The sequence below is a fragment of the Zingiber officinale genome, chromosome 4B (assembly GCF_018446385.1).
Source record: "Zingiber officinale cultivar Zhangliang chromosome 4B, Zo_v1.1, whole genome shotgun sequence".
NCBI classification, from domain to species: domain Eukaryota; kingdom Viridiplantae; phylum Streptophyta; class Magnoliopsida; order Zingiberales; family Zingiberaceae; genus Zingiber; species Zingiber officinale.
The window spans coordinates 32139553-32283731 of NC_055993.1; the positions used below are offsets into that span (position 1 = coordinate 32139553).

General features: G+C 38.8%; 3 protein-coding genes across 3 annotated transcripts; 2 read left to right on the top strand and 1 right to left on the bottom strand.

The window, feature by feature from the left end:
- Window positions 1-27477: 27477 nt before the first annotated feature.
- LOC121978183 (protein PEP-RELATED DEVELOPMENT ARRESTED 1 homolog, chloroplastic-like) lies at window positions 27478-90659 on the bottom strand. The gene is made up of 10 exons (XM_042530558.1): window positions 90378-90659; window positions 52917-53366; window positions 52682-52837; window positions 52304-52372; window positions 52063-52233; window positions 47158-47301; window positions 28484-28636; window positions 28336-28401; window positions 28189-28248; window positions 27478-28108 (listed from the first exon to the last, which is right to left on the bottom strand). The coding sequence occupies exons 1-10, from the start codon at window positions 90657-90659 to the stop codon at window positions 28064-28066; spliced, it is 1596 nt and encodes a 531-aa protein (XP_042386492.1). The 3' UTR covers window positions 27478-28063.
- A 98-nt stretch (window positions 90660-90757) lies between these two features.
- Window positions 90758-92209, top strand: LOC121974922 (NAC transcription factor 32-like). The gene is made up of 3 exons (XM_042526211.1): window positions 90758-90993; window positions 91098-91375; window positions 91452-92209. The coding sequence occupies exons 1-3, from the start codon at window positions 90828-90830 to the stop codon at window positions 91860-91862; spliced, it is 855 nt and encodes a 284-aa protein (XP_042382145.1). The 5' UTR covers window positions 90758-90827; the 3' UTR covers window positions 91863-92209.
- A 34211-nt stretch (window positions 92210-126420) lies between these two features.
- On the top strand, window positions 126421-127573 carry LOC121978184 (CASP-like protein 4A1). Its single transcript, XM_042530560.1, has 3 exons — window positions 126421-126592; window positions 126642-126880; window positions 127226-127573. The coding sequence occupies exons 1-3, from the start codon at window positions 126421-126423 to the stop codon at window positions 127571-127573; spliced, it is 759 nt and encodes a 252-aa protein (XP_042386494.1).
- Window positions 127574-144179: the final 16606 nt, after the last annotated feature.

The following is a 144179-nucleotide window of genomic DNA, read 5'->3' on the forward strand; positions in this document are numbered from 1 at the left end:
TATAGGAAAGGGTGCATACTCATAATGACAACTGTATACGTGGCACCAATCAAAAACCTATAGTAGTAACTGATTTGATAGGTAGTACTCTCAAAGCGTCAATGATTTTATCGAGGCAAACTTAGTTTTTTATGCAACTCTTTTTAAAGCATGACTATCCCTAAGCTCCCGTGAGGTTTTACGACTCACTGGAGAGGACAATAACTAAAACAGCCTGGCTAGATTTGCTTTAAGTTAATGCAAGACTCTGGGCAGAACTAATACTGACTATGTTTTATTCTAATCGAGCCTAAATGTCTCCACCTAAAGAGGTAATATTTACTGTGGTCTGTCTCATCTTAAAAATCTAAACCTGAGTGGAAATGTGTGGAAGCAAACTCAAGCTAACTTAAGCCCGGTCAGCTACAAGGGTGTTGGTACTTAGCTAGAGACACTTTATACCTTATAATCCATTTAGCCTTCAGGGACGAGCAAATTCTACTCCTGACCAGGTTTTTGTTTTGTCCTGTATGGGTCTTTAGTCAATCAAACTTACATTATTGTTAGCATATGCAGATTAAGTAAAATTATAAATTATTGGACTACTAAGTTTTATAGTAAAGACAACAAAAATGGAAGTCAAGCTATATTCATGCTGGATATTTACATCTGTTTCATTAACTAAAATAGCAGAGGAAAAATAAGGTAAATTATAATAGGTTTAGAAATAACCCATGCGGATCACTCTGAGTTATCCTTTTGTGATCTAGGGAAGTAGTCAGGGGATCCGAAGTCAAATAGCCACCTTCTTTTAATTTCTCCATGGCACCATCTACTTCGTATAGTAATGCTTTGGCCAGAGAGCATGCAATGGGTGTGTTAAACTCCTGGGACATAAAAAGGGCTTTCTTCCTTATCTCAAACCTTTTGTCCTCCCCCGCCTGATAGGTCACCAAGTCCACCCGCGCATTTGTCACTTCAAGTTAAGTGCTCACCAAATCTGAACCCAGAGATTCTCATTCGGCCCATTGAGCTATCAGCTTAAACTCTTTAGTGACTAGCTCGGCACTGTGTGTAACTCATAACTCCTGTAGATAAGCGAATAATTTTGACATCATTGTCGTTTGCTCATCCAGCTCTATCTTCATTTTTCCTCGGAGAGTTATTTTTGATTGGAGTTGAGCTTTTGAGTTATCTAGGGCAGTCTTCAACTTGGCTGCTTTCTCATGTTCAATCTTGGCCATCTTTGAGCCTCTTGAAATTGGGCATCCAACTCCTTTATCCGTTCAGAAGCACGAGTGGTGGCTACCTCAGAAGCTTGCTACTTAAGTGTGTCATTTTCTCAGGCTAAGCTATATAATTGTTGGGCCACATGCTAAAAGACAGGTATTAGTGTGAGCATTTAACCTAGGTGACAAACAATAAGGTAAGCCACATTACCTTGGTTTGTTCATAAGAATACTCATCTTCCAAATCTATAGGGGCAAGCTCGTTGAGTTGATTTTTAGTATCTGCCTAAGCATTTATCAAACGACCCTCTAGCAGTATGGGGGTGGAAGATGAAGAAGTGGCTGGTGAAACAACTACATCCTGGGTAGATGGTAGAGCAAAAGTGATCGGCAATTGATAAGGTCGACTCGATGTAGTACTCGTGGTTTTTGCACAAGGAGATACAAAAAAAAAGTGGGTGGTGAGAAACCGTCGGTTGAGAGAGGGTCTCCTGTGTTGGGTTGGCTCCTTGGAGGGGACTGTTAGAAGGACGAGCGGATAAGGTTCATTTAGAGGATTGTGCTTCCACCTGGACGAACTCTTCTAGAGTAGAAGGTACAAGTATGGATGGTGAATCCATGGAAGATGCTCGTCTTTTAGGAGCAGGGGCAAGGATAATATTGTGCCCTTTGTGTTTGCACTTCGGAGAAGTTTCCTTCTCTGCAGGAGAACCCTCAGGTATAGGTAGAAAGGTTTCCTTCCCTGCAGGGGAGCCCTCAGGTATCGATAGCAGATTGGAAGGCACTTCTTCATAGGTAATAGCCACTCTAGACTCAGCTGCATGACTATCTGAGGCCCCACCAAAGGGAGCGTCCAAGGGTAGACCCCGTTCAGCTAACAGTTCCTGCCCCTTGAGGCAGAGCTTTTCGGTGGATAGGTCAATTGCTTCCTCGACCAGGAATTTTAAAATAGCATCCACTGCATAGAATACAAAATATCTCAATTAGCAATAACGTAAGGCTTCAATTGTTAAGACTTACCAAAAGAGCAAGATAGTTTCTTTTGGATGTGGCTTAGACCAAACAGATACAGAAAACTTTCATGTAGCTACTTATGGATTTTGAAATGTTGATTGCTCAACTTAGGGAGGTAGAAAACATAGATTGGATCTTGCTTAAACTTTCTAGGATCAGGGATAGGAGGAAAGGAAGATTACCACTCGGTGGACCATATAGCATGATCGGGCATTTCCACAAAGAAGAAATGAGATTTTTATCCTTTGTTCTAAGATGACATATCCTCAAAGAGGACCACCTTTGGTCGAGACTGGAAAAGAAAAGCTCTAAATTTTGATTTTTTGGGATAGGAAAAAGATAAAGATTATAGGGAGCAGGAGGGATGTCAAATAGACGAAATAACATGAACATCCCACACATATGTTGAAAGGCGTTTGGAACGAACTGTTGTAACGGCATGTGGAAGTATTGACTTATGCTAACAAAAAGAGATGGACGGGAAAGCAAAGGTCGGCTACTAGCTGGTCAGAGAAGAAAATAATATGGTTGAGAAGAGGAGGATGAGGATGATTGTCTAGAGAAGGAAGCGTAATATGATAATTATTGGGAATGGAAAACCTAGAGTATAGGAAATCTCTATCAGAGTCATCAAAACTAGAATTGGTGAAGGTTTACCAGGGGACAAAGGATTCTTAAGCCATAAGAAAGTGGAAAGTATGAGATAAGTAGAGAATGAATGACTGACTGGATCGTGTAAGGCGTGAGAGAAGAAAAGATTGACAGAGAAGGTTTGTCGGAAAAAAAAAAATCGAAGAAGATAAAGTGTGAAGTATTGAGGATGTCGACTGCTTAGGGTTTTTATAAAGAATAGTTTAATTGCAACCATTTTATCAAAACGACAAGTGCTTGAAGAGCCATTGATTTACAGGGAAAGGCGTACCATTGGGTCGCATGAAGTAGTGTGCGTCAGCAGTTGCTTTGAGAGACAAGGAGTGATGCCATATGGCTGCCACCCATAAATAAGCAATTATGATGGACATGACAATCAAATTATTTCGTTGTATGAGTGTCTTTCAATACGCCCTTAATACTTTTTCCCTATAGAAGGGTTAGCCACCAACACACAGTTTTAAAAAAAAAATCGCTAAGTGCTGGGAGCCACGAATAAGAGCACGAATAGTTGGATAACCTAATAAAAAAGGGTGAACAGGTGAAAATAGGACTTAGGTCCAGTCAGTCGGTGGCACCTCCTTCGACTAGACATGAAGGGGAGGCTAGTGATACAGTGTGTAATAAGCAAACCCAGAAAATGATATGACGGTTAAAGTCAGGGTGACATGGCAGTCAAAGTCAAGATAGGGGCATACTTCCCAGTTAGCTTCGTGGTTTTCCCGACATTAAGGCTCTCGGGTCTAGCTCCATCGAATAACAAGTCGTTCAGGAAAGGGTCGATCGGTTAGAATGAAATATCGGTTGAGCCTAAAACACATAGCCCCATAATTCTCTATGTACGCTTGTTTGGTTTACATATCGGTCGGGCTTAAAGCACTTAGCATCATAAATCTATATGTGCGATCGGTTAGGATGAAATATTGGCTGAGCCTAAACCACTTAGCCCCATAACTCTCTATGTACGCATGTCCAGTTTACATACCGATTGGGCTTAAAGCACTTAACATCATAAATCTATATGTGTGATCGGTTGGGATGAAATATCGGCCGAGCCTAAAGCACTTATCTCCATAACTCTCCATGTACGCATGTCTGGTTTACATACCGATCGAGCTTAAAGCACTTAACATCATAAATCTATATGTGAGATCGGTTAGGATGAAATATCGGTCGAGCCTAAAGAACTTAGCCCCATAACTCTCCATGTACGCCTGTCCAGTTTACATACCAGACAGCCTTAAAGTACTTGACATCACAAATCTACATGTGCGATTGGTTAGGATGAAATATCGGTCGAGCCTAAAGCACTTAGCCCCATAACTCTCCATGTACGCTTATCCGGTTTACTTATCGATCGGGCTTAAAGCACTTAACATTATAAATCTATATGAATGAGCAGTTAGGATGAAATATCGGCCGAGACTAAAGCACTTAGCCCCATAACTCTCCATGTACGCCTGTTCGATTTACATACCGGTCAGGCTTAAAGCACTCAACATCATAAAGCTCTATGTGTGCTCGACCAGATGCAAGACCGGCCAGCCCTAAAGCACTCAGTATCATAAAGCTCTATGTGTGCCCGACCAGATGAAAGATCGATCGGGCCCAAACCAATTAGCATCATCAATCTCTTCATGTATGTTCGGCCCAAATCTTTCCGTATATGTCCGAATGGATAAAAGGTTTTTCAGATTCGAGGTGGTTAACTTTATAAAACTCTTTATGTACAATTGGTTATAAGGCCGATCAAAATTAAGAAACTTAGTTACATACTTATTGTTGAATGGATGTTCAATACACATAGTTTATTAGAGGGTTACCTAAGCGGATTTCTAGCATGATTAACGTATCAAATGAATCTCTGATCGGATTTATGACAACATTCAATACATAACAGAGCAACTCAATGCAAGGATAATTATATGGGCAGTCAGCCTTGTTAGTCGGCCAAGACATATTCAGCAGACAAGTAGCAGACAATATTTTAACAACCTGTCAAAATTATCAGGAAATATTCCTTTGGAACCTCCTTTAGAAGCTATCTTGTTTCCTATTAGGCAACTATGTATGACAACATCCTCTTGTAACGGCTTCATCAAAGGCCTAAGACAGAAATGATAAAAGAAGTATATCTGTGAGTAGATTAAAGATTCCTCAGATACTCATTACACAACATAACAAACTCCTACACACAATGTGATCTCATGATCATGAAGGTTATGAGAGGTGGTATAAAAAGGGGGTCCTCTCCGTTGGTAACGTACGCAATCCACATCATTTGAGCTCTATTCTCGCGCGAGCGCTTCTCTATTTTTGATTCCTCCATCTAGGACCGTACTAATTTGAGCGTCGGAGTGCCTTGCCAGGGATCTCTTTCCCTGGTCTTTGGTCACTAATTCTCTGTTGGATTGTCGACGTGTGCACAGGATCGCAAGGAAGCTTCATTAAGAAGGAAAAGTCTTGCTCCAGTCAAACATCTGTCCATTGTTACCAGCACGCCATCTCTGCAACTTTCAGACAGGATCATACTCCTTCCTCCTTTTTCTTCTACCCTTCTTTCTCTCTTTCATCAGTTTTTCTCTTTTCAACAATAGAAACAACTCCTTTCCCATTGATGTATATATTTCATATATAGTTTCTAGTATTATTTTTCATGCATTTTGTTTGATCAAATAAGTATATTTTGCACACTTTCATCCTTTTTCCATTATTTTCACTATTTTACTCAAGAAAATTACTCTTTGCCCTTTTTGATTGATAGGATTCAAACCTTAATTGAAGTTAAAAAGCCTTGGAACAAAAGTCTTAAGGAATATGCTATGGTTATATCCCATGACACAAGCATGTTTCTCCAGCTAAAATTAGACACGAAACGGAGTAGCCATGGAGACCACAACCAATGACACGGACTAGTCATGCCCACAGGCATGACCACGCCTAGTCCTGCCAAAGAAGCCTTTTGATTAGCCTCTGACATGCCTAGATCATGCCGACATGCACAATCGTGTTCGATGGTTTAACCATTGACATGCCCAGGTCATGCCAACTAGCACAACCATATTCTACCATTATGCCCTGATAATTTTGGAAAGTCACGACAAATTTGGAATACTTTAGAGGATTTGCAGGCTCTAAAAGGACCAAGGGGCATCTATTAGAGGTATCTAGGGATCAAGGGGGTTCTGCCCTCCCTGAGGAGGAGGTATTTCTCTGTGATAGAGAACCTTAGGAGAGTCGTTTCCAAGGAGCCATCGGAGTTTCCATCCATCATAGAGCTTGGAGTTCTTCCAAAGACATCGACGCATACATGACTAAGTATTCTCTTCTTTTTTTGTCTCTTGATTATGAGTTGTAGAATGTCTTTCTTTTCGCCTTTTGATTGTAACTCAATCTCCATGGAGTAGTATCCTTAATTCTAGGATAAGAAAGTAACATGATATATTGTTGACACTATTTTATACATTTATTCTTCTTTCTTTATCGCATGATGTGTTGATCATGTTGGGGAGCCCAATGTGGATATGTGCTAAAACATGTTTCGTAAACATGTGAAATAGGAAAATTAATAACAAACTATTTTATTACATCACACACACTACATGCATATGATAATACATCCATACAGACATGATCAAAAATAAAAATTTTACAGAAATACATTTACTCTAGTTATACCTAGCAGATGACATACAATGGAAAGGGCATCAACCAAGCAACGCTCTCGAGCTTCGCCTATATTTGTATCCACGTCGAGCAATCACCAAGACGACTTCACAAAGCCATGAGTCATGTCTTCATCTTTAGTACTAGCCGACGATCAGAAACAAAGTGATTCGAGAGAAGGATCAAAGCATGATTCGTGTTCGACGACCGAAGCAACCCTGAACGACAATGATAAGCACTATTGTTTGCAGGAGTTCCTCACTGTTGTCGGTGGTATAGCCAGCCAAAAAGGGCATCGGAGGTCAACAAGTGACTACGAATGGAAGGGCAGCCGGTGGCAGGCCCTTACGCATGGCACAACAACTTCTTGCCGTTGTTCCATGCTCGGTCGGAGGGTTGTCGGTGGTTGTTAGACGTCCATCAGCAAGGGTTGAAGCTAGGGAGGCCAACATCTATAAGATCATTGACGGCACAAGGAGGTGATGACTAGGGGTGTAAATGAGCTAAGCCGCTTGTGAGCTATTCGAATCTCGATTCGATAAAAGCTCATTTGAGCTCGTTTAATGAGGCTCGTTAAGATAAACAAACCAAGCTCAAGCTTCACAATATTCGGCTCGTTAGCTTGTGAACATGTTCGTTAAGGTCATGAATCAAATTTTAAATAAAAAAATAATAGTTTTGATATTAAATTTATAGATTTTACACTCTACTTATGAAAAACATAGACAAATATATTAAATTTATTTATTAGAATAAAATTATAAATTCTAACAAGAATATTATAATTTTTAAAAAATATATAATTTAGTTTTTAATGAATATTTAAATTTATAATTTATATTTATTAAGCTCGTTTAGGCTCGATAAAAGCTCGAATAAGCTCGTGAGCCATGAATATATTCATTAAATAAAACTCGAGCTCGACTCGATTATAAATGAGCCAAACTCAAACATCCAAGAGTTCGGCTCGGCTCGATTACACCCCTAGCAGTGACTGTGCTAGGTCGGCGGTGACAAAGAGAGGAGGAGAGGAGAAGAGTTTTTAATCAAAAACCTAATGTTTAGGTTTCTAATCAAAAGTTATTTTTATTCTCTAATCTATATCATATATATAGATCTTTTAACAGGTTAGATGAGAGAATTCAAAATCCATATCCATTAACTCACAATCCATACCATTAGCCTTAAGTTTAGTTTAAGACCAAACCATGTTAGTGTAGGTCCCTTTGGAGGCCGGCAAGAGGGGAGGGGTGAATTGCCCTACAAAAATAAAACCAAAACCTTGGTTTGCAATCAGGAGATTGCTAATCCAAGGAATGTAAGCGCACTATGATGATCTCCTCTGGGCGGAGTAGCCTCTTTACAACGTTGACAGCACAAATTAAAATGAGAGCACAGAGAAAGTGAATTACGAGTTTGATTAAAAACTCTGTGCTAACCAGTGCTATATTTATAGCACTGGTTGGGGCGCCTGGAAGGGTTCCGGGCGCCCTGGGGGGGATAAATTTTATCCCCCAACGGTCAGATTGCGATAACCTGCGATCGGGTCAAATATGAACCTCCGGGCGCCCGGAATGGTTCCGGGCGCCCGGAGGTCCGGGCGCCTGGAATAGATCCGGGCGCCCGGACCAAGCAAGTCAACACAGGTTGACTTTGGTCCAGGCTCTTCGCTCCGGTTCAGCTCGTCTCAGTTCGGCTCGACTCGGTCCGGGTCTGTTCGCTCCGGCTCCGCTTGCTTTGGGTGATCTCGGCCTTCCGGAATAGGGCTCACCCGAACCAATGTTCCGGCCTTCTCCTCGAGCAGCCTTCCTTCCCGGTTTCTCGTCCCTCGAGCGCCGCGCACGCTCTTCTCGTCCACCGGTGTACTCTTCCGCGGACACCTCGTCCCTCGGACGCACCGAGCCCGTCGGCTCTCTCCCGTGCATTCATTCTCGTTAGCCGCGTCTTCCGCTCGACTTCCTTTAGGTCTAGTGGTTGTTGCTCCAATAACCAAGAAGGTCTAATGCCTCGCCACGACCTGGAAGCCAAGTATCGAAATGAAAGGTTTAATTGACTAACTGAAAAAGCATTAACTTAAATTATTTAATGTTTTAAAAAAAAAAAAAAAGAGTTATTCAATTTAGTTTTGAAAATATTTTTTTTCTAAAAATGTTTCACTTAGAATTTTTTTTTTCTTCTAAAAAATGTTTAACTTAAAATTTGTTTATTCAATTTTATTTGAATTTTTACCTTAGACTTATTAGAAAGAACCCCATTTTTGTATGTGAACAAAGGGGGAGAAGTGTATGTTAAGTCTAGGGGGAGGTACATAGTTTAAATTGGCAAAATCTTTTGGACTAAATTGTAATTTAATTTATTCTTATTGCATAAATGTTACCCTAGCTTAACTTGGGTTGCTCACATCAAAAAGGGGGAGATTGTTGGAACCCCGAGGTATTTTGATGTGATCAAACAAGTTAAGCTAGGTCCTGTTGTGTTTAACTCTGTGTCTAAGTGTGCAGGAGCTTAGGAACACAGGAAGTCGAGCGGAAGACGCGGCTAGCGAGAAGGACGGCACGGGAGAGAGCCGACGGGCTCGGTGCGTCCGAGGGACGAGGTGTCCGCGGAAGAGTACACCGGTGGACGAGAAGAGCGTGCGCGGCGCTCGAGGGACGAGAAACCGGGAAGGAAGGCTGCTCGAGGAGAAGGCCGGAACATGGGTTCGGGTGAGCCCTATTCCGGAAGGTCGAGATCACCCAAAGCAATGATGAAGAGGGAGCGACCTCGGATGAAGGCAGCGAAGCAGGGGGAGATTCAGGCTTTAAGTCTGATATGGTAAGTGAGGTATGTCTCTTACCCCCTGATCAACTTTACTCTGGCATTAAGGCAATGACTAAATCCATGTATAAATTAGAAAAAGAAAATGCCAAATTAAAAAAAGAAATTTTGGAATCAAAAGGAATTTTAGCAAAATCATGTCTTATAGAGGATTGTGATAAATTGAAAATTGAAAATGAAAAACTAAAAGAAGAAATAGAAAGATTGAAAAAATCAAATGGTTCAAATATTTCTACTTTTAGAAATTATAGAGGTCTAAATTGGTATTATAGATTTCATTCAAGTCAAATTAGAAATATATCAAAGGCCTATATACCAAAGAAATATTTGATTAACCCTGTAGGTAGAAACCTTTATTGGGTTCCGAAAGCTTGTTTAATTTAGAAAGTTAATAAGTAGACTTAGTATTTTTCAGCAAGAAAATTAGACAACTAATTTCTTTATGAGGTTTTGTCTAAGGAAGTGGTATCAGAGCAAGGACGCTTCAGGAGGACTAACCGCCGATCGAAGCAACAAGATGGTCGGATCAAGCATCGTTCCACCAAAATTCGAGGGGAACTTCGCAGACTGGAAGCGCCGAATGGAGGTATTCCTAAAAACCGATTTTGAAATTCGTTTTATTATGAAATATGGTTTTTTAGCTCCAATGGATAAAGATGGAAAAGAAAAAGAAGAGAGTGACTGGACGAAGAAGGAGCAGAATGAGTCGGTAGCAAACAGCCGTGCGGAATATCATCTGCTAAGCGTGTTACCACCTCAGGAAGTCAACCGCATCGGAAGCTACTCGTCAGCCAAAGAACTTTGGGAGAAGTTCTTAGAACTCCACGAAGGCACGTCCGAAGCGAAGCTCGCTAGAAGGGACATCCTCCGAAACAAACTGATGAACATACGCTTGGAGAAAGGTGAGAAAGTAGCCGGTCTACATGCAAAGGTAAAAGAACTAGTTACTGGTCTCGAGAACCTCGGTGAAACGGTAACAAATCGGGACGTCTTACGCTACGCACTCAACGCCTTTCCCCTTTTTGATGTGAGCAACCCAAGTTAAGCTAGGGTAACATTTATGCAATAAGAATAAATTAAATTGCAATTTAGTCCAAAAGATTTTGCCAATTTAAACTATGTACCTCCCCCTAGACTTAACATACACTTCTCCCCCTTTGTTCACATACAAAAATGGGGTTCTTTCTAATAAGTCTAAGGTAAAAATTCAAATAAAATTGAATAAACAAATTTTAAGTTAAACATTTTTCAGAAGAAAAAAATTCTAAGTGAAACATTTTTAGAAAAAAAATATTTTCAAAACTAAATTGAATAACTCTTTTTTTTTTTTTAAACATTAAATAATTTAAGTTAATGCTTTTTCAGTTAGTCAATTAAACCTTTCATTTCGATACTTGGCTTCCAGGTCGTGGCGAGGCACTAGGCCTTCTTGGTTATTGGAGCAACAACTACTTCCTTAGACAAAACCTCATAAAGAAATTAGTTGTCTAATTTTCTTGCTGAAAACTACTAAGTCTACTTATTAACTTTCTAAATTAAACAAGCTTTCGGAACCCAATAAAGGTTTCTACCTACAGGGTTAATCAAATATTTCTTTGGTATATAGGCCTTTGATATATTTCTAATTTGACTTGAATGAAATCTATAATACCAATTTAGACCTCTATAATTTCTAAAAGTAGAAATATTTGAACCATTTGATTTTTTCAATCTTTCTATTTCTTCTTTTAGTTTTTCATTTTCAATTTTCAATTTATCACAATCCTCTATAAGACATGATTTTGCTAAAATTCCTTTTGATTCCAAAATTTCTTTTTTTAATTTGGCATTTTCTTTTTCTAATTTATACATGGATTTAGTCATTGCCTTAATGCCAGAGTAAAGTTGATCAGGGGGTAAGAGACATACCTCACTTACCATATCAGACTTAAAGCCTGAATCTCCCCCTGCTTCGCTGCCTTCATCCGAGGTCGCTCCCTCTTCATCGTTGCTCGAGTCTGATATACTCTGTCCATCGTAGCTTGCCATTAGTGCTATCCCGGCGTATTCTTGAGCTTCTGATTCAGATGAAGAAGTGTCGTCCCAAGTTGCTTTTAGGTTGTGTTTCTTGGGAGACTTCCTTTTGACCTTTTTGAGTTCTGGGCAGTCTTCTCTTATGTGTCCCTCCTTCTGACACTGGTAGCATCGCACCTTTCTTCCACCTTTTTGATTCTTTCTATTCTGCATTTTAAATTTATTAGATCTAAAAAACTTTTTAAAATTTCTTACCATGTGCGCTTCTTGATCGTCTTCGGAGTCTGACTCGAGTTCATCCTTCTGAGTTGCGTTTAGCGCCATAGTCTGGATTGTATCCTTTGTCGTTCCTGCACATCTAGTTTCGTGTAATTCAAGAGTAGAAAAACATTCCTCTAATGTACTTACCTTTAGGTCCTTTGAGATGTAGTAGGCGTCGATGATTGACGTCCACTCTGGAGTTCTGGGAAAGGCGTTGAGTGCGTAGCGTAAGACGTCCCGATTTGTTACCGTTTCACCGAGGTTCTCGAGACCAGTAACTAGTTCTTTTACCTTTGCATGTAGACCGGCTACTTTCTCACCTTTCTCCAAGCGTATGTTCATCAGTTTGTTTCGGAGGATGTCCCTTCTAGCGAGCTTCGCTTCGGACGTGCCTTCGTGGAGTTCTAAGAACTTCTCCCAAAGTTCTTTGGCTGACGAGTAGCTTCCGATGCGGTTGACTTCCTGAGGTGGTAACACGCTTAGCAGATGATGTTCCGCACGGCTGTTTGCTACCGACTCATTCTGCTCCTTCTTCGTCCAGTCACTCTCTTCTTTTTCTTTTCCATCTTTATCCATTGGAGCTAAAAAACCATATTTCATAATAAAACGAATTTCAAAATCGGTTTTTAGGAATACCTCCATTCGGCGCTTCCAGTCTGCGAAGTTCCCCTCGAATTTTGGTGGAACGATGCTTGATCCGGCCATCTTGTTGCTTCGATCGGCGGTTAGTCCTCCTGAAGCGTCCTTGCTCTGATACCACTTGTAGGTCCCTTTGGAGGCCGGCAAGAGGGGAGGGGTGAATTGCCCTACAAAAATAAAACCAAAACCTTGGTTTGCAATCAGGAGATTGCTAATCCAAGGAATGTAAGCGCACTATGATGATCTCCTCTGGGCGGAGTAGCCTCTTTACAACGTTGACAGCACAAATTAAAATGAGAGCACAGAGAAAGTGAATTACGAGTTTGATTAAAAACTCTGTGCTAACCAGTGCTATATTTATAGCACTGGTCGGGGTGCCTGGAAGGGTTCCGGGCGCCCTGGGGGGGATAAATTTTATCCCCCAACGGTCAGATTGCGATAACCTGCGATCGGGTCAAATATGAACCTCCGGGCGCCCGGAATGGTTCCGGGCGCCCGGAGGTCCGGGCGCCCGGACCAAGCAAGTCAACACAGGTTGACTTTGGTCCAGGCTCTTCGCTCCGGTTCAGCTCGTCTCAGTTCGGCTCGACTCGGTCCGGGTCTGTTCGCTCCGGCTCCGCTTGCTTTGGGTGATCTCAGCCTTCCGGAATAGGGCTCACCCGAACCCATGTTCCGGCCTTCTCCTCGAGCAGTCTTCCTTCCCGGTTTCTCGTCCCTCGAGCGCCGCGCACGCTCTTCTCGTCCACCGGTGTACTCTTCCGCGGACACCTCGTCCCTCGGACGCACCGAGCCCGTCGGCTCTCTCCCGTGCCGTCATTCTCGCTAGCCGCGTCTTCCGCTCGACTTCCTGTGTTCCTAAGCTCCTGCACACTTAGACACAGAGTTAAACACAACAGGACCTAGCTTAACTTGTTTGATCACATCAAAATACCTCGGGGTTCCAACAGTTAGTTCAAAACTAAGCCACTTTTAATTAAAACCAAACAATTGGGATTATAATTAAACCAAATAGAATCCAACTCTTCTTCAAAAGTCATGGCCTATCTAAGCTTTCGTTCCAATTAAATAATCTTCCATATTTTCCCTTTGTCTGGTCCAACCAGACTCACTCTCTCTCGATCTAAAAATCTAATTCTCAAACTCATTTTAAATCCTTCGGATAAACTCATAGTATGTCCGACCTAATAGGTTTTTGGTTATATTTGTCGTCCATAATTAATCATTAATTATAGATCAATCATGACTGACACCTAGTAGTACATCATAATCTCCAATTGACCAAAAAATCAACGATTGATTCCAAAACCACTTCCAAACATTTCAGCAGCTACAGTGAGTCATGCATCATTCCTTTCACTCATCTTACACCCACTTGGTTGAAGACGTGGTCTATATGTGTTAGTCCCCACTAGCTGATTATGTTACACCTAGCCAAAGTAATATTTCCTTGTCATGTGGATTTAAATTACTCATACATGTGTCTAAGAGTATTATACTCTTAACATATGTTGCTTTGGCCAAAGATTTTGAGTAACAATTCTAACAAGTGTTCATAGGGTACACTTCTCCTCTTGCAAGGAATGGTGAATCCTCTGTTGTCTATTCAAATACCTTAGAGCACTTCGGCATATATTCAATGATCTTGGATACACACCTCTAAGGAGATACTTACTTAGGATGTCAAAGTATAAGTCTTCATAATCAAGATAACTTGAATATCTCAAGTCGAAGGAAACTTACACTCAAGCTACAGTAAGAGCTTCATTGATATATCCATATATGTAGAAAATCATATGAAGTCTTATAACAAGTCATTCCAATGAACTAGTTACCATAACTAGTATCCATGTTTAACTTTTGGCATCCCAACGTCTCTAGCTAGTAAGGAATAACTACTTGGTTAGACCAAAGAGTATAACCTGTGCTAATCTCACAGAATCGATGGTGTCTGAACACATCGATTCGTCAACTAGGGAAGATTTTAATACATTAATAATTATAAATGTAGAGATGCTCACTAGCGGTGATCCAATCATAAGTTCTCTCATGCTATGAATCATATTGCGGACATTCAGTAAGTGAGTTTAAGATCAAATCACATACATAAAATATCTACACTCAAATATGCACATATTATAAGGCAATTGCCTTAGGATATCTCTCAGATATAACAAATTGATGATCCGACCTTATTATGCATAGTATACATGATTATGATACTAACTGTGCATTTTTATATCCCATGAGATGCGAGAAAGGATCAAAAAGTGAACCCAACTCTCCAACCCATAAGGATGGAGACTTGAGGGGTTGATCATGAAAGTAGTTTAAAACCTCACGAGGATATCATTAGCTATCACAAAGCCTGATGAGTTTGCCCAGATTTGATGTTATGAATTAAGGGATAACACCTAGAGTATCATGGGGCATCATGACAGAAGCCTCCCTGAGAAAGTGATAACTTTAATAAGTTTACCTTGAAAGTAGACGTCGCATTTAGATAAGCACGCTGGTATAATTTCAAAAGTCTATACCGGTTACCTCAAGATAGACCACCTTCAACCATGTCAAGTTTGAGGTAAGAAAATGAATAGTATTTAAATGGTCAACAGTCATTGTAAATCAAAATCCTAGAATTACTCCCCAAAATTTATATTATCCAAAAACTCTTCATTTTATTTCTCTTGTGATTCTTACGATCTCACTTGTTTTAGATAGTCTGTTTCGTGATTCTGACTAGTACTCAATGTATGATCCTATAGAATTGAGATTTTATTACTTAATGACAGTCATGCACTTGTGATTTTTTCCCATCACTCATCTTCTTCTTCTTCTTCCATCCACCAACAATGCTCCTCGCCTCCTTATTCTTCTCTTCACAGTAGTAAGTCAAGCGTATCTTCTCACCAACCTTCTACTTTTCCATTCCTCTTCCAGTAGCAACCCCATCTCCATCTTCCTCCTTCCTATTTTTCTAGCAACCGAGCATCTCCTTCATAAGTGTTGGTGTCTTTGTTGGTGCAAGAAGCATCCGATAATCAAACCTAAGTTTTGATAATGACAAAGGGTTCAAAGTTAAGGTCATTTGTGGTCTAACGTGTTTGAATGAGGTTGCAGAAAAGTCCTAAGTTGTCTTAGGCAAAAGTCCCAGTGGATTCTAGGTAGGTGAAAACCCCTAGGGGGTGGCAATCCTATGTCCTAGGGGGTGGTAACCCTAGGTGAAGAAAAGTCATAGCTGCGATTAGGCAAAGGGAAAACCCTAGGGGCAGTAACCCTAGGTCTTAGGGGGTGGTAGCCCTAGGCGGAAATTCTTGGTGGGTCGAGTGCTTCGGGCAAAATCCTAGGGGGTGGTAGCAATAGGTTGAAATCATGGTGTCGCGAACGGGGTGGAAGACTGGACGAGTCGTGGAGCGAACGCCCAACATAAAGACCGGAAGCTTCGGACGCTGAGCAAAAGTCCAATTGGTCTGGAGGATTAACTGGCAACAGGAAAACTCTCCAGAGTAGAGTAGGTGAGGACGTGTTCCCCGATGAGGGAACAGTAGGCGTCGATTCGACCTAGGGTTTCCTAATGAAAATTCGAAGTCAGAATCGGGCAGTCCGGTGACTGTCAAAATTACTTTTATTTGTCTTATTTTATTGTGCTAACTCTGTTTGTCAAGGCATACTTTGTTTGTAGACTAACATACCTTGTAGGACATAAAGTGAACAAGAAAGCCTCAGATGAACAGTCTCGGGGCGCCCTCCATGGAGCTTGGAGGTGCCTCGGGTCATGTGGTCGACAGCCCCTCAGCAAAGCTTGAGGGCGCCCTCCATGGAGCTTGGAGGCGCCCTCAGGAGAATAAGCAACGATGAAGCAGGGCTTATCCATGCGCAGCTGACCCGGGGATTGGAGGCACCCTCAATGAGTTTGAGGGCGCCCTCAACAGGCTATATATGCCTGGTTCAACCAACAGCAAGCACAACAACTGAAAACGCAATCTTTCTTCCATGTGTTGCTGCTCAAAGGACGATCTGATAAAGCTACAACTCGACTCCGACGACCAGAAGCTTCAAGTTTATTAATTCCTTGTTTATTGGTATAAGTTTTTTTATTTATATTGTACTTCAAATTGTAACTTCTGAATTGATAGTGATTACCCGAAGTAAACACTCAACGAGCGTGGGTCTTGGAGTAGGAGTCGCCACAGGCTCCGAACTAAGTAAAACTCTTGGCATTTGTGTTTGTGTTTTATTATTCCGTTGCGTATTTAAATTGAAGTTTTTTGAAACGAACGTAAAAGCCACGAGCATTATTCACCCTCCCCTCTAGCACTTTCGATCCTACAGTATTCCCATCAACCATAGCAACTTCTTCTTCTTCTTCTTCTTCTTCTTCTTCTTCTTTCATCAAATAGCAACAATCTCTTCGTGCGGTGGAAGCAGTTTGGATTGTTAGAGGAGATGGGTGAATTGCGGCCTACAAATTAAGACCAATCTTTTTGTCTTGCTAATGATTCAACAAGAACACATACATTAATAGTAAAATAAACACAACATAATAGAAAAGAGACACAAAGAATTTCCTAGTTACAACTCTCTAGTTTTTAGTACAAGACTATGAAGAGCACTACGAAAATCTCCTTCGAACACAAGTTGGAGGTCGAGAAGCCCTTTACAGCAATTGAGCACTAGATGAAAGGAAATAACTAAATAAAGAGAGTTAAACGAGTGTGTTGTTGTAAACTTCGAACATCAGTCCTCTTTTTATAACCTTCATGGTTGATGTGACTGTTTGTTAACGTGGCACCTTCCAAGCACTTAAAAGTAGTCCAGGTGTTTAAATTCATCGAACTCGATCCACTCGATAATAATCCGTTCAACGGCTCTAGATGACTTTAGGCATTCCAAGCACCTGGAAGTGTTCCGGAGCCTAGATTCTACTGATATGGGCACCATCCTGGTTCGTTTCTACAATGGCTCCTGCTAATTCAATCCAAGCCCCTAGAGTTTGAGCTCCTGGAAACATTCCAAACGTCTGGAATGGTCAACTTGTAGAGTTGACTATTTTCTTCTCCAGTCATCCCCAACTTGATTGTGTTCTTCTCGAGTAGTCTTCCTCCCGACTTCTAGTCTCTCGGATGCAACCTTGCGTCCTTCACCCTCCACCGGAGTATTCTTTCACAGTTTCTCGTACCTCATATGCAATGAGTCCATCGGCTCCTTTCTTGTGTTATCCTTCTTGATTGCCTGTATCTTCTACCATCTCCGATGATCCTTAGCCATCGAGTCCCTGTATGTTCTCTTAAGTCCCTACACACTTAGACATATAAATTATATCTACAAGGTCTAACTTAATCTGTGTTGAATTCACATCAAAACTGTGGCTAAACCAGTTAGGGATTACAATCTCCCCATAGATTAAGTTAGAGAAAAAAATAAACTAAATATAATAAATATTTTCAAATTTGTAAAATAATAAATATTAAAAACTCCCCTTAGGGCTATGCATTTTTCCTTCTAACTTTTCATATATTCTCTTTCATCATATCAAAATGGTTTAAATGTCAAAAATATCTAAATTTTTTACCAATTATAATCCAAAATATTTTCTATCACATAAAATTAATTTCATCAAAAATTTATTTTAATTGATTTTTTTCAATTTTTAGGATTTTCTTTCAATAATTATTAGAAAATATCAACATGTCCAAAAATTCTAAAATTTTAGAAAATAATAAGAAACATGTCATATTTTTAAAAAAAAAATTATCATAAAATATTTCATATAATTTATCTGAAAAAATGATTTATACATGCATATCAAATCAACCATATATAAAAATTAAAATTTCCTTTGTTGACCAAAAAATAATTTCTAAATGATCAAAATAGCTTTAGGTACTCAGAATAAATTCTTACCTACTGAATTTATCAAGTATTTTTAAAGGATCTAATATTTTGATACTTTTCTAATTGGGCCTCTAGCATTTCAACAATTAAGTTTTGGTCCCTCTCTTCCAAATTTTCTTTTTGGTTCTTTTCTAAATTTGTTTTAAGGGTTTCTACTTGTTTCTTTAACTTTGTATTTCCATTGTTAAGGTTTTCAAAATCTTCTTTTAGGAAAGAATTGTCCAACTTATTTTCTAAGTCTAATTTGACATTTTTCAATTTTATGCCCTTATTTCTAACTTTGCATAAGGAACTAGAACACATTTTTATTGCCTCATAAAGTTGATCTGAGGGTAGATTATGTACCTCACTTACTATTTTGGATTCATCGGTTAAGATTGTTAGGGTTGCAAGGTTGTAAATATAGTCGCATATTGAAAACATATGAGAAAGATCATGGGCTTATAAGAAAAAAATATTTCTATTGGAATGAGACATTTTGGATAGAGATCAAGAGCAAAACTATGAGGGTTAGGCCTAAAGTGGACAATATCATACCATTGTGAAGATATATAAATTTTTTCCAATCCTTCAATTGGTATCAGAGCAAGGTTGCTCTTCACCGGACTAACCACCGGAAAAAGCATGAGCCAGAGCCATGATCTAAGATCGAACTATGTGGGTGAAACCTTGAACAAAGTAGGGGAGGCCTTGAGCAGGTCAGTGACCTGATTTTTGAGGGGAACCCCTGAGCAGGTCAAAAGTGACATGATCTTGAGGAGGACCCTGTGGTCCTTTGTTTGAGGGGAGATTGTTGGGGTTCCAAGGTTGCAAATATAGTCCCACATTGAAAATGCATGCAAAAAATCATGGGTTTATAAGAAAAAGATATCTCCATTGGTATGAAGCCTTTTGGGTAGAGTCCAAGAGCAAAACCATGAGGGTTAAGCCCAAAGTGGACAATATCATACCATTGTGGAGATATCTAAATTCTTTTCGATCCTTCGGAGACTCCCCTTATACTATTGCTTTCTCCTGATGAACTGTACCCTTCATCCTAATGAGTCGCATCATTGCAAGCCCCGCTATTTGTTCTGACTCCAAATCTTCTGATGAATCATCCCAAGTTTCTTTTAGATTCTTGCATTTATCTTGTATAGGCTTCTTGTCCTTGTCCTTTTCTTTGTTCTTCTTGAGCCTGGGGCAATTATCCTTGATGTAACCTTCCTCATCACAATTGAAACACCTTACCTTCCTTTTCTCTTTTCTTTTTAACAATCTCGAAGCATGTTTCTTATCAAACTTGTTAGATTTAAAAATTTTCTTCATCGTCCTTACTAGATAAGCTTCTTTATCTTCGTCCAAAGATGTGTTTGATTTTGAGTTGCATGTCTTGGCTTGTAGAGTGATGTCACGGTTTGTTATTCTTATTCTTTCATACCTACACATCTAGATTCATATAATTTAATATTGAAAAGAATTCTTCTAAACTACTTGCCTCAAGATTTTTTGAAATATAGGAGTCTATTTTTGATACTTATTCTTGAGTTCTTGGAAATACATTAAATGCATATATGAGCATGTCTCAGTTTGTTATTACTTCTTTGAGGTTGCTGAGGCTAGTGTGGATCCCTTTCAATTTTGCATGTAATTGAGCTACCTTCTCACCCGTTTCCGGCTGGAGGTTGCTGAGTTCATTTTTTAGCAGATCTTGCCTTGCCAATTTTGCTTCCAAAGTTCCTTCATGGAGTTCCAAGAACTTCTCTCAAAGATCTTTGGCAGAGTTGTAGGCGTCAATCTGGTTGAGTTCTTGTGTGGGTAGTATGCATAGTAGGTGAAATTCATGCTTACCATTTGTCGTAAACTTGTCTCGTTGCTTTTTGGTCCTAGTTGTTCCTCAATTTCTTTACCATCCTTGTTCGTAGGAACTTTGAAACCAAGTTTTATACAAAGCATAATATCAAAATCTATTTTAAAATATACCTTCATTTTTCATCCCTAAGGTTATAGTGTCGCGGTAGGACATTCAAGTTTTTACCTAGGCATCCACGGTTCGAACCCTAGCTATGGCGTATTTGTAGAAAGTTTTCCTCCAAATGGAGGGTGCAACTAAAGGATGTTGGGCTTCTGGGCTGGCCGCCGCATGCGCTTCTCGATTTATCCTTGTGGCCGGTGGAAAACTTCTATGGGGCTGGGCCAGTCACCCCCTGGGATAGTCAATGAGGCTAACTGAGATTATTATTTTCATCTCTGGGGCTATGGTACCGTGGTAGGACATTCAGGTTGTCACCTAGGCACCCGCGGTTCATACCCTAGCTATGGCGTATTTGTAGGAATTTTTCCTCCAAATAGGGGGTGCAACCAAAGGATGCTAGACTTCTGGATTGGTCACTGTGTGCGCTTCCCGATTTACCTTGGTGGCTAGTGAGAAACTTCCTTGGGGATAGGCCGGTCACCCTAGGGATAGTCAATAAGGCTAACTGGAATTATCATTTTTTTTTTAGTTGGCGGTTAGTCCATTTGAGCTGTAACACCCATAGGATCCTTAGCAAAATTCTAGAATATTCTATCATGAATAAAGAATAAAGAAAAATATATATGCTTTAGTTGAATTTTTGCTCCTAGCCAAACACTTAAATAAATAAAATAGGAATAAAAATACATAAGGTCTAGGACTCGAACTCTAGATCTCTCATTAGATACCTGAATAAGATAACCACTAGACCAAGAGAAATTATTGTAAGGAAAGAGAGGGAAACCATAATTAAATGTAAGAAGAAAAGGCTCTTCTCTTGAGAAGGAGAAGTGAGAGTTGTCTTCTCCCTCTCTAATGAAGAGATGCTCTAGAATATTCCTTTCTTACTCACCAAGAAGGGATGTATCTAGACTTTTCTCTTAATTATGAAGAGAGTAAAAGAAATTAAAAGGAGGAAATTAAAGATGAGTTGTCATTTGCTCTCATTCTCCTCCTACTCTCCCTCACCGTGACCTCTCTCTCCCTTTCTTCTTCTTGCCGAGACCAAGGAGCAAGGAAGCTCTCCTCTAGGAAGGATTCACAAGCAAGGTTCCCTCCTTAGAGAATTTAGCGAAGGATGTGAGTATCCTCTCACTGCAGTACAAGTAGCTTCGGTTTTTAGAATGTTTTTCTCTTTCGAAACTCTAAAACTTTTCTTGAAAGAAGATGGTCAAGATAAAGAATAGGTAGTTACTTAGGGTTAACAAGTGATAAGAGATGCTTCATGTTATAAAAAAAAAAAAAAGAAATTTAGAACTTGTTGCATGATTCGGCCAAGGATGGAAGAAAGGATCTAGAATAAGTTTTTTTTTTCTTTGATAACATACTTAAATTTCTACTCTATGATATATGAATTTCATATGTGGTTAGTTTAGTCTTCATTCTTCATGTCGTGAAAAAAAAAAAAGAAACCTAACTATATGGTTCGGCCAAGTTGATTATAAGGCCTTAGGTCAAGAATTTTAATTAGAAACCATACTAGTTGTACCTCCTTGTGATGTATGAATTTTTACATGTTTATAACTAAGGTTTTTATGCTTCATATGGAATGAAATGGTGGTAAACCCTACTGATATGGTTGGCAAAATTGAATAAATGGGTTAGGGTTTAAGTTTTTGAACTCAAATATGCTTAGAACATGAAGTACAATACCTTGTAGGCACTTAGATTAAATGGGCTTGTTATAAGTTTAAGTTTTATATTTCTTATGGAATAAAATGATATGGAACTCTACTGATATGATTCGTCCAAATGAAAATAAAAGGGTTAGGGTTAGAGTTTTGAACTCAAATAGACTTATTCATGAAGTATGGTTCCTTGTAAGTACTTGTACAATATTCTATAGGTACTTAGATTAAATGTGCATGCTACATGTTTAAGTTTTATGCTTCCTAAGGGATAAAAAGACATGAAACCCTACTGATATGTTTCGGCCAAATGAAAATAAAAGGGTTAGGGTTAGAGTTTTGAACTCAAATAGGCTTATTCATGAAGTATGGTTCCTTGTAGGTACTTGTACTATGCTCTATAGGAACTTAGATTAAATGTGCATGTTACATGTTAAGACTTATGCTTCTTATGGAGTAGAATGATATGAAATCCTACTGATATGTTTCGGCCAAATTGAAATAAATGGGTTAGAGTTAGAGTTTTGAACTCAAACATGCTTATTCATGAAGTAGATTACCTTGTATGTGCTTAGATCAAGTTTACATGTTATGTGGATAAGTTTTATGCTTCATATGGAACCAAATGATATAAGAATCCTACTGATATATTTTGTCCAAATTGAGATAAATGGGTTAAGGTTAGAGTTTTGAACTCAAACATGCTTATTCATGAAGTATATTACCTTGTATGTGCTTAGATCAAGTTTACATGCTATGTGGATAAGTTTTATGCTTCATATGGAACCAAATGATATAAGAACCCTACTGATATGTTTTGTCCAAATTGAGATAAATGGGTTAAGGTTAGAGTTTTGAACTCAAACATGCTTATTCATGAAGCATATTACCTTGTATGTGCTTAGATCAAGTTTACATGCTATGTGGATAAGTTTTATGCTTCATATGGAACCAAATGATATAAGAACCCTACTGATATGTTTTGTCCAAATTGAGATAAATGGGTTAAGGTTAAAGTTTTGAACTCAAACATGCTTATTCATGAAGTATATTACCTTGTATGTGCTTAGATTAAGTTTTACATGTTATGTGGGTAAGTTCTATGCTTAATATGGAATGAAATGAGGATGAAACCTACTGATATGGTTCGGCCAAGATGGATAAATTGGGTTAGGAAAGAGTTAAACCTAACCAAACATGCTTAGGCATTTTCATGATATGTAGTCTTTGATATATAAGTGAAGTAAGCTTTCATGCTTTATGATATGTTGCATTTCTATGTCTTATGATAAGATGTGTCATGCTTATGATATGACATGATAGACTTATGACATGATATGCCATGTTAATGATATGATATGCTAGACTCATGATATGATATGCCATGTTCATGATATGTATGTTAAGTTCATGAGATGATATGCCATGTTTGATGATATGAAAATGACATGTTATGCTTTATGTTATGATAAGAACATGTTATGTTTCATAATGCATGTATGAATGGCTTATGTAAGAAGAAAAGCCTAAAGAGTTGCTTCCCTTAAGCTGGGACCAAGAGCACTCTTCATGTTATGGAAAAGAGTTGCTTCCCTTAAGTTGGGATCAAGAGCACTCTTCATGCTATGGTAAAGAGATGCTTCCCTTAAGTTGGGATCAAGAGCTCTCTTAATGATATGACAAGAATTATGACATGTATGATATGATGAGATATGATATGCATGATATTTTACTTTGTATGGCTTGTACCAAGGGTGGGCTCCATAAGCGCCCCGGGGTCGACGGACTATGAACGGACCTCGTTAAGGGATGGGCTCCTCAGTACGCCCCTAGGTCGACGGACTATGAACGGACCTAGATCCCTAGTAGGTTCGGGGCTAGCTACCCTGTCCTAGGGATTGCGCGCATTTATGTTTACATGTGGTACAAGCCAGGGCCCTTCTCATGATGATGATGATATGATATTCAAGTATGTATACTATATGTTTTGAAAGAAGCATGATGCATATGTGCATTCCATGATACATGTTTTAACCATATACCTCTTGCATCCACATGCACATATTTATGAAATTATGTTTATGCACCCTTATGAACAGGTATGAGTTATGATACATGTTTACATGATATGATAGGCTTCATGATATGTGCTTAAAGAATGTGATATGAATCATGATATACCTTCACATGATAGACTTGGATATGTTATGCTCCTTATGTGATATGATATATTATGTTCTGCTTTCCCTCATGTGACGCTATGAGTTGTTATGGTTTTTACATGATAAGATATGTTCTACGTTATGATTCTCCATGCTATGTTATGCTATGCTATGTTTTCTACATGTTATGCTATGTTATGTGTTTCTTTCGGATTTATGGGTAGGCAAGGATCTCACTAAGCCTTTGGCTTATAGCTACACGTTTTCCTTGTACTGCAGATAAAGGCAAGGAATGGATTGGTTAAGGGGAGCAGAGCAGGAAAGGCAAGGAAGATGTGTGTGGAAGTGCTGGTGGATAGATCTATTTAAGTTTCTTTGAATTATCTAAGTTATGCATGTGAACAATGTTGGAGCTATGCTTATGCTGATGATTTCAGCTAGTATTTCATACACTTATGATATTTTACTCATGTTAGAATAATGATGATATGATGATAATGTTCAGTATGCTTTGATTCACATGCCATGATAAGTAAACTAAATGCATATGAATAAAAAAAAATTTAAATAAGTCTTCCGCTGCCATGAATCCATATGCATTAGTATAATTGATGTCTATGTTTCAGTGACGTCCGTACCTCCGGGGTGGCCTTAGTGCTACCTGGAAGGGCGGGCGTTACATGAGCAGTCTAACTCTGATACTAATTATTGATGCGGCAGAAGCAGTTTGGATCACTAGAGGAGACAGGTGAATTGCGACCTGCAAATTAAAACCAATCTTTTTCTCTAACTAATTATTCAACAAGGATACACACAGTAATTGAGCACTAGACGAAAGTAAAGAACCAAATACAGAGAATTAAACGAGTGTGTTGTTGTAAACATCAAACATTAGTCCTCCTTTTATAGCATTCGTGGTCGATGTGACTGTTTGCTGACATGACACCTTCCAAGTGACTAAAAGCAGTCCAAACATCTAGACTCGTCGAACTCAATCCACTCTACAACGGTCTGCTCAATGACTCTAGATGACTTCAGGCATTCCGAGCGCCTGGAAAGGATCCGGGCTCTGGATTCTACTGACGTGGATACCATCCTGATCTATTTCGACAACTGCTCCTGTTGACGTGACCATTCAATCCAAGCACTGGAAACATTCTAGGCACCTGGAATGATCAACTTGCGGAGTTGACCATTTTCTTCTCCAATCATCTCCAACTTGATTTTGTTCTTTTCGAGGAGTCTTTCTCTCGACTTCTCGTCCCTCAGATGCAAGATCCTTCACGCTCCATTGAAATATTCTTCCACAGCTCCTCGTACCTTAGATGCACTGAGCTCATCAGCTTCTTTACCATACTATCCTTCTCGCTCGCCTGCGTCTTCTATTATCTTTGATGCTCCTTAGCCGTCGGGTCATTGTATATTCTCCTAGACATAACAGATTAGATCTACAAAATCTAACTTAATCTATATTGAATTCACATCAAAACTGTGGCTATATCACTTGGGGCTTACAGAGTCCTGTTTTTTCTTTCTTTTCCGACAACAGTTTGATCAGGAAAGCCAAATCAGTTACTTGCATCTCATTTTCAGAACCCTTTGGTATCTCAGTCCAATGAAGTTTTGTTCGTATGCCAACCAATTAAAGGTAAAGATTAATGAATAATTATTTTTTATATGGAAAAATAATTGATAAATTCAGACTAATCGTGATATTTGTTTAGGTTTGATCGGCGCATGCCAAAACTAGTAGAAATTCCAGCACTAAAGGAAGAGGATGGAAAAGATATACTAATCTATGAAAAAAAACTGATGAGCCGGATAATACCGAATGCTCTATGGAAATTTTCCACCGCAGGAGACATTGAGTTTGAGCGTGGCATTGTCTGGGTCTACTGCGTTTCATAACTTTGGAAGTTGCCAAACACGTCTTCTATCGAACACAAAGTGGTACAGAAGAGACCCATCTCAGAAAAAGATAAGCATTTTCTAAGATTCTAAGGGACAAAACTTGGTATCAAATAAAACCAAGACGGTAAAGAATAGTTTTTTCATCATCAGAGCGGAATTCAATCTAGACATGAGTTAACTTTTATATTAACATGTGGCAAAAGGTGATTCACTCGCCTCCAGCACCCCCGTCAACCCGTCCCTAGGTCAACACGGAAGAGATAAATCACGAATGACTACTAACCATTAGTACAAATGACCAAGATATGGAGGAGATTATGCTCGGTCACAACTTTTACACTAACATGCTAGTAGTACATGTGGAGCTAGAGGAATAAAACTTCGAAAGTGGTTGCTACAAACCTTCAGTGCTAGGGAGGGTTAAAAGCCTGTATGAAGTTAAAGATATCAAGGTGGGGCATATAGCAACCAAGGCAGATTTGAAAATTTAGGCATTTTAGCTAGTGTTGGAGAAGAGCAAGATTTGTCCTAGTTGGCCAGAAGATAATAAACTTTCTACATTAGAGTAAGAGATCAATTCTTAAAAAACGCATACTCTCCAGGGAAAAAAAAAAAATCCTTCCACCTCTAACCAACTTAAAGGTCATTTATAAACTGACCAAGTGATTTATGGCTACGTTTGGTTGGTTGTAATGTAATCTAACTTGTAATATAATTAAATTTGTAATGTAATGTAATGTAATCTTGATTACATTACTACGTTTGGTAATATAATGTATGTAATCTTTGATTACAAAGGTACATTCTTTTGTTTGGTGTCCATTATTTTTTATAAGGAATGTAATTCATATTATTATAAAATGACAAAAATATCCTATGACCTCTATCGACGGTCGCCACACCTCTACCGGAGTTTGCGGCAGCCATCGGCAACCAGCTGTCGCCGCCACCGTCGGTCGCCGCAGCAGGCCACCGTCTTCGCCAATCGGCGACGATGGGCGACGGCAGGCGGGCGACGACCAGCGGGCGACGGTGGCGGAGGCGGACGACGATCGACGGACGACAATTGACAGCGGCGGTGGCGACCGGCCGGCGTCGACCAGCCGACGGCGGCCGGCGGCGACCAGTGACCGGCCGGCGACCGACGATCGACCGGCGACCGACGACCGGCCGACGACCGACGACCGGCCGGCGGCCGGCGACCGATCGACGACGAAGGTCGGCGAGCGATCGCAGTCGCGGGCGGCGGTCGACAACAGACTAGGGGTATATTCGGCATTTAAACTTTGGTGAAACAATGACCTCGTAATGTAATCGGATTACATAACATTTGCTTTGTAATCCAGATTACAAATCTTCACTACCTTTTGTAATACAGATTACATTACATTACAAGTTTTAAATCAAACCAAACAAAATAATCGACTTTGTAATGTAATCTGGATTACATTACAAGGTAGATTACAGGCTACCAAACGTAGTCTATATTCTTTCACATAATCTATGGACGAACGACACTTGAGATAAGTGTAATCAGAATTTGAAGTTCGCACTCCCAATGGATGCAACAATAATACCTTTTGGTTTAAAAAGAAAAGAAAACTAAAAGAAAATGCAATGAATGAATGTTTAACTTAAGTTCTCTCTCTAAATAGATTAATCTGAGACAAGTAGTTGACTACCGAAGTCAGTACAAAAATAACCTAATAAAACCTACACCGACTTGATGTACACCAATTGCGCAAGCCTATCACATTTAAGTTTGAACCCTCACCATTAAGAACATTACCTCCACACTTAAGAGCTATACTTGTTATAGACACCAAGCATCTTGGGCACCTTGTTGCCCGCTTTTCCTTGAGCTGGAGAAGACTGACGACCATACATGAGTTGGTTGTTACAGTGGTCTGACCTTCAAAGCCACTTGTGATCAAGTCATAATCAACCTCTTCGATGTCTTACTCTTCTAAATTTTGCAACCTACTGAATCAGAAGTTGGAAGCGGATTGTTCTTCTTTCATTTAGAGATTAGAAACACATGGAAGGTTGAAAGAATATTTGCACAACCAAGTAACATGGCAAATCTGTATATGATCCTTTGCTTCATATTGCCCGATGAAAGTTGAATGCTAGAAATGCTTCAAGCAGACCATTCATTGTTTATGATGTGTGCGCAGTTTGCTTTAGTGCCCTGAACTGACTAGTAAACTAGAACGCCATTTCTTGTAAAATTTTCAGTGTCTTCTGATGAACCTAACGAAAAGACCAAAGATGCAGTTAAGAAGTTTCAAAACAATTCTTATATAATCAGGCTAAGGTGAACAAATGAATACCCATTCTAAATGTTGAGCTGTAATCCCAGACACGTTACCAGAATAGATTTCACCTAAGACCTAACAAATAAAGAAAAGTTTGCATTTCACCATATCAGGTCAAGACACGACATTTAAAGCCAACTTCATCAAGGCATTGTTCGATACCTTAGAAATTGTTTCAAGGAACATTCCTGGACGAACAGGCCGCGGCTTGCGACCTGATATGCTTCCCTAGAAAATAGAAATTTGCTTAGAAGGTTAGTTTCTTAGCTTATGGAATCATGCTAAGTAGACTTGTGATAAAAGAACCAACCCTTCCTGCAATACCACGTAGTGCGTTCTGTTCTCTGTTGGGGTTTTCATCGCTATTGTCTTTACCTTCATTCTTCCCATGCATCACATCACGTATCATTTCTTCTACAATGCTTCCTGGTCTCAAGGAGACCAATTTACTCAAGAAGTTCACCTGCAAGTCCATTTGGAAATTTGTACAAATTATTGAAACTTCAAAGAAAATAATAGAAGAGAAAACAAGAAAGAAGCAAAGAAAAATTTATAGTCATAGCATAATTTATTTTGAATCTGTGAAAAAATTAAACAAAATTATGTTCAAAACTAGAGATCGGAACAATTGGCCATTAGAAGAATAAAGCATGATGAACAAAATGCTGCCCTACTGTATCCCACTAAGTGGGATGGAATATATGAATTTCTCCTATGTTATTAGACTCGATCCCCTATTTATATCATCTATATATCTTATTTTATCATTGCTAACTAAATCTTCTTTGGTCTCCTTCTTCCTCTATTAATATATGTATTTGTCGGGTCTCATATCGCTTAATAGGAGCATTAATTGATCACTTAAGTACATATGCATATCATTTTAAAAAGTTTTCCCTCAATAGGCACAACTCTGACTTTTTCTCTAATATTCTTATCGTGCCCATCCTCATATGTCCACACACCCAACTTAACATCCTCATCTCTGTAACCCACATCTTCAACTCATATGATCGATTCAAAACCCGACATTCAACTTCATAAAACATAATATCATTTTGTAAAACTTCCCTTTAAACTTTATAAGTACCTTATGATCATAAAGAATATCTGACATTCTTCTCCATTTTAAGCATATATCTTATGTAAAACATCTCTATTAACCCCTCCATTTTTTTTTTGCAAATACAAGCCTAAATACTTAAAGCTCTCATTGTATAATTTATTATCTCATATTTTTAATAATTATTTGCTACGCCTACTACTATTGAATTTAAATTCTGTAATATTTCGTTTTTATACTAAGCCTACCAACTTTTACATCCAATTACATTCGAGATTAACATGTATTCCACGTATAAAAAGTAAAAAAATAAAAAACTCAACCCATGGTGAATAAACCCCACCATAGTCGGTCCCAACCCCAAATAAAGGAGAGGATTGCATTAGATTGTTAACCGCCATAAAACATAAGCAAATATTATATATGGATTCATCAAACTATTAAAAATAATAGTAATGGAAACAAAGAATCCAAGTTTTAGAAAGTTTTAGATGATTCAAAATTAGAAATTGATTTGAATTGGTTGCCAATTGTTTTATAGTTTGTTTTGTTTTTTGATTTAGTAAAAATTTAATAGGTACCTTTTAATTTAGGAATTTGATTGAGTTATTATATTTTCCAATTTATGATATTTATTTCCTAGTTTAATTAGGGTTGAATCATAGAAGTTATCATTTTAATGTATTCATTATCTTCAAGTTAATAAAAAAAATCCTCTTTGTTAATCTTCGTTATTTGATATTTTCTTGGGAGATAATTAGCCATGCTCCAATTCTCTGTGAGATAATAGAGTTCAATTTTGATGTTCCATCAATTTGGTATAAATATGAACTCCAATTCATTTTGATTGTCATTCCCATCACCCATGGCGTGTAATTCATCCACAACCCAACATGATCACTCTCTCTCCCCAAATCTCCCTCTACTCCACTAGAGTTTCCACCTATCTTTGACAAACAATTGTTGCTTGATTTGGGTCTCTTCCACCACCTTCATCAACTTCGTCATCGTAGCTGCAGCATCCTAGATATAGCTCTTGTTTGCTACACGAGGATAAACAATTGACTCCACTTCCTACACAAAATTGCCTTCGTCGAAGTTCACCATGTCACCCAATCGAGTAGTTCCTAGAAAGCATTCCCATTAACATGCTGGAGACAACAACATCATTGCCTCTAACTCCATCGGCCCTAAGCGCGCTTACATAGCCACACATCCTTTGTGATTTTAACTGAATCTCTCTTGTAATAGATCAACCTCCTTCAATCCAAGTCATCCTCACTAGGGATCCTAGCCATATTGTCACATGATCTACTTGCATAATCAAAGTCCATTGTTCTCATCCCCAATTCACCAAGACTATTAGAGAAGGCAATGAGCACTTACTTCACGCTAGTTGCTAGACAATGCCGCAAGGCCTCACACAATCACAGCGACCCCAACATGAGCCACAATCATCCAGTAGAACACAACTCTTGGCTCATCAATGTCTACTCCCAACCGAACATTCACCTCTTAGCCTCCAGCCACAAGCATTCACCAACTACCCTGCACTTCTGGGATGTTGATCTACAGCATCCTCATTGCTCTAGCAAAACCACTTAGCCATCTGTGGACCACCCATAGCCACCAAGTAGCCTCGAGCAACTATTGTCCATGTCACAAGTCATAGTCAGAGCCCCCTATGGGTCACCTTCACTGAATGTCGGTGGTGAGATCACACACATGGCCCCGGCTGCTCCTAATCAAATCTGAGATAATTAGATATGATTTTTGCAGTTTAGTTTATTTAATCTGATACTCCTCAAATTAGTCCCCCTAATTAAAAAAAAAAAACACAAGCATCGATTACAAAGAAGGAAGAGAGGTGTTAGGCAAATGTGATACCACAACTTGAATCTAGTACAAAATTGGATTATATCCAAACTTCATTATATAAAGCAAGTTCCAAGAGAGAATACAAGAGAAAGCTTTAAAACACTAGTGCAAATGCAAATTGATCCAGATTTCAATTTGTCAACTTCAACCACTAATCAACACATCATCTCAGTAAAATGTATTCACTTTGAAAGTTGGATTTGTTTATTTAGTTGGCTACATTAAATTTCCTATAGTTAACTTTTCTTGTATAATTTTGTGTAGCATCAGTCACTCAAAACCAAGATTTAAAATTTTAAGTCTTGTCGGAGTTTCGATTCCGACCCATAACAATATGGTTTTGATATCATATTGTGTTTGCTTAGGATTTCAATACTTTTTAAAAAAGTATAAATATATATTAATTTTTAAAATCATTTTAATTAATATTTAATTACTATAGATACTCATGTTGAAAAAAATATATTATTAAATTAATATTTTTAAAAAAAATAAAAGGCAAAAAAAGTAATTCTTAAAATAATTGATTATAAAAATTAAATAATTCTACAAATTAACTAAAAAAAGTTCAAAAATAAACCTAGAATTATAAAATATTTACAAATTTCAAAGATAACTTAAAAAATTATTTATTATTTTTTTAAAACTATTTGAAGATTCTAAATTATTTTTGAACCTATTTAAAAGTTTCCAATATTTTAAAATTTATTTGAAATATTTAAAATTATTTTTTTAAAAAAAATATATAGTTTATCTTAAATTTAGGTGGCGTTTGGTTTAGGGATTTGGGAATACGGGAATAGATTCATTCCTAAACCTTGTGTTTAGTTGATGAGAATGGAATTAAAATTTTAGAATGAAACTCAAAAACTTGGATATTGATGAAACTCACCTCCTCCCTTAGGTTTGAATGGAAATGAGAATGAGAATTAAGTTTTGGATGAAAATACCCTTAATATATTTATTCAATTTTTCTTTCATATCGCTTTCTTTCTTCTTGTTCTCCCTCATAGTACTTTCTCTTTTCTCATTCTATCGTCACACTTTCTCTCTCATCAATCTCTCTCATCATACTCTCTCTCCTCATTTTCTCTCATTATACTTTCTCTCCCATCACATACTTTCTCTCTCCTCAATCTCTCTCATCATACTCTCTCTCCTCATTTTCTCTCATTATACTTTCTCTCCCATCACATACTTTCTCTCTCCTCAATCTCTCTCATCATACTCTCTCTCCTCATTTTCTCTCATTATACTTTCTCTCCCATCACACTTTCTCTCTCCTCATCTTCTCTCACCATGTTTTCTCTTCCATTACATTCTCGTTTCATGTTTTTTCTCTCATCATACTTTCTCTCTCATCATGTTTTTTCTCTCATCATACTTTCTCTCTCCTCAATCTCTCCCATCACACACTCTCCTTTTCTCTCATCATACTTTCTCTCTCTTCATTATCTCTCATCATATTTTCTCTCTCCTCATCCTCTCTCACCATGCTCTCTCCTATCATACTCTCTTTCCTCATTTTCTCTCATCACACATTCTCTCTTTTCATTCTTTCCCATCATATTTTCTCTCTCATCACTCTCTCTCTCTCATCAGTCTCTCTCATCATATTTTCTCTCACATTCAACTTTCTCTCACATCTAATGTTTTCTCTTATTTTCCTATAAGGGTAAAAAAAGAAATTCTAGTTTATTCCGATAAAAAATATTCAACTAATCAAACATTATTTTTAAGAGTGATATTCATACTCATACTCATTCCCATTCCACAATACTATCATTCTCATTCTCATTCTCATTCCTAGGAAAGAACGTCATCTTACAATTGATTTTCAATGCAGATTAAAAAAATTAAAAAATACAATAATTTTTAAAATTATATTAAAAAGTTTAAAATTTTCTTGATATTTTAAAATTATTTTTTATAAAATAATGATAAACAATTAATAATATGATTACTGAATTTATGTGATTATATATGATTAAAAAATAATTAATTAATAGTAATTCGATGAAATTTTTTTGTTAATTATTTGGCAGCAAACTATATATAAACAGTTTAATAAGAATTTAATTAGCTAATTATTGTTTATAAGAAAATTAATTAACTAATAAATAATATAAATATATTAGCAGTAAATTATATAGATAACCACATATATAAATGTTATATAAATGTTATATTAAATCGCTATAAACTATATAACAGAAAATATATATACACTGTTACAACCAATATAACATTGATATATTATCAATAAAGAGTTAATTTAATATCCAGTTTAATATATATAAAGTATCATAAATGTAATAAACATTAGGTTTTTTTCACATTTTCTCTCTCCCCGTCCCGACTTCAATTCCTCACTCGTCCCCCATATCGATCCGACCAACAATCGCCAACGATCACATCTACTAAACACCTTTTGATCCAAAAAATTCAACGTCGCACGTCGCCATTGTTGGTAACTTAGGTAGACATTTTGTTTCAAGAAAGATGATCTTGATCTTTTATAAGGGTAGAATATTTAGAGAGGATATTTCTCCAAATATACCCCATTAGAAGGGGAAAGGATAACGATATTTAGAAATCACCAGGCAAAATATCACCGGGCAAATTTGCTCGGTGATTTCTAATTTTTGTTTAAAAAAATCAAAAAAGAACGAAAAGTTGTAGCAATGTAGGGTGGGTGCATGGGTGGGGCCCATGGCAATGGTTAATTCATAATTTAATTTTTTTTTGTTATTTCTGTTAAATTCAATGAACATTTAATTTTATTTAAATGTAAAATTAGATGTAAATTAATTAATGATCGTAAGATCCGTAAATATTTGATTGGTAAGATATTTGGGGATGGGATATTTGATGGATGGGAGTCATAAATATTTGGTTAGTAAAATATTTGATTGTGGGATTTAAAATATTTGAGTGAGATATTTGAATAATGATGTAGGCGTGGGTAGAGTGGCCGACCCGTGGCAAGGCAGGTCGGCCATTTGCCGGGGCGAAGCGGATAAACTCGTCATCTTGGCGGATTGAAAAATCTCCAACTCAAAGCGGGTTGTGGATTAGGTGGGCCAACCCGTGGGTCCACCAAAAAACTAAAATAAAATAAAAAAGTCAGCGATGGTTTGGGTTAGCCCATAGGTTGCTCATCCAGTTAAGAGAAAATGTTCATGAAGCAAAATGAATTTAACACCTATTACTCAGGAAAATGCAAGTTAAGAAAGCTTACCATAAAGATAATTATAAACCAATCTAGTAAACTCAATTGCATCAATGCACTGCAAAAGAGCAGCAAGTGCGCTCTTAGCTCTAATGAACACAAGAGAAGTGCCAAGGGACCTCAACGACTATTCAAGGCGCATGAGCGACTACTTCAGCATTTCCTCAACCTACGGGCCAACTCAAGCAAGCTGTGGGCTAACCCGCGTGGGTCACGGGACAGGCGGGTTGGCCTGCCTCGACCCACCTTTAAATGGGTTGATAAGATTTCAACACAACCCGCTTAAATTGTTCGGCGAGATATGCCAACTCAAATTAACGATTCTAAACGTGGGGGCAGGGCCGGCCCTGGAGGAGAGCGGCACTGGGCGATGGCCCTGGGCCTATAATTTGAGAGGGCCCAAAATTATTTTTTTTAGTATTATGTATTATAGGCATGTAATTGGGGTCTTGAATAGTTAGGCCCAAATTCATATTTCAGAATCTTTTGATATTGTCTTTTACTTTTATCTTTTTAGGCATTGTAATTGGGGCCTTGAGTAGTTGGGGCCCAAATATATTTTGGACCTTTTTTTTTCCCGCCCCGGGCCTCCTCTGTAGAAGGACCGGAGCTGCGTGGGGACCACAAATATTTGAGAGAAATATCCTCTCTAAGCTCTAAGTTGAGTCTGCTCTCCTTTCTTGTTTCATTTCATGTCAGCTGCAAGCAAGCACATAAGAAAACTTCCTACCAAGAGAATCTCATTGTATAGAGGCAACATAGGTGTATCAATGTGTTTCGATATTGATCCCATGCCGCAGAGGTAAAAACCGCTCATATCGAGCAGTGTTGTAAATGACGTTAGGCAGTGGTCAGGCGGTCAATGACCACCTAACATTTAGGTACTGCGAAGGCGATTGAATTTTTTTACTATTTTTATACATAATATTAATAAAAATTAATAACCATATTAATAACTAAATATAAAATATATTAACTAAAAATAAAAAATAAACTAAATATTTTTTAAAATAATTTTTAGAAAAATAATTTTATATATATATATATATATATATATGATAATTTATTAAGCTTTAATTAAATCGATTTAAATTATCTCAATAATAAAATTATTAATCTAAAGTATTAGATTAAACCCTAAGTTTTGGCTTCCTGCTTCAGAGGCCTCGTGCGAGAGACACCTCGTCGGACTCGGGCGTCGCGCAAAGGACGCCTCGTCAGACCCGAGCGTCGCGTCTGGGTTGGCCATGGGTGACGCATCCAAGTACGATTAACGCATCGTCGGGCTCAGTCCGACCTGGCACAACTGGTTTGTACTCGTCATCGAGCCCGCACGACGGTCCAGACCCATTGTCAAGCCCGCGCGACGGGTGCGGACTTGTCGCAAGGCTTGCACAATGGGTCTGGACTCGTCGTCGAGCCCAAGCAATGGGTCCAGACCCATCGCGCGAGCCCGTATGATGGGTTCGGACTCGTTGCCTAATGACGGCGAAGTGTCACGGTGTGCCGACGCTTTGCGTATGCTACCGGTTTAAGCAAAACTAGACAAAATTTCAATATATAAAAAAGCCTAACCTAATGACGGCAGACAATAGGCAATGATTAATGACGGCATTAGGCAATGATAGATGACAGCAACGGTGGTAGCGATGACGGTAGTAGCTATAGTTGTTCAAGGTGGAAGTGAGTTTTTTTAAAATCAAACAACCGAAGGGTTTATTTTTAACCTATCGTTACTTTGACCGCCTTAAAAGGTCGCCTTCGACAAAAGCAGGGTGAGTGATGTTCGCATCCTGCCTAGGCGGCCACGTCAAGCGCCATTCAGAACACTGATATCGAGTTGCATATATGCATATGATAACTTCTTTGCTTGCACCCTACTTTGTTTTCCATTATCTACCATACTTATAATTGTCAACACAATTTTGTATGACTATCCGTACTTGTCAATATACTAGATGAAAAAAATACTACAACTGGCACGCAATACATGAATGATTTTAGAAGTGAGACAACCTCATTTACACTCATATTGAAGAAAAGCATATATTCATGGAGGAACTCGAACACATCACCTAAATAATTTTCATCAATCAATCGGTTCGAAGAGTGAGATATCTGAATTACTAAAAATAAAAGAAAAAAAATAGCATGCACACTAAATTGCAATCACATTAGCTTATAATAGGGAGGAATCATGTTAAAATAAGTGTCCTTGACCCTAATACATAGAAATTGGTTAATCAATAATAACAATATTTTGATCAATGTAACATGCCATCTGTGTAGCATGAACACTCAAAAAAAAAAAAAAAAAATTAAGTGTCGGGCACGGGCACAACACGGACACAACACGCAAATACGCATGTCGAATACGGCAAAAACCGTGTCATTAACTTCTTTAAAGTTTGACCAGTCGGATATGGCTAAGATACAACTAGGACATGGATGAGACAGGTTTCCAGATACGTTTGGGCTCAATTGCAAGGGTTGAATTGAAAAATAATAAAAAATTTAGAACTAATTAAGAAATAAATTAATTACTGACGTAGGCGGTGTTAGTGATGAGACTGATATGGATGTTTAATTTTTTTTACTTGTTTAAGATGGATTTGGTGTTTTATAGTTTGTTATGTTTACTTTTTATTTGTAATAGATATTATGATTGATGTAATATGACTTTATGTTCTGGGATTTTTTAATTTTAATACTAAATTTATATATAGAGAGAGTTTTGATATCCCACACACCTTTCGTCGCACACCGGTTAGCACTTCAAATTTTTTTTCTTAATACTATAACTCAACCCTTAAACCCTAAAGATAAAATCTGATCGGCACAACCGGTTGCTTAAAAAAAATAATCAAAAAAATAAAATAAAAAAATTGAAATGAACTATATATATATATATATACACGTATCCCCGTATTCGTGTCATCAGTTAAGAGAGTACAATTTACTAACAACTTATAGGAATAGTAGGAGAAATTTATCAAAATATTCTAAATGGCTATTAAGACATATGCTAGCCTAAGAACTAAAATTTTACTCAAAAATATATACCATCATACTTCGATAATTAATTATCTAAGAAATTTATAGACACAAATCAACTATCCTTAAACTTAAAACTGAATTTAAACACAACATCTAGCCCCTGCTAAACAACTAATGAACTTTTAATTACACTTAATTGTTGACCTTTAAAAGATCTCATGACTTAGCCTTAAAATAACCTCTAATAAGTCTTTGATGATGTAATATTTTTAACTTGAGCCCTTTAAAAAAATATTGACTTGAGATTGACAAGGGCATAGCCTCAAAAATTATTACTCATTCATGTGACCTAGAGAGAGAAAAAAAAAAGAGAAAATCGAATAAAATAGACAAAACAAAGTAGGAACACGAGGCATCAATTTTAAAATGGGTAAATCAACTAAGTTTTTCACTAATGTTGCCTTTTATAATCCTTCATGACTTAAAAACTCATCGACTTAATGAGTTATTTTTCTTATTGACCCACTTGTCATCATGCTAAGATTTCTACTAAGCTAATACCAGGAACACATGGCAATACAAGGAAAAAAATGATAAATAATAATCATTATAAAGCATTTTCTCATATATCTTCTTTAAAAGCATCTATATCCAATTTATTTAGTTATATTGTAAAAAAAAAGTATATTTCTTGTTTATTTAACTTACCAACCTATTTAACCACTTATTTAATTTTTTAATTTAAGAGCATGATAATTTACTACAAGAATTTTAAGCCTCTGTCCTCGTATATTGATTTTGTCACAGGTTGTGCTTTTGCATAGTCATTCATAGCATTATCACAATCCAAGTGTGGAGATCATCCCTACCCTATGCCCTATGATAAACCAAGTCCCTTTCTAATTCATTGAAAGGGGCAATTAAAAGGAAATGAAGTCAAAGTTCAAAAGGAAAAATAAAGTGCCCCAATTTCTTACTTACCAGAAGGGAGATCACAAAACCAAGAGAATGAAGACACTATGTATATCACATATTATTTCTTACTCGCTCTAAAAGGATGAGCAACCTGAAATTTTTGGCAACTCTCTTAAGTGCCAATACTCTATTTATATCACCTCTTAAATGGGGAGAATACTAAATGAAGATATCCAAGAAATTTATTAGAATATTGTATTTTTTTTGTAAGTTGTGATATTTCCTAATTTAATTAGAGCTGAGTCATTAAAAATTATCGTTTCAATGTACTGATTAATAGAATTCCTCTTTGTTAATCTTTGTGTGAGATAGTAATACCCAAGCTCTATAAATTTTGTTCTAATTCTTTGTATGAGTTTATGGTTAGATTTTGGTATTGCATTAAATAGATTAAATGCTTAATTAATCAGTTAACAATGTTTCCTAAACAATAATAAGCTGCAACTTACATAATTAGTTAGGCCCCAACCTGAATGTAATCTGCTTTGGTAAATAAAATCTCTCTCGGCTTGGTATCAAAGTGAATCCCTCGTAGTTGAGGATTTTCTCGTTCACTCCCTTTAGGAGGATGTAGCTAGTTTGATATAATGATGTGACCTTTCATCCTTCCTCCACTGCTATTTCATCCTTCATTTCTCCCCTCAAATATCACTATCATTAGTCGTGTATGTCTTCTTCATTAAATCAAGGTTTTAAAAAGCACATGCAAACATTATATGATCAACCAACTCTATAATGCATTATGCAACCGCATGTGAGGGTATATACAAATAATCTAAAATTTATCAAGGGTGACACAAAATTAAAAAAAAAAAAGAAAAAGTAAACTTTGTTTCAAAAATGTTATAGCTTGAAAAAAATAAAGATATAGAGTACTAAAGAATAAAAGTTGATAGATTTAAAGCATTTGATTTCCACAATCCTAAAATATTCCTCTAAGTTTTTGCCCATTGCCTGGAGTTTAAGAATTGTAAATTTTCCAATTCCACCATTAGTTATCTTCATTCATCTTGTGTGCATGATTTAAGATGTAATTTACTTAGTACTTGTCTTTTTCCTACATCTCTCTTCTCTAAAGGTTATCTCTCTTCCATCATCTTCTCCCCCACTCTGAATCTCATTAGCAGATTTCTCCACTCTAAGATGTAGGAACTCTAATTTCATTTATAACCATCACACTTTCGTTAATCTCACCATTAGTTGTAACTTTGAAAAGATAGATTAGTTTACTCTCACAGAATCCTCTTCACTTAAATAATGTCAACTTAGTTTCCTCTCTAGCATCTACCTGTATGTCACAGAAATATGGAACTGTGCACAATTCTCCCCTCCCCACCTCCAGCCACCACACACACACATATATTAACTCTTCATTCAATAGTAAGTACTAGAACCTCATGTATCTTTATCTCTCTATCCACAAGTTGTAATTCATATCCACAAGCTTCAAAATTCTTCAATGTTTTCAGCTTAAGAGGGATATTCAATGGTCACCAACTTTGCTCAATACTAGCAAGATTATATTGTCTCTTGAAGATAGTCACCAGCTTTGTCTTCTATATGTCACAACTACCTATTTTAAAGGTATTTATCTTAAGGATCATCAGGCATTAGCTCTTTTGAAGAACAAGCAAAAGTGCATTGTTAATCAAACATTATCCTAATATTGTATCTTTATTATCTTCAAAGTGTCTTTTAATATTTATATAAAAGGCATACATACAGACAAGATATATACACTAGCTTGGGAGGCAGATTAAATATAATAGGAAAAAATTTCTACAAATTAATTAGAAATATTTTTAAAATGTTTATATTTTTAATAATTAGTTAGGCCTACAAGCTATGTATACTTGGATTGTAATCTGGCTTGGAGAATAATAAGAATACAATGTATTTATGTCTGAGGTGCTTGAAAAACTCACTTCATTTGTGTCCTTGGTGGCAAAAGTCATACGTGGACCCCGGATGTCCCACACAACCGGTCTGGTAGCCATTTGTAGAGAGGTAAATCACGAGTAAGTTTACCGTAGGACCCTGGCAAGCATTTCGCTACTAGGAATGACCTCCAGACCTCTTGGTGGCAATGCCCCATGCAATGACCATTTACTCGTCCCGTGAGAACTTAATTTGTGTCTTGGGACTAGCTAAATGATGACCATCGTATCCAATGTTCTAAATGGAAGTTGAGGAGGTCGGCGGCCTAGGCAGGAGGCAGACATCACCCACCCCGTTTTTGTCGAAAGCGGCCTTTTAAGACGGTCAAAAAAGCAACTTCAGTTAAAAAACTCCTTCGGTACTTTGATTTCAAAAAACTCACCTCTTTTCGCCTCAAACCGCCGTAGCTGTTACGACCCGCCATTGTCATCGATCATCACTTGTTGTCATCATTAGGTTAGGACTTTATATTTCGGAGTGAAATCTTGTCTCATTTCGGCTGGACCGGTGGCATACGCAAAGTGTCGACGCATCGCCTAGGCCTGGCGACGAGTCCTGACCCATCGCGTGGGCCAAGCGACCATCACGCAGGCCCGAAGATAGGTTCAGACCTGTCGCGCAAGCACGGAAGGATTGCCTAAGCCCGACAACGGTCTTAAACGCATCGCTCAAGCCCGGTGACACGTCCAGATGCATCGCTCGAGTCCAGCGACGCGAAAATATATAAATCTATCATCAAATTTATGAACTTACAACGAGGAGATATGCAAACCTTTTGAGCATGAGAACTTGATTTCTCTCAAGGCCCACTGGCTTCGGCCTCTGTGAAAACATCAATGGTCCTTAGCTGTGGGCTCATATACAACCTTACACCAATTATGCCTATCAAAATTCTCAAAATCATCTATACAATTAATTAGTGATTGTACTGGTAATCTAAATATACTGCTAGTAGTAATAAATAAAACACAAACAAAGAAATACAATATTAAAAGTTGGTAAAAGAGAGTATCAGATTCAGCAGATGAAGATTGTTTGCTGAGGTTGATCATCTTATTCTCTAGTTCCTTCTGTGAACACTCTATATTACTGAAGTGTTGAAGAAATAGTAGGGTGACGGCTGCATGTTGCTGTAAATTAACTTCGTCGCCTTGGTCTAGGAGTCCTAGAATCAATGAAACATCTTTCCTTGTGAAGCTAATCTTCTTATTATGAAAGATGAAACATTTGGCTTTAACTCCCCAATTGTCAAACATATTTTGTATAAGGCTTCAGATATTTGCAATTTCAGGTATGGCTACGGCCTATGTAAATAGGCTTCCATTTATCAACTCCATTCGCCGGTCGTTTATGTCTAGTGATGATAAAAAAGCCTTGAAGTGAGGATAATTACTTTTATAATGCACTTTCTTACGATTTGAACGTGAAGCAATTCTCTGGCTCATCATTTAATTCTGTCAAACAAATATATTAGATCTCAGTGATAATCATTGGGCTTCATTACCATGTTATTAGTTTTCAACTATAATATAATAAAATGCTATTTTTTAATCATAATATGATACATTACAATACTAGCTGCTACAACATGGTTATTGATCACGTTGTAGTAGTTACGGTCAAGTAATTGCTCTAATAATGAGAAGTCAGTATGGACTGTAGAGTTTAACCACATTATAGCAGTCATTAGGGTTTAACTATGTTGTAGCACCTACTGTCGAGTAGTTGCTACCTCTATTCCCTGAAAATAAATCTTCAATCTAAACACCTATAATCATTCAACGCCATTGTAGCAGCTAGGAGAAGAATTAAAACCCTAAACAAGAGGAGGAGAATCAAAACACTAAACCCTAACAAAATACTTACGATGGAGGCAAAGCTTCGGAGGAGAAAACAAGTAGTCGCGGTGAGGTTGATAGATGAAGACACTGTAGGTCACCGATCTACTTTCAATGAGAATCTTTTGAAATATTTATTGCACGCCCAATTTAGGGGTTAAAACTTTTGCCGAAACCATGAGGGCAAAATGGTAATTTCACAATATAATTTTGCTTTCACACCGTACATGATAATATATATTAGGATTAGAAGGAATTACTTAAATTGAAACGACTTACCATCAAATGAATTCTAGGAAATGATGTTTGGCAAGTTTCATGCAAATTATATAACCAAAAAAGGTAAGAAAATGTTGTTTGGAGTGTTCAACTAGCCGCTACAACGTTTAGCAGTTAGCTGTCAAAATAGCTGCTACACATTGCAGCAGCTAGCAGTCGAAGTAGCTGCTATACGTTGTAGCAGTTAGCAGTCGAAATAGCTGCTACACGTTGTAGCAGCTAGGGATTTTACGTTGTAGCATAAATCCTAATAATATACATTAGGATTAGACAGAATTACAACTTAAATTAACGACTTATCATCGGATAAATTGTGGGAAATTGAAACGACTTAAATTGGCAGGTTTGCTATAAATTATATAACCAAAAAAAATAAAATTTTATCAAAAATAATCAACATTGTAAGATTGTATGTTGTAGGCTTCAAAAACTCTTATTGCTTCATGTTTACTCTCGAAGGACTGGTGTATAGCGTCGTTAAAATAATTAACTTATGTAGATGCTTCTATCTAGATTTCATAAACATCCAGTTGACGCCCAATGACATATGTTTTCCCCTATATTAATTAAATAGATCATTTAGAATCACGTATAAATAATATATTAGGATTAGAGGAAATTATAATTTAAAATGAAACGACTTACCAAGTAGCTTGTAGTAGCTACTTGGACATTTAGCTGCTTAGCAGCTACTCAAACAGTTAGCTGCTACAATGTGTAGCAGCTACTTGAATAATTAACTGCTACAATTTTGTAGCAGCTACTTCGACATTTAGCGGCTACAACGTATAGCAACTACTTGGATAATTAGCTAACTATACGTTGTAACAACTCAATGTCGAAGTAGTTGTTACAACGTTGTAGCAGTCAAGTAGCTGCTACACGTTATAGCAGCTAAATGTCAAAGTAGCTGCTACACGGTGTAGCAATTAAATGTCAAAGTAGCTATTACACGTTGTAGCAGGTGTCGGGCTTGTACGTTGTAGTATAAATCCTAATAATATATTAGGATTAGAGGGAATTACAATTTAAAATGAAACGACTTATCATTGCTAAGAAATGTGGGAAATGATGTTTAGCAAGTTCTCTACAAATTATATAACCAAAAGTATGGTAAGAAAATGTTATTTGGACTGTTCAAGTAGCTGTTACACGTTGTAGTAGCTAGGGCTTGTACGTTGTAGTATAAATCTTAATAAAAGATATTGTACAGAGTTGAAAAACTACAGTGGAGTGGAAAGACTTACGATCGAAAATAGAGTGGGGTGCTAAGCAAAGCATGGTCGACTACATTTGCGGTGGCAGACTCATCTCACTTTCAGCTAGCTTGAGAACAAGTATGTGGTTGCTTAGCTTGAAGGGCCTTAGATTTGGGAAAGTCAAAAGATTAAAAGTCGATGTCGGGGTTTTGAATAGACGGCGAAAGGGGAGAGAGAATAAAAGAAATTTAATAATGTAAAGAAATCGAGGTGGCAACGCTACATAAGCGCGTTGCTCACGATCGCGCTAGAGGTGTCGGACAACATATCAGTTATATATATATATATATATATATATATATATATATATATACACACTAAAAATTAAAAATTATTTAGATTAATTTTTTATTTTTAGTTAATATATTTTATAGTACATTTTTCTTCTAACTTCTAATTTTTTATCTTTTTATTTTATTATTGAAGATTAATGGCGGAAAATGAGAAATAACCAAAGGTGGAATTAAAGCGAAAATCTAGTAATATTGTTTGGGATTATGGGGTATTGTAGTACAAAGAAAAAAGAGATTGCATCACATGCAAATTATGTAAGAGGTTTATTAAGAGATAAGTTTATTAGATGAAGCATCATATTACAGGTATTGTAGGGCAAGTTGAAGCATGTCCACTTGTCTTGAAAATAACAAGAATTATAAGCGAGAAAGGGTGGAAGAACTAAAAGAAGAGAGGGTATAAGTAAATATAGGTGTTGATATAGAGGATGAAAATTATCAAGTGGAGAGAGATTCTTCTAAAAAGAAGTCAAAACACCTCGGGCCTATTGATAAGTGGACATCCGCAATCAATCCAACAAAAAGATAAGACAACAAAACATAAATGATGCATTGAAGTTAAAGTTTACAAATGATGTGCACAAGTACCTTGCAAGATGGATTTATGAAGTGGGGATTCCTTTTTATGCAATTGACAATCAAAGCTTTAGACAATTTATAGAGGCAGTTAGCCAATTCGGTCCAAACTACAAACCTCCAAGTCAATATCTTCTAAAAGAGCCACTTTTGAAACAAGAAGTTGAGAAGACCAAATTATCTCTAAAAAACAAGAAGAATGGATGAAAAATGGAGGTTCAATTACGATCGATGCTTGGACGGATCGCAAGAGGAGAAGCATTATGAATTTATGTGTTAATTGCAAACTAGGCACTTCATTCCTAGATTTTATTGAAGAATCCATGGAGGCACACACCGGGGCTTACATCTTTTAGTCTGTGGAAAAACACATCAATGAAATTGACCCTCAACATCTTGTTCAAGTAGTGACAAACAATGCAACAAACAATATGTCGGTCGCAGAGTTGTTCTAGGTTACACAATCTCAAATGTTTTGGACCTCTTGTGTGACTCATACAATCAAAGGCCCTAACAATATTCATCTATGCACATCATAGAACTTTGACTATTATAAGTAAATATACCAAGAAGAGGGACATTGTGAGACCCGAGTGATTAGATTTGCTACTTCATTTTAACCTTAGAAAGTCTCAAAGGCAAGAAAGATTAATTGAGACTTATGTTTACATCCGAGTGAAGCAACACAAAATTAAGTAGTGTGAAGGGGAAAGCGGCGGAGGTGACGGTAAAAAGTATCTCTTTTTGGAATGGCGCTTCTTTGGCTTTGAATGTTTTCACCCCTTTAGTGAAAGTTTTACGCCTTGTTGACGGTAACAAAAAACCTTCAATGGCCTTTTTATTAGGTACACTTAAACAAGCCAAGGAAGAGATTATAAAGACTTTCAAAAAAAAAAAAAAAAAATGTCACCCCTATTTTGAAGATTATTGATGAGAAGTCGAAGGGTAGACTTGATAATCCTTTGCATTATGCCGCTTACTTGTTGAATTCGATTTTTTACTTAAAACAAGCGTGTAAATGTCACCAACATTATGAATGAGTTCAGGAATTGTGTTGAGAGAATTTTTTTCCACCATTTCTACTGATGAATTGTTGAAATATAAGTGTAAATCCGGAAACTTTGAAAGAAAAATAGCGGTCTCAATATGTGAGAAGCTAGATGTGTACCATGACTTTGATCGGGTACATCTCTTTCCTTTATTTCTATTCACTAACATACATGTCCCTTTTACCTATTTTTGGCCTTTGCGTTTATTATTTTTTTTGCTTCTTTACTTTTTTAAATTGGATGGTGGTCCAAGTATGGTGGTGGCACTCCAAAGTTACAAAAAAAAATGACAATAAGATTTCTCTCCTTGGCAAGTAGTTCATCGGGGTGTGAAAGAAATTAGAATCAATTTAAAGGGGAAAATAGTAATTCATAAATTATACTATCTATTGTTTCTTTTTATTTCTTTTCATAATTTTCTAATTGTTTAGATACATATTAAGAAGAGGAATAGGCTTGAAACATCATCTTATATATGTCAAATTCAATATCAATCTTACGAGGAAGAGTAAAAGAAAAATGTGCAGAGATTTGCTTCTATCCTCTCAAGTTAGTAAAGCTCAAGGTTAGTTTGTTGATGGTGGTAATAAAGATGAGGTCGAGCCAGGTTCGGGACTTACTTGGAGAATGGTGGCGTAGGCCTCGGGAGCGGATGAAGTGCTACAACCAAGGAGCGCAAGGAACATCCTCATTAGAGAACTTGATGAGGATTTAGTTACATCGGAGGAAGAGAATGAAGAAAATGCTTATTTTGAGTTCGATGATGAAAGGATTATGGATGTAAGTGATGGTGCATGTGTAGATGATTTAGAAGATTAGTTATATTTAGTCTAGTATTTGTTGGCTTGTTGCATGTTGGATTGAAACTTTGAATTTTAAACTTAGACTTTTGGTATTAGTGATATTACTTTTTAGTATTAATATGATGATGAATTTTTATTAATTATCTTGTTAGTTGCATTTATATATTTATTTATATCTTATATAAATTATATTGTATGAAACTTATTTATGGATAAACGTCATAAAGAATTATGACTATTTATAATATTATGTATAAAAAATAGTAAAAAATGTTAACCGCCTAGGGCGGCCGAGATAGTAGGCAGTCATTGACCGTCCCGCCACCATCTACCGTCACTTACAACATTAATCATATCCAATATTTTGTAAACCAAATATATTGTTGCCACTTAAATTCCAAATAATCAAGAGTTAAAGCATATAGACCTCTCAGTTAAGCATGTAATGTAGATTTGATAAAGTCATTTGCAGTCCATCTCTATTTTCTTTTCCTAAATTCGCCATCACATCACCAAAAATCAATTTCACAGCTCAATCTAGTTCTCAGAAACTGCATATACAAAAAAAAGGTCATTGATGTCTATCATGATTTTAAATCATCATTTTAGAAAAGTGAAAAGGGGGCATAATCCATAAAACAATGTATACTAAATGTGCTTTATGCTGAAACTTTCACAACCTATATAAAGATGCAAGAATTAGTAATTGTTCACCTATATAACCTTCAACAAAGAATAATTATTTGGGAGCTAAAAGAAGAGAGCAATTACTTGGTGAAAGACAGAAAATGAAAAGAGACAAACCTCCGCTTCAGGTAAAGTATTCAGACCACGATCATTCCTTTCATCCAATAACCCACCACCCATCATATTACGAGCTTCTTCCCTAATAATCACAAGCCTTGCAAGCAATTTTCGATCAGGAATACTTGGCCTCGATTCCATTGTCTATAAATCAATGCTGGTATTAGATGTTGTGGGAATTTCCTTGATAATGGCATTATTAATTTAATCCAAACATTAACGGTAGAAGAGAAAGAGACCATATATTTCTCATCCCAATAATCTGCTTACATATAGGTATTTATATACATAAGGTGAGAAATAGGATCCTATAATTATAGTATGTCTATTAATTACAATCAATCACAATCTCTATAATCTAGCTAATCTAAATCAATCAATCATAATCACTACAATTAAGGGAATCTTCTAAAATATTCAACACTCCCCCTCAAGCAAGAGCATATATATCAATTATGCCCAACTTGTCACAGAGTTCTGAGAATCATTTTTCTCCTAATGCTTTAGTGAAGGCATAGGCAACTTGGTTGGATGATGATGTGGATGGAGTGATAATTTTCTGGCTCATTACGCACTCGTGAATAAAGTGACAATCAACCTCAATATGCTTAGTCATCTCATGAAAAACGGGGTTCCTTGCAATGTGAATAGTTGTTTGGTAATCATAATACATTAACAGTGGTTGATGGTAGGTGAACCCAAATTCTTCAAGTAAATTCTTCAGTCATAACATCTCAGTTATGATATGAATCATGGCTCTGTACTAAGCTTCGACAGTCGACCTAGTAACAATAGTTTGTTTCTTACTTCGCATGTTATTAGATTTCCCCTACATAAGTGCAATACCCAAAAGTGGATCGTCTGTCGATTTTAGATCTAGTAATCGACATCAGAATAAGCTTCAATTTTTCGGTGCTCATTTCTCTTAAATGACAACCCTTTTTCTGAAGATTTCTTAATATACCTAAGAATCCTAATAGTGGCATCCCAGTGAACTTGGTTCGGCTTATCCATAAAACGAACGACTATTCCAACTGCAAAAGAGATGTCAGGTCTCATTAATATTAAGTAGATAAGTTTCCTAATAAGCCGTTTATATTTTACCTTATCCTCAAAGAACTCTTTAGTATCATCCCACACACTTGAATTGATATTCATAGGCGTATCAACCGGCTTTGTTCCAAGCAATCCAGTTTCTTTGAGTAAATCTGTAGCATACTTTTGTTGGCATAGTGAAACTCCGGATTGGTTGTGGGCAATTTCAATTCCCAATAAATACTTAAGATGTCCTATATCCCTCATCACAAAGTGTTGCTACAAATACTTCTTAGTTTCGTCTATCCCACATATATCACTACCGAATATTAGGATGTCATAAACATAAATAATAAGAATGATAATTCCATTTGTGCTCGATCGTACAAACACAGAATGATCTGATTTGCACTGCTTGAAGCCAGCAACACTGATTATATTACTGAATTTATCAAACCAGGCTCTAGGGTTTTGTTAAGACCATAAATAGCCTTTTTAAATCTGCAAATCATAGTAGCATTCTCCCCTAAGCAACATACCCTAAAGGTTACTGCATAAACACGGTCTCGTGCAAATCGCCGTAAAGGAAGGCATTCTTCACATCTAGCTAATACATTGACCAAGATTGATTGACAGCCAAAGAGAATAGAACTGTAATAAAATTCAGGCGAGCAGTAGCAAAAAAACGTCTTAAGTAATCAACACCATAAGTCTGTGTAAATCCTTTGGCCAGACGAGCTTTGTATTGATTAATAGTACCGTCAGCTTTAAATTTCAGAGTAAATACCTAACAACAATATCAATAGAAGGTGGTGCAGCCGCCAGCTCCCAAGTATCACGAGAGATAAGGGCAGACATTTCCTCATCCATTGCAGGTTGACAAGCCAAATGTTGATAAGCCTCAGAGTCGGAAGTTGGAACTTCTATAGATGATAGAGAAATAGCAAAAGCGCGAATGCAGGACCAAGGTAATCAAACGAAATATGATTAGACAAAGGATTAGTACAAGACCGAATACCTTTACGAAGAGCAATAGGCAAATCAATATTGGAGGGGCGAGGAGCATCAGGATCTGCAGGAAAAGGAGGTGAGGGACATGAATCTGGTTCTGATCGAGCACACCTCGTGTACACCTGCAATGGTTTAAGAGACGGGGCATCTGTAATAGGAGACATGGATGGTGGGATAGGTAATGGAGGAGATGCTAATGTATTATGTCACTAAGCTACACTGGGGAAAAGTATGGTTGGGACTCAAAAAAACATAACATCAGCATAGGTGTAACTGCGTTTTGTGAGTGGGTCAAGACAATAACATCGTTTTTGTGTGCGAGAATATCCAAGCAGGATGCATTTAATAGAGCGAGGAGATAATTTATTCAAGCCAAGAGTAAAATTATGAACAAAACAAACACAACCAAATATGTAAGGAGGCACAAAGAAAAGAGATTTGTCAGGATGAAGACAAAAGAAGGGGTTATCCCCATCAATGACGGAGCCAGGTGTAAGCTTCCCCGGGCTGTAGCCCGGGTGGACTTGCTAAAATAGTGTATATTTTACCCGTTGATGCCATTAAATTTTGATTCCTAAATAAAGAAAACAACCTCTATAGCCCGGGGAGGAATCTGGAGGAGATTTGTAGCCCGGGCGGGCTACAAATCCTGGTTCCGCTAGTGATCCCCATATAACATAATAGAAAGCATCCTATTTATGAGAAAGCAAGTTGTGAATACAACATCACCCCACAAAAACTTAACATGCATGTGACAAAGAAAATTACAAGCTACGTCTAAAATATGATGGTATTTGCATTCAGCAACTCCATTTTGTTAGGAAGTGTATGAACAAGAGGTTTGATGAATTATGCCATGAGAATTACATAATGTAGACACTGAGTGAACTCAAGTGCATTATCAATACAAATAATAAGCAAGGCAATAGAATATTGAGTTTTTATTTCGTTATGAAATGATGTTAACACCTCAAGAACCTCACTCCTATTTTTGAGTAAATATAACCAAGTCATGCGAGAATAATCAACAAAAATTATGAAATACTGAAAACCTCCTCTCGACTCAACTCTATTAGGTCCCCAAACATCACAATGAACAAGTTCAAAAGTAAAAAAAGAACTACGTTTATCAACTCTAAAAGAAAAAGAAGTACGATGGTGTTTGCTAAACTCACAAGACTCGCACTAGAAATCAGTAGGAACGGGAACTAAACTTTTGATAGTGGAAGAAGATGGGTGACCTAGACGACAATGCCATTGATAAGGAGACACAGTTGTTGTTGCTGAGCATGCCTGGGAACTTATAGGTGTACCTGAATCCAAATAGTATAGGTCATCACTGTCATGTCCTCTACCAATTATCCTCTTCGTGTGCAAGTCCTAAATAATTCAAAAGGATAGATAAAAAGATACAAAACAATTGTGAGCTTTTGCTAGCTAGAATTTAGGTGCAAAAAGAACATTATCAAGAGTGATATTTGTAGTGGGTCGAACAACACCTTTTCCCGTAATCGGAGAATAAATACCATTGGCTAGACAAACAGTGGATAAAGATGAGGAAACAAAAGAGGAAGAGAAAACAAACTTGTTACCAGTAATATAAGCGGGCACACCGGAATCCAGCATCCAAGACTTATCACGAGACATATCAAACACACCTCGAGAGGATGAGGCGGCAATGGCAGAGGGAATGCTAGAAGAAGAGCAAAGCAATTTCTCATAATCAGTACGAGAAATAGAGACCATATCATCATGACCGTCAATGTATGATGATGGAGTCGATAGTTCGATAGATGCATTATTAGCCCAATCAGGTTTACCAAACTTCGTCCAACACTTCTCGGAGGCATGGTTGAAATGGCCATAGTGAACACACAAACGACTACTGGTGGTATCAGTTCCACAACCACGACCGTGACTACTATTATGACCCCGAAAGAACCCACAACCGCGAGCAATCATAGCCAAAGTGTCGAAAGATGAGGAAAAACTAGTGTCAGGACGGCTAATGATCACACAAAGAACCCGAAGTAGAAAAGGACATCAACGCAAAAATCGACAACATAGGGCGTCGGTGCGAAAATTGGGAGAAAAGGGCATCCGTGCCTAAAACAATAGCACAAGGCGTCAGTGCCAAAATGGGCAAAAAAGGACGTCGGCGCCCAAATCAATAGCAGCAGTAGGAAGCGATAACAGTAGGAGGTGGCAGCAACAACGGACTGCAAAAAAGGGAGAACTTGACTTTGATACCATATAGAAGAAAAAGAGACCATATATTTCTCATCCCAATAATCCGCTTACATTTAGGTATTTATATACGTAAGGATAGAAAAAAAATCCTATAATTATGGTATGTCTATTAATTACAATCAATCACAATCTCTATAATCAAGCTAATCTAAATCAATCATAATCCCTACAATTAAAGGAATCTTCGAAAGTATTCAACATTAACAACTACATGACAAAGAGAACAAATAGGAAATTATCTAACTTGTAAATACTTCATTGTTTTGCATAGCATGTTGGTGATGTCTAGATGTTCAAGACAATGTGAGATACAATAAGATACATGTTTCCAGGTAGAGTTATAATTTATTTTCCAATTTTTAATATCATCAAGATGTTTGTGGTCTCTAGATGTTGAAGGCACTTAAGAGGATGTGGGATATGATAACATATATTTCTGTACGCAAAGTTTTAAGTTATTTTCCCTCTTCTATTATCATCAAGACGGTTGTGATACTAAAGTTGCACGAAGATTGCCATCATAGACAGCTAGATACAAAAAAAAGGCTTGGTAGTCTGAAATAAGCTTAGAAGCAAATATTTATAATAAAGAAAATTCTTCACATGTACCTCCAGAAGATCGTCAGCTTGGTTGGCAATATCATTAAGATTTGCCCCAGGGAGATGCACCTTAAGGCCTTTATCACTTTTAAATACACCCCCACCAGCAGCAACTCGTCGTAACAATTCATGCCTGCTTTCTTTCTCAGGTGTTCGACAAAGAAGACCAATCACTTGCACCTACAATATAGACTAATTAATTATTTAAAATTTCTATTAATACCTGAATACACATTAGAATGGGGCTCACATGTGGTGGGCATTTCTTGGCCAGATGATCTAACACTATTTGCTTAATCACCTCCAAGAGCGACTTGCGCTGGACACAGTAACAAAAAGCAACAGCAGTTAGCCATTCCAGCACAATAATACTTTGGTGCATTGTTAGAAATGATTCAGTTAGACGGCTGAGTATGCAAGTTTGCAGCTACCAATGTGTTTCATGGAAGAAGAAACTATATTGAAAGTGGGATCGAATAGCAAGTAGCAAACTTATGCAACGAACTACAAGAGGAGGTAAGTATACTTGTTGCTGATTTTCATATATTGCAACAAATAATCCTTCATTAGGAAAAAAAAACATATTTAGAGAGGAAACTTTCTAGCTCAAAATACAGGAATCAAAAACCTGCTCGTCATTATCTTTCTCGGCCATCTGAATCATGTATTCGATGGCAGTCATGAATCCGGATTCCATCTCATCGACCCTCTTCCCAATGACACCTTGCGCAGCGATCTCGACTGCCACCCTCTCAGAATCCTCATCCAGGTCCATGTCTTCCAACTGCGAGTACAGGAATACGATAAGGAAAACAAGAGGAATCCAGCGCAAGGGAACGAGTTGCGGTAGAAGAAAAAAATACCAGTTTGATCATGTCCTGGAGCACGGAGGTGACCTGCTCGCCTCCGCGGAGCAGGGCTTCGTAGTTGGAGGCGTCCCAGTGGCCGTCATCCTGTGGGGGATACTGTTGGTGGAGAAAAGAGGCATCAGTTTGGGCGCAGAGGCTGATGGAGGAAGAGGAAGAGGGAGGAGAAGGGGGCCTCCTGTGGATAAGACGTCGGCGTAGAGAGAGGAGAGCAGGGGAGGAGATGGTTAGGGTTCGAAGCGGTGGTGGATGCAGGGAGAACGACGAGAAGGAGAGAGTCGGGTTCAGCATTTTAGCTTGCCGTTTATTATTTTTGGAGGCGGAGTAGCGGAGCGAGATGAGAGGGCAGGGTAGAGACTCAAAGGCAGCGATCGTCGGTGTCTCGCTTCGGAATGGTTCTGAAGGGAGCGATGGATTAGATAGCCGCCCGATTGCAATATGAGGTGGCTGTAAAGAAAACAAAAATAAAAAGATTTATCTATTTTATTTGGAGGGTGAAGGAATGTGACTGAATATGGCATAGGATTAAATAACTAGCTACGTGGAATGTGAGAATAATTTGACATAAATAAAATATTATTTTAAAATATTTTTTTTACTATATAAATAAAAAAATACTCTTTTAACAATATAATTAAAAAGGGCATCTTTTGATTTATTTATTTATCATAATCATCCATGTATTACTACAGTCCTCTTTCAATGTTTTCTCTTTCTTTACCAAATAGCTTGCCTCCTTTGAAAATCATCAACGCTCTCTTTGGATTCCTCCTTTTAGAGAATCGTCGCCTCCCTCTTCCTTTATGCCTTATTTACTCTAAAGCACAGATGAGAAAAAGAATGATCTATTGCACAAGAATTGAGATTTCAAATATATCAACTGATTATGTTTATCTCTATTTGTCATCCCTTGAAATTGGACGAAAGCGGGCAAGAAATGTGCAATTTCAAAACTTCCCTTCCCTTCTTCTTGGACTCCTTGTTGAAGCACTCCGCCTACCACATCGAGCAATCTTCCCCATCCTAGAGTCGACCCGATCATCGCCACCTCCTCTTCTACTTCCCTAATGTCCCTCTTCTTCTCCCCTCTCCCGCCACTAGCAAACACAAACAGGAGCTAAGGTTTGGCCTCGTGACCTCATGGCAAGGTTGTGGGCAAGATCGTCACCAAGGTGCCTGTGAGTCGCGACCTCGTAGCAATCTTTGCTACTTGCCTTTCCTTTCCCTTCTCCTCGTTTACTTTTTATCCTTCGTCTTTCTATTACCCTTTCCTAAGGATATATATGTCATGATAAATTCCTTTCCCTCCACGCCTCCAAATAAACAAAGCATTACTCTTTCCACTCCGTTACTTCTTTGAGAGGTAGCAAGTTCCTAGGGATTAGCCCTTGCATAGTTGCTTCCTCATCTAATGCTCAAGGAGTGATAAAGATTTTATGCAATAGTACTTCCTAGTCTAATTCTTATCTTGTTCAATTTGATTTGTACCTCATTCTTGAGCTACATATAATTGTTTCACATATCTTGATCTATTTCATATTATCATTCAAACTCAAGTAATTCGCAAGAAACTTGGATAAGGTAAAGTTTTTATTATTAAATGATGGAGTCAAATATATAATTTTTTGTATGGTGATATTATTGGATTTGATTTCCTAATTGGTGGGCTAACATGTTAATCTAACAACACACTCGATTGTGTCATATTGGATTAAACTTAAAAAAGTGATTTGATTAAAGTATTCGCGAGTTTGAGTTATTAGATGTGGCATGTATAGAACTCATTTATCCATTTTGTTATTAACGATAGGTTGATAACAGAATTGGGTTCACTATTATATATAAGACATGATCCTCGTGAGATAGGACATCCTAAGATCTCTCCACTTCCCATTGGTGAGGAGAGTATGACACTGTCATCATAATCTCTACAAAAGATATGCCTTCTTCTTCTTCCAAGATCATTGAATTTCGTAGGCAACATTGAGATGATGGCAAACCTGTTGTATTTAGGTTGATCGTCTCGATTTTCGTGTATTTAATTTGTTGCTATAAAATTTGGTGTTAACTAGATCTTGTGCATGATTCTTGTTCAAATTCATATGATTTACTAAAGTTTTGATTTAGAATTCATGATTAGGAAAACCTCCTAATATAGATTAGATGGATTAGAAAATTTGGGATTTAATACAATCAAGCCACCTTGACTAGCCGAAGTTACACCCCCCCCCTCCTTCACCATAGATGATAATTTCTTCCACCACCATTGGGCATCGTCATGCCTATAGTGACACTCCACCCCTAGCCATCGAGCCCTTAGCATGTCTCTAGTCTTTCGATGATAGTTAGGGGTATGACCCTATGCTCACTCATACAACACCGAAGGGATGTGTTTGCTTCTTATTTCCCTTTCTTACATAGGTGAGTGCTCGACTGAGAGGAACAACACTTGCACCAGATGAGTTGAACCCAACTTTCTAACTATATCACTTAGGGCGCAAGCCAAGTAATAATCATCTACTTTCTCTTTGAATTATCATAAACTTAACTTAGATGCACTATAGAGTTTAGCCGGCCTCCACGAAGTCTTGGAACAAATTTAGGAAGGTCACAACATCTACTAGGCCAATCAAATGAAGGTTGTGCAATTGGAGTCCCAAATGATTAGCCTAGAGCGATAGTTGACTAACTTCATGGCCCACAATAAGTAGGTCACCACATAGCTAGCCAGTACCCTTAAACAACTAAATACAGTAACTCGAGGGCTAGAGGTGATGGAGACTCGGAAGGAGGCATCCCTAGTCGAGTTAAAGGCCTTGTTGTCCTAGGCGGAGGTAGCGAAGGTGAAGGCAGTGGTTGCAAAGGCATCTGAGGTAGTGATCAAGGGATAGCTGGTGTTGCTAAAGGGTGAGGTGAAAGGAGCACAAAAGAAAGCGGCAGAGTTGGAAAGGGCTACAAGTTGAACTAGCTAGGCATGCACATAGAAAGGAGGAGCGGAAGAAAATGTGGTGTAAAGCCCGAAAATTCTCAAAACTGTTTTAGAAATTTAGTATGATTTTTCTGGAATTTTTAGATATTTTTCCGGAATTTTCCGAGTAGCGGAAGTAGCAAAAATAATTAGAACCGTAAAATAGCTTAGGCGGGAATCGAACCCGAGACCTACGGTTTACGGGTAAGTTTAGTAACCGGTGAACCCAGCAGGGCCGTGCTGAAAGGAAGAGGGATCAATTATATTTATATTAGAGTTGGGCCTAGTTACCCACTTAATATAAATAAGAACTTAAGTTGGGGTTGGTTTATTTTCAAGTTGGTTCGGCAATTCCTCCTCACGAAATCCTCACGCCACTTTCCCTCTCCAAACCCTCAACGCCGAACACCCCTTCTCCTCTCCCTCTCTCGGCGCCCAAGTCCCAAGGGCTCTCGGATCACTTTCCGGCGACGACTCCAACACGAAAGAGGTTCTTCTCCGCGAGAGGAACGCGAAGACGTGATCGGATCGTCGAGAGGATCATCTCCACCGGAACTCTAGCGAATAGAATCGTAAGAAATTACGATCAAGAGGTAAGAAACCCCTCACCTGCAGTATAATAGCTCCGTTTGGATTTTCTATACATTAGATTAGTGATATGCAGATTTTGTTGACATGTAGGGTGTTTTAACCCTCCTCTTAGATTTAGGGATTTTAGTTGAGCACCTTTAGATGGGCCGGACACGCTTACCCTCTTCAGTTGGGGTTGTAGACGTTGTCGGGTGCCTAAAGGTGATCTCCCTAATAAAGAGGAGAGTCGGGGCACACTAAGTGTTCGACAAAATAACTAGATCAGTAAAAATGCAACTTAGGCATTTTAATAGTACAGTTAAATGCATTAGAAGCGTTTAAAACAGTAAATCGGTTTATTTTAGCTATATGGGACTACGGTCCAATGGGTGGGCTCCCACAGTCGCCTCTAGGTTCAGATAACCTAGCTCTAGGTTCAGATAACCTAGAAACAGCATGTTATATCAGTTAGCTATAGATATCAGTATTTTATTTTCAGTGGCACTGTACTGGATTAGATATCCATTGGGTTGGACTCCCACAGTCGTCCCTAGGTTCAGATAGCCTAGACAACCCTGCTAAATTCGGGACTTGCAACCCCGGGTCTAGTAGGGATGCGCGCACAGCAAGTACAGTTGCCGGGCCCAAACAGCATGATTATGTATTTTCACTTAGTATGTATTAGATTTCAAAACTCAAAATCAATTATGCTAGTTGAGTTTGTTTCCAGTTACAGATTTAGTTTCAGTTAGTTAGCCTATATTCAGTTCAGTGCTTGTTTGGTTGCTTTGCCATGATTCAGTGCTTATGTCATGCTTATATGTTATGCCTTACGATTTCAGTATGCCATGTCTTAGCAAGTTCAGCGCATATTTTCAAATAGCATGATTTAAAAGCATATTGCATCGAATGCATGATTTTGTGAGGTAGATGGTTTCTTACTAAGCTTTAAGCTTACAGATTCTACTTTTCCTTATACTGCAGATAAAGGTAAAGGAAAGATGGACTAGCAGTGGAGGCTGGAGGTCAATGCAGATGAGGAGGTGTGTGTGTGGAACTGGAATCAAAGATCCTTAGGGGATTTAGCAAGTTTAAACGATTGGACTTTTAGTATTTCTGTGTTATGCACTTTCAGTTATTAAATGCTACAAATTAGTAGACCATGTTTATATTCAGTTTAGAATGCTAGCTTTATGTCATTAGAATATGTTCTATAGATTTTAGAAGTGTTGTGTGAGGTCTTGCACGCCAAAGTCTTGAAATCAAGTCCGGTGAAATCAGACTGATCGGTCTCCCGGCCGATCGTGGCTGTTGTAATCCTTTGGATCGGTCGGTGACCGATCCAGATCCTGATGAGCTCAGAATCCTCTGGATCGGTAGCCCGGATCGGTCTGCATAGCGATCCAGACCCACCTGGATCGGTCGGCCGACCGATCCAGCCACACTGGATCGGTCTGCAGACCGATCCAGCCTCTGCTGGATCGGTCAGCCGACCGATCGATTGGGAGCGAGCTTCAGCTTTGATCGATCCGTAGATCGATCAGCAGGCCGGCAGGTAGTTGGGAAGTTAGTTTCTAGCCCCTAGCTCGGTGGGGCGTTCAGGTTCCCCTCCGTAACATATGTACACCAGCAGAGAAGGTCTTTGGACCTTTCTTATCAGTTGTATCGGTCATTAGTAGAGTAAATTTTTAATTAGCCCAGCTTTCCGCACAGTATAGTTTAGCATTATTGTGACGATTCGCCTTACAGCCTGGTAGTAGAAGGCGGGTCGTTACATGTGGGAAGTCAAATTTTGGAAGTCTATTGTGTCAGTGCAATTGGCCTCTGAGATTCTGATGTTTGTTTGGTTAATATGTGTTAATGGAAGTTTGATCAAGGTTGGTCATGTAGGAATTATGTATTAATTACACAATAAATGAAGGTTAATTGGATGCTTGGAAGTAAATTGGTGAGAAGTCCAAGTATGTGAATGATGACTAGATACTTGGCAATTAAATGAAAAGTTCTTACAAATCAAGATTGACCTTGGTATGCTTGAGATTCTAACACATTTATATGTGAATTATCTCAAGGGTAAAAGGGACTTTTTCCCTTATGAGTAGTGGGCCACATAGGCTTGCCCCACATTCCCATTTCCTACATCTCCCACTCGCCCAAGGTAAGTCACTAAGACCAGTTAGTCACAAAGACTATATAAGTCAGATAGACTACTTAAGACTTCAGTCACAAAGACCAAATAAGTCACATAGACTATTTGAGAGTTTAGTCATAAAGACCAAATATTAGAACATTCAATTCATACTTAGAGAAAATGGTTAGTGCGACATCAAACACACTGAGCGATAGTTGCTAAGAAGATTATTACACCTTACATAGCTGCTTTCCCCAATAAATTAGAGACACACTCTTTATGGCACATAACCTCTCTTTCCTAGTGGCACATAGTCTTTATATAGGATTCATGCAATCTCCTAGTGGCACACAACCATCATCTTGGAGATATACATGTCTTGCTTTTTCTCAGATTAAATAATCTTCATTTACATCAATATGAACATCTCTAATCCCTTATAATGACTTATTATGTCAAGAGCATGTTCCATATTCAAATATTCACTATTATTTCTATACATAACAGAAATGGATCGACCCGTGAATAATATCAAAATATATAAATCTATTTAATTTTCTTTTTTAGCTAGAATTTATTCATTCTAATTAGTCGCTTTCCTAGTTATGCTCCATAGACCAAATCATCCATAACCATAGGATACATACTAAAGTAGCAGTCACTAATTAAAATTTCAAGTAAACAGCTAAATAGTCACTAAGGGTAAAAACTGAGATTAACTCATAATCTCAAAGGTCTCACATAGTAGAGAAACAGGAATTCATCCTCCTACTACCTTTATTGTCGCAATAACACATGTGATATGAATCACATGCTACGATGTTATTCTCTTTACTAAAAAAAGCACATGTTTTCCTCAATATTTAACAGCATACAAATTTTGATCTAGACATACCTAATGTCTAATCCTGAATTCAACATATGAATTCCAATCTAATTTTTCAACAGGTTCAGTAAATGGTGGGTTCATTTACTTCGATCATTATTAACTCATAAATGATCTCATCTTGACACAATTATCAAGGTGACCTTAACTTATAGATATGTCTCTATTTACAGCAACATAAGTTATCCCATAAACAACGATCTTACCTTTATTTGTACTCAACAAACAGAGATAATTGTCCATATGAGTCAACCAATCTTAACCTGTCAATATGCTCATCGAGATCTTATATGAATGTAACAAAATCATATACACTAAATAAATTATGGCAAATCACACAATCAGATCACAAAATCTAATTGTTATTTCAATATTGTTACATTCTACAAAGTCCCAAAGACTTTACATGTTCTTTAAATGACTCTTTAGTCATTAGCTTAGTAAAAGGATCTGCAAGCATAGCACGTGAGGGGCATATCCCTTATAAAATTATATTTAATTTCTATATGTTTATATTTGCTGTGATATTGGGATCCTTGAAAAAGCTATTGCAGTTTGACTATCACAATAGACAGTTACTAGACTCTCACTGTCCTCAGCAATTTTCAGATGCTTCGAGAACCTTTTTGACTAGATAGCTTTTTGCACAACCGATGCACAAGCTACATCCTTAGCTTCTAATGCCGACAACACTACACAAGCTTGTTTCTTGTTGTTCCATAAGATGGTAGCCACCATTTTGCAAGAAGGCATAGCCAAATGTAGTTTTTTCTATCATGAAGGTCTCCAGCCCAATCTGCATCTGAATAACTTTTCGGACTCATATTTGATCCTTGAAAATAGAGATAATAATTTGTTGTCGCCTTCAGATATCTGAATATCCTTTTTACTACCTTCTAGTGTCTCGGCCCCCTTAGTATCTGAATATCTGATCTATGAACCCCTCTGGTTGTTTTATATGGATGTTCTCTTCAAGACTTCTGTTAAGGAAAGCTGTCTTGACATTCATTTGCCAAACCTCATAATCCATATGGGTAGCAATAGATAAGAATATCTGGATAGACTTAAGAATAGCTACTGGCGAAAAAGTTTCCTCATAATCGATTCCCTCTTTCTGAGTATACCCCTTGGCAACAAGCCTTGCTTTGAAGGTTTCCACCTTCCCATCTATCCCTTTTTTCCTTTTGTAGATTCATTTACATCCAATAGCTTTTACACTATTTGATTGTTCTACTAGCTCCCAGACTTTGTTAGAATACATAGATTCTATTTCTGAATTCATTGCTCTTTGCCAAGATGTTGCATTTTTATCTTAGAGTGCTTCGACATATGTTCGGGGATCTGGTTCAAGTTTACATAGGATCAAGTTCGACGACTCTCCCAAAAATATGAATATTTCAGGTTGCCTAACAACCCTCCCACTACGACGATGCACTGTCTATTGTTGTGTATCATTTGCGAGACGTGTTGTAGTTTCTTGTGATATTTCATCTGCACTGTTGGTACTAAAATAGGCATGTCCTCTCTCATTTCTTCTAGAACAATTTCACTCATGGGCTTATGGTTTATTACATAATCTTCCTCTAAAAATCGAGCATTGGTGCTAACAATGATCTTCTGATTTTTAGGAATATAAAACAAACCACCTTTCGTTCCCTTAGGATATCCTACAAATAGACAAACTTCTGTACGTGATTCCAACTTATCAGTATCTTCCTTTAGTACATGTGCTGGACTACCCCATATCCGAATATGACTCAGATTAGGCTTACGCTCATTCCATAATTCTATGGGAGTAGAGGGTACTGATTTAGAATGTACCATATTCAGAATGTATACTGCTATTTCCAGAGCATATTCCCAAAACGAATCTAGTAATTCTGAATAACTCATCATCAATCTAACCATTTCCATAAGAGTTCTATTCCTTCGTTCTGCCACACCATTCTATTGGGGTGTACCAGGTGTAGACAATTAGGATTGAATCCCAACCTCTGATAAGTAATTCCTAAACTCTCCAAAGAGGTATTCGTCACCATGATCAGACCGTAGTGTCTTGATACTTTTACCATGATGTTTCTCCACATCAGCCTTGTACTCTTTGAACTTATCAAAGCACTCAAACTTGTGACGCATTAAGTAAATGTACCCGTATCTCGAATAATCATCTATAAAATAGATAAAATATTCAAAACTACCTCTTACCTGGATAGTTATAGGACCACACAAATCAGAATGAACTAGTTCCAATACATCTTTGGCTCTATACCCCTTGGCCTTAAAAAGTCTCTCGGTCATTTTTTCTTCCAAGTAAGACTCGCATGTTGGAAAGTTTTCCACCACCAATGAACCCAAAAGTTCATCGGCTATTATCCTTTGAATCCTACTCAAGTTAATATGACTAGCCTTAAATGCCAAAGATATGATTGGTTCATTTCCAAAGGTTCCTTTCTCTTATTAGATTTAGAAGATATGTTATTAATTTTCATTTGTTGCATCGTGGGAGTTATTGGATTTAAAGTATACAAATTGTCAACGAACGTACCAGAACAGATAACTTTCTTATTTATCTTGATAACACCTTTGCTATCATAAATAGATAGAATATCTATCCTTGTATTGTTTAGAAACTGAAATCAAGTTCTTTCTAAAACTTGGTACGTAAAGACAATTTCTTAAAACCAATATTTTATTCATATAAGCATCTCCCACTGCAACAGCTGCTACTTCTGTAGCATTGCCCATGTAAACAGTGATTTCTCTTTCATGTAGTTGTCGGATTTCCTGGAACCCCTGCAATGATTTGCAAACATGATCAATGGTTATCATATCTACACGTCAAGTACCGGTAGATAACACCACTAAACATGTTCCAACTACTAGAGAATAAGATATACCTATATTATTCTCTTCCTACGAGGACAACCCGCCTATAAATGTCCAGACTGCTTGCAAATGAAGCACTTACATTTAGGCTTCTTCATTCCTGCCTTTAGTCCAGTACTTAGAGATCGTACAGTCTTGCCTGTCAGGCTGATTATAGTGTCCAAAGAGTTCCTTGATATTGTACATCATGTCATGGCCGGTAGGCATGGTCTGATGGTGATATTGCAGCACATTTGATATAAAAGCCAAATGTAACTCCGCACCATCTCATCTGCCTTGACCCATTTCTTATGATACTCAATCTCCTCTTCACTAGAATCACTATTAGGCACATTAGGGTAGACCTCTAACAGTACAAACTTATAGTCTTCAGCAGTTAGGACAATATCCAGGTTTCTTTTCCAATTTATGTAATTGGGACCAGTAAGTTTGTTCTCTTTCGGTATAATAACCAGTGGGTTGAAAGTCATCCTAAGAATCACAAAATAAACTTTTGGTCAAGACTGCAGGTGGACTTAGTCCGGCATTATAATAAAGTTGAGTAGTACTACTCTTAGAATCAGATGTTAATTAATTGAGTTGTAAGTAACTCATTTAATTAACGGACATACGATATCTTAAACACAAAGAGATTAACGCACTCATGATAAGAAGGAGCTCATATTGCAATATGAGATTGGTGCGGTAGTTCAATAATAACCTTTTAGTGATATGGGTTATTATTGTTGGACTTGAGTTAAGTGTTTGGGCCGAACACAGGAAGCTCAAGCCTATCAGGAGGCCTAAACCAATTCCTTCTCTAGGTCTTTGTTGTAGCCTCTATATAAAGTCTCGCATCCACCCATCCACAATTTGGTTAATCTCACCTTCTTAGGGTCGGCGGCAAGGGCTATAAAATGGAGTAGGTGGCGCCCCCTAAAACCTAACTTTTCCCATAATTCTCTCCTCCTCCGTGCTAGGGGCAACACCTCTTCTTTGCTAGGGTCGGCGCCTCTTCTCCTCCTTGCTAGGGTCGATGCCTCTTTTTCTCCTTGTGGGTGGCAGCTTGGAAAAGAATAAGAAGAGGAGAAGGAGCCCCATCCTAGAGCATCTCTTGGTGGCCGACGATTTGGGAGAAAAGAAGGGAAGAGTGTTTGTTGTCATGGTAGATTGTCGCTCACACGACATCCAAGAAGAGGTGAGAAATACATCAGAAGATCAAGATATCTTTGGCTACAAAGAAAAGGTACAACTAGTTCTTTGATTCCGCTGTGTAATTAGTTTAGTTTTCTTTGTATCGATCCTGAATACCAACACAAGAGGCCAGCGATCTTGTACTTCGATCAAGGCATGCTTTGATCCGTCAAGAACTAGCTTGATTGATCAAATACATGTTTGATCGAACATGCGGGTTGTTAGGAAAAGTTCTGTACTTGTACAATTTTTGTACAGGGGAAATTGAAACATAATGGAATTCCAGTGCCTTCAAAAACTACTTTAAAAATATGAGATTTAATTCCACAATTATAGGAAATTTATAATTAAGTCCAAAATAAGTTCCTACTCGTAAAATATAATATAAATGTGAAATTAAGTATATAAGAATATAAAACATGCTAAGTATAAGAGTCAAAATAATGCATCAAAATACTCGTTATCAACTCTTCCACACTTATTCTTGCTCGTCTTTGTTGGAGCAGCGGGGACCGGCAAGAGGGGGTGAATTCCTGTAATCAAAATTATACCCTCCTCAAACTTTCAACTCAAATAAAATAATAGTTATGAAATTAAACAGAATTAAAAAGAATGAACAGAGAAAACCAGACTCAGTGTTTTTTATTCGGTTACAACCAAGATGGTTGTTACTCCAAGGCAGTTTGAACGCGCACTAGAAACGTCTCCTTCTCTGAAGGTGGAGAAGCCTTTTACACTTTGAGAGCACAAACTATTGCTTGGAAAATAAAACACAGAGAGTTGATTGCTTTTTTCGTTGTACTTGAACAGCTATTCGAGACCCCTTTATATAGGAGTTCCAAGACTTATCAGATAACCTGATTTTCGGGATCAGGTTTTGACTCAAGAGGGATCGGTCGACCGATCCCCAGGTTCGGTCGACCGAACCTGCTGTACCTATCCAACCTTCCATCCAGGTGCAGTCTCTCTGGATCGAGCTTGGGTTCGGTCGATCGATCCTTGTGTTCGGTGGACCGATCAGGCAACGGTCTCTCTGAGATGGCCCGATCAGTACGCTCGACTAAGTCTTCCGATTTATCTCCGGTTCGGTCGACCGATCAGAGGGTTCGTTCGACCAATCAGCCATTGGTTGCTGACGTGGCTGCTGATGTGTCTCCAATGGCTGGCTACTAATAAAAGGGGGTTCGGTCGATCGATCAGAGGGTTCGGTCGACCAAACACTTGTCAAGTCAACTTCCCGGTTGACTTGCTCTGGTTCGGCTTGCTTGGGTGATTTCGGCCATCCGGAATAGGGCTCAACCGAACCCAGTTCCCGACCTTCTCCTCGAGCAGTCTTCCGTCCTAGCTTTACGTCTCTCTAACGCCGCGCACGTTCTTCACGCCCACCGGTGTACTCTTCCGCAGCTTTCTCGTCCTTCGGACGTACCGAGCCCGTCGACTCCCTTCCCGTGCCGTCCTTCTCACTATCTGCGTCTTCCGCTCGACTTCCTGCGCTCCTAAGTTTCTGCACACTTAGACACAGGGATCAGACAAACAGGACCTAACCTAAACTTGGTTGATCACATCAAAACAACCACGGGGTCCAACAATCTCCCCCTTTTTGATGTGCATCAACCCAAGTTTAAGTTAGGGTAAAACCAAACAAATAGTAATTTTAAGAAAATTACTAAACTAACATTTTAAGCACAAAAATAAAATTTGCAACATAAGTTAGAAGGGAAAGAAAACTCCCCTTAACTCCCCCTAAACTTGTTACTAAACTCTCCCCCTTTGATCACAGCAAAAACGGGGAAAAATAATTTTCTAAGTCATTTGAAAATTTTGCAAAGTAAACAATATAAGTTTATTTTCAGAAGAGCTTAGTTAAGACAATTTTAAAAAATTTCTAAGTTTAAAAAACTTTTTAACTTAAACAAAAAAACTTTCTAACTTTAGAAGATTTTTTAGCAAAAATAGTTTTAAAGATTTTTCAAGTGTAAATAATTTCTAATTTCATAATAGATTTAAACTTAGATAAAAATACTATTTGAGAATTTTTCAAAATTCATGTGCAGCATTTAAAAATGATAATAAAAAAATATTTAAGTAGCCTTTTAAAGCATTGTTTTATTCTAATTTTAATGCTTTTACCAGAAAGTTAATTAAACATTTTATTTCGATATTTCGGCTTCTAGGTCATGGCGAGGCACTTGGCCTTCTTGATTATTGGAGCAACAACCACTTCCTTAGACAAAGCTTCATAAAGAAATTCATTGTTTAATTTACTCGCTATAAGTTCTAACTCATTAAGTTTTACTCTAGCAAAGATTTTGGAACCCAGTAAAGGTTCCTTCCTACAGGGTTGGTGAAAAACTTAGGGGGTACATATACTTTTGGTATTTTCCTAAGTTAATCCTGATGTTTTCATATATACCAATTTAATTTTCCGTAGACCTTAATTTTTTATTTTTGAAATCGATTTGGTCTTAAGCATGCCTTTTCAGTTTTCAATTTTTCAAGTTCCAAATTTAATTTCTCATTTTCTAAATTCACATTTTCTAACATTGTTTTTAAATTGGCAATTTCTTTTTCTGATTTGACTAAGTCTTTAGTAAGTACTTTGATAAACTTAAAAGATTGAGAGGGAGTGAGATCATGTACCTTACTTACCTTACTTGGTGATGCTCCCCCTTCATCGTAGCTTTCTTCTTCTGATTCCAAGTCACCTTCGAAGAGATGCTCCCCATTGATCAATGCTCATCTCTGAGTCCAAGTCACCTTCGAAGAGATGGTTGGCCACCAATGCTAGTCCTGAGAAAGCTTCGGCTTCTGATTCGGAGGATGAAGAATCATCCCATGTGGCCTTCAGGCTCTTGCTTGTAGAGGACGTCGATTTTTTAGGCTTCTCTTTGTTCTTTTTCTTCAGTTTGGGGCAGTCATCCTTGATGTGCCCTTCCTCGTTGCAGTTGTAGCATCGGACCGTCCTTCTGTTGCGTTGATGCTTCCTCGACTGCGATTTAAATCTGTTAGATTTAAGATTTTTTTTTAAAACGTCTTACCAGTAGCGCCGCTTCGGTTTCGTTGATCGATGCTTCGGAGTCGAGATCGTCCTTTTCGACTTGTAGGGCAATGTTGAGGTTCGACTTCTCTACTGGTTTCTCTGTAAATCGAGACTCGTGAAGTTTGAAGGTAGAAAATAAGTTTTATAAGCTACTTACCTCAAAGCCCTTAGAGATGTAATATGCATCTACTAAGGACGTCCAGTCTGGAGTTCTGGGGAAGGCATTGAGCGCGTATCGGATGGAATCCCGATTCATTACTTCTTCTACAAGATTGATTAGTTGAGTTATTAGTTCCTTAATCCTTGCTTGGAGTTGCGCTACCTTCTCGCCATTGTTCATCCAGAGGTTCGTTAGTTGTGTCCGAAGGATGTCGTGCCTCGCTAGCTTTGCTTCCAAGGTACCCTCGTGGAGCTCCAGGAATTTATCCCAGATGTCTTTTGCGGAGTTGTAGCTTCCGATCCGATTTACCTCCTGGGGCGGAAGAACGTTGAGCAAGTGGAACTCAGCCTTTCCGTTAGCGACGAAATCAGCCTGCTCCTTCTTCGTCCATTGGTTTTCTTCTTTGTCTTTTGGAGCTGCAAAATCATATTTCATTGTAATAAAAATGTCAAAATCCGTTTTAAAAAATACCTCCATTTTTCGCTTCCATGTAGCGAAATCTCCGTCGAACTTTGGGGGATGAATGTTCGCGCCGGTCATTGTCCTGATCTTTGTGCTTCAAACAACGGTTAGTCCTTCAGAGGCTGTTGGGCTCTGATACCACTTGTTGGAGCAGCGGGGACCGACAAGAGGGGGGTGAATTCCTGTAATCAAAATTATACCCTCCTCAAACTTTCAACTCAAATAAAATAATAGTTATGAAATTAAACAGAATTAAAAAGAATGAACAGAGAAAACCAGACTCAGTGTTTTACTTGGTTACAACCAAGATGGTTGTTACTCCAAGGCAGTTTGAACGCGCACTAGAAACGTCTCATTCTCTGAAGGCGGAGAAGCCTTTTATACTTTAAGAGCACAAACTATTGCTTGGAAAATAAAACACAAAGAGTTGATTGCTTTTTTCGTTGTACTTGAACAACTATTCGAGACCTCTTTATATAGGAGTTCCAAGACTTATCAGATAACCTGATTTTCGGGATCAGGTTTTGACTCGAGAAGGATCGATCGACCGAACCTGCTGTACCTACCCAGCCTTCCGTCCAGGTGCAGTCTCTCTGGATCGAGCTTGGGTTCGGTCGACCAATCCTTATGTTCGATCGACCGATCAGCCAACGGTCTCTCTGAGCTGGCCCGATCAGTACGCTCGACTAAGTCTTCTGATTTATCTCCGGTTCGGTCGACCGATCAGCCATTGGTTGCTGACGTGGCTGCTGATGTGTCTCCAACGGCTAGCTGCTGATGAAAGGGGGTTCGGTCAACCGATCAGGGGGTTCGGTCGACCGAACACTTGTCAAGTCAACTCCGGTTGACTTGCTCTGGTTCGGCTTGCTTGGGTGATTTCGGCCATCCGGAATAGGGCTCACCCGAACCTAGTTCCCGGCCTTCTCCTCGAGCAGCCTTCCGTCCCAGCTTTACGTCCCTCGAACACCGCGCACGTTCTTCATACCCACCGGTGTACTCTTCCACAACTTTCTTGTCCTTCGGACGCACCGAGCCCGTCGACACCCTTCCCGTGCCGTCCTTCTCTCTAGCTGCGTCTTCCGCTCGACTTCCTGCGCTCCTATGTTCCTACACACTTAGACACAGGGATTAGACAAACATGACCTAACCTAAACTTGGTTGATCACATCAAAACAACCACGAGGTCCAACAGTCTTGAGCAAGTGAACAAAACAAGAAAATAACTAAGATGCATTCCCCTACAATTTTCAATCATGCTTAGAAAATAGTGAAAGAAAGAAAGTTACCTAGGATTATCAAATTCAAATTACCCAAGCATTCATATATTCAATTCATACACTGATTAACAAGTATGATAATTTCAATCCACAATAAATAAATTGAGAATGATAATAAAATAAACCTCACAAGGTAAATGATGGTGGCTCTCCTCTCATATTCATGCAATAGTGGAGCTCATTCAAGCTACTCATGATTTATTCACTACCATATGCTTGCTTTGCTTCTAATCTCCACCACTATCATATACATAAGAGTGCACAATAAAATAATGAAAACATTATTTGAAATGTAAGGGAAACGTGAATAAAAGCAAATGATAGTATGTAAGAAGAAATGAGGAAGATAAAATAAGGTAATGGTAGGAAATGAGTACAAGAAAATAATGCCCAAAAAGTATTACATCTCAACTTCCAAACTAGCTTTTCACAAATCCAATAACACATGTAGACAACCTCAATTATTACTTTTCAATAAAAATCTACTCATGATATATAATAAAATTTAAATGTTGCTATAATAAAGATTGTCACTCAAAAAAATTCTATCACAGATGAATAATAAATTCATGACGTGTTAAAATCAAAATTTTATTTTTGTGTTGCTTTTGTTTGTTTGTTTGTTTTTTTCCGTTTCTATGTATTTTTTCATTTCTATTTTTTTCTCGCTTTTTTTTTCATTTTCTTTTAACATGTCATGCACTTATCTACATATCAATAATAGCTCCACTAAAATGATAAAGAGCATGGTTTACCTATGGTGATCAAACATGGTTCACATATGCTTCCTCTAAATTCTATTAAGTTATTCCTCTCTCCCACACTTAAACTTTTGTTCGTCCTGGGTAAAACAATTATCATGCAATATCCAAAAATATCTATATCCCAAGAGAGTAATAAAGGGAAATAAATGAAAGAGAGAAAAGAATGAAATGCCCAAAGATAAGGAAATTATTCAAGCAACATGTGATAACAAAAGGAATGAATAGAAGTAACTAAATAATTTCAAGGTGAGGGTAGGATAATTTCAAGGTCGGAAAGGATGTCAAAGTTATCTATCAGAATATCGGCGTCGCGTCGGTCAAAGCACGACTCCATAGTGGTATACCATGGGCCGAGGGCTCGGTCTTGAGGTTGAGAGGAGCTAGCCATTGTCCGAACGGACGAAAACAACAAAAGGCAGATGAAAGAAGGAAGAAGGAGGCAGATGAAACAGTACCCAAAGGACCAAAACTCGGGAAAGAAACGGAAAGAAATTACAAGAACCAAAGAACAGAAGGAGAGCCTTACAGAGAAGAATGAGGATCGACGGAGAATGCGAAATCGCCGGTAAGAGAAGAAGCAGCAACGAGATCACTGGAGCAGGAATGGCAGGGAAGTTTCTGGGCACGCGACAGCAGAAATGCGGCGAAGGCGGAAAAAGCGAAGGCTTTATAGGGTGGAGCCCGGGCGGTCCCCACCGTCGGATTCAGGTCGTGAGAACCGGAGCACGCATCTCGCCGTCCATTTCAAACCGCCTCGGTCTCGTCACCCGCGGCGCCGCCGCCGTACAATGACGGCAGCAATGCCACGTGGCATTCCACCACGGGATAGCATTTAATTGTTAGGATCCTTTGTACGCGGCTAGAGAGGGGGGTGTGAATAGCCGACCCCAAATTCTCGTTTCTTTCTACAATTAGAGTTAGCGCAGCGGAAATAAAACGAATAGAAACGAAAGCGGAAAGATCAAACCTCAAACTCGTCGATGTAACGAGGTTCGGAGATAAACTCCTACTCCTCGGCGTGTCCGTAAGGTGGACGAAGCCTATCAATCCGTCGGTGGATGAGTCCCCGGAAAACCGGCTAATAAGAACTCCTTCTGGGTGGAGAAACCTCACCACAATATCTCTTGCAACAGCAAGAATGAAGTACAGAAATACAGCAAGAAATACAGACAATATGAATGTAAAACACCTTGCTTGCCTTGGATCGTTTCCGTTGTGACGCGGCAACTTCACTGAAAGAACGGCGGTGACCGGTAGGGAAGCTCACGAAGCTTGAAACAAAAGCTCAAAGCTCAAATCACGTCTCGTGAGGAAGAGTTCTTTTTCCTTCGTCTACTTTAGAGGTCTTATACACACTGCGAAGAAGACGAGAATCTGGCGTTGTGTCGCAGCGGCTGGTGCGTGACCGATCGAGCCGATCGGTCGAATCTCGATCGGTCTTGGGGACCGATCGGGACTGTGCTGATCGGTCCCGGACCGATCAGCACTCTTCGCAGAGAACCGCCCAAGTCTCTGATCGTCTCTGATCGGTCCGTGGACCGATCGGAGTGCATGTGGATCGGTCCACGGCCGATCCCTCCTTCTCTTTGCCTTCGTTGGCTTTCGTCGGTGCGGCCGATCGATCGATAACTTCTGATAGCATCTTGTTTGATTCTTGATCGATCACCGGGCCGATCGAGATAACCCGATGTATCATGGATCGATCCATTGATCGATCCGAGCTCGATTTTGCCAAACCTCGAACCAACATCCGGTCAATCTTGACTGTTGGTACATTGCGCCTAGCATCCGGTCACTCCTTGACCTACTAGGACTCCCCGCTAAGTGTCCGGTCAATCCTTTTACCCACTTAGACTTTTCTCTCCGCACCAAGTGGTCACTCCATGACCTACTTGGACTTCCCATCACCGGATGTCGATCACCCTCGATCCATCTGGATTTTCCCTGCTTCACTCACTGGACTTTCACCTAGCTTCACTCACTAGGGTTTTCACCGGCTTCACTCACCAGATTTCCCACTGCTCGGCTTCACTCACTGAGACTTTCCAACTGCCTAACATCCCAGTTAGGACTTTCTCATTCACCTAGCTTCACTCACTAGGATTTTCACCTGGCTTCACTCACCAGGATTTTTCCGAATGCCTGGCTTCACTCACCAGGACTTTTCAACTGCCTAACATCCCAGTTAGGACTTTCCCACTGCCTGGCTTCACTCACCAGGACTTTCCACACTGCCTAACATCCCAGTTAGGACTTTTCCATGCCAAGTCTCCATACTTGGACTTTCCAGTGCCAAGTCTCCATACTTGGACTTTCCCCGTGCCAAGTCTCCATACTTGGACTTTTCGCGTGCCAAGCTCCCTGCTTGGACTTTTCCAGTGCCAAGTCTCCATACTTGGACTTTTTCCCGAATCGGGTCAACCAGGTCAACCTTGACCTAAGGTTGCACCAACAATCTCCCAAACATCTATTCTTGTCCCATATCAAGAATACAACTCTTCCACGAGTGTCAAACATCAACATGCAACTCAACTAGGTCAACCTTGACCTAAGGTTGCACCGACAATCTTCCTAAGTCAAACATCAAAATACAACTCGAGTCAGGTCAACTCGAGTCAGGTCAACCTTGACCTAAGGTTGCACCAACATTAATAAGCACCTTAATGAGGCACAGAGCGCGTGCCTGGCCTTAATGATGGAGATTGGCGCAAGCTTCGAAGAAATCCGAGGAATATTGGCGTTGACTGACGTTATAGTTGCCCCCGTTGGGGCCGAGCGGAGGATAGTTGCATATAAACGTCGCTCGGCGCAACTGATGGTCCAGTCAGTCCGACTAATCGCCTCCTTCGACTAGACTTGAAAGGGAGGCAAGTGATCCGGTAGTAAGGACGGGGGACCCCCTTGGAGGGAAGTCAATGACACGTAGAAGTCAAAAGTCCAAGGGCAAGATGAGGTTCGGCTGATCGGTAAAGGATCGGGGTAACCAGCCGAACGGGTCAGAACAGAATCAAAGACAACCCGGCGGGGAGTCGGGTTTCCGACGCTCAAGGTGAACAAGGTCGCCGGGCCGAGCGGGTTGCCCACTCGGCCGAAGCATAAAGCAGTAATGCTGTGAATAGTTTCATCCGAGCACACGATCTGGAACCTCCCGAGCGGATCCGTACCTAAATCCAGTCGGACGTGATGGGACTGCCGAGCGGCCGGACGCTCGACGCGGGAACAGAAGAGACAAAAGGACAAGGGAAACATCGGGAAACATCTTCTGACAACAAGCATGTCCAGCGACCAAGTCATACGCTAAACCTTACGACAAAAGGTTCTGTCGTCCCATCAGAGAGGTGCTCGGACTGTAGCGGTATGGTGTCAGGCAAGCTCCTCTGACAAGCCCATACTAAGGTATGGTAAGCGGATACGTATTCGCCTCGGTATGTGTGTATCAGCCTCCTCATAGCTCTATATAAGGGTCCTCATACTTCGCGGGAGGTACGCAATCTTGGATCTTCGAAGCCACTTCCTTAGTTTCCTCTTGCCTGACTTGAGCGTCGGAGGGTGGTCGGAGGGAACCCCTTCTCGGCTCGACTTCTTTGCAGGTTCACCGGAGCTCCATACGGTCGGTCAAAGAGCCACATCATCGATTCAGATAGCGCCACGTGCCCAGCGTCCATCGATTCAGTGTTCGGACAGGATCAAATATTAATGTCGATAGAGCATGAATTACAAGATGTGTCACATTCAATAAAATCAGAAAGAATTACCTCCATGGAATTTTCTTGTTGATCTGATAGTAACTATAACTGTGTCAATAAATGTGTTCTTGGCTGGAATTGGGTTTCATGTTGTTGCAAAAAATTTTGCGACTGCTCCCTAAAATCTTGCTCAAGCTAATGGTGCTAAAAGTAAGGCTAATAATAATAGGGCCACTAAAAAATCCCTTGTTATGTGTTCTCATACTTGAATCCTACAATTAAATTATACATGTCTTATTTATGAATCTGATAGTACTAAGGATTAAGCTACTGATACTGGATCCTAGTCGGGAATACACTGGCAAAGGAATGAATATCTTTGGCAATCACCGATCTAATCCCAAACTGCTGATAATTTACAGTCATAATCTCAATAAGTTCTCTGGCTTGAGTAGGTATCTTGTTAACTAGAGCACCTCGACTAACTGCATCAACCATACTTCTGCCCATGGGAAGCAATCCCTCATAGAAGTATATAATCAGTAGCTAATCTCTTATCTAGTGCTGAGGGCAACTAGCAACACGTCCTTTAAATCTCTCATAATATTCTTAAAATGGTTCTCTTGTGGATTGCTGAACTCTGTAAATACTTCTATGAATAGATGCAATCCTAGAAGTAGAAAAGAACCTAGCCTGAAATAATTTCTTCATCTTGAACCAACTAGTGATCGAATTGGGTGGGAGACAATACAATCAATCTTTTGTTGAATCCGCCAGTGAGAATGGAAATACTCTAAGTCTAATATTTTCTTCTGATATACCATGGGTTTTCAATGTAGAGCACATCATATCCAATTCTTATAGATGTTTGTTGGGATCTTCACCAGATAGTTCATGAAACTTTGGTAATAGATGTACAATCCTCCATAACTCGAAGTCTACCTTTAAATTAGAATATTGAATATAGAAGGAATTATCTAACAAATCTGGTGCCCAAAACTCTCCAAGAGTCTTTTCAGTGTCATTCTCCATAATGCTTATCAAATCTAAGATCCTGATCACACTGAAACTTTGAAATTTCTAATGACACAAAAGAGATTTCCTGGTCTTACCTAAAATACTCATGCAAATACAATCAAAAGATACAGAAAAATATACAAGATATAATGTATATATACAAGAGACGAAATAATTAAGCCCTAACAATATTTTTAAATTTTTATAACCACCAAAGAAATAGAAATAAGAGAGAATAAAATCGAAAAGAATGAAATATAAAATATTAAAAAACTAAAACAGTGGTCTAAATGACGAAATGTGAGTAAAATAGGCCTTTATTCATGACATAGCTATAGTATTACTCCCCTCACCCCTTTCCTTCAACTTGCAAAGTTCAAGAGCAAAAAAGGAGATACTAACAATTATATCAAAATAAAAATAAAATAATAAAGCAGAAAAGCAAGAACAAGATAAAGATAAAACTTATGTACAGTCTAAAAACAAATGAACACCCACTACAAAAAAAAACAGGATTACCGACGGAATTTTCCGTCTTAATTCCGTCGGTATAGTAGTTTAGTGACGGAATTACGACGGAAATTTAGTTGTCGGGAGGAAATAGGTCGGAAACGGGTATACCGACGGAATTTCAATTCCGTCGGTATTTACCGACGGAATTTATAGTTCCGTAGCAAAATATACCGACGAAAATAATGTTCCGTCAATAAATCATGCCGGAAACAGTGCTTCCGATGGTAGTGTTTACCGACAGAAATATTGTTTCCGTCGGTGTTTTACCGATGGGAAAATTGTTTCCGTCGGTAAATAATTTACAATAATTACCGACGGAATACCAATTCCGTCGGTATTCCGTCGGAAAAATAAAAAATATATAAAGAAAAAAATTATATTCCTTTTTTACCATGTTTACAATCCATATATACAGTAAACCATCACATATAATGACATTGTATACATACAAACAATCATATCCATGCAATCAAATACAAATAATCATATCCACACTTACAAATACATTTCATACATCCTAATAATTCATACATTTATTTCATACAATCCATACAAACATAAATAAACTATAACATCCATACAAACAAGCTAATATAAATAGAAACACTCACATCATCTACACCAAATAAAATCTAAATAAAACAAACCAAACTATCTAAATATTTATATCTAAATCCAAATTTACATAATCAGATATTTAAATAATGATAGAAAATACTTCATATAATACATCCACATATAATAGAAAATCCTGCAGAAAGTAAAATACAATAGAATATGATCAGATTTATGAATACGATAAAATTTTTATAGTAATTTATGTATAACTAATTTTGATACATGAATAGAAATGAGCAGATGATGATGACAGTGATAATCAATATGTTAATAGGAACTCCTGAAACATATAATAATATAATATTTAGAAATGTGTAAATTAAAATATCAAAACAGAATAAATATATTTTTATTCTGTTTGAATTTACTCCCAATTTTTTAGGTTTGAATTTATGCAATTAGAAGTTAGTCAAACCTCTATGAAAAGAAATAATTTTTCATGAAAAGAAAAGATTTTACAAATGAACTAATATCAAAGAGTATACACTCTTTTTGATGGAGTTGCCATTTTTTAGACTATCCTGTATCGATATCCAAGCAACCTTCATGAGCAGACTTCTTTGTGCATAATATATAACTGAAATACTACCTAAACAATTTACAACTTATCTAACTTGGAAATAAAAGTGAGAGATACATGGAACAACATCAAATTACAATGGGTGTATATATAATGGGCACTTGACTATGTAAGTCCATCTTATATAGCTGTCTAAAGCTTGCTTAACCACAGAAGATATTTTCTATCTGAACTAAGCTTCATTTAATTGAAGAAATGAAAAACCTTTGAGCAATTGAACTTGTCCAATTATCTTCAATTTGGCATCCATCACATTCTTAAAAAGGGATTGGGAAGGATCGCAAAGAGTTGGTAACATGAATGGAAAAATAGTGACGAATGGTATGACTTAATTGAATGACAGTTATAAACAGTGTTAGTCTATATGGTTTAGTGGTGTAAGATGAGATAGAGGAAAAATAATGCAATCTTTGTATATACAATAAAAAAAACATCCAAGCAAGAAAAGGTTTCATAAAAACAAATGTTGAAGATACAATACTTAGAGACAACATATACTTAGAGACAGCATAGCATATAATGGTGTTGTATTATCCTTAAAGCCACGAAATGTTCCTTGAGCAGCAAGTGTTATTACAATTGCAGGAGCCCCTAGCTTCGTGCTGGCGGCCAACAAAGCTACCAGCCGCGTGCTGGCGGCCAACAAGCCGCAAGCCGTGTGCTCGCCGTCGACAAAGCTACTAGCTACATGCTGGCGGCCGACGGGGGTTGGGAAAGGGAGAAAATGGCTCGAAAAGGAGTGAACTTACCTGAAGATCACCGGAGAGGAGAGATCGCGCCGGAATCGTGGAAGAGGAGAAAGACGAGCACGCGAGAGGAGAAGGGTCTGTGCCCTAATTTTATTTTCAGAATTACCGACGGAATCTAATTTCCGTCGGAGATTATCGACGGAATCTAGTTATTTCTCCGATAATATTTTTCGGGATTACCGACGGAATTTAAATTCCGTTGGTAATCCCCGACGAAAATTAAATTCCGTCGGAGATTACCGACGGAAATTAGATCCCGTCAGTAATCTTATTGTTTCCCAAGATTATTTTTCAGAATTACCGACGGAATCTAATTTCCGTCGGTAATCTCCGACGGAATTTAAATTCCGTCGGTAATTCTATTGTTTTCCCGATAATAAATAGTTTTCATCATTTTATCGACGGAAATTTAATTCCGTTGAAAAATAATACCAACGGAAATTATATTTTCGTCGGTAATTTTGAAAAATACCGACGGAATTTAAATTCCGTCGGTAATATCAAAATATTACCGACGGAAGTTGAATTCCGTCGGTAATATTAAAATATACCAACGGAATTAGATTCTGTCGGTATATTCCGTCGGTAAACCTGATTATTTTTGTAGTGACCACTAAGTTCCCCTGACAACAACGCCAAAATGTGATAAGTGTGCTACTATCACTCGCTCAGATCAAATTAATTAATTTATAATCTACCGAACCCCTTAACCTACACTAAGGTAATATATTAGAGGACTGGGTCATCTCTCTCACAGAACTAATGGCAAGTCATTTGTTTCAGACAAATCAAACCAGAGGTTTTTTTTTTTGGGGGGGGGGGGGGGGTTTCTAAACTTAATGTAATAAATAAAATCATATCTAACCAGCAACGATGAACCCATAGTGCAGTGTCACTTTATACTATGGATAACACCATAAACAGAAATAACATGTGAGAAATGAAACTAAAATCCTATCTAGCTATTGAAGACACACTTGCACCGCATTATCATCCTACGACACAAGAACATCTATCGATAGACATAACACAAAAATATAACAAATAGCACAAACATGCATAAAGGAAAAACAATAGTAGAATATGTGCAATTAAACTAAACAAATTTAACAGCGATTAAACAAAATCTAACTATGCATAATTGATAACCTACATCACATTATCACATCATGATACAGAATTAACAATCATGCATAATGAAACTAACAAAATGTAACACTAAACAACCAAACATGGATCATAACATAAACATAAGATCAAACATGAAAGTAAACTTACAACTAAACATGAAATGTTTAACAAGAAAGTAAATTAAACTATCCAAACTTTCCACGATCAACTCCAATCGACTACCCTTCGCCGTCACATGAAAGGCCTGGATCTAGAATCCCAAAACCGGTGGACAGTAACACAAACGATTGGCCAACTGCTCGCAACAGTGAAACTACATTGAATTGAACAACTTTGATGAACAACAAGAACCATTATAACATCAAGGGTACCACATCAGGATTCCAGCACAACAATGAAGAAATAAAACCAGCAAACATCCAGAATTGTGATGAGCTTGAGTTTGCTTCTACCAGAAAAGGATTGAACACACTAAATTTCTTGATACACTCTTGCTTTTGCAATGGCGTCTACAGAAGAAACCCTCCACAGAGCTTAGTGATGGAGTAAGAAGAGACTCGTTGGAAACTCCTTGCTTCTACAAACCACGACCGCGAGGGGATCATCTGTGGTAGGGCTGGAGAGGAAACGCCTTGCCGGAACAGAACCACTCCGCAGGGGAAGCCCTAGATTTCGGCCATCATCACAAAGTCGAGAGATAAGGGAACTCACCCCCGGAGAACACTCCCTTGTCAAAGAACCTTTATCTATGGTCGTCGCCGCTCACACTAACCGCCAGAGTTGTTGTCGTCGCCGGACTGGATATGAAGTTTTACAGTAAGTTAATCTAATGAACTAGTTACCATAACTAGCATCCACGCTTAACTCTCGACATCTTAATGTCTCTAGCTAGTGAGAAACAGCTATTTGACTGAACCAGTGAGTATAATCTGTGCTAGTCTTACAAAATTGATGATGCCCGAATGCACCAATTTGACGACTATGGAAATTCCAATACATTCACAATTGCACATGTAGAGATAATCACAAGTTGTTATTCAATCACAAATTCTCTCATATTATGAATTGTATTGCGGGCATTCAGTAAATGAGTTTAAGACTATTCAAACATATAATATGCACACAAATAGTGAATTTATATGTATTAAATAAATAGTAAAATAATAAGGTGATTGCCTTAGGATATTCCTTAAAATCTAACACGGCCAAGCTGAGACTGGCCAAGCCACGACCGGTCCAACTGAGGCCATCCTTGGTCGGTCGCGATCAAGGTTGAGGTCGCAAGCTTGGCAGGCCAAGCCATGGCCGGCCCAACTGAGGCCGCCCAAGCTGAGGCCATCCTTGGCTGCGGCCAGGGTTGAGGCCACAAGCTTGGTCGCGACCAGCCTCGCTGCTAGGTCCAAGGCACGCCAGCCTCGCAGCCTGAGGTAGTGGCGAGGAGAGGAGAGGAGATCAACGACAAAATAGAGAAGGCGAAGTAGAGAAGATTACCGATGTCAAAGAGAAGCTCACACTGAAGGAGATCACATCATCGCTGGAGAGGAGAGGAGAGCAGATCGGAGGGAGGGAGCACGCGATTAGGGTTGCCGCGGGGGAGGGGGTTGGTGTTTTTAGAAATTAAAATAGTGACCGAATTTAAATTTGGTCCCAAATTTTGAGATTGAATTAAATTTTGGTCCATAATTCATTCTAAATCCTAAAATTTTCACGTGCCACCTTAAATCCTAAATTTGGGACCAAAATTAATTAAATTAGCAATCAAATTTAAATTTTGGTCTCTAAATTAGTGATCGAATAAAATTCGGTTGTTAAATTCTTATCCTAAATTTTTAGCTTGATGCCCTATCCCCTAATCTAGGGACCGAAATTAAATTCAATCCCTAAATTAGGGACCAAATTTAATTCAATCGTCAAATTCTTACCCCCTAAATGCACGTGTCGATCCCGTTCAGCATCCTAATCTCTAAGCTATTGACCGAATTTATTTTCAATTGCTAATTAGCGATCGAATTTATTTTCGATTGCTAATTAGCGACCGAATTTAATTTAGTCCCTAAATTAGGGATCAAAATTAAATTTGGCCCTTAAAATAGCAACTTAATTAATTTCGATCATTATATTAGAGATCGAAATTAAATTTGATCCCTTATTAACTATTGAATTTAATTTGATCACTAATTAATAACTAAATTTAATTTCGATCTCTAAATTAGTGATCGGAATAAATTTGATAGTTGAGAGTTTTCTTGTAGTGATTTAGGATTAGAAATGGAAGAAAGGGAAAGCTAAAGTGGGCGGTGGAAAGAGTTCAAATTTAAAAAATGTAGACATTATGCACACTTAATGTCTAGGTGCAGGCCTCGTAGGTGATCACCCTCATTACTCATTTTAAAATGTCAACTTGTGGTGTCTCCCTCTACTAGGCAAACAGTCTCATCCAATTGGGATGCGTTTTGGTGTTGGTGCCCATCCTTATAACTCATTCATTTATATATTATCACCTTCTTCTTCACTCACATGATGCTATCTGAAAATAACCTATTGTTTGTTTTAAAAAAAAAGAAAATGGCGTACGTAGCCGTCGAGATCTACAATCAAGAGAAGCATTCTACCTTCATTGGTCCAACTGTAACCATTATATCTAAAATATTATATATATTATTCAGCTTGTTGTATTGAAACACCAGCGTTGACTAAGAAACCGAATCCTCGCGCGTTATCTGATCGCCGCGATGTTCAGTTGGGGCCCGCCTCTCCAGACTGAGCGAGCCGAAGCCGTGTTTTTGGCTGCCTGCGGCCCCTCGTTTCGTCTTCCTTTGACCAAACACAGCAGAGATTCAACTCCTAATATGATAGCTAAGTTTAGCCTGCTTCTAAACACCATCATAATAATATTATTATTATTTCAAGTTAACTATCAAATTTAACTTGTAAAGATATTCTTTTGTTTTCATTTCAATTTACAAGTCAAACTTACTCTTAAGGTTGAATTAGCATGTATATAATTTAGGCCTTCCTACTTAAATTACCACAACTGATTTTCTATTGGACAGAGCTAAAGAAATTTTGACAAAAATCAAAATAGCACCCCCAAATTAATCGAATTTTAAAACCAGTGACAAGAAAATATTAATACACTGTTGGATCGAAAGTGATAGAGAGGAGGTGGGGAGTTAATAACATTCGTGATTTTTTTATATTTTTTTCGTAAAACTATCGAGAGAGAAAACACAGCAGAAATAAAGAAATATAAAAGGAAAAGAGAATCCAAACTAATATGTGTTGGTTTACTTGGTTTGAAGCATATGACGACTCATATTTAAGACCTGCACATGTAAGTATTTTCGTTGGACAATCACTAATCAATCGAGTCATTATAAAAGTAATTCAAATTTAAGTATAAGTAACTGAAAAATAAAAGATATCGACCACTTAGAAAAAAAGATCTTGAACATAGTTATCGTCGAAGCAGCGTTCGGACGTCGTAGATGTTGGTGCAGTGGGGCCGGCAAGAGGGGAGGGGTGAATTGCCTGTAAAATGAAAAGTACCTTCCTCAAGACTTTCAACTCTAAAATAGTGCAACAATAATAAAAACAAAATCAACTAACAGAAACGAGAGAAAGGAACTCAGCGATGTGACTTGGTTACAACTAAGAAGATTGTTAATCCAAGGCGGTTGAACATGTGCACTGAGAAAGTCTCCTTCTCTGAAGGCGGAGAAGCTTTTTACACACTAAAAGCTTTTACAAGTTGTTAGGAATTGAATACTAAGTTGATTGATTAATTTCCTACCTCCATGGGCCTTTATATAGCTCCCGGAAAACTTATCTCGAGCCTTAAGGGCACCTCCAGCCGAGGTGAGCGGATAAAACTTTATTCGCGCGCAAATGGTCGAGTTGACCCAGTTGAAGGCGTCTCCAACACTATTGAGGGAGCCTTAAATGTTGAGGGCGCCTCCATCAATATTAAGGGTGCCTTCAACACTGTTGAGGGTCCCTCCAATGACTTTTTCAGCTTTTCTTCATCTCCACGAAAGCTTCCGAAGTTCCGATCGCTTGGGTGATTTTGGCCAACCGAAATAGGGTTCACCCGAACCCAATTTCCATCCTTCTCCTCGAGCAGACTTCCGACCCGGCTTCTCGTCCCTCGAACGCCGCACACGTTCTTTTCGTCCATCGGTGTACTCTTCCCAGCTCTCTCATCCTTCGGACGCACCGAGCCCATCGACTCCCTTCCCATGCAGTCCTTCTCGCTAGATGCGTCTTCTGCTCGACTTCCTGCGCTCCTAAGCTCCTGTACACTTAGACACAGGGATCAAATAATAAGCAGGACCTAATCTAACTTGGTTGATCATATCAAAATAACCACGGGATCTAACAATCTCCCCCTTTTTAATGTGCATCAACCCAAGTTCAAGTTAGGGAAAAAATAGACAAGTAATTTTAAAAAATTACTAAACTAGCATTTTAAGCAAAAAGGTTGCAATAAAAGAATTTGCAACCATAAGAAAATTTAAAAATATTAATTCTCTAAAACCTAAAACTCCCCCTAAACTTGTCCTATATCTCCCCCCATGATCACATCAAAAAAACATGGGGCAATAATTATCAAGCAAAAAATTTTCAAGTATAAAGACAATTTTCTTAAGTAAATACTCAAGTTTTAAAATAAATCATTTTCAAAATAAATTCTAAGTTAAAAGAAAAAGGTTTTTGCAAAAAAAAAAAAAAATAAGCAAAAAAAAATGTTCCAAGTAAATTTGCTAACTTAGGCCAAAAATATCTTTGAGATTTAGAAAACACATTAAGCAAGAAAAAGTTTTCTAATTAATTTAAAAATGTTTCTAACTTAGGCAATTTTGAAAAATATTTTAAAGCATTATTTACTTTCAATGCTTTATCAATAAGTTAATTAAACATTTTATTTCAATATATTGGCTTTCAGACAGTGACGAGGCATTAGACCTTCTTGGTTATTGGAGCAACATCCACTTTTTTAGATAAAGCCTCAAAAGAAATTAACTGTTTAATTTTTCTTGCTGAAAGTTTTTAAGTTAAAAATTAAACTAGAAAATATTTTGGAACCCAGTATAGGTTCCTTTCTACCGGATTAATCAAAAACTTAGGGGGTACATAACTTTTGGGAACTTTTCTAATTTGTCCCTGATGTTTTCTAATATCACCAATTCAATTTTGTATAAATTCTAATTTTTTATTTTGGAAATTTATTTAAGCATGCATTATTTTTCAATTTATCAATTTCAATTTTTAATTTTTCATTTTTTGATTTTAAATTATCAAACATTTCTAGTGGACATGTCTTTGCTAAATTTACTTTTAACTCATTATTTTCCTTTTCTAATTTAACTAGATCTTTAGTAAGCACTTTAATGAATTGAAAAGACTGCTTGGGAGTTAGATTACATACCTCACTTACCTTTATTTCTGATGCTCCCCCTTCATTGCAGCTTTCTTCTTCTGATGATCCTCCCCCTTCATCTATGCTCATCTTCGGGCTGGTTTCTTCGAAAAGATGGTTGGTTATCAATGCTAATCCTGAGAAGGCTTCGACTTCTGATTCCGAGAATGATGATTCATCCCATGTTTCAGACTCTTGCGTTTAGAGGATGTCGATCTTTCCTTTTCGTTGTTCTTTTTCTTCATCTTCGGACAGTCATCCTTGATATGTCCTTCTTCATTGCAATTGTAGCAACGAACCGTCCTTTTGTTGCGTTGAAGTCTTTTTGACTGCGATCTAAATTTATTAGTTTTAATAAATTTATTTAACTGTCTTACCAATAGAGCCGCTTCAGATTCGTTGATTGACACTTCAGAGTCAGGATCGCCCATCTCGGCTTGTAGGGCAACATTGAGATTTGACTTTACTTGACTTGGCTCTATAATTCGAGACTCGTGAAGTTCAAATGTAGAAAACAAATTTTCTAAAGTACTTACCTCAAAGTCCTTAGAGATGTAGTATGCATCTACTAAGGACACCCATTCTGGAGATCTTGGAAAAGCATTGAGTGCGTACCGGATCGAGTCTCGATTTGTTACCGATTCTCCGAGGTTATTTAGCTCAGTTATTAGCTCTTTAATTCTCGCTTGGAATTGTGCTACCTTCTCGCGGTTGTTCATTCGGAGATTCGTCAGCTGAGTCTGAAGGATGTCCCTGTAGGACCGTTGGGCCGGCTATAAGGGTTGGTAAATAACCTGTCAATTAAAAACAGACAACCCTTCCTCGAATGATTAAACTAACACTTGTAAAATGAGTTAAGCAGATAAATAAAAGCATAAAAGAAAAGATGAGGCACCAGATGTTTACTTGGTTACAACCGATATGGTTGTTAATCCAAGGAAGATTAAGCTCAAAAACTCCTTCAGGCGGAGAAGCCTCTTACAGCGTTTAGGCACAGAAAACAGAAGCTTAACTACAACTAAAGCATGCAAGTGTTTGGAAATAGAATGATCGTGATTGTTGAAAAGCTTATGGACCAAGGCTATATTTATAGCCTTGGTCGGGGCGCTGGAATAGGGGGATAAAATTTATCCCCTAACAGCTCGATCCTGTGAAAAAGTCACTTCCGGGCGCCCGGAAGGGTTCCAGGCGCCCCGGACAGCTCCGGGCGCCCTGGACAGTTCCGGGCGCCCCGGAACCAAAAGTCAACCTAGTTGACTTTTGGTCCGTGCTCTCTTCTCCAGTTCAGCTCGCCTCTGGTCCGGGTCTTTCTGCTCCGGCTCCGCTTGCTTGGGTGATCTCTGACATCCGGAATAGGGCTCACCCGAACCCAACTTCCGGTCTTCTCGAGCGGGCTTCCCTCCGGCTTCTCGTCCCTCAGAATCGCCATGTGTTTCCTTCTCGTCCGTCGGCGTACTCATCCGCAGTCTTCGTCCCTTGGACGCACCGCGTGTCGTCCTTCTCGCTAGCTGCGTCTCTTGCTCCCCGAGCAATCTTCCGCTCCGGCTTTCGTCCCTCGGAACCACTGCACGCTTCCTTCTCACCCACCGATGTACTCTTCCGCAGCATCGCGTCCCTCGGACTGCCGTCCTTCTCGCTAGCTGCGTCTTCCGCTCGACTACCTGTGTTCCTAAGCTCCTGCACACTTAGACACAAGGTTAAAACAAACAGGACCTACCTTAACTGTCACGCCCCAGAGGAGTCTCTGTCCGAAGAAATTTCGGCAGCATCTCCCCTGTACGGCGGACAATATGAAACTTTCTACATATCACATATACATCAGCCACAGGCGGCTGGAATGATATCAAAAATAAAAACAAACACCACGCAGTTAATAAAGATATTTAGCCTCTGGCTGTCACAACCACGCAGTTATAATAGTAATCAATAACCATAGGACTCTGACTCAAAATCCACCCTACTCCACTACACTCGTAAAACTCAAATCCAACGATCTCACCTCTTCTGCCGTCCAGGCAGGCACGTGGTAGAATGAAATCTAATATCATATCAAAAATCCATCAAAAGATGTCAATCCATACAATATCTATAGGAAAAATCCAAAGACAATACTAAAACAAAGTCTGATATAGAAAAAGGCCAAAATAAAACAAATAATGATCTAGTAGAGAACTAGCTCTACGTGCAGGTGGGTGGCCAGCGACTGGAACTGCTCCGGACAGCCTCAACCTGAAAATATCAACAATGGAGGCGGGGTGAGTCCAACACTCAGCAGGTACAACTGATATACATAATAAAACAAATAACAGATAACACTAATCATGTGTACAGTCTCCTGAATACGAGAAGGAATAAATGCAACTGAAATGAAATCAGGAGATATCTGTACTAACCGGAATCAAGGTTCAAAGGTAACAGGTCGTCAGACCGGAGAAAATCATAATCCTGTATGCATGTCAATCAAATGCATCCATACAAATGCAGCATATAAGTGCAACAATCACAAACAATAAAATGCAATAAATGCATATGGTGACTGCACTTTGACATCACCGCTCCGCGATGGATCGAGTGGACGAATCTTTGAGTACTCCGCCCTCCGCCCCAAATCATAAATGGGGAGCTCAATGCTCTCATCTCCGGTACACAATGACGGGAGGATATCTCTGCCGGCTACCACGCTGAACGGAGCCAAACAAAGTCCACCATCTGCCGGCCACTACTACTGCTACTCAGAATGCCGGAGCCAAACAGAGCGGAATCGATCACGGCTACACACCGAGTCCTCGACCTAACGGAGCAAACAAGCAGAAACCGCCACACACCTGTCTGATATACCACTAACCCATGGGTGGTGGTGGTGTGTGCAGTACATGTAACTGGCGATGGGCTCAACCATAGTGGAGTCGACAATCGCACAGCATGCAAACATGATGCATGACACTAAGCATGACAATCTCATGAATAGCATAGCAAGATCCATACATAAATACAAGGTGTACCACAAGTCAATGTATCAAATGGAAGGTACACAAACAGATAGGGTATCATATAAAACCCTAGGTCCAGAACATGATGTATCATATGGTTGAGTCACTACCGAAAGCATGTATGGTCAGATAAATAATAACATGCAGGGCATAATAAACAAACAACATGTAACAGATCATGTAGTGACCAACCGAATAAAATGGAAACACAATTCTTGCTATATGTTAAACACTTTATTATGCATATCAAAAGACATAAGTCAAAGTACCCGCCTCCGAAAATAGAAAGGTCCGATCTGACTCCGAGATACTCGTCTCGCGTCAAAATCCTGTATCACCAATATATATACATTTTTATTTAGCTAATATCCAAATGAAATAGCTAAATAATAATCTTTAACACTAAAAACAGGACAAACCCTAAATAACACATAATATAAACCTAATTTTATTACACATGTACAACTAATTACGAAATCCATTTTCTACACCTCACCTCAATTCACTGCCTCTTGTTGATCAACAACAAGGATCGTGGCTGCAGGACACAGGATGACTGCTGGACTCAAAAATACTCCACAACAAGACCCCTTGCTGGAAACTTCACTGTCAGAATTCAAGGAGAGGAGATTCACTGATTAACCAGACAACCAATCATCTAAAATTAGTGAATCGTTGAACTCCAAAGAAGGAATACCACTCACTGCTTCCTCTCAAATCTCGTGATCTTGATCCACATCAAGAGGATCAAGAACATAGTGAAGACTACTGCCAAACAAACCTAACTCCAACAACTTACCTCCAAGATCGACTAGGGCACACCGCTGGAGGTTTGGGCAGAGACAGCGGCGTTGAGGTGTGAAACCGACGAAGAAGTCGGAAATTAGGGCACGGTTTCTGATTAGAAGAGATGGTGCTTGGTCGGGGTGCTCTGCCGTGCGGAGAAAACCGAAGAAGAGAAGGAACCGTGGGTCAGCCAGGGCTAGGGCTCAACACTGATCGGAGGTCGACGCGGCAGAGAGTGGGTCGAAGAAGGCAGCGGCGCAAGAGGGCACAGCGGCTTCGGCAGGGCTCAACGACGGCCGGCGGATCGTGTGCGGCGGCGAAACCGTGCGGCGTCGGTTAGGGCTCGAGAGAAGAAGAGAAAACGCACAAGGAGAAGAGGCTCGGGCAAAAAGAAGGATACGGCGAAAAACAAGAGAAAAATAAAGGAAAAGAAAAAGAAAAGAAAAAGGAAAAGAAAAGAAAACTTTTTCTCATTAAAACAGGGTAGTCTAAACAGGCTTTTTCCGGGCCCCGTATTTATCCCCGTTAACTCTTCCATACGAGCTCCGAAAAATTCCCGGAAAATTTCCAAAAATTCTGGAAAATTCCTTTATTAAGATTCGCCTATTTTTCGGTATTTTACATTAACTTGTTGATCACACTAAAACAACCTTGGGGTTCCAACAGTCCCGCCTTGCTAACTTTGCTTCTGAGATGCCTTCGTGGAGCTCTAAGAATTTTTTCCAGATGTCTTTAACAGAGTCGTAGCTTTCGATCCGACTTACCTCCTAGGATGGCAGAACGTTGAGCAGGTGAAATTCTGCCTTTCCGTTAACCACGAAATCAGCTTGCTCCTTTTTTCATCCATTGGTGCTCTTCTTTATCTTTTGGGACTGAAAACTCATATTTCATTGTCAGTAAAATATCGAAATCCATTTTAAAAAATACCTCCATTCTTCGCTTCCATGTAGCGAAGTTTCTGTTGGATTTCGGAGGTTGAATGTTTGTTTCGACGATCGTCTTGATCTTTGTGCTTCAGTCAACGGTCAGTCCTTCTGAGACGGTCTGGCTCTAATACCACTTATTGGTGTAGCGGAGTCGGCAAGAGGGGAGGGGTGAATTGCCTATAAAATAAAAAGTACCCTCCTCAGGACTTTCAACTCTAAAATAGTGCAACAATAATAAAAACAAAATCAACTAACAGAAAAGAGAGAAAGGAACTCAGCGATGTGACTTGGTTACAACCAAGAATGTTGTTAATACAAGGCGGTTGAATAGGCGCACTAAGAAAGTCTCATTCTCTGAAGGTGGAGAAGCCTTTTACACACTAAAAGCTCTTACAAGTTGCTAGGAATTGAATACTAAGTTGATTGATTAATTTCCTAGCTCCAGGGGCTTTTATATAGCTCCTGAAAAACTTATCTCGAGCCTTGAGGGTGCCTCCAATGAGGTTGAGGGTTTCTCGAGCCGAGGTGAGCGGATAAAACTTTATCTGCGTGCAAACGGTCGAGTTGACCCAGTTGAAGGTGCCTCCAACACTATTGAGGGCGTCTTCAATGTTGAGGGCACCTCCAGCAGTGTTGAGGGCGCCTCTAATAGCTTTTTCAGCTTTTCTTCATCTCAACGAAGGCTTCCAAAGTTCCGATCGCTTGGGTGATTCGGCTAACTGAAATAGGGCTCACCCAAACCCAATTTTCGGCCTTCTCCTCGAGCAGGCCTCCGACCCGACTTCTCATCCCTCAAACGCTACGCACGTTCTTCTTGTCCACCAGTGTACTCTTCCACAGCTCTCTCGTCCTTCGGACACACCGAACCCGTCGGCTCCCTTCCCATGTCGTCCTTCTCTCTAGCTGCGTCTTCCGCTCGACTTCCTGTGCTCCTAAGCTCCTGCACACTTAGACACAGGGATCAAATAACAAATAGGACCTAACCTAATTTGGTTGATCAAATCAAAACAACCACAGGGTCCAACAGTAGAATCATTTTCTGAATAACACACAAGAGAGAAATTTCTTTGAATTGATGTCCTGAAGCTGCTGGTTCGAAGTCTTTTATAGCACCTCTCCATGCGCCTAGAACCTCCCTTGGGCGCCTAAACCGCTGACATGGGTTGGCCAACCGAAGCGTGACACTGTAGCTCGAAAATGAAGTTTGCCCGATTCGGCCACCCGGGTCGTCCAAGTGCCCTCGGTGACGAAGGCTGGCCACCCTCAGCTCTTCCTTCTCAACTATTGTCCCGGACACCTAGATCAACTTCGGGCGTCCGAAGGTCCAGGCACCTAGATACCTTATTTTCCAGCCATTGATTCTCTACAATATAAAATTAGTCCAACAAGAAATAATACGTAAAGTAATGTAATATTTGATAGCCTCCAGATTATCCGGTCTTGACTTTGAGTTTCGTTGAAACTCTAGGTCAGACCGATGTCTATTGTTTCCTCTATAAGAAATACGTCCTCATATACTCCTCTTAGAAGAGTTTACCTTTTGTCAAACTGGCCCTCGAGATTGTTTGGACTTTTGCTCAGCATTCGAGACTTTAGGACTTTCACATAGTGTCTTCGACCCTAGGATTTCACGCCTGGTATCTGCAATCTCCAAGACTTTCACCTAGTGTTATCGACTCTAGGATTTTTTTCTCTCAATATCCTCGACCTGCCAAAACTCCGCCCAATTTCACGGACCAAAACTTCGTTGCTTAGCCACAATTAGGATTTTTCTCCTATCTAGACTCATCTAGGACTTCACCTTGCCTGATATCACTTAGGATTTTTCCTATATACTAAGTTAAACTTATTAGAATCATAACTCTTTACTAATATCAAAACTTAGATTCAACCACCTATAGTGGTTACACCAACAGATACTTCTCATACCAAAAATATGCTTATTAGTTCATGATTTTACTTATTAAATTAGTTCATGTCATTATAAATTAATATTGAAATCAATAGTAATATATTTCATGACCATTTTTGATAGCATATTTTGATAATTTAAGCAATAAAAAATTGACATCACAACATTAACATTTAAATTTTGAGAATTTTAAAATTACATATCATACTTTCTATTTTATTAAAGGTCACACTTCTTTCCTAAATATCTTTCCAGTTCATTGTAATTCTATTTAAAACAAAAAATTGAATTTTTTACTTAAATCGAATCAAATCAAGAGGCGTCTGTTTTTTTTACTTTCGCCCAAACAGTATTCCATACTTATCCACGTTCAGGGGTCCCACATCCATTGATACTTGCATCTTCATATTTTCTCGTGGATTCCGGCGGTAAAAGTACCGCTCGTCTTTCAAAGCAATCATTCTGCTGTCTCTCTGGTCGGACTAATCTATATGCAAAAAAACAAATAGCGGTGATGGCCGTTTGAGGAATTCCATTGGTTAATCAGAAGCAAGTGCGACTCTATTTAGTTTTAATTTAATTAAATAATGCAAGTGGAATATCAAAGTCCAATGGTTATAAAAAACATCAATGATTGCAACTGCAACTGAACATGTCTCCTCGTCCATTCCATCGTTACTCGGCTAGTCGGCTCGCTTCCCTGTGGAAGTGGATTCGGATTCGGAATCAGAATCCCGGTGCGGTCGTTCAATTATATCCTGTCCGTTCGGACCATGGATGCGCAGTTCGCAACTCTAGTTTATCCCACGCACACCCTGACGTCCGTTTGCTCCCACTTGCCGACACGCCACCTCAGATAGCACGCCGCGTCCGACCAATCAATCATGTCCTTTACGAGTATTTGGATTGCGACTCCATTCCATCTCGCCGCGTCCAATGTACGAAATTTATTATATCGGCGGGGCCCTTCGCTGCGCCTGTCCCTGTCGTCCGCGTCAGGCCCCCTGGTCGCCCCCGCGCTTGTGCTCGCCCTTTCATCGCGGCGACTCTTCGCCTCCTCCCAAGGCCATCTGGTCAACATCCCACTCCACGTCATCCGTGACAGAAGAATCGAACCTCGCATCTGGATCCTGCCCCGTCGCCTCCACGCTCCCCCTTGTCCATTCGATTCCCGCTATAAATTGAGCCCGCTCTGCTGTTGCCGAGTTCCATTCCGAAGCTGAGCTTGCCTTTGGCCTTGCCTTGTTAGCTAGAAAGGAAGCAGATGATGAACGGCGGCGAATTGTTCCTCCCCCCTGGCTTCCGCTTCCATCCCACGGATGAGGAGCTTGTGGTGCACTACCTCTGCCGGCGTTGCGCCACCATGCCCATCCCCGTCCCGGTCATCGCCGAGGTGGACCTGTACAAGTACGACCCCTGGCAGTTACCAGGTACATACACTCCTCGACTTCTTCTCCCGCCCTTTTCTCCTCACTCGCACGATCGTGATCACGCGGTGCAGATCGAACCTAAAGTGTTGATGATCAATCGGCAGGGATGGCGCTGTACGGGGAGAAGGAGTGGTATTTCTTCTCGCCGCGGGACCGCAAGTACCCTAACGGCTCGCGGCCGAACCGGGCGGCCGGGTCCGGCTACTGGAAGGCCACCGGCGCCGACAAGCCCATCGGTTCACCCAGGCCGGTGGCCATCAAGAAAGCGCTGGTCTTCTACTCCGGGAAGCCGCCCAAGGGCGAGAAGACCAACTGGATCATGCACGAATACCGCCTCGCCGACGTCGATCGCTCCGCCCGCAACAAGAACACCACTCTCCGGGTTCGTACTTTGTAAAATTTGCAATTTAAGATTAACAGGGAGACCCAATCGAATGACGTCTAATCTGGAATTGCAGTTGGACGATTGGGTGCTCTGCCGCATTTACCTCAAGAAAGGCGCGTTGGGAAAGCAGTCGAATCCGGACCGCAAGGCCAAGAATAACCGGCCGGAAGTAAAAAAGGCTGCGGCGCTCGTTTCGGCGGCGCCGAAGACGGAGATGATCTGCTTCGATTCAGCTGCGCCGCTGCGCCGGCCGCTCGGCGATTCTAGCAGCTCGGAGCAGGCCGTGTCGTCGCCGGAGCTGGGAGGCGAATGGGAAGTCGAGAGCGAGCGCCGCTGGGAGCAGGATTGGGAAGAATGGGATATGGACCTCGGCCTCAACATCGTTGACCCAGAGGACGCCGGCGAGTTTCCTCCTCCGTCGCCAGCCTTCTTCTGCGACTCGTTTCAGCAGGACTTGTTCCTTTACCTCCAAAATCCCCTTTAGCTTTTAGCCTCCTCCTCCAAAACCCCAGCCATCCATTAGCTAGCCATTACTACACCTTCACTTTAATTAAGCTCATCAGATCATTGCGATCGCAAAAACCCCAAAAATTATAGAGGGAATCTGTTTGTCAGACATTTTTGCCTGTTAGTTTGTTTCGAATTAGCAACGGGGACGGCATGATCAATTCTGATTGATTCATCCCTGTTTGTGATGTTTTGTGAAACCCCCACTTTTAGGTTTTAAGACATCACTGTTACTAAATTAAGGAGCAACTTGCTCTCTTGTGATTGAGCTTGTGCGGATGGATGAATGATGATAAAAAAAATGTTAAAGATGGTGTTTGATGATGATGACCTTTGTATATTTTTAAAATTAATTCTCATTTTGGGATGGCTTGATGTTTTATATTGATTTGGTTGTTGATGAGTAGACTTTTCATTTTTCTTTTTGTTGTTGTTGTCTGGGGATGCTTTATTTATGCTGGCTGACCCAGTTGAAAGGAATAACAAAGTTTTATTATTAAGTAATTTCTTTTAAGAAAATCAAAAGGAGATTTTTTTAATTATTTATATCTTAAAAGAAGAATGTTGGTCATTTAAAAATTATTATAGCATTTTATTTGTAATTGGATACCTAAAATACTCTTTTATATTTTATTTTAGAGCCACTTTGATTAAAATTATACAATCTTAGAGTAGCTTTGATCAATATTGCACCACTATAAAACTGCTCAGCAAAGCTGCTACAGAATGGAGATACATTATTCTAAAGACAATTTTGCATTAAAAACTTTTGATATTTGAACGTATTCAGAATTTGAGTCAAATGAAGGCTGGATGAGATATCGTAGGCGTTGGTAGAGGAGAGACGGTAAAATACGACAACAAATATTAATTAAATAATAAGGTTAAATAGAGGAATAATTTTAATAGAATTTTTTGAGAATTTTTCGGAGCTCGTATGACGAGTTTAACGGGACAATTATTGGACCACGGGAAAGCCTGTTTAGGCTATCTCATTTCAACGATGAAATGTTTAATATTTCTTTTTTTTATTCTCTTTTTTCTTTCCTTTTTATTTATTTTTCTTTCTTTCCTCCTCCCGAGCCCAAACCTCGTTGTCACACCTTTCTTCTATCGATTCTCTTCGGCTCCTCCACTCGACGGCACCGCCTCGACGATTCATCTCCCACGCGAACAAAAGCAGTAGCCAAGGAGAAGTAGATCACTTCTTCTCTCGAGCCTCTTCCTCTTCGCCTCTACCCGATTTCGCTCCTCTGCCCTAGAGCTCGAGCCACTGTCGGCCGAGACCTCTCTCTGCCCTAGCGTCGACAGCCGGTCCACTCCCACCTCCGGCCCCCACAAGAGCAAGCCAAGCATTGCCGAGCCTTCTTCTCGCGTCTCTGCTCGACACTGTCGAAGTCATCATCGCCGTGCCCTAGTTTCCGATCGCCGACCGCTACCTCCCTTCTGTCTAAAGTCGGTGCCCTAGCTCTCGACTCCAGCCTCTGTCGACCTCACACCTTAGCGTCGGTTGCTGATCACCAGGTTGCGCCGAGCCACCTACAAGCCCTAGTTTTCTTCACCCGTGCCCTAGACCTCTCCACCGAGTCTTCCTTCTTTAGTGGTCGGCAGAGTGAAAGCTACCGGCACAAGCTTAGGGTAAGATATGTTGATTTCAATCCTAGGAATATATAGTTCTGGATTTTGATCTCATTAAAGGGAAGTGCCTAACTATGATGGGTATCCTGGCAGTGACTTCTGGATAGTGTCGGCTACAAGTTTTGGCAGCAACCTCTTCCGACAAGCATTTTCTGCAATGTTTTTTCCGACCGTGAGTCAACAGGGAGGATTTCGTAGTATAGGGTAAGTTATGAGCAGAATTAAGGGAATATGTAGGTATGTGTATTGAAATTAGTTTTAATTGGATTATATGGTTAGATGTTAGTTTTATATTATATGAGATTTGGTTGATTTAAATATAGATTTAAATCTAATGGGATAATTAGGGTTGAACTTAATTTAATCAAGAAATTGATATTAGATGGATATGATAATTAGGGTTAGGAAAAACTAACCCTAATTGAACGTGGGGTTATATTTAATTAGGTTTAAATTTGAATCTAATTAGAAGGTGAAACAATTAGGGTTAAAGAAACTAACCCTAGTTGATCAATGAATTTAATTTAGTTGGGGATTTGATTTAGCTAATTAATTTATGTAATTAGCTAAATCTGTATATCATGCATTGCAGGACTTTGATTCGAGACGGCATCTCGACGTGGGGTCTATTTCAGATACGATCACCACTTTTTGAGGCAAGTACCCTGACTTATTTCTTTTGATATGTCATATTGATATGCTTAGTAGATTTTTAACAAGTAGTAATAATTATGTTTATATCTGCATCGGTATGTCACTATTTGTTTCCGAACCTATTTTGTTTGTTACCTGTTTAGCATTCATGCCCCTGTTTATTTTTTATGTTATAGAAATAGTGACATGACATGCCTTATGATATACCGAACTGGTTAGATACCCTACCTGACCTATGTACCTAGATCATATTATTTGATCAGTGTATTTTGGTACATATTTTATAGAGGTAGATATGGTCAGGATTTTCATGCTTAGTGTCATGCACCATCTCGCATAATTGCATGCTGAGCGATTGATAGCTTCATTATTGTTGAGCACATCGCCAGTTACATGGATCTGCACACACAACCACTCATGGATTAGTGATATATCAAGCAGGGTGTGTGCCATTTATGCTCTGTTAGGCTTCGCTGGTCCACTCATGGGTAGTGGTGACGCAACGTGGTAGCTAACAGACAGATTTGCTCTGTTTGGCTCCGTTGGTCCGCTCATGGGTAGTGTGACGCAGCGTGGTAGCCGGCAGAGATCCCTCCTCTGGACTGGCTCGGAGAGATGAAAGCATTGAGCTCCCTCACTTATGATTTGGGGTAGGAGGATAGGTGTACTCCGACAGTATCTCGTCCACTCGGTCACTCATTAGGAGCAGAATGCACAGTTGTCATAGTTCTACCCACTCGGTCTCATCATCGTGTGTGAGATGGTTGACTGTGTCAGGGGCGATCAGGACATGCCATTTGCATCATATGCATTATTGCATTTATTGCTTGTGTTCGCTGTACTTATTTGCTGCATATTGGATGGATCCATATGATTGACATGCATACAGGGACATGTTATTTTCGGTCTGACGAGCTATCCTAATAGGAGGTCCTGATGAGTACAGCTTCTCCCTTTTTCTTTTAGTTTTGTATTGTATATTATCTCAGAAGACTGTACGCATATTTATTACTATTAGTTATAGTTTGCTATGCATGTCAACTTGGTATCCGCTGAGGAGTTGACTCACCCCGTTGATTTATACTATTTCAAGTTGATGCTGTCAGAAGGTTCCAGTCGCTAGTTCCCACCACTTTGCTTCGCGACAGTTTTATACTCTTTGGACTTTTGGTTCCTTGTTATGTATTTATATATACTTGTGATGTAAGACTGTACTCGAGGATCTTTTATCGAGTTTTGGTCTACTACTTATGTTTTTCGCTGCGTTGTTTTCCCTGTTGTGATTTTAAGTTTTCCGTCGTAGTAGTGGAGTAGGTGGTTTTCAAATATAAACTGCGTGGTTGTGTTAGCCAGAGGCTGAAATATATAAACTGCATGGTTGTTTAGTTGTATTTTATTATTATTATTCCGGCCATGTTGGCCGAGGTATATGTGGCCCAGAGGGCTTTGTAGTAAAGTCTCATATTGTCAACCGTACAGGGGAGATGCTGTCGAAATTTCTTCTAGCAGAGACTACCTGGGGCGTGACAGAGACTGTGATACTACGGTCATGCGAGCTTCAGAAAATAGACCCCCACGTGGACCTAATGGACTACTGGGCCTGAGCCGGTGGTACTAGAACTCTATGCACACTCAGACAAGCACACAGAACGTTAGAGACCAAGAACCAGGGAAAAAGTCCCCAAAGCAGGCCCTCCGACGCTCAAATCAGGTACTCTTTCCCCAAAAGAACAGTGTGCGAAGGAAGAAGAAAAGTAGACAAGTGTGCGAGTGAGCGTACCTGTACAAGGGAGAGGACATCCCTTTTTATATGATAGCGCGTACCTTCTAGAAACTGACCTCTGCCAGGGGGTGTCAGGTGTCAGGACTTGTCGGGTGGTGGAGGACACATGACCTTCTCCTATAGATTGGAGGAAGGTTCTATTTACATATGACCCCAACCATTGGAATATTCCCTGACATGCAGCAGTTCTTCTTTGACAAGTGGTTATGATTCCCTGACTTGTTGTCGCGTAGCACCTTCTATCCTGCCTGGGTGTGATTGAGGCATCCCGGGTTGGTCTTCTAAATCTTGATGAACAAACTGGGTGGACAGAAGGGCGTGACCAGAGCCCTTTTCTCCCTGCCATCATGATTCAGACCCGGCCGAGAATGACAAGTCTGTTTATGTGAGCTAGCTTGAGGAAATCCGACCGGTGAAGATAGGTCAGGTTTCATCCTGATCACACATCCTGCCGCAATCCTGGTTTCTTGACCGGCGGAACCCGCCCTGGCTTGATATGCCAGATGGCCCTGGGTGGCCCCACTCTGTATGTTGACCATCACATCTCCTTGACTTCTGACTGCCACGTTCTCTTGACTTCTGACTGTCGTGCCCCTTGACTTCTGATTGCCACGTCCCCTTGACTTCTGGCTGTCACGTCCCTTACCATTATGCACCGTATCACAAGCCTCCCCCCAAGTCTAGTCGAAGGAGGCCCAAGTCTGACTGACTAGACTCATCTTCTGGTTTCACTTAGCCTTGCCATTATGACTTTAACTATTACTCCTTTTCCCTAAGCCTTCAGAAATTTACCATGTTCCCAAAGGTTATGTTGCTTCCCAAATGTTTGTGTCGCTACGTCAGTTCCCAGATCTTTGGAAATGTAACATGTCCTTAAATGCAACACTATTTCCCATATGTCGCTGCATGCTTCGAGGATGACTATTCACATCTCTCTCTTTAAAAAGGGTTGACTCCTCTTATGCCCTTATGCTTTCCTTGCTAATCTCTTTGCACCATAGAATCCATCGTGGGGTCTGATGAGGTGTTATCTTTGCGCTACCAGCTTACTCATTTGACTCAGTTACTCATCCAGAAGGATGAAACCTTATTTGAGATGACGCTGAGTAGGGATCTGCAGTCCTCCCTTCGTCGAGAAATGGAGGAACTTTGGCTTGCCGCTAAGTTCAGGACTCGAGCTGAGGCAACCTTAAAACATAAGGCTCATTTAGACTTGGAGAGCCAGACTCACTTTATTGCCTATTTGAAGGTAAAACATGACGACTCTCTAACCCTTCTCCAAGAAGTAAGTCAGATTAAAGATGAAACCATTGCCCAGCAACATCACACCATTCAATGCATCAAGGCGGAGCTGACCCAAGTGCGAGCCTATTTGGAGCGGGCAGGTCAGGCGGATCAATCTTGCCCAAGGTGCAGACCTGCTATTACTATTTAAAAGAGGGTTGGGATTACCCATATTTCCTAGTGTAATGATATGAACTTTTCTCAAACTTTATAAATGTCGATCTGGTCGGGCTCTGGGTCTCTGTTTATGTCTTTTTCTTGCGTTTCCTTTTCTTCCTAATGAATTATTAAGTATGAGAATATGCTTGCCTGTATCTCGCAAAGTCGTTGTTCGCGAATAACTCACGTTGGGACGAGAGTCTGAAACACTGATCGGGAGGTCGTTGGTCGTGAGAGCAAGTTCACTTATAACTCGCACTGAGGCGAGAGTCTGACATACAGACCGAGAGGTCGTTGGTTGTGAAAGTAGGCTCACTTATAACTCATGCAGGGGCGAGAGTCTGAAACACCAACTGGGAGGTCATTGGTTGTGAGAGCAAACTCACTTATAACTCACACTGGGGCGAGAGTCTGGCATATCGATCGGGAGGTCGTTGGTCGTGAGAGCAGACTTACTTATAACTCGCGCTGGGACAAGAGTCTGGAAGCGTGAGAGCAAGTTCAATTATAACTCATGCTGGGGCGAGAGTTTGGAGGCGTGAGAGCATGCTCACTTATAACTCGCGCTGGGGCGAGAGTCTGGAATACCGACTAGGAGGTCATTGGTCGTGAGAGCAGGCTCACTTATAACTCGCACTGGGACGAGAGTCTGGAATACCAACCGGGAGGTCGTTGGTCGTGAGAGTAGACTCGCTTATAACTCACTCTGGGACGAGAGTCTAGAAGTGTGAGAGCATGCTCACTTATAACTCCTTCTGGCGGATGCTTTTACTTGATTTACAACCAAGAGATTAATAGTCCAAGATGTTAAAAGCTTACTATCAAAACTCCTTCTGGCGGAGAAGTCTCTTACAGCAATTTAAACACCAAATTAAATAGTAGAGCAGAAAGAAAATTGTTTATAAGTGTTGTTCTAAACTACTGAGACTAGGACTTTATTTATATACTGCTAGTTGAATTTGACTGTTTGCTGATGTAACAATTTTGGGCACCCGGAAGGGGTCCAGGCGCCTAGACGTGGATAAAACTTTATTCATGTCGACAATGGCTCGCAAATGACTAGAGGATAAAATTGATCCTGGTCCAGGTGCCCAGATCGGTCCGGGCGCATGGACTGTTCGAGCTCCTGGACTTGGTCCAGGCACCAGGACAGCCAACACTAAGTTGACTGTCTAGATTCTCCTCCGTTACAGCTTCGTTCGCTTGAGTGATTTTTGTCATCCGGAATTGGGCTCACTCGAACCTATCTTTCAACCTTCTCCTTGAGCAATCTTCCACTTTGATTTCTCATTCCTTGGAAACGTCGCGTGCTTCTTTCTTGTCTGCCAGTATACTCTTCCACAACACCTTGTCCCTCGAATGTGTTGGTGCGGTTAGCACTAACGATCTAACCCAGGTTTTGATGAATGACAAAATAGGTTAAGTTAATCTTGTTGTTGATCTAACACTCTGATCGAGTGTGTAGGAGAAGCCCAGATAGGTCGACGGACTAACCTGATGTCTGGCATGAAGCCCAGCTAGGTCGACGGGTCGACCGGATAGCTGGCACGAAGTCCAAACGGGTCGATGGGCTGACCAGACGTTTGGCACGAAGTCCAGCTAGGTCGACGGGCTGACCGGATAGCTGGCAGGTAAGTTAAGGTAAATCACTGGAGGGGAGTGACCGTGAGAACGCATTCCCGGAAAGGGAACTTAGCCGCCGATCCGACTTAGAATCATCTCGGAACTCTAAGTCGAGATCTTGACTAGATTCCGGTCTCGGAGAGACGGAATCTAATTAATACTCTTTCTATTAAACTATGAACTGTGCTAATAATCTATTTTGCAGGATATATATTTGTCTCAGACTAACATTTTCTTGCAGGTAGGGAACCGCTGGAAAATAGGGTCCGGGTGCCCGGGAGGTACCCGGGTGCTCAGAGGCTAATTTTATTCCGAACGTCGTTGTGCCACGTGGAGTTCGCTCATTGGCTCGGTTACGTCACAACCAGGGCGCCCTGAAGGTTCCAGGCGCCCTGAACCTCATATATAAGGAGGGTCAAGGCTGGAGTCAGAAAAACAACTCTCAATTCGATCTCTGGTGCTCCTGCAACGTTGCGAAAGCTCTCCGACAAAGTTCTAGTTTGATTTTTTCCTTTTTCTAATTGTCGATTTTTATTTTACTAATTAATTCATGTATCTCAATTCTTTAATTGCTATTCGAATTATTAGTAATTGTCCACCGAAAGTACCCTTGTGTGCGGGCCTTGGAGTAGGAGTCATCAAAGGCTCCGAACTAAGTAAATCTCTGTGTCGTCTTTGGCTCATTTCTTTTTCCACTGTGCTTAACTCTTTTCGATAAATTTTAAATCGATATTCACCCCCCCTCTATCGAACGATCACGATCCAACAAGTGGTATCAGAGCAGGTACCGCTCTGATTTGGTGCAACCACCAATCAGACAAGGGGGTGAAACTTTTCTTTTACTTGTTTTCGGTTTTCAATTTTTCGCATAATTCCAAACTGGTATTATTACCTTTTTGGAAGTATTTTTTTCGTTGCAATTAAATCTAAATTGGTGCAATACCAATTTAGTTCTTTTTATTATTCTTAATTCTTCCCGCACTACTAATCCAAGACCAAGTCTTGGGATTTTGTTTGTCGTTGCTTTATTGTGTGCAGGGTCAGCATGCCTCAGATTGAAGGCTTCAGCACGGTACATCCTCCCCTATTCAACAGGGATGATTTTCCGTACTGGAAGAAAATGATGGAAGTCTACCTGAAGACGGACTTCGACCAATGGCTCAGCGTCACAAAAGCCTACAGAGCACCAGTTGACAACTCCAGAAATCTACTTGATCCGGAATAGTGGACGTCAGACATAAAGAAGAAAGCATCGACGGAGAACAAGGCGATCAACACTCTACAATGCGGACTGACAAGGGAAGAGCTGAACTGGGTAGGACCGCACCTGAACGCGAAAGAACTTTGGGACAAGTTGATCGAGCTGCACGAAGGAACCAGCGACGCTAAGGTAACGAAACGAGATTTGCTATTAAATAGAATTTTTAATATAAAAATACAGGAAGGAGAAACAGCGAGTCAGCTTCACGCGAGGATCAAGGATATCCTCAACGGACTCCACGCGATAGGCCACCAGATGGAAAACCAAGATCATATAAGGTACGCGTTAAACGCATTTCCACGCAATAATTTGTGGGCATCCATCGTGGATGCCTACAAAATTTCAAAAAATTTATCTAAACTAAAATTAGATGAACTTTTCTGTGAATTAGAACTGCATGAGCAAACTAAAACCGGGATCGAGAAAGGTATTGCCCTGTTTACAGGTTCCTCCAAGGAAAGAACAAAGAATAAGTCTGAATCCAATGAAGATTCTGAAGATGAGGAGCACCTGGTGAACCTGGTAAGGAAAATGTTCACCAGGAGGAAGAACAGCTGTAACGACCCGCCTCCTACTGACTAGGCTGTGAGGCCGATCGCTACATTATGCTGTGCTAAATTACTATTGCGGAAATCTGGATTGATTAAAATTTTACTAAACTGATTACTGTAAAATCTGAACTTAATATTCTAGGTGTATCTAGGAGTTGTACACATGCTAGGGAAGATAATCTATGTCTCTCGGATGTCCTGCTAGCTGTAATCAGGCATTTCAATCGATCCATGGATCGATTGGGCTGTCGGATCGATCCAGTGATCGATCCAGCTTGATACTGGCACGGAGAAAACCTCTGGATCGGTCGGCTGACCGATCCATAAGCCATAATGTTTACGATATGCGGTGGATCGGTCTCACCGCCGATCCGAGTACATCGACGGCTTGAGACCGATCCAAAGGGATTCTACGGTAACCAGATATGCGGTGGATCGGTCCACCGATCGGTCTGTGATCGGCCGGTGACCGATCGGTGAGCTTCTATACCATCGTTGCATACGGATCGGCGGGGACCGATCCATATGACGCTAACTCTGCGTTACGCGTGGATCGGATTGACCGATCCATGGCACGATTCGATCGATCCGTAGATCGATCTGGGTTTCTGATTTCGCACTGAAACTCTGATTCAGCACTAGTTCGTGCCAAAACCTCACACAACAATTATACAATGCATGGAAAATATTCTAACATGACATAGTGCAAGGTTTATTAATTCATAGCATTTAAACCACTAGAAATGCATAAAAGTGTCTTAAGAAAAAAAACTAAGTTCTTAATTTGCTAAACTTCCTAAGGATCTTCATTCCAGGTTCTTGCCACACACACCATCTCTGCATTGACCTCCAGCTTCCTCTGCTAGTCCATCTTTCCCTTACCTCTATCTGCAGTATAAGGGGAAATAGAATCTGTAAGCTTAAAGCTTAGTAAGAAACCAACTACCTCACTAAAACATGCAACGATGCAAACATGTTTTTAAAGAAATGCTATTTAAAAACATGCACTAAATTTGTTAAAGCATGGCATACTGAAGTCACATGGCATAAATACTGAAACATGGCATGCATAATAAAATCTAAGCATGGAGCTATCTCATGGTATCAACTTGGAGAACTAAACTGAAACTGAAACTAAAACTGAGCTAAAACTGAGCTTAAACTATATTCACATAACTAGGTTACGAATTTGAAAGCTATTATCATAATAAGTGAAAATAGTAATCATGCTGTTGTTTGGGCCCGACAACTGTACTTGCTGTGCGCGCATCCCTAGCTAGACCCGGGTTTGCAAGTCCCGCATTTAGTAGGGTTTACTAGGTTATCTGAACCTAGGGACGACTGTGGGAGCCCAACCCAATGGACATCTGGTCCAGTACAGTGCCACTGAAAATAAAATACTGAATATAGCTACTAATTGTTTATTTTGCTGTTTCTAGGTTATCTGAACCTAGAGCTAGGTTATCTAAACCTAGAGGCGACTGTGGGAGCCCACCCATTGGACCGTAGTCCCATGTAAGCTGAAACTAGACTAATATACTGATTTAAATGCTACTAATGCATTTAACTGAGCTGTTAAAAATATCTGAGGTAGTATTTAGCTACACTAATCATTTTGTCGAACACTTGGTGTGCTCCAACTCTCCCCTCTAATAGGGAGACCACCTCTAGGCACCCGACAACGTCTAGAGCCTCCAACTGAAGGAGAACAACGTGTCTGGCCCATCTAGAGGTGCTCAACTAGTCCCTAATCTGCGAGGAGGGTTTAAACACACCCTGAGTGCCGAAAAAATCTGCATATAGCTAAACTAAAGGCATGCAATCAAACGAAAGCTACTTATACTGCAGGTGAGGGGTTTCTTACCTCGTACGCTAGTTTTATTACGAATCTAGTCGCTAGTTTTCCGGTGGGGACGATCTTCTCGACGATCCTCTCGCCTCTACGTGTTCTTCTCGCGGAGGGGAACGTCCTCGTGTCGGAGTCGTCGCCGGAAGGTGCTCCTAGAGCCCTTAGGGAAGGAACCCTAGGTTGTTCTTGTGGTTGGCGCCGAGAGAAAGAGAGGAGAAGGGGAGTCGGCGGTGAGGGTTGGAGAGGAGGAGAAGTTGCTGAACCAAACAAAATAAACCAAACCCCACTTAAATTTCCTATTTATATTAAGTGGGTATTTTGGCCCAACTCTAATATAAATTAAATTGTTTCCCTTTCCTTTCAGCATGGCCCTGCTGGGTTCATCTGGTTACTAAGGCTAACTAAAAGTTATCGGATCCGAGAGGTCCCGGGTTCGATTCCTGCCTAAGCTATTTTGCGGTTCTAATTATTTTTGCTACTTTCGCTACTCTAAAAATTCCATAAAAATACTCTAAAATTCCAGAAAAATTATAGAATATTTCTAAAATAAGTTTGAGAATTTTCGGGCGTTACAACAACTTCAACAAAAAGGACCTGCAGAAGATCAACACTTCAACTGAACCAAGGAATGTGACGTGCTTTGGGTGCAATAAGAAGGACCACTATAAGAACGAGTGCCCGAGATTGAAGAATGACAAACCGAAGACGACCAAAAAGAAGGCCCTCAAAGCGACGTGGGTCGACTCTTCCTCGGACGAATAAGAGGTCAAAGATCAGAATCACCAGAGTCACCTCGCGCTGATGGCCCGCGAAGCAGAGTCGGAGGACGAATCGGAAGACGGGTCCGAACCCGAATCGAGCCACGAGTCCGTACTCGTTTCCGAAGTTTCCGAAGAGGTATACCAAAATTTAAATTGAAAGTTCTTTAAAATTATTTCTTGTTTAAATAGGAAATTAGTTAAATTAGAAAATGAAAACAAATTACTCCTAAAACCAAAACCTCAAGGAACAATTTACAAAAAATAATCCAACTCAAGATCTAACACTTGAGGAGGAGAATTTATCACTAAAAATATAAATTAATAAATTAAAAAAAATGTTAGAAAAATTTACAACAAGATCTAAAAATTTAGATTTAATCTTAAATAATTAAAAAATAATTTACAACAAAACTGGACTTGGCTATAAGTCAAGTTCAAATAAAATATTTAAATCATTAATAACCCAACATAAACCAAAAAATAACGTTTAGGTTCCGAAAACGTACTTAACCATGCAAGTCGGACTTAAACAATACTACATACCTAAAGAAAAAAATATACTATATAAAATCAGATAATTCAAATAAAAAATCTAAATACAAATCTAAATTAATAAATTAAAAAACTAAATATTTTAAAACCCACCAAAATTTAGAATATCATGAAGTTGAATATAACTATAAAAGAAATAGACATAAAAAAAATTAAAGGTCAATAATCCAAGAGGAGGCTCCAGAATAGCTAGTACCTCCAAAACTAACCTACCCGGCAGGGTAACCCAAACTAATCTACCCGGCAGGGTAATTAGGACTAATTAGAAAGGGTTCAAGTTTAACTTGATCTATGGTACTGGTGAAATTTTGGATGATAGTACGTTAGAGAAGCTTAGTCTATGCATGTCTAGGAAGATATGACTTCGACCTGGTGCATTTGACTAAGTGGAACTGACAGAAACTACCCTTTATGGATCCTAACCAGTTAGACCAAGGTTTTGTACTAAGTCCAGTGGATAGGACTATTTGGAAAACCTCGAATGCATGGTTACTTTAATGATGTCCAAGTGACTCACCATAGCCCAGAAGTTTATCCAGAGAATGCCTATCTGTTGGACTCAACGCTAAACCTGAATCTAACACAAAGTTAAACCAAACCCTAAAATTAAATCTAATTCATCTCACAAAATTATAGGATTCCTTGATTGAAAACGTAGATCGGGTGAGATGACTAAGGACAAAATTAAATTAAAATAACTAAAATTAACTTAAACTAAATTAAAATGGGATTAACTTTAAAAATCCTTTAAAAAAAATTTAAAACTCTTTTTAAAAAAAACTTTAAAAAACTTTTTAAAAATTATTTTTAACTCTTTTAAAAACTTTAAAAATCCTTTTAAAAATTTTAAAAATCTTTTTAAAAATTATTTTAAAAAATAAAATAAAAATAAAAATGTTAAAATTAATTAATTTTTTATTAACTAAATGTTTATGTTAAAACTAACCTTAAGGTTTTATCAGCCTGAACTTAGACTAATTCTAGTTCCTACCTATTGTAGGAAACCAAGTGAATTTTGGATAGTGGTTGCTCCAAACATATGACTGGAGATCACACCCAGTTCACCCAACTTACTTACAAAAGCCTAAGAACAGTTGCCTTTGGAAACAATGGCAAACTCAAGGTAATTGGTATAGGTAATATTGAGCTAAAAACTGACTTTATCATTACAAATGTGCTACTGGTTGAAATTTTCAAGTATAATTTTCTTAGTATCAGCCAATTGTGTGACACATGATATAAAGTTAAGTTCTTAACTTCAGATTGTTTAATCAAGCACCTAGAAAATCCTAAAGTAAACTTAAAAGGATTTAGGAAAGACAACATCTATGCAATTAACTTAACCACCTCTTCAGTTAAGTGTTATTTAACACAAAAAGAAGAAACTTGGTTATGACATAGAAGAATGTCACACACCAATTTCAGAAATATAAATAAATTAAATGGATTAGTTAGAGACTTACCAAAATTACCTAACTTAGACTCAACCATATGTAATGATTGTCAACAAGGTAAACAAACAAAATCTACCTACAAACCAATTAACCAATCTCAAACTAATTCAATACTAGAACCTTTACATCTAGATCTGTTTGACTCCCATGGAGTTAAGTCTATAAATGGTAGTTTATATTGTCTAGTAATAATAGATGACTACTCTAGGTTCACTTGGGTAAAATTCTTAAAAAATAAGGATGAAACCTCTGAAATTTTTATAAACTTTTGTAAACAAGTTGAAAATAAAAAAGATCTTAAAATTAAAAGAATTAGAAGTGATAACGGGGGAGAATTTAAAAATCAGAACTTTAATAAATTCTGTCTTGAAAATGGCTATCATCATGAATTTTCGTGCCCTAAAACTCCTCAACAAAATGGAATTATAGAAAGAAAAAATAGAACTTTACTTGAAGCCTCTAGAACTATGTTAAATAAATACAATCTTCCCAAATATTTTTGGGAAGAAGCTATGAGTACAGCCTGCTATAGTGCTATGTGCAAAATAGAACAACATTAAATAAAACACATAATAAAACCTATTTTGAACTTTATTATAATAAACAACCCAATATAAAATACTTTAAAGTATTTGGGTGCCCAGCCTTCATCTTAAATACGAGAGAACACTTAGGAAAATTCACATCTAAAGTAGAGAATGGAATTTTTGTAGGATATTCCCTAAATAGTAGGGGCTACAGAGTTTATAATAAGGTTACCCTAAGAATTGAAGAAACCAATAACGTAAAATTTGAAGAATCCAAACTAAACCAAGAACAAACCCAACTTCAACCAATTGAATTTGTTCAAGAGAATAATAATTCTGAAAGAAACAATCAATTCCTAAACCACGAAGAGGAAGAAGAACCTCAAGAAAGTCAACCTCCTAGAACTATTATAATGAACCCAAATAACCCAACTGACCAGATAATTGGTGATCGAAATCTACGGGTTCAGACTAGGTCATCCTTTAGGAACCTAAGTCAAATTTCTTTAATCTAAAAAATTGAACCTAAAACCATAACTGAATCCTTGCTTGATCCAGACTAGGTCATAGCTATGCAAGGGGAACTAGCTCAATTTGAGTGAAATGAAGTCTGGGACCTAGTACCACCACCCAAAAATAAAAAAGTAATAGAAACAAAATGGGGTTTTAGAAATAAACTTAGTGAAACTGGGGAAATTACTAGAAATAAGGCTAGGCTAGTCGCCAAGGGGTTTAGTCAAGTTGAAGGACTTGACTATGATGAAACTTATGCTGCAGTAGCTAGACTAGAGTCCATTAGAATGTTACTCAGCTATGCAGCCCATAAAGGGTTTAGACTATATCAAATGGGCGTAAATCAGCCTTTCTAAATGAATTAATAAATGAAGAAGTCTATGTAAGACAACCACCTGGATTTGAAAGTCTAGAACACCCTGAGTATGTATTTAAATTAAAGAAAGCCTTATATGGACTTAAACAAGTACCTAGGGCATGGTATGAAAGGTTAACCTCTTACCTCATATCCAAAGGGTTTAACCAGGATCAAATTGACCCGACCCTATTCATTAAATTAATAAAAGAGGACATATTTATAGCACAAATTTATGTAGATGATATAATCTTTAGATCAACTAATTCAGAATTTTTAGAAGAATTCACAAACTTAATGGAACAAGAATTTGAAATGAGTCTAGTTGGCAAATTAACTTACTTTTTAGGATTACAAATCAAACAAACAAATGAAGGTAATTATATGTATCAACAAAAATACACTAAAGAATTACTTAAAAAATTTAGAATGGAAAACACTAAAGAAATAAAAACACCTATGGCAGTAAACACAATCCTAGATGAAGATGCAAATGGAAAACCAGTTGACTTAAAATACTCTAGAAGTGTCATAGGTAGCCTACTGTACTTAACTGCAAGTCGACCCGATATATTATTTGAAGTTAGTATGTGTGCTAGATACCAAACCTGTGCTAAAGAATCACATTTGACTCAAGTCAAAAGAATCTTTAGATAACCTTAAAGGAACAACAAATGTAAGTATTTGGTATCTTAAAACTAATAATTTCGAATTAATAGGGTATTCTGACTCAGACTATGTTGGATGCAAATTAGACCGCAAAAGCACAAGTGGTGCTTGTCAACTACTAGGTTCATCACTTATGAGCTGGTTCAGTAGAAAGCAACACTATGTTGCTCTATCTACAACTGAGTCAGAATATATAGCCATAGGAGAACGCGTTGCACAACTATTATGGATGATGCACACTTTAAAAGATTTCAATTTAAATCTTACAAATGTAAAAGTATTAATTGACAATATTAGTTCAATTAATTTAACAAAAAATCTAGTGCATCATTCTAGAACCAAACACATTGAAATTAGGTATCACTTTATCAGGGATCATGTCACTAAAGGAGACATTGAACTCAAGAACATTGAGTCAAAGTCTAATTTAGCTGACATATTTACTAAACCCCTCCCTGAAAATGAATTTAGCAATCTATGTAGAAAATTAGGGATATGCCTAATATATTAGGAATTTTAAAATCATTTTCAAAAAAAAATATTTTCAAATTCTAAGTAAAATGCTTTCAAAATTTCCTATTTTTAGAATTTCAAAACAGTTTTTACCTTAGACTAGAATAATTCCTTAGAAATCATGTTCCCCTAGGGCTAGTACTTGAGCATCTCACCAACACCCTAGGATTCCCTTGTTTGTGATTGCCAAACATAGAAAGGGGTGAGATGCATAGGCAAATTGCCTGGACTTAAGATGCTTATGTCAGTGCATCGATATAAGTCTAGGCGTTAAAAACCAAACAGATATTAATCAAATTAAGTCATTCAGTGTAATCAAACACTAACTGATGCTTAGACTTAACTTGACTAACTAAGTGAAAGTTGCTATCCTCTGAATAGTCAGTAAGTAGCTAACCGGTTAGACAGATTTTGTAATGTCAGGTTCAGGGGGAGCAACAATTATTTTCACATCTATTTTTTATTAAAAATATTTTTGAAATAAGGTTTTGGAAAATATTCTTCTAAAAATGATTTAGAAATGTGTTTATGAAACATAACCGTTGTAAAACTAAGTTTTATGTTAAATTTGGTTTTGAAAATTGTATGTTATAAATTGGTTTTGAAAATGAAAAATTAACAAACTTACTACTAAGAGATATTGCTTAATTAGTTATCTTTCTAACTTAATTGTTTTTCAAAACATAGTTATTTTGGAAAAGTTATTAAAAATTACTCTTTCTAAGTTATCCTTCTTTTTGAAAAGGATAAGAGATACTTTTTAAAGCAAAATTATTTAACTCTCCTGAGTTGATCTGATTTGTGTTTGCACTCTTTTTGCAATATTTTTGTATTTTTGATTATTTGATCCATGCTTATATTTGATGAATGTCAAAGGGGGAGGGTTAGGTGGTTAAGTTAGCTAAAACAAACTGAAAAATAAAAACTAACTTAAAAACCTGTTAATGAATGCTTGTTTTACTTGCATTTTACACTAACTTAATCAAGTTGTCATTCCATCAAAAAGGGAGAGATTATTGGTGTGGTTAGCACTAATGGTCTAACCCAGGTTTTGATAAATGACAAAATAGGTTAAGTTAGTCTTGTTGTTGATCTAACACTCTGACCGAGTGTGTAGGAGAAGCCGAAACAGGTCGACGGGCTGACCTGATGTCTGGCACGAAGCCCAGCTAGATCGACGGGCCGACCGGATAGTTGGCACGAAGTCCAAACGGTTCGACGGGCTGATCGAACGTTTGGCACGAAGTCCAGCTAGGTCGACGGGCTAACTGAATAGCTGGCAAGTAAGTAAAGGTAAATCACTGGAGGGGAGTGACTGTGAGGACGCATTCCCGGGAAGGGAACTTAGGCGCCGATCCGACTTAGAATCATCTCGGAACTCTAAGTCAAGATCTTGACTAGATTTCGGTCTCGAAGAGACGGAATCTAATTAATACTCTTTCTGTTAAACTATGAACTGTGCTAATAATCTATTTTGCAGGATATATATTTGCATCGGACTAATATTTTCTTGCAGGTAGGGAACCGCTGGAAAATAGGGTCTGGGTGCCCGGGAGGTACCCGGGTGCTCAGAGGCTAATTTTATCCCCAACGTCGTTGTGCCACGTGGAGTTCGCTCATTGGCTCGGTTACGTCACAACCAGGGCATCCTGAAGGTTCCAGGCGCCCCAAACCTCATATATAAGGAGGGTCAAGGCTGGAGTCAGAAAAACAACTCTCAATTCGATCTCTGGTGCTCCTGCAACGCTACGAAAGCTCTCCGACAAAGTTCTAGTTTGATTTTTTCCTTTTTCTAATTGTCGGTTTTTATTTTACTAATTAATTCCTGTACCTCAATTCTGTAATTGCTATTCGAATTATTAGTAATTGTCTACCGAAAGTACCCTTGTGTGCGGGCCTTGGAGTAGGAGTCGCCAAAGACTCTGAACCAAGTAAATCTCTGTGTCATCTTTGGCTCGTTTCTTTTTCCGCTGTGCTTAACTCTTTTCGATAAATTTTAAATCGATATTCACCCCCCCCTCTATCAAACGATCATGATCCAATAGGATGCACCGAGCTTGTCAATTCTCTTCCGTGCCATCCTTCTCGTTGCTACGTCTTTCGCTCGCTCGACTTCTAGTACTCCTAAATTCCTACACACTTAGACACAAGGCATCAAACACACACAGGACCTAACTTAACTAGGTTAACCATATAAAAACTACCTCAGGGTAATTACATAGATATAGATTCAAATGCGAGGTGAAATGTTAATTTCCATAGATGACAGAGAGAAGCGATAACATTAAAGATTAAATTGTAGGATCTTGTTCGATGTTAGAGGGGTGAATAACTTAGCCATCTTTTTCCTATTAGATTTGTCAGTTTGCATAGTGGAATAATGAAAGTAAAAATAATAACAAAAAGATGGCACCATATTTTTTTTTATTTTGTTTCCAACTCCCCAGGATTAGTACATACATGACTATACATAAAGTGATTGTCCACTAGTGTTTTTCTCTTTTCCGATTCTTCGAGAAGCAAAGAAACCTCTTACAAGTTGTAAGACAATTACAATATAAAATATGAGTAGTAGTATAAGAAATAAGTATATAATTAAAAACAAACTCATCGTAGACCAATTGGAAACCCTTAGGCTGCGTTTGGTAGTCTGTAATCTATCTTGTAATGTAATCCAGATTACATTACAAAGTCGATTATTTTGTTTGGTTTGATTTAAAACTTGTAATGTAATGTAATCTGGATTACAAAAGGTAGTGAAGATTTGTAATCTGGACTACAAAGCAAATGCTATGTAATCCGATTACATTACAAGGTCATTGTTTCACCAAAGTTTAAATGCCGAATATACCCCTAGTCTGTTGTCGACCGCCACCGGTCGCCGACCTTCGTCGCCGGCCGCCGCCGCCGGCCGCCGCCAGTCGCTGCCGACGCCGGCCGCCGGCAATCGGTCGCCGCCGGCCGCCGCTGCCAATTGCCGGCCGTCGATCGCCGGTCGCCGATCGCCGTCCGCCTCCGCCACCATTGCCCGCTGGTCGTCGCCCGCCGTCGCCCGCCTGCCGTCGCCCATCACAGCCGATTGGCGAAGACGGTGGCCTGCTGCGGCGACCGACGGTGGCAGCGGCAGCTGGTTGCCGATGGCTGCCGCAAACTCCGGCAGAGGTGTGGCGACCGCCGATAGAGGTCACAGGATATTTTTGTCATTTTATAATAATATGAATTACATTCCTTATAAAAAATAATGGACACCAAACAAAAGAATGTAATCACCTTTGTAATCAAAGATTACATATATTACATTACCAAACGTAGTAATGTAATCAAGATTACATTATATTACCAAACGTAGTAATGTAATCAAGATTACATTACATTACATTACAAATTTGATTACATTACAAGTTAAATTACATTACACCCAACCAAACGTAGCCTTAGTGTCGTGACACTCCTCCTGGTGCTTCTCGGACCATATGAAAGGAGTTTAGAGCACTTTCTGAGCATTAGCATGAAGATGGATATTTGCAAGAGTTGATGGAAGACATTGCCTTGACTCCCCTTTTATACAACTCGATCGACACTCCCCCCATTAACTAGAGCCCTTCCGGTAGTCAAGACCTCCACCACATAGCTGCAAACTTGATCCTCTTCAAGATAAGTTTTGACCTCTCGATCGCCTAGGGCTCAATCAAAACTTATTTGAAACCCGACTTATTCGATCTCGATCACGTCGACCTCCAATCAATCAGACCCTTCTAACTGGTTCCCAATTATGTTTACCTAGTTTTCAACTAGGTCTTTCGCCACCTAGCCTTGCTAGGACTTCCATTGCTTGGTTCCTAACTATGACTTCCACTGTCTAACCTTGCTAGCACTATAACAAAAAAGCTAATAGACAACGCTTTTAAAGCGTTGTCTTTGTGCCTGAAAAAGCGTTGTTAAAGACATTGTTGTTAAAAGTCTGCTCAATGACAACGCTTTTAAAGCGTTGTCGTTTGTACCAAAGACAACGTTTTTGCAACGCTTTAAAAGCGTTGTCATTTTATGCAAAGGCAATGTTTTGCAACGCTTTTAAAGCGTTGTTTTTGGTAGAAAATACAATGCTTTTGCAACGCTTTAAAAGCATAGTCATATTTTGCAAAGACAAACACTATTACAACGCTTTAAAAGCGTTGTTGTTTTTTTTACAAAGACAACATTTTTGCAACGCTTTAAAAGCGTTGTCGTTTTAAAGAAAAAAAATTATTTAAAAATCATTATTTTTATATTTATGAAACTATTATTTTTCTTTTACCATGTCTAGATTCGAATTTTACATATAATCAACTCAGTTAATGATTTCAAACTCATCAAAATAATAGAAATCTGACGTTGAAGTAATATTAGTATTTAATTACATGAGAAGCTAGTAAATGTCAAAATTAACACTAATTCTATTTCAAAGTATATAGTGATATTCACATATAAAACAAAAGAGCACAAAAAATCTGTTTTGAACAGCTACAATCTGTTTAGCCAACAATCTGTTTACTGAATACTGAATACTGAAGTAGCCAACAATCTGTTTACTCAAAATAGTACAGTAGTTACTGAATCCAGACGCTTAGTGTACTGATCAATTACTGAATCCAGACGCTCCTTAGTGTACTGATCTCGACTGTCCTGTATCCACCTACAAAATTAGCAATAATATGTTTCAAGTCCATACATGAGCATTACTGATGGCTCTCAAAAGAAACAAAACAATCATCATGACTTTCTACCTACCAAACACACGCAATATCTTAATGAAGATTTTCTGTAGCTATTTTGTGCAGTTAGTGTTTCCCATTTAATTATTCAAGTATAATATGGTTTCATGGAAATTCTATTCCATCAAAAGAATCCCCTTTAAGAGGTTCTGATTCTAATGAAAATCCCTCTCTTCCTAATGTTTCTGTTAGTCTAAATGCCCATAGAACCATCGAAGAAAATATGCAAAGCAACATTAGGAAACAATAGACACGTAAAGTACATAGAAAGAGTGCTAAAATAAACATGTAGATTGTTAAAAAGATAAAACAAAAATGCTACTATTCAGAATAAACTAATAAATGATATAATAAGAGAAACTATGTTCAGTAGAATAGCAGTGCTAATAGATAACAAACACATTTTGTGATTAGACAAGTTGAAATATTAGAGTTGAAGGGGTGAGGGATAGCACGAGATAAAAGAAACTCCAGTTAACATAGTAAAAAATGAATTACGATACATTGACATGACGAAGAGTCATGAAAACACATTAACAATCAGACAATTCCTTCCAAAACAACTAGTTAGGAATCAAACAATCAAGACAGTGAAAACAAGGTAATTTCAGCCTTTATGATGCGATTGTAATCAGTAATTGAATGGAAAAAAAGAGTTAATTTTGATTAAGGGAAGACTAACAATGAAATAATCAGAATAAACAAAATTGTTCAGGATTCAGAATCAGCCGGATTCCAACGTCAGTTAAGAACAGTCAAAACTTATCAGAAACTGAATAAACATTCCAGTGAGCGGTGTGTTATAACAAGAATTGCCACTTAACAATAGGCAAAGAATCTAACAATATCTACATTGAGGCATGCAACAAATGTGCCTCCTAACTACCTCTTGGAGCGCAAGTGAATACACATGCATCCTTGCATTAGCATCCATTAATCCAAAATTCAAGCAAAATAGAGTGGAGCTATCAAATATCACAGCAAAGCAGTCAACTTAAAACTATAATCAATTATAGGAAAACAGAAAATATAGTACTTTTCATATAATACAGGAAATTAAACTTATACAGTACTTAACATTTTTTGCAGTGCATATATTAACGTATGAAAGGTAGGATGTTCAGATTAAAAAGTATTTATAATCAAAACCTGAATGAATGCAGCTATCTGCAATAAAGACTTTTTATTTCCCAAATTGTGTGCACAAATGATTTCATTTGTAACAATCAAACCATCAATTAGTCCACTTAAAAGATTCTCCATAATTTAACAGAATGAAGTGTTTACATTTTTAATACTGCCACGATAGAGAATAGACATATATATCGTAGCTAAGAACATATGCATTATATCCCTTCATGTATACCATATTATTATTGTTGACGTGACAATATGATTCATTTAAACTCTCCAGGTTATTGAAATAATAGAAGAATTGAGCAAGTGGACTATCATATGGCTACAACTGATATAAAAAATTAAGCAAACAATTGTCAAAATTAGAAGCTCAGGGAGCACATCTCAGTATTTCTCCATTCTAAAATGCATTCAGTTTATATAATTCAGTTAATGACCAAGAAGACTCTTTATCACAGATTAAACTGAGAATAACAAAGAAGGGTATATTGCATCTCATAGCTGAAAATGGATTCTAAAGAAGCAAAAAGTTGCTTCTTGCTAAAGATAATGAACTTAATTACATAAACCTTAGCTAAAACAAGGTAATGAACTTACATAAACTTGAACGCACCTACTCATAAATATGATCTTGTATACATTCTGCCAACTCCGATCGCACCTCATCAATTTCTTCTCGAGAATACTCTGCTTGTGTGAACTGTGAACATTAATGACGAAAAAAAATCAACATTGACTTTGCATATTTTAAATAGTTTATTTTAAATAATTTGAGACATAAACAAGTAAACATTACTATAGATCGTAGTGAATCTCTTTCGATAATTTCAACTTCTTCAACAATTTGTCTCATAAATCGCATCACATAGTAACCACATTGTTTGGCATCTTGTTGTTGAGGAGCCTATGGAAATTAGAGACAAATTATTAATGATAAACATACACATTAAAATATATGTTATATGTAATTGCACATACCTTTACTATTACCCACATAGCCTTTTTTCTACCTTTCGTTCCCTTGTTTGAATTAAACAATCTTAAGGCCCTTCATACGTTAATGATTTTTTTATATATGAGTTTTGTATTAACATAAATGCTTAATAAAAAATAAATATGAACTCACATTTCCACTATATATTTCCAATCCTCATCATGAATGCGGTGCCTTAGAGAATCCAACAAATAAATAACTTCATTGTAAGGGTCAATAACAGTGAGAATCCAATGGAAACTATGCAACAAACTCATAATTAGTGCATATAATTCAATAAATTATCAAAAGACAACAATTGAAAGTGATGTTTTAATTCTTACTTACCCGATATTACATGGCACCAATACAAGTTGATCTACAGATATTATATGGAGTGTTCCTTTCACCCAACTAATCATCAGTTATCACCGCTCTCCATGTGCATAGATATGGAACCAAAGAGAAGTCGTTTCACCTTGTGAAAATAAGGTAAAATTTCAATCCATTTAATTGTTGGGATAGTGTAATGCTCAGGTCACAGAAAAATTCCATGCATAACATCTGATACTCTCATATGAACTTCTAGAGCCTCTGTTTATGACCAGTAAGAGGCATCACATGGTTCATATCTTGTAAGTTCAAACAAAAATATCATTTTCTAGATACAATTTTTTTATGAAACATAACAAGAAATCAGTAGAACGAAATAATGAACAACCTAAACAAACTGCAGTTTCATGCTTACAGGTGCATAAGTATTATGCGGATACCACACTTGCACATGAAAATTGTCATGGATACAGAGAAAACTAAAACCCAGAACTATGACCTAAATCCCAAATAAAATAATAAAATCATGAAAACTGGAAGCCTCCTCCAAATAAAATTTCGTGACGCGGCAATCCCTCGGACACAAGAAACCCAAAATCCAGCCAAAAAAGCTCGAAAAAGTGTTCCCTTTGACGAGGAACAGCGCGAAGGGGAGTGGAGAAAAGCGAAGACGCGAGGAATTGAGCATAAAGCAAACTATACCGTTGCGCAAGCCTATGCTGGATTCCTTGGTGTTGATGCTGTAGAGGATGCCCTCGTATCTGATCTCGCTCTTGGAGGTCAAGCTTATGAGGCTCCCGATGTAGGAGTCCGCCGACGCCCTGGATCTGGAGGCCAGAGCGGAGTTTGCCGGAGAGGAGTTGGATGGAGAAGGCCGCGTGAGATGAGGAGTTGGGAGAAGGGTTCGGGATCAAAATGATCGGAAGATAGAAGTTGGGAGAAGGGTTCGGGTTTTCTACTCCTTACCTAGATCCAACGGTTTGTATTAATCAAGATTTAGATGAGATTTTAAACATAGACAACACTTTTTATAAAACGTTGTTGTAGACACTAAAAATCAGTCTAATAGACAACGCTTTTTACGAAGCGTTGTCTTTGACCCGTAAAAATCACTAATAGACAACGGTTTTTAGAAAAGCGATGTCTATTAATAAGAAAATAATGAAATAGACAATGCTTTTCACTAAAAGTGTTGTTAAAAAAAATAGACAACGTTTTTTATAAAAAGCGTTGTCGTTTAAGTGTTGTAGAATCCCAATTTTCTTGTAGTGTATGACTTCTCACTGCTTGATTTCTAACCAAGTCTTCCATTGTATGATTCCCAGCCAAGACTTCTACTATCTAGCCTCTCTAGGACATTTTACCACTTGGTTCCCAACCAGAACTTCCCTTTGCCTAGTCCCACTAGGACTTTTCACTGTCTGGTTCTCAACTAGGCTTCCTTTTGCCTAGTCCCACTAGGTATTTTCACCAACCTATCAAGTATTTGGTTCTACTTGGACTTCTGACTCAATTATAAGTTTCAAGTCAACCTTGACTTTGCTTAGACTTTATTTGATCAATAATGATCAAGTTATTTTGTCACCCTTGACCAAATTCTATTAAACATATTGTTCAAACACACATTCAAAACTCTAGAGATCGATTATACTAACATAAATGACTAAGATTGACCCTAGGATTTGGTGTTGTGATAAGAGGTAGGTGTATTTATTAAGTAATCGGGGTTTAATTCCCACGTAGGGCACACCTAAAGTGATTGAATTATTAGTGAAGCTTAGGTGCCATGTTAGGAGTCACCATGTTTTCTGAATTTACTTAATGGATGGGATATGAGATCGGATCGTCTACTCTAAGATTAGTCAGATTGTAAGATCTGGATACTTAGTATATATAAAAAATAACTAAGATTACATTTTATTATATAGATCCAATTTATTTATTCTCATTTAATTGATTAGTTAATTTTAAAAATTAAGAAAGTAATGAACCTTTTATAATCTTTTTAATTAAAATTAAATATTTAACTAATTATTTTTGAAATTTAATTGAATAAATTAATTGGCTTGAAAATTTACGTATATCAAGTAACCCACTTGAATAAACTAGATTGGTTAGCCCACTAGTTAGGGCTATAAAAGAGCCTAGGTGAGTCCAACTTTGTATTATTTAAAAGTTTATTTGATAAAATAATTCAATCAAATTGAGATGAGTTATATGAATTAAATTATTAAAATAATTGTTCAAACTTAATTTGATTTTTTTACAAGCTTGAATTTATTTCGGATTTGATTTGGACTTGACTTTGTTTAAAATTTGTTTGTTCGATTTGTGAATTTGATATTATAAACAATTCATAATATTTGTTCATAAATACCACTGAGTTAAATACATATATTATTTATTTAGTTTAATTAATTATTTAAATTTATTTATTTAATTAACCTGGTATATATTCAATAATCATAAATAAGTTCTTATTATGTTGAACATTAAACCACAACCCTACCACTAGCTAACCTAGCCCTTCTAGTTTGCTTGTCCCACCCGATTTCCTAATTATTACCTTGAGCAATTCAATTGAATTGATTAACTTACTCGAATCAATTGATATACTTGAATCAACTAACTTGCTTATATTGAGCAACATGTCCAAACTGATTGATACGTCTAGATGAGCCAATCCACTTGGATGCCACCTAGTTGTTTGGCTTGCATGCCTAATCGATTAACTTGAATCACCAAACCTTTGAATTTGCCTAGCCTTCCTAAACTAACAAACTACTCCTTAAACCGTGACTTGCCCAACTAAGTAGCTTTACATGAATTAGTTAAACCATATTGCACCTCCCTCCACTTGACTAGGCTAACCGAATCACTTGTACAATTGGACCGACCTACATTGCCCAACTTGTTTGACTAATTTAAGCATCCGAAACCATCCAACACCATTCAACCTCTCTCGACTGATAGGCCGCCCAAATTGCACAGCCGACAACCCAACTGAATTTGTCACTTTGTCCATTGACTAATTTGGTCAATTTATTGGGCCTAAATGGGCCACCTGACCTGCTAAGTGGTCATATTGATTGAACTAACTTGAGCCTATTGGTCCCTTGAATGCTTTGACTAATTTAATCTTAATATTTGTAGTAGAGCCATTAATTTAGATAGCGTCTATCGAATTGATCCGACTTATCAAATAATTTAAGTAGATTGTGTTAAAATTTTATCAATTTATTTAAAGATGAGTTGAGATGGGTCGATTCACTTAAACCAGCAACCTACGACGGGCTTGAATTAACCCACGGATTGAGAAAAAATAAATTTGTTTCCCAAACTTAAAAACTAAAATAAAAAATTCAATGATCCATTTAATCTCTAACTCAAACTTAAAAATTTTATTTATTTCTATATATATTTTATTATTTTTTTATTGATCAATAGGCTCGTGGGTTGGCTTGCTGAGCTCGCAACCTAACTTATGTTGAGTTGAGATTTTCCAACGCACCAAGATGATCGATCCACCTCGCGCCACCCTGCCAAATGGCCAACTCGCCTCGCCTTGCCCCGCCCCTCCAAATGGTCGACCCTCGCCAAGATAATCAGTCAACCTGCCTCGCTCCACCTTGCCCCGCCTCGCCAAATGGCCAACTTGCCTTGCCTCGCCCCGTCAAATGGCCGGCCTATCTCATTATGGGTCGACCAGTTTGATAACTCTAATTTTTAAGTAATAATTGTATAATTTTGGATGATCATTTTTGGGCAAAAATAAAAAAGACGCACATCATTTAATAAATTGTTAGAACGACATCAATTTTTCAATTAAAATCTAATGGATGTCTTATATAAAGTAAACTATCTAAAATGCTTCTGGACTGATTTAAAGATTAAGATTCTAGCAATTGATTGTTAGCTTTTATAATATACAATAGCTAGTTGCTAGTTATTACAATGTGTAACAATTAGTTGCTATTTCTATAGTAATATCATTATTTTATGTTGACTTTGCTTATTGAAAAGTGATAATTTGATTAAAACAGTATTTCAATAAATAAAATAAACTAAAAGGACTTTATGACTCTAACTATATTTGTAAAATACGGTAATAAATATTAATTAAATAATAATATTAAATAGATGAATAATCTTAACGGAATTTTCTGGAATTTTTAGAAATTTTTTGGGAATTTTTCGGAGGTCGTATGAACATAATACCTTCTAAAGTCAGAACTCTCAACTCCCATAGAATTACAGAATGGGCGTAAGCCTAGTCTGAAGCATATTCGGATTTGGCTGGTCTAGCACATGAGAGACACTGATAAGTTGGGCATGAGTTCACTTGTTTGTGAGTTATCCTAGAGAAACGAAAATAGGTTTATAGTCTTAAAAATCAGAAGGTCATTATTAGTATCAATGACCGATTTTTAGAAAATGACTATGTAATAAATCACGTGCCCATAAGTAAATTTGTTCTTAAGGAAATAATAAAGGACATGTCTAACCTAGTACCAACTGTACAAGATGAAATATCACAAGAAACTGCAACTCGTATCACAAATGATACACAATTACAGAAAGTGTCTCGTCGTAGTGGGAGTGTTGTTAGGCAACCTAAAAAGATTAATGTTTTGGGAGAGTTTTTGGACTCGATCCCTGGAGGACATGAACTTGATCTCCGGACATATGACGAAGCACTCCAAGATAAAGATGCAACATCTTGGCAAAGAGTAATGAATAACAGAATTAGAATATATGTATTCTAATAAAATTTGGAAGCTTGTAGAACTACCAAATGGTGTAAAAGCCTTTGGATATAAAAGGTCTATAATAGGAAAAGAGGGATAGACAGGAAGGTAAAAACTTTCAAAGCAAGACTTGATGAAAAAGGAAACTTTTTCGTTGGTAGTCATGCTTAAGTCTATTTGGATTCTTTTATCTATTTGGCAAGTGGATGTCAAGACAGCATTCCTTAATGAAAGTCTTGAAGAAAACATCCATATAAAACAACCAAAAGGGTTCATTGCAAAGGGCTAAGAGCATCTTGTGTGCAAGTTCAATCAGTCTATGGACTGAGACAAAGCTTCAAAGGTCTTGGAACATCCGGTTTATCAAAGTTATCCAGACCTATGAATTTATTTAGTAACCGGATAAGTCTTGTGTATACAAAAGGTGTGATGGAAACGTGGTGGTATTTCTTGTACTATACGTAGATTACATTTTTGATAGTTGGAAACAATATCAAGGTGTTATCGGAAGTAAGAGTATGGTTATCCAAGCAATTCGTTATAAAGGACTTAGGAAAATAAGCACATATTCTTGGGAACAAGGTTCGCAAGAAAAGAATGTTGTGCTTATCTCAAGCTTTATATAACAAGCTCGTTTTAGCATGCAAAACTCCAAGAAAGGTTTTCTACTTTTCAAGCATGGAGTGTCTTTATCTAAAGAGATGTCTCCGATGACATCAAAGGAGATTGAGGATATGTAGGCAGTTCTTTATAGACAGCCTAATGTATGCTATGCACGAGATCAGAAATCTGTTTTGCCAAGGGCATAGTTAACAGATATCAAAGTAACCCTAGACAAGGGCATTGGACTACAATAAAGCATATATTAAAGTACCTTAGAGGCACTAGAGATTAATGCTAGCTTAGAAGGCAGTTAATTTAGTCCCTGTGGGTTGCACGAATTTTGACTTCCAATCAGATAGGGACAATAATAAGTCAACCTCGGGGTTTTGTGTTTACTTTAGGAGGAAAAGTCATAACTATGGAAGAGTGATAAGCATAGGTGTTTTTCTGGACTCCACCATAGAAGCTGAGTATATGGCAAGCCTCTGAGGTAGCCATAAAAGCTAAATGACTCAATAACCTCAAGATGGACTTAGATATGATTTCTGGTTTGTCCAAAGATTATTACAATTCATTGTAATAATAGTGGTGTAGTAGCAAACTCGAAGAAACCATAAGTTTATAAGGCAAGTAAACGCAATAGAGCGCAAGTACCACCCAATACGAGAAATCATATAAACGAGAAGAAGTTGTTGCTTCCTAGATTGCATCAAGTGATAACCTAGAAGATCCTTTCACTAAAGCCCTTAAGGCAAGAGCTTTTGATGGACATGTTGAAGGTTTGGGAATCAGATGTATGGTAGCAGATATAGCAGCTTAGTCTTTTAGTATAAGTGGGAGATTGCTAGGATGTATACTAAAAGCCTAGCTTTTGGTATAAACATTTATCTAGAAATAAGAATCACATTGGTCAAATGTCTACATTTATGATAAATGTAATTGTTCAATTAATTTATATTGTAGATAACATGGTGTGTAGTGTCACACACAGAAGATCATGTTATCGGTTCCTTATAAATTATAAACAGTAGCTCACGACCAAGATGGAAAGGAACAAACCATTGGAAGGTCGTAGTGTAATTAGGTATTAATTAATCTTAACTATATAATTACACTAGTACACTTAGAGTGTATTGAGTAGGACCATTTGAGGTCGTTTCTTTTATACTGACTTTATAAAGGAACAAAGACCTCAGTTATTATGGAAGTGTGTGCTCTTAATCCTAATATAATAACAAGCACATATATTTGATATTTATTTCTTTAATTTATCAATGGGTGAGATTTAGTTCGATAAATCAATAAGCCCGATAAGTTGGGAAATGATATCACTTATAGTGTGTGTTGTTGATTATAAAAGGAAACTGTGTCCTAGTGATCTAGGTTGAGAATGTCCCCAAGAGGAGCTCATAAGGATTGTTATGTTAAACCCTGCAGGTGGACTTAGTCCGACATGATGATGAAGTTGAGTGGTACTACTCTTGGAGCTAGATATTAATTAAGTGAGTTGTCAGTAACTTACTTAATTAGTGGACATTCGACATCTTAAACACAGGGAGACTAACACACTCATAATAAGAAGGAGCCCAAAATATAATTTGGGATTGGTGCGGTAGTTCAATAATAGTTCTTTAGTGGAATGAATTATTAATGATAAAATTAAGTTGTGTGTTCGGGGCGAACACGAGATGCTTAATTAGTGGACATTCGAAATCTTAATTAGTAACTTACTTAATTAGTGGACATTCGACATCTTAAACACAGGGAGACTAACACACTCATAATAAGAAGGAGCCCAAAATATAATTTGGGATTGGTGCGGTAGTTCAATAATAGTTCTTTAGTGGAATGAATTATTATTGATAAAATTAAGTTGTGTGTTCGGGGCGAACACGAGATGCTTAATTTTATCGGGAGACCAAAACCAATTCCTCCTCTCGGTCCCTATCGTAGCCTCTTAATTATAGAGTACTATACCCACCTATACCCACCTTCTTACCCATCCCATAGGGGCCGGCCAAGCTAGCTTGGAGACTAAGCTAGGGCCGGCCAAAGTTTGGTTCATGGGTGCTTCAAGGTGGTCGGCCCTAGCTTGGGTTCAAGCTTGGTGTGGCTGACCCATATTAAAATAAAATGATTTTTATTTTTTAAAATTTTCTTATGTGGATAACATGATTTAAAAGAGAATTTAAAAATTTAAATCTTTCCTTTTATAAGATTCTACAAAAGATTAAGAGAAGAGCTAAATCTCTTTCCTTATTTGTAGATTAAAAGGTTGATTTTAATTTTGGTAAAAACTTTCCTTTTAATTATGTTCATGATTTAAAAGAAAGTTTAAAAATTAAAAATTCTCTTTTATTAGTTTCTACAAAAGATTAAGAAAAGATTTAATATCTTTCCTTATTTGTAGATTGAAAGGAGATTTTAATTTTTAGAGATAACTTTACTTTTTGGAAATTATCCACATGTTTAAAAGAAAGATTTTAATTTATAAAATTTCTTTTTATTAACCAATCATAAAGGGATTAAAATTATTGGAGAAATTTTTATAAATTTCTAGAAACAAATTAGGAAGTTTTAATTTTTGTTTTAATTAAAACTCTCCTTGTTTTGGGGAAAGAGGTGGCCGGCCAAATAAATTGGAGAAGAGAAAATTATTTTTAATTAAATAAATTTTCCTTATCATGGCAAAAGAATTAAGGGAGTTTTTATTTAAATTTCCTTATTTGCCAAGACCAAGGATTATAAAAGAGGGGGTAGAGGAGGCTTTATGGTGAACGACTCTATTCTTTTTCTTCCTCTCTTTTCTTCCTTGGTGTCGCCGGCCCCTAGAGGTTCCCCTTCTCCTTCTCTCTTCTCCTTCTTGTGGCCGAGACTTCATCATCTCTTGGAGGCATAGAAGTGGTCGGATCTAGCTTGGAGAAAAGGAGAGAAAGGAGTCTTGTTTCATGCATCCCTTGGAGCTTGGTTGGTGGAAAAAGATCTTCATCTTTTGGAAGCATTATGCTTGGTCAAAACTTGAAGAAAGGAGAAGAAGGTGCTTTGGTGATTTCTCATCTCGGAAGATCGTTGCCCACACAACGTCCGAGGTTAGAAGAGGAATACGGTAGAAGATCAAGAGGTTTTTCTAAAAGGTATAACTAGTATTTTTCCTTTCCGCATCATACTAGTTATTTTTGGAAATAATACCAAATACAAGAGGCATGCGATTCTAGTATTTCGAATTTGTTTTCGATGTTGTGTTCTTTTGTTTTTACTTTTCCTTGTGATTTGATTGTTCTTTTCGGTTGACCTAAAGTTATTTAAGGAAATTAAAGATTAACTTTCCTTAAAAGGCTTTGTCTAGTCGGTGGTGGTTGTTCCCATATCCAAGAAGGTCATGTGCCTCGCCACGTCAGTACTGGAAGCCAATTTTAGAAATTAATATTTAATGAAATTAATATTTAATGAAATTAATAACCTAGGTGATTTGGATCGAACGTGTTAAGTTCCGCAGGAGATCCGAGTCTAAACCTAAAAGAATAAATAGATTAAACTTTGGATCAAACGTGTTAAGTTCGGCTGGTACAAGATTAGCTTCCTTACGGTGTCAGCAACCAATCTGTGGCAACAGTAAGATTTGGCTAGCATTTTTCGGCAGCCACTCCTCTTAGCAGTGGGTCAATAGGGGCTATCTGGTGATAGGGTAAGATTGCGGTTAAAGTTGTACTAAATTGGTTGAGTAAGGGATTGTGGATTATGATTAGGAAAGATTAAATGATTCATGCTTAGCTTAGTCTAATTTGTTTATGGATGGGTTAAGATTTGGCTAAACTTAATTTAATCAAATGGGGTGGATGAGTTAATCAATGACCAGTTAAGGATAATTAATAAAGAGGGTTTCCTAATTGAATTAGGAGTTTGATTTAGTTATTTAATACATGTTAGAGTAGCTAAATTATATTTATGTTGTTACAAGACTCTGATTTGCGATGAGCTACTTTACGTGGGGTTTCTTTTGGCACGCACTATATTGGAGGTGAGTACCTTGACTTATCTCTTTTGATAATGTCATGTTGATATGCGTAGTAGGTTATAGCCTCTAGTAATAATTAGGTTTATCTTTGCTTTGGTATGCCACTATATGACACCTGATGCATGTTTTTATCTGTTCTGCATTTATATTTTATACCCTCTTGTTTATTGCCATGATTATTTATGCTCATAGAGGTAATGACATACCGTGCCTTATGATACACCGGACTAGACATTTACCATATATGACCCGTGTACCTAGATCTGTTTATTTGATCCATTTATTTTTTGGTACATGTTTTATGGAGGTAGATATGGTCAGGATTTGCATGCTTAGTGTCATGCACCATCTTGCATGATTGCATGTTGTACGATTGGCAGCCCCATTATTACTGAGCTCATTGCCAGTTTCATGGATCTGCACACACAATCACTTATTGGTTAGTGGTATATCAGGCAGGGTGTGTGACAGTTTGCTCTATCAGTGCTCCGCTGGTTCACTCATGGGTAGCGTGACGTAGCGTGGTAGCACGTCAGGGATCCCTCCTCTGGATTGTCTCAAGGAGATGAGAGCATTGAGTTCCCCCACTTACGATTTGGGGTAAGAGGATAGGTGTACTCCGATAGCATCCTGTACACTCAGTCACTCATCAGGAGCAGTGATGGCAAAGTGCACAGTTGTCATAGCCCTACTCACTCAGTCTCACCATCGTGTGTGAGATGGCTGACTGACGTCAGGGGTAACCAGGACATGTCATTGGCATCATATGCATGATTACATTTATTGCTTGTGTTTACTGTATTTTATTTGCTGCATATTGGATGTATGCATATGTTTTACATGTATACAAGGACATGTTACTTTTGGTCTGACGACTTTATTATTCTGATAGGAGGTCTTGGTGAGTACAACTTCTTTTTTTCTTACAGTTTTGCATTTTTCATTACTCCAGGAGACTGTACACATATTTATAACTATTAATTATAGTTTATTATGCACATCAACTTGGTATCCACTGAGTGTTGGACTCACCTTGTTGATTATATATATTTCAGGTTAAGGCTGTCAAGAGATTCCAATCGCTAGTTCCCACTTCGTGTCGCGACGATTTTCTGCTTACGGACTTGGTTCCTTGTTTTTATGTTGATTTACTTGTTGATCTATATACTTGTGATTGTACTCGAGGATTTTTATCGAGTTTTGGTCTACTACTTATTTTTCCGCTGCGATGATTTCTCTGTTGTGTTATGTGTTTTCCGTCGTAGTAGTGGAGTAGGTTGTTTTCAAATAAAATGCGTGGTTGTGTCAGCTAGAGACTGAGATGATATAAACTACGTGGATTGTTGATGTATTTTATATTTATTGTTCCGGCCGTGTTGGCCGAGGTTTGTGTGGCCCAGAGGGTTTTGTAGAAAAGTTTCATATTGTCACCCGTACAGGGGAGATGCTGTCGAAATTTCTTCTGGCAGAGAGTATCTGGGACGCGACAATATTTTTGGTATCAGGGCAGGTTTATAATACTTGCTTTTTTGTTTTGGATTTTTTCTAAGTTAATATGATACCAATTTATTTGGTATCAGAGTGAAATTTTGCATGTTTCCGATGCTTGCTTTCTGGGATTTGGATTTTCGAGTTTAACGAGCTAATTTGGGTCATTTTCGGAGTTGTACGGATTTCCGTCGATTTTCTTGTTTCGGAGTTCTGAGATCATAAAGGGGGGCTGGACAACGACGGAACATCTCCAGACGGTAAATAGGTAAAATGTTAATTTTTATAATTTTGATACTTGTAGTAATATCTGGGATATAATTTAATAGATATAAGGCGAAATGCACGGGTTCCCGCTCCGAGACGTGGTGAAGGACGTCCACACAAGAGGATATTGGAATCCCTGGCGACAGAGTCGCCAAAGACGTCTGCTGGGGTCGAGCTACCGGTCAAGGACAGACTCCGCATGGTACAGCGGGCGCGTCGAGCTCTCAGAATCCAATGGTTTCAAAGGTACCTACCCTGACCGTACCCGTTGTACCCAGTCCTGCAGTATTCACAGTGCCACCGGCGGTGCCACCTGCGGCATATTCGACACCTCCTCCAGTCATGCGTACGACGTATTCGGCACCTCCTCAAACAATACCTACTGTTGCGTACCCGACACATGCACCAGCAGAACCAGTTACACCTACCGTACCTCCAGCCGCACCCACCTATATTGACCCTGCAGTGCCACCAATGACACCTACCCCAGCTTATGCAGCAGCACCGGGAATACCTCCCCCGGCATATCCAGCGGTATGACCTGTAGTATCAGCTCCGGTGGTTCCGCCAGTTCCCGTGACGATCCTGACACACCTTACCGATATAGTTGTGCCATGAGCTCGGATCCCAACCTTGGCGGATTTGATGAAGAGTCGGTTTACACTATTCCGTGGAGAGACCGATCCGAGTGTGGCCCAGTCCTGGATAGAGACTCTGGAGCGGACCTTCTTCTACATAGCTAAGCTGGCTGCTTTCTATTTACGGGACGAGGCCAATATCTGGTGGGATACGCAACGTTCCATCATAGACGAGTAGAACATCACCTGGGCGAGATTCAGAGAGGCTTTTGAGAGCCGATACTTTCCACGGTCATATCAGATGACCCACCGTCAGGATTTTCTGAGTCTTCGTCAGAACAATTGCACAGTGACGGAGTACAATGCTGAGTTTAATCGGCTAGCCAGACTTTGTCCAGAATTAGTTGCTGAGGACAGATGTCGTATGCTTCAGTTTGTTCAAGGATTAGATGGACATCTGCAAGTAAAGATTGCCAGTTTTAGGAATTTGTCTTACATAGAGGCATTGGACAAAACCCTTATGATTGAGTCAGCTCACCAGAGAGTGTATCCGGACAAGAAGCAGAAGCAGACAGATTGGACATCAGGACAGATTCAATCGCCACAAGTTACCGGACAACAACAGAGTGGTCGTAGTCGGCCAAGTTAGGGTACTTCTGGGGTATCTGGTCGGCCTAAGAAGTCAGGGCGATCTTCATCAAGACATTTCTGGTCTCCTCAGCAGAACCGGAAATAGTCCGCCAGCAACATTCACTGCACCAGATATGGGTCCAGAGACCACATCACCTCAGTCTGCTCCCTGGGACAGTTAGTTTGCTATTATTGCAAACTGCCTGGGCATCTGAGCCGAGATTATTCGCTGAAGGCTTAGCATATTGCTTCTGGGGTTTCTATTCATGGAGGACTGCCCAGTCAAATAGGGACTGAGCGAGGAGGGCGAAGAGCCCAATCTTCGCATAACCTGTAGAGGACAACTCCCCCTGCAGTAGCTGCATATGACATGCATGGACAAGAGCATTCCAGCACCCTTATAGTATCCCAGATCTCTATTTTGGGACCTTAGTAACTAACGCAGGGACAATATCAGTTGTAGCCTCAGCCACTAGTGCAGTATCAGTTGTAGCCCCAACCACTAGTTCAGTACCAGTCACAGCCTCAGCCCACATATCCGTCTCTGGCTCAGTACCCGACACCGTCACAGTGACAGGCTCAGACTCAGGCGCAGCAGCCTTTGGCAGCACTACCACCTCCACCACCGCCAGAGATTGGACGAATTCACGCAGTTACTAGAGAGGATGCACAGTGGGCCAACGGATCCATTTTTCGCGGTACGATTTTAATTTATGCATTTTCTGCTATATGCTGATTGACACTGGTAGTTTGCATTCCGTTATTTCTTAAGTATTAATGAGGGAGATTGGTAGACTACCTGTTTTTAGGCCGCAGCGACTGACCGTTTCTCTACCGTCCGGTGATACATTGGACGTCACTAAGGAGGTTAGAGAATGCCCATTGGACTTCGGCATGGATTGACTGTCAGCATACCATGCCACAGTTGATTGCCTGACGAGGATGGTCACATTCCGACCTCCGAATCAACCCTCGTGGGATTTCACTAGCATCAGGAATGACGGTATATCTACCATTTCTGCGATTCAGGTTCAGAAGCTACTGTCACATGGCTGTCAGGGATTTCTATTGTCATTAATTAATGCTGATGACAGCAGTAAATATCAGCTCTCAGACATTCCAGTGGTTCGAGAGTATCCGAATGTATTTCCAGATGAGCTACCAGGCTTGCCTCCCCGAAGGCAAGTGGAGTTTGCTATTGAGCTAATTCTGGGGACCGCGCTAACATCGAAAGCACCTTACCGTATAACACCGAAAGAGTTGGACGAGCTAAAGGTCCTGTTGATACAATCGACTTAGGATTAAATGGGGCGATCTTTGTTTTTAATATGTGTGTCAAAGGGTTTAAGTTAGGATTTATATTGGTTCTAATATGTACTTAAGTTGTGCAGGACTTGGTAGTTTACACAAGCTTAAAAAGTTTCATGGCTCAGGTTCTTGAAGATTGGTGAAGGATGGTGCATCCGAGGGACCACGAACAAGAAGCAAACGGAGTGAAGGGAAGTGAATCTCAAGGCAATGTGAAGGATGACACGAAGAATAGTTGCAGGCTTGAGTGCATCTGAGGGACAAAGGCTGAGGAGGAAGACTTCAAGGGCAACTCCGGACACCAGTCGACTGGGAGCAAACAGAATGTCTTTGTTCGCTCAGTTCACAGACACCAGTCGACTGCTAAAACATGCAGTCGACTGCACCAGTTAACTGCATGTTTTATCAGTCGACTGGTATAATACCGTTGGGATGATGACGCATAGGATCTCCACAGATTCAAACAAAACAGTAGTCATTGTGTGCTACCAGTTGACTGCATGTTTCAGCAGTCAACTGGTATCGGGAATTCCAGCATACTGTATATAAAGTTGGAAGCTGGAAGAGAACAACTCAACTGATTTGAAATTATTGTTTAAGCTTTCCAAGTGACCTCCAAGCCTTACTACTCTTATTCTCTCCTCCCTAAGCTCATTAAAATCTTGTAAAAGGAGGAAATCATCTTGTAAAAGTTTCTCCACCGTCATTCTTGGATTGAAAAGGAGAAAATCTTAGTGAACCTTGATTGGGTGTGTGCGTGCCTTGGATTAGTCACCTCAAGGAGGTGGATGTTGGATCGTGAAATGTCGATAGAGGGGGGGGTGAATATCGATTCGAAAAAATTGCGTTAATAAGAGTTAAGCGCAGCGGAATAATAAAAAACTTAGGCAAACTGAACAAGGTATTTTTTACTTCGTTCGGAGCCTGTGACGACTCCTACTCGAAGGCCCGTACTCCTTGAGTACTTTCGTTGGGTAATTCACTAGCAATTCGAAATACTATTACAAATTAAGGTACAGAAATGCTAATGGAAATAAAGTGATACCGACAAGAAAGTTAACCAAAGAAGAAGAAGCACTTTGTCGAAGCTTTGTTAGCGTCACAGGAGCGTAGAGCAGCAGAGCAAGCAGTCGAAGAGTTCTCAGTTGTTATTGAAGCTCCACCCCTGGGGCTTCTTTTATATGCTGCTCTGGGCGCCTGGATCCCTTCCGGGCGCCCTGGTGCGACGTGGCAGGTCTAATCAGCGAACTCCACGTGGCGATGACTCGGCCTGGATAAAATTCACCTCCGGGCGCCCGGACCTCCTATTTCCAGAAACTTCCTTTCCTGCAAAACAGAGTTAGTCCGAGGCAAATATATATTCTGCAAAACAGATTGTTAGCACAATTAAAGTAATATGATTTGACAAGAAAAGAGTATGACTTAGATTCCATTTTTCCGAGACCGGAATCTTGTCACGATCTCGACTTAGATATCCGAAATGGATCTAAGCCGGATCGACGCCCAATGTTCCCTTCCTGGGAACACGTCCTCGCAGTCACTCCCCTCCAGTGACTTACCTCACTTACCTGCCAGACGTCCGGTCAGCCCGTCGACCCGTCTGGACTTCGTGCCAGCTATCCGGTAGCCCGTCGACCTAGCTGGGCTTTGTGCCTAAGCGTCCGGTCGGCCCGTCAACCCGCTTGGACTTCGTGCCAGCTATCCGGTCAGCCCGTTGACCTAGCTGGGCTTCGTGCCAGACATCCGGTCAGCCCGTTGACCTGTCTGGACTTATCCTGTACACTTGATCAGAGTGTTAGATCAACAATAAACCTAACTTAACCTATTTGTCATTCATCAAAACCTGGGTTAAATCGTTAGTGCTAACCGCACCAACAATCTCCCCCTTTTTGATGGAATGACAACCTGGTTAAGTTAGTGAAGACATTTGCAAGAAAAAAATAGATAACATCATTATGTGGAGGTTTTTAAGTTAGTTTGTATTTTCAATTGGTTTGGCTAACTTAACCCACCTAACCCTCCCCCTTTGACATTCATAAAAAATAAGCATGTTTAAAGTAATTAAAAATACAGACTACAGACAAAGTAAGGAGTCATGTCAAGTTAATCTGGGGGAGTTAAACTTAGTAATTTATCCTTTGTAAATGAGCTAAGTTTTGAGACAAGTTTAAAAGATCTATTTTTCAAAACTAGGTAAAATTGATTCTCTAAAACTGAGTTGGTAAAGGATTCAACTTTCAAGACTTAAGTACATAAAAGACTTGATTTTTTAAAGCTAGTTTTCAAAAATAGGTGTATATAAAAAAAATTCAGATTTAAAGGCTAAGTTTTGTGAAAAATAGCTAATTTTTCAAGTATGACTTCTAAGGTTAAGGTTTAAGAATAAGTTCTAAATTTCAAAAAAAAATTTAAAACAGGTTTCAACTCTTTTAAAAAATAAGCAAAATTTCAAAACTAAGTTTTAAAATATATTTCATGATTGATTGAAGTTTAATTTTCAACACTAAGTTTGTAAAAGATTAAAAATTTTAAAAAGACTTAGTTTATAAACTTACGCTTAGTTTACAAAAATTAATTTTTGTAGAATTAAGTAAAGTCAAATTCTCAGAACTAGATTTTCAAATTCCTCCCCCTGGACCTGACACCAAATCAAATGTCTAACCAATTAGTTACTGACTGACTTATCAAAAGATAGCAGCTTTCACTTGGTTAGTCAAGTTAAGGTCAATCTTAAGTTGATTAATATATATTTTGTTTTTAACGCCCAGACTTATGTCGATGCACTGAAATAAGCATCTTAAGTCTTAGGCAAGGGGCCTATGCATCTCACCCCTTTCTATTGTTCAGCAAACACAAGCAAGGTAAGCCTAGGGTTTTGGTGAGATGCTCAAAACTAGTCCTATGGGTGCATGTTCTCTAAGATTTTTGAACTAGTCTAAGGCTAAAAGTTTATTTAAAAATCTAAAAATATGAAGGTTTTAAAAACTAACACATGTTTGAACCTATAAGTTGAAAGCAATAATTTTGAAAATATTTTGAAATTTGAAATTCCTAGTCTATTAGGCACATTCCTAGTTTTTTACGTAAATGGCTAAATCCATTTTCAGGGAGTGGTTTAGTGAATATATCAGCTAAGTTTGACTTGGACTCAACGTATTTGAGCTCAATGTCACCCTTAGTAACATGATCCCTGATAAAGTGGTGCCTAATTTCAATGTGTTTAGTTCTTGAATGATGCACTGGATTTTTTGTTAAATTTATTGAGCTAATATTGTCAATTAAGACTTTTATATTTGTGATTTTTAAGTTAAAATCTTTTAAGGTGTGCATCATCCATAATAATTGGGCTACACATTCTCCTATGACTATGTATTCTTACTCAGTTGTAGATAGTACAACGCAATGTTGCTTTCTACTAAACCAGCTAACAAGTGATGGGCCTAGTAGTTGACATCCACCACTTGTGCTTTTGCGGTCTAATTTGCACCAGCATAATCTGAGTCAGAATATCCTATTAATTCAAACTCACTGGTCCTAGGATACCAGATTCCTACGTTTGTTGTTCCCTTAAGATATCTAAAAATCCTTTTGACTTGAGTCAAATGAGATTCTTTAGCACAGGTTTGGTATCTTGCACACATACTAACTGCAAATAAGATATCAGGTCGGCTTGCAGTTAGGTAGAGTAGACTGCCTATTGCACTTCTATAGTACTTTAGATCTACTGGTTTTCCATTTGGGTCATTGTCTAAGATTGTGTTTACTGCCATGGGTGTTTTTATTTCTTTTGTATTTTCCATTCTGAATTTTTTAAGTAATTCTTTAGTGTATTTGTGTTGATAAATGTAATTTCCTTCATTTGTTTGTTTGATTTGTAATCCTAGGAAATAGGTCAATTTTCCTACTAAGCTCATTTCAAATTCTTGTTCCATTAGATTAATAAATTCTTCTAAAAAGTCTGAGTTAGTTGAACCAAATATTATATCATCTACATATATTTGTGCTATAAATATGTCGTTATTTAGTAATTTAACAAACAAGGTTGGATCAATTTGACCTTGGTTGAATCCTTTGGATGTTAAGTAAGATGTTAGCCTTTTATACCATGCCCTGGGTGCTTGTTTAAGTCCATATAATGCTTTCTTCAACTTAAAGATATAATCAGGGTGTTCTATATTTTCAAACCCAGGAGGTTGACTTACATACACTTCTTCTTTTATTAGTCCATTGAGAAAGACTGACTTAACATCCATTTGATATAGTCTGAATCCCTTATGAGCTGCATAACTTAGTAACATTCTAATGGATTCTAGTCTGGCTACTGGGGCATAGGTCTCATCGTAGTCAAGTCCTCCAACTTGACTGAACCCTTTGGCAACTAGCCTAGCCTTATTCCTAGTAATTTCCCCAGTTTCACTTAATTTGTTTCTAAATACCCATTTTGTTTCTATTACTTTCTTATCTTTAGGTGGTGGCACTAGATCTCAAACTTCATTACGCTCAAATTGAGCTAGTTCTTCTTGCATAGCGATGATCCAATCTGGATCAAGTAGGGATTCAGCTACAGTTTTGGGTTCAATTTTTGAAATCAGGGAGATTTGACTCAGGTCCATAAAAGATGATCTGGTTTGAACCCTTAGGTCTGAGTCACCAATTATTTGATCAGTTGGATGGTTAGGATTTACTCTTATAGTTCTAGGGGGTTCATTTTCTTGAGTGTGTTCATCTTCTTCATAGTCTAGGGATTTATTGGTTTCTTCAGAATTATTAATTTCAGTAGGTTGAAGTTGAGTTTGTCCTTGGGTTTCTTCAAATTTTACATTTGTGGTTTCCTCGATTTTTAGCGTAATTTTATTATATATTCTGTAACCCCTACTGTTTAGAGAATATCCTACAAAAATTCCATTTTCTACTTTAGAGGTGAATTTTCCTAAATATTCTCTAGTATTTAGGATGAAGGCTGGACACCCAAATACTTTAAAATATTTTATGTTAGGTTGTTTGTTATAAAATATTTCAAAGAAGGTTTTATTATGTCTTTTATTTAATGTTGTTCTATTTTGCACATAGCAGGCTGTGCTAACAGCTTCTGCCCAGAAATATTTAGGTAGGTTATATTCATTTAACATAGTTCTAGAGGCTTCTAGTAAGGTTCTATTTTTTCTTTCTACAATTTCATTTTGTTGGGGGGTTTTAGGACATGAAAATTCGTGATGGTAGCCATTTTTAAGACAGAATTTGTTAAAATTATGATTTTTAAATTCTCCCCCATTGTCACTCCTAATTCTTTTAATTTTAAGATCTTTTTCATTTTCAATCTGTTTGCAAAAGTTTGTAAAGATTTCAAAAGTTTCGTCTTTATGTTTTAAAAATTTTACCCAAGTAAACCTAGAATAATCATCTATTATGACTAAACAGTATAAGTTTCCATTTATGGATTTGACTCCATGGGAGTCAAAAAGATCTAAGTATAGAAGTTCTAATATTGAGTTGGTTTGTGGCTGATTTATTGGTTTGTGAGTGGATTTAGTTTGTTTACCTTGTTGACAAGCATTACATATGGTTGAATCTATGTTAGGTAATTTTGGTAAGCCTCTCACTAGTCCATTTAATTTGCTTATATTTCTAAAGTTGGTGTGAGACATTCTTCTATGCCATAACCATGTTTCTTCTTTTTGTGTTAAATAACACTTAATGGAAGAAGTTGTTAAGTTGATGGCATAGATGTTGTCTTTTCTAAAACCTTTTAGGCTTATGGTAGGATTATCTAGATGTTTGATTAAACACTCTGTGGATAGAAATTTAACCTTATACCTAGTATCACATAATTGACTTATACTCAGAAGATTATATTTAAAATTTTCAACAAGTAAAACATTTGTAATTATAAAGTCTATTTTTAATTCAATATTACCTATACCAATTACCTTGAGTTTGCCGTTGTTTCCAAAGGCAACTGTTCCTAAGCTTTTATAAGTGAGTTGAGTGAACTTGGTGTGATCTCCAGTCATATGTTTGGAGCAACCACTGTCCAAAATCCACTTGTTTTCCTACAGTAAGTAGGATTTAAAGTTAGTCTTTTTATTTTTGAGCAGAAATTATTTAAGTTAATTTTAAGTTTAAAATTAAAGTTTTGACATTAATTTTTAAGTTTGAAATTGAAATTTTGAAATTAATTTTTAAGTTTAAAATTAAAATTTTGAAATTAATTTTTAAGTTTAAAATTAAAATTTTAAAATTAATTTTTAAGTTTAAAATTAAAATTTTGAAATTAATTTTTAAGTTTGAAATTAAAATTTTGAAATTAATTTTTAAGTTTAAAATTAAAATTTTAATTAAACAAATTTAAGCCTTATTCATCTCACCCGATCTATATTATCAATCAGGGAATCCTATGATTTTGTGAGATGAAATTGGATTTTTAATTATGGAGTTTTGGTTTAACTTGTGTTAGATTCAGATTTAGCTTTGGTCTCCACAAATAGGCAATCTTCAGATAAACTTCTAAGCTTGGTGAGTCACATGGACGTCATTAGTAGTAACCAACCTTTCGAGGTTTTCCGAATAGTCCTATCCACGGAGCTTAGTACTAAATCTTGGTCTAACTGGTTAGGATTCATTTAAGGGTAGCTTCGGTCAGTTCCACTTGGCCAAATACACCAGATCGAAACCATATCTTTCTAGACATGCGATGCCCAAGCTTCCCTAACGTACTATCATCCAAAAACTTCACCAGTACCATGATTCAAGTTAAACTTGGTCTCTTTTTAACTAATCCTAATTACCCTGCCGGGTTAGTTAATTTTGGAGGTGCCAGCTATTCTGGAGCCTCCCCTGAATTATTGACCTTTAATTTAAATTTTCGTTTTAGGTTTGTGTCTGTTTCTTTTATAGTTATAATTAACTTGGTGATAGTTTATATTTTGTTGAGTTTTAAATTTTGAATTTTTCGATTTAGGTTTGTATTTTGGTTTTTTATTTGGTTTAATCGAGTTTATATAATATACTTTTTCTTTAGGTATATAATATTGATTAAGTCCTACTTGCGTGGTCAGACACGCTTTTGGAACCCAAGCTTGATTAGTTGATTTGTATTGAGTTATTAATGACTTAAAAGTTTTATTTGAGTTCGACTTGTATCCGAGTCCGGTTTTATTATAATATGTTTTTTGATTGTTCAGGATTAAGTCAAGATTTTTTGATCTTGTTGTAAATTTTTCTAGCATTTCTTTTAAATTGTTAATATCATTTTTTAATGATAAATTCTCCTCCTCAAGTGTTAGATCTTGAGTTGGATTTGAATTTTTGATTTGTTCCTTGAGATTTTGATTTTCCTCAAGAAGTGATTTGTTTTCATTTTCTATTTTAATTAATTTACTATTTAAACAAGAAATAATTCTAAAAAAATTGTTTAAATTAAAATATACCTCATTTAGGCCTTCGGAAACGAGTACAGACTCGTGGCTTGTTTCGGGTTCAGACCCGTCTTCATCTTCCGACTCGTCTTCTGTTTCAGCTTCGCGGGCCATCAGTGCGAGGTGGCTCTTATGTTTCTGCTCTTCTTCCTCCGATTCGTCCGAGGAGTCGTCCCACGTTGCTTTGAGGGCCTTCTTTTTGGTTGGTTTCGGTTTGTCGAACTTCAGTTTTGGGCATTCGTTCTTGTAATGTCCCTTTTTATTGCAGCCGAAGCAAGTCACGTTCTTTTGTTCTGAGGGAGAACTGATCTTTTGAAGGTCCTTTTTGCTGAAGCTCCTTTTTCTCCTGGTGAACATTTTTCTTACCAAGTTCACCAGGTGTTATTCGTCTTCGGAGTCTTGGTCAGAATCTTCTTCATATTCAGGCTTGCTCTTCTTTTCTTTGGAGGAACCTGCAAATAAAGCTATACCTTTCTCGGCTCCAGCATTAGTGTGTTCATATAATTCTAATTCACAGAAAAGCTCATCTAATTTTAACTTAGAAATTTTTTTAGAAATTTTGTAAGAATCTACGATTGATGCCCACAAACTATTACGTAGAAAAGCATTTAATGCGTACCTTATTAAGTCTCTATTTTCCATCTGGTGACCTATCGCATGAAGCCCGTTGAGGATGTCCTTGATCCTCGCGTGGAGCTAATTCGCCGTTTCACCTTCCTGCATTTTTATATTAAGAATTTTATTTAAAAGCAGGTCTTATTTTGTTACCTTGGCGTCGCTCGTTCCCTCGTGCAGCTCGATCAATTTGTCCCACAGCTCTTTAGCGTTTTTGTGTGGACCGATTCTGTTCAGTTCTTCTCTTGTTAATCCGCACTGTAGAGTGTTGATCGCTTTATTTTCTGTTGACGCCTTTTTCTTCAAATCTGCTGTCCAGTCTTCAGGATCCAGTATATTCCCGGAGTTGTCCGCTGGAATTTTATAGGGTCTCGTAACGCTCATCCACTGGTCGAAGTCTGTTTTGAGGTAAACCTCCATGCGCTTCTTCCAGTACGGAAAATCGTCCCCGTTGAAGAGTGGAGGTCGTACTGTGCTGAATCCTTCTGTCTGAGACATTTTAGTCCTGCGCACAGAAGAAAGAAAAGAAAAAAAATCTCAAGACTTGGTCTTGGATTAGTAGTGCGGAAGAAGAAAAATAATAGAAGTATCTAAATTGGTGTTGCACCAATTTAGATTTAATTGCAACGAAAAAAATTCAAAACAGGTAATAATACCAATTTGAAATTAAACGTAAAACTGAAAACCGAAAAAAAAATTAATTTTTCACCCCTGTCTGATTGGTGGTTGCACCAAATCAGAGCGGTACCTGCTCTGATACCACTTGTTGGATCGTGAAATGTCGATAGAGGGGGGGGGTGAATATCGATTCGAAAAAATCGCGTTAATAAGAGTTAAGCGCAGCGGAATAATAAAAAATTTAGGCAAACTGAACAAGGTATTTTTTACTTCGTTCGGAGCCTGTGACGACTCCTACTCGAAGGCCCGTACTCCTTGAGTACTTTCGTTGGGTAATTCACTAGCAATTCGAAATACTATTACAAATTAAGGTACAGAAATGCTAATGGAAATAAAGTGATACCGACAAGAAAGTTAACCAAAGAAGAAGGAGCACTTTGTCGGAGCTTTGTTAGCGTCGCAGAAGCGTAGAGCAGCAGAGTAAGCAGTCGAAGAGTTCTCAGTTATTATTGAAGTTCCACCCCTGGGGCTTCTTTTATATGCTGCTCCGGGCGCCCTGGTGCGACGTGGCAGGTCTAATCAGCGAACTCCACATGGCGACGACTCGGCCTGGATAAAATTCACCTCCGGGCGCCCGGACCTCTTATTTCCAGAAACTTCCTTTCCTGCAAAACAGAGTTAGTCTGAGGCAAATATATATTCTGCAAAACAGATTGTTAGCACAACTAAAGTAATATGATTTGACAAGAAAGAGTATGACTTAGATTCCGTTTTTTTGAGACCGGAATCTAGTCACGATCTCGACTTAGATGTCCGAAATGGATCTAAGCCGGATCGATGCCTAATGTTCCCTTCCTGGGAACGCGTCCTCGCAGTCACTCCCCTCCAGTGACTTACCTCACTTACCTGCCAGACGTCTGGTCAGCTATCCGGTCAACCCGTCGACCTAGCTGGGCTTCGTGCCTAAGCGTCCGGTCAGCCCGTCGACCCGCTTGGACTTCGTGCCAGCTATCCGGTCAGCCCGTTGACCTAGCTGGGCTTCGTGCCAGACATCTGGTCAGCCCGTCGACCTGTCTGGACTTATCCTGTACACTTGATCAGAGTGTTAGATCAACAATAAACCTAACTTAACCTATTTGTCATTCATCAAAACCTGGGTTAAATCGTTAGTGCTAACCGCACCAACAGTGGAGACCAAGTAAATCGAGGAGTTAGCCTTGTTCTCTTATTGTATTTCAATTTCATTTCTTTTTGTGCTTCCGCTAACAAATTGTAGGTGAAAAATCAAAGAAGGGCTATTCACCCCCCCCCCCCTCTAGCCATACGCAAACTCAGATCCAACTCCAGGAATTATTAGACAAGGGATTTATTCGCCCTAGTGTTTCGCCGTGGGGGATCTCTGGTATTGTTTGTCAAGAAAAAGGATGATACTCTAAGGTTGTGCATCGATTACAGACAGCTGAATGCAGTGACTGTCAGGAATAAATACCCCTTACCACAGATTGAAGATTTGTTTGATTAGCTCAGAGGTACATCAATATATTCCAAGATTGATATGCAGTCCGGATATCATTAGTTGAGAGTTAAAGAATCTGATATTCAGAAGACAACATTCCGCACTAGATACAGACATTATAAATTTTTGGTAATGTCATTTGGGCTTACCAACGCTCCAGCGGTGTTTATGGATTTGATGAACCACTTCTTTCTCAAGTATCTAGATCAGTTCATTGTTGTCTTCATCGATGACATTTTGATCTACTCCCGTTCCGAGGAGGAACATGCACAACATCTTTGCATAGTCTTGGAGATTCTTTGACGACATCGTCTATATGCAAAGTTCAGCAAGTATACTTTTTTACTACCCTCAGTTGGTTTTCTGGGCCACGTAGTTTCCAGTCGAGGTATTTCCGTAGACCCTCAGAAGATCGAGGCTGTCACAAGTTAGGAGCAACCAAAATCAGTTTAGGAGATTCGCAATTTCTTGGAACTGCTGGATATTACAGACGGTTCGTCGAGGGTTTCTCTCGCATTGCTATGCCGCTGACATGCCTGACCAAGAAAGACATGAAATTCACTTGGTCAAAAGCTTGCAAGACCAGTTTTCAGGAGCTGAAGCGGAGATTAGTGTCGACACCAGTTTTAGTTTTACCCTCTAGAGAGGACGAATTCGTACTTTACACCGACGCTTCTCTTCAGGGTTTAGGCACTATCCGATGCAGCACGGCAGGGTAGTCTCTTATGCTTCTCGTCAGCAGAAGGAGCATGAGAAGAACTACCCAGTACATGATTTGGAGTTAGCCGTCATTATAGTTGCTTTGAAGATTTGGCGGCATCATCTTTATAACATTACATTTAAGATTCTCATTGATCATAAGAGTCTCAAATACCTTTTCACTCAAAAGGAACTTATTCTCTAACAGAGGAGATGGATAGAGTTCCTGAAGGATTATGATTGTACTATTAGTTACCACCCAGGAAAAACTAATGTGATTGCCGATGCACTTAGCCGGAAGTCCAAAGGGACTTTAGCTTGCCACCGAGTTGTAGTCACAGATTTGGTTCAGGGTTTCTCCGAGTTAGGCCTTGAGGAGTAGGGATGGACAGAGCAGGGTATTCTAGTTACCATAGTTGCTCAGTCGTCGATCAGGATGAGGATCCGAGAGGCCCAGGCCGATAATCAACGCTTATAGTTCATTGGCAGTCAGATAGCTTTCGGGCAACATACAAAGTTCACCCGAGATGACGCGTGTATTATATATTTTCGAGGTCGATTATGCGTACCTCCCTCTCACCAGTATCGAGATTTGAGGCGTTCCTATTAGTGGAATGACATGAAGAAAGACATCACGAATGTATGGTAGACCTTGTCGAACACCCACCCTCTGGGAGGAGGTTGGGGAGGCCCAGCTGCTAGGACCGCAGAGAGCTCAGCAGGAGACAGAGTTGGTCTGCACTATTAGATAGAGGATGTATGAGGCGCAAGACCGTCAGAAGAGTTATGCTGATCGGAGACGCAGACCCCTGGAGTTCTCTACTGGCGACCATGTTTTTCTGAGAGTCTCACCCACAAAAGGGGTGAAGAGATTTAACCTCCAAGGTAAGCTAACTCCACGATACATTGGGTCTTTCCAGATCTTGGAGAGGATTGGAGCGATAGCTTACCGTCTAGCGCTACCACCGGCTTTAGCAAGCGTTCACGATGTGTTCCATGTATCTTTGCTGAGGAGATATATATCCGACCCATCCCATGTCCTATCAGATGTATCAGTTCTCATTCAGCCTGACGTTACCTATGAGGAGGTTCTGGTACGAATTCTGGACCACAAGGAGCGTCAGTTGCGGAACAAGACTATCCGACTGGTTAAAGTCAGATGACAACATCATTTTGACGAGGAGGCTACCTGGGAGCTCGAGGATACGATCCGAGCTCGATACTCCCATCTTTTTACTTAAGGTATGTGGGTTAATTTCCGTTCAGCATTTATACTATCTATTTATTGCTAGTACTTGCTGATGGTAGATAATGAAATTTGGGGACCAAATTTTTATTAGTGGGGGAGAATGTAAAATATGATAACAAATATTAATTAAATAATAAGGTTAAATAGAGGAATAACCTTAATGGAATTTTTCAGAATTTTTAGAAAATTTCTGAGAATTTTTCGGAGGGCGGTTGGTATAGGTTACGAGGATAAATATTGGGACTAGGGGAAGCCTATTTAGGCTACCCCATTGAACGAGGAAAAGTTTTATATTTCTTTTCCTTCTTCTTTTCTTTTTCTTCTTCCCCTTCGTCGTGTCGTGCCCGATCTTCTCCTCCCGATCCCCTCTGCGCCAAACCGCCTTCTCCTCTTCCCCTTTTCTCCCGCGACGATGAAGCCTCCTACTCTTTCCCGAGCCCGATTCTCTTCCCCTGCTTCTGTGCCCTAGCCCCTCTTCTCGGCCCCGTCTCCTTTTCCTCTTCTACTAGTCACCGCTTCTTCTTTTTCCCTTCTGTTTTCTTCCTCCGATCGCCGAGCAGAGCCGCTTTCTCTCTGCCCTAGCACCGAGCTCTTGGCATCATCCGAGGAGAAGCCATTGATCTCCAACCTCTCGTGTTGCTGTGTCATGGCCTTGAGACGTCGACGCCCGACGTTGCTAGCCACTGCCGCCACCGTCCCTGTCCATTGCCGCCTCCCATCGCCGACACGCTGCCATCTTTTGATCGCACATTGTCGTCGACCATCAAGCCTCGATGCCGCCCCCGCACAAGTCGATCTCCAACCAAGGGGGAATCCGAACCCTAGCTCCACTGGGTTTAGTTGTGGTCGGCCTACCAGACAGGTAATTCTTCCTTCTGTACCATGATGTTGAACTACTACTATTGATTCCTTCTTTGGCGAACTCAACAGTAGCTCGCGGTGCCTTCTATCGGAAAGGAAATATGCTAGTATAAGATTAGCTTCCTTACGGTGTCGGCAACCAATCTGTGGCAACAGTAAGATTCGGCTAGCATTTTTCGGCAGCCACTCCTCTTGGCAGTGGGTCAATAGGGGTTATCTGGTGATAGGGTAAGATTGCGGTTAAAGTTGTACTAGATCAGTTGAGTAAGAGATTGTGGATTATGATTAGGAAAGATTAAATGATTCATGTTTAGCCTAGTCTAATTTGTTTATGGATGGGTTAATATTTGGCTAAACTTAATTTAATCAAATGGGGTGGATGAGTTAATCAATGATCAGTTAAGGATGATTAATAAAGAGGATTTCCTAATTGAATTAGGAGTTTGATTTAGTTATTTGATACATGTTAGAGTAGCTAATTATATGTATGTTGTTACAGGACTCTGATTTGCGACGAGCTACTTTACATGAAGTTTTTTTTGGCACACACTATATTGGAGGCGGGTACCTTAACATATCTCTTTTGATAATGTCATGTTGATATGCGTAGTAGGTTAGTGGTATATCAGGCAGGGTTGTGATAGTTTGCTCTGTCAATGCTCCGTTGGTCCACTCATGGGTAGCGTGACGCAGCGTGGTAGTACGTCAGGGATCCATCCTCTGGATTGTCTTAGGGAGATGAGAGCATTGAGCTCCCTCACTTATGATTTGAGGTAGGAGGATAGGTGTACTTCGACAGCATCCTGTCTACTAGGTCACTCATCAAGAGCAGTGATGGCAGAGTGCATAGTTATCATAGCCAACCCACTCGGTATCACCATCGTGTGTGAGATGGTTGGCTGGAGTCAGGGGTGACAAGGACATGTCGTTGGCATCATATGCATGATTGCATTTATTGCTTGTGTTTGTTGCATTTTATTTGCTGTATATTGGATGGATGCATATATTTGACATGCATACAGGGACATGTTACTTTTGGTCTGACGACCTTCTAAATTATGATAGGAGGTCCTGGTGAGTACAGTTTCTCTTTTTTTCTTACAGTCTTACATTTTTCATTACTCCAGGAGACTGTACACATATTTATTACTATTAGTTATAGTTTATTATGCATGTCAACTTGGTATCCGCTGAGTGTTGAACTCACCCTGTTGATTATATCTATTTCAGGTTGAGGTCGTTAGGAGATTCCAGTCGCTAGTCCCCATTTCATGTCGCGACGATTTTTTGCTTACAGACTTAGTTCCTTGTTCTTGTGTTGATCTACTTGTTGATCTATATATTTATGATTGCACTCGAGGATTTTTATCGAGTTTTGATCTACTACTTATTTTTCCGCTGCGATGATTTCTCTATTGTGTTATGCGTTTTCCGTCGTAGTAGTGGAGTATGTTGTTTTCAAATAAACTGCGTGGTTGTATCAGCCAGAGGCTGAGATGATATAAATACGTGGATTGTTGTTGTATTTTATATTTATTGTTCCGGCCGTGTTGGCCGAGGTTTGTGTGACCCAGAGGGTTTTGTAGAAAAGTTTCATATTATCACCCGTACAGGGAAGATGTTGTAAAATACTGGAAAATAGGCGAATATTAATAAGGGAATTTTCTGGAATTTTTGGAGATTTTTCGAGAATTTTTCGGAGCTCGTACGGACGAGTTGACGGGGATAAAAACGGGGTCCGGAAAAGCCTGTTTAGGTTACCTTGTTTTAATGAGGAAAAGATTTATTTTCTTTTCCTTTTCCCTTTTCTTTTTCTTATTATTTTTCTTTATTTTTCGCCGTTTTCCTCCATTTCTTCTCCACGAAACCGTCGTGCCTCTCCTTGCCCTAATCTCCTCTGCGCTGGCCCTAGCCACCTCCTTTTCTTCTTCTCCTCATCTTCTTTGCGCCGATTCCTCTCAGCCATCTCCTTGCCCTAACCAGCACCGCAGCAAAACCGTCGTTGCCTCCCTTGCCCCTATTGCGCCTTTTGGTCGCCACAGCTGACGCCTACGGACTAGGGCAACGCTGTGCCCTAGATTTGCAGCGCCGCCGTCCCATTCTGCCCTAGCCATCACCGACACTGCCCTCCTGCAGTGTTTTTCGCTCACCACTGCCCTTGTGATCTAGCGTCGGTAGGCTAGCCGTGAGTGCCAGCAAAACACCTTGTTATCGGCTTGAGTTTCTGGCATTAGGGCTTCTAGTGGCAGCTTTGTCCGGTTTTTTGGTCAATTCAGGCAGTAAAGGAAGAGGTAAAGTGCTCAAGTTATTTTGGAAATTTGGTTGTGGTTTGGAAGTTGATTTC

Excerpts from the sequence above, each read along its gene's own strand:
- LOC121978183 (XM_042530558.1), bottom strand. The coding sequence starts at position 90,659 with ATGACGTGGAGTGGGATGTTGACCAGATGGCCTTGGGAGGAGGCGAAG. Across the intron at positions 47,302-52,062 it reads AAGCTGACGATCTTCTGGAG|ACAATGGAATCGAGGCCAAG; the intron begins GTACATGTGAAG and ends ATTGATTTATAG. Across the intron at positions 28,109-28,188 it reads CAGCTCAACATTTAGAATGG|GTTCATCAGAAGACACTGAA; the intron begins GTATTCATTTGT and ends TCTTTTCGTTAG.
- LOC121974922 (XM_042526211.1), top strand. The coding sequence starts at position 90,828 with ATGATGAACGGCGGCGAATTGTTCCTCCCCCCTGGCTTCCGCTTCCAT. Across the intron at positions 90,994-91,097 it reads CGACCCCTGGCAGTTACCAG|GGATGGCGCTGTACGGGGAG; the intron begins GTACATACACTC and ends ATCAATCGGCAG. Across the intron at positions 91,376-91,451 it reads ACAAGAACACCACTCTCCGG|TTGGACGATTGGGTGCTCTG; the intron begins GTTCGTACTTTG and ends CTGGAATTGCAG.
- LOC121978184 (XM_042530560.1), top strand. The coding sequence starts at position 126,421 with ATGCACGGGTTCCCGCTCCGAGACGTGGTGAAGGACGTCCACACAAGA. Across the intron at positions 126,593-126,641 it reads AGAATCCAATGGTTTCAAAG|TGCCACCGGCGGTGCCACCT; the intron begins GTACCTACCCTG and ends CAGTATTCACAG. Across the intron at positions 126,881-127,225 it reads CTCCCCCGGCATATCCAGCG|ATGACCCACCGTCAGGATTT; the intron begins GTATGACCTGTA and ends CGGTCATATCAG.